Source organism: Camellia sinensis, chromosome 12, assembly GCF_055761805.1.
Source record: "Camellia sinensis isolate YWXY chromosome 12, ASM5576180v1, whole genome shotgun sequence".
NCBI classification, from domain to species: domain Eukaryota; kingdom Viridiplantae; phylum Streptophyta; class Magnoliopsida; order Ericales; family Theaceae; genus Camellia; species Camellia sinensis.
The window spans coordinates 160,640,340-160,784,518 of NC_138972.1; the positions used below are offsets into that span (position 1 = coordinate 160,640,340).

At 40.2% G+C, this 144,179-nt stretch overlaps 2 protein-coding genes across 2 annotated transcripts; both read left to right on the forward strand.

Annotated features, from left to right (window-relative positions):
* The first annotated feature begins 14,055 nt into the window (after window positions 1-14,055).
* LOC114258655 (L10-interacting MYB domain-containing protein-like) lies at window positions 14,056-14,891 on the forward strand. The gene is made up of 3 exons (XM_082897430.1): window positions 14,056-14,193; window positions 14,296-14,500; window positions 14,617-14,891. The coding sequence occupies exons 1-3, from the start codon at window positions 14,056-14,058 to the stop codon at window positions 14,889-14,891; spliced, it is 618 nt and encodes a 205-aa protein (XP_082753556.1).
* A 5,972-nt stretch (window positions 14,892-20,863) lies between these two features.
* LOC114258656 (preprotein translocase subunit SECY, chloroplastic) lies at window positions 20,864-84,286 on the forward strand. Its single transcript, XM_082897431.1, is given in 10 exon segments — window positions 20,864-21,052; window positions 62,812-63,138; window positions 78,304-78,490; window positions 78,493-78,548; window positions 78,551-78,601; window positions 78,686-78,775; window positions 79,149-79,272; window positions 82,795-82,813; window positions 82,815-82,956; window positions 83,840-84,286. Coding segments are annotated over 10 exon segments (1,419 nt in total). The 3' UTR covers window positions 84,074-84,286.
* The last annotated feature ends 59,893 nt before the right edge of the window (window positions 84,287-144,179 follow it).

Below are 144,179 nucleotides of genomic sequence, written 5' to 3' on the forward strand. Positions count from 1 at the left end.
TCATCTGATCCGCCTAATAAATTTTCTTCATCAGACATTTCATTATCATCATCGTTTAGGGCGACATCAGGGCCGTACATGTCACTGTCAGCAAACTGCACCTCGTTCACTGTTTCAGCCATATTACCAGCAATTTCAACTGGAGTGGTATGATGGCTGCATGTGGGCACATCTTGTGTGTTATTGTCAAATTCATAATCATATCCACCACGTGAACTTGATTCTACACCATGGCCCTGAAATGATTGTTGTGTGTAGCACAGTAGATAACATTGACCTGATTCATACATAGGAGACTGAAACGCAGTTGTGTCAATTCCATGCGTCAGCAATGTAGTGAACGGACGAGAATCCATTCAGTGCGATTGGACAAAAGTAGACAAGTCATACAAAAATCTTAAATCATAGTGTAATTTTTTCTATGAAATTATTATTTTTTTCATTGAGTTGAAATAACTCCACTGATTTTGTATGACTTGTTCTTAATTTTTATTTCAAACATTGTTCACGTAATTTTTTAAAACTGGTGGTCCAATTAGTGAGATTTATGGACAATTAAAGAGAAGTCATTTTAATTTGCTCAAGCTTCTGCCAATAGGGATCTTAATGACAAAGTTATTTGGTAGGTTATTTCCTATGAGATTATTCCCTAACTTAGGGAAATAACCTCATACGAAATAACGTAGGAAATAACTTAGGGAAATAATGTAAGAAATAACATAAATAAAAAATAAGTCAATTGGATAAAAATAAGTTATTTGCGACTTTATTCGAATTTAATTCAATTTATTACAATTATTAAAAACTTATGAAAAAAGCATATATGAGCAATATGTGTCCCTCTTTAAGAGCAAATTTATAAACTTTACAAATTTATTGAGTTAAAATCAACTAACTTAGTAATTATTTTTCGTTAAAAATCCTAATGTCTTTATTTATTAGACCAAATTACATGTAGAGATGCCACCATGTTAAGGGTCAAAATTGAATTAATTAAAAGTATAAGAATAAAAATGACATAAGAAGCAAAATTTACAGACTACTAATATAATTTATCCTAAATTTAAAATTAAAAAAAATGTTAAAAAATCAGCACTAAACAGTAGGTTGTGCCAACTTTTGTACTTATTTTTTTTTAACTTATCAAACTTATTCAAGTTTTTTTAACAAATATGAATTTCATTTTTTTTTTCCACCTCAACCCATTCGGTACAATTGAATTGCACAGGATGGGTTGTTTCAAACTTGTTTTTCTTTCATTTTTAATAAGTTTTTCCTTTGGCCGCAAAATATGGTTGGTGGTTACTATTCAAAGGGGGAAAAAAATTGCAGGTTTCAATTAAAAAAAAGTCGTAAAAAGTTAAAAATTAATTGAATAAACATAATGCAGGCGCATAGAGAATAAGTCAATTGGATAATTCAAGTGGGTAAAAATTATCGAGAATGAGTCATTTTATAACTCAAATATTTTAATTTTTTCAAACATAATTCTTAAACAAATAATTTATTTATTTATTTATTTTTTATATCAAATGTTTTGATAATAGTATTTTCCATGACGACTTGAAAGGCCTCTTTTGGCAAAGAGGTAAAAAATAATTTTTTTACTTCTAATTTTTTGTGGATCAAATTTTTTGACCTCTAATGTTTTGGTAATTTTTTTGTGGATCACTTTTAAAAAGTCATTTATTTATATCAAATTTTTTGACTTCTAATGTTTTGGTAATTTTTTGGGAAAGAGGTAAAAAGGCATTTTGGGTTTCACTCAGACTATTCGCGACGAAGGACACGGCCACCCTCTCACAACTGAAAATTTTCTCCCCCTTTCCCCTTAATTTTCTCCTCATTTTCTTTTGACTGAACTTGCTTTTCTTTTATGCCAAACATCCCCTTATACTTTCCATAATAGAGAAATAAAAAATGATATAATGATCAGTTGGATCTATGGACTCGGGATAATTAGTACTAGGCTAACCCTGACAACTTTAAACATAGTTCCTTGTAATTCAATTTTGTATGACATTGATATATATTATATGATTCTATTTTTAGTTTTTTTTAATATATTGTAAATATTATTAGGCTGTGCTTAATTTATTGGAATGAAAATAAAAGGAAATGGCATGATTATTCCTTAAATATGTTTTGATTAAAAAGAAAAATTTGTGGAAAGTAAAAGTGAAAGTGAAAGAAAAAAAAATAATAATTTTGAAATTTTGAAAGAAAGGGATAGAAAATTTTGAAATTTTAATTATAGATAATTTTTATATAGACAAAATTAGATTTTCTTGTGTTTTGCCATGTTTTTTTCCAAGAAATTATAAAGTTAATTACGATAATAATATACAAGAAAATTATTATTATTATAGATAAATATTTATTCATTATGTAAAAATTATTTGTTCCTAAAAAAAATCATATAACATTATTAAAAAAATTTAACTTATCATAAATTTCTTAAACCCTAATTTCTTAAACCATAACCCTCATTTTTGATTTCACAATTTAAAACCCTAACCCTAATTGAAAAATGATTTCACATTCATCAATTCAAAACCCTAACCGTAATTGAAAAACGATTTCACATTCATCAGTTCAAAACCCTAATTCAAAACCAAAACCCTCATTTCTGATTTCACATTCAATAGAAAATCATAACCCTCATTTTTTCATTTCAAACATAATATCTAAATTTTGCTAAACAGATTCAACATTCAACAGATTTCACATTCAACAGATGTCTCATTGAACAGAAATCTGATTTCACATTCAACAGATTTCACAATTATAAACATATTTAAGATAAATATAAACCATTCAACATTCACATTCAACAGATTTCTAAACAGATTTCACAAATATAAACCCTAACCCTTATTTAAGATTTAAGATTTCACATTCAACAGATTTCTAAACAGATTTCACAAATATAAACCCTAACCCTAATTTATTATTTCTGATTTGACAACATTTTCACATTCATGAACCCTATTCTACCAACATTACACGAAACAACAAAATAATGAATCTAACACAAAACACCAAAGTTGGCCAAAAGTGCCCGAAATTGTAAAATTATTGGGTATGGTATGGTATGGTTTAATTTTAAAATGTCCAATTGCCGAAAATTGTAAAATGTCCAAATGCCCAAAATTGGATTTCATTTTTTAAGTTTAATTGGGTATGGTTTAAAAAAAATTGTAATCAAATTAAATTATTAAAATTATTCAACCAATTTGACCAAAATCATTTAGGATTTTATTTTCTCTACGTTTTTACATAATTTGTTCCTAAAAAAAATCATATAACATTATCAAAAAAATTTAACTTATTATAAATTTCTTAAACCCTAATTTTTGAAACCATAACCCTCATTTTTTATTTCACAATTTAAAACCCTAACCCTAATTGAAAAATGATTTCACATTTATCAATTCAAAACCCTAATTCAAAACCAAAACCCTCATTTCTCATGTCACATTCAATTGAAAACCATAACCCTCATTTTCTCATTTGAAACATAATATTTAAATTTTTCTAAACTTCAGGTTCATTCAACAGATTTCACATTCAATAGATGCCATAAATGTAATCCTAATTTCTCAAATTTCACATATACATTAACCAGATTAAGAGAGTATTTTTAAATCAGATTAGGGTTTTAACGATAGAACGGTTATGGCATTTTCACAATTCATTTAGGATGAATTTAGAGTATTTTTATGGCATATGTAACAAAAATCTGATTCAATTCGAAGTTAATGTTAAATGTTAGATTTAACCATAGAACGATTTAGAACTACATTCATGAACCCTATTCTACCAACATTATACCCACTTTCACAACCACAAAAAACACAATAAAGTAGATCAAGAGAGAGAGAGAGACAGAAGGCATACCAACAAGAGAGAGGACAGAGAGCAGAAAGGGAGCTCGTGCACAGCGAGAGAGAGAGAGCAGTAAGAGCGAGAGAGACGGGGCTGAGCGAGAGAGAGAGCAGGAGCAAACTGTGTTATCTAAGAAGCGTGATTGCAAATGACGGGGCCGGGGAGGGTTTATATCAGTTCTAAAAGCGTGGTTACAAACCACGTGTTCACTTAAAAAAATTGTATAAAAAACGTGGTTCACAACTACGATTTCAGCAAAAAAAATTTTGGCCAAAAAGCGTGGTTTGAAATAGCGAGTTCAGAAGAAATTTTTTTTTCCATAAAAGCGTGGTTTAGAACAGCGAGTTCAGAAGAATTTTTTTTTTGGGATAAAAGCGTGGTTTATAACAGCGAGTTCAGAAGAAAAAAAATTTAATTAAAAGTGTCTTTTGTAACCGCGATTTCTTAATCAAAAGCGCGTTTTGTAACCACGATTTTAAGACTTCCCAAATTCCACGCGAGACAGGCGCATATATGTTGAAATCGTGGTTGTGAACCATGATTTAGCCTATTTTGGGAATTCTTTCAAAACTAGGCTTAGTTTGGGAATTGATTTAGTATTTTGGCTTATTTAGGGAAATGCCCCAACAACCTCCTCTCCTCCTCCTCCGCCTTTCTCCACACCTTTATTTCCTCCTTCACTGGATCCTCTTCCAACGGTTCTGGTCCCAAGTTCAGCGCAAACAATGTTGAAGGAAGGACCAGCTCGTCCCACCTCACTCCCTTTTCCTCCCTCTACTCCCTCACCTTCTATACTCTGTCTTTGGCCTCCGCACTTAACTTTGGCTCCATCGATTTCGTGGGGACTTTCCATGTTGTGCGAACTCTTGCCCCACCGTTCGCCGACACGAAGAACCATCTCGGCCTCCACCCCTTCACCGAAGATGACAGGTCCGCCATCAGACCTTGGCCTGCCACTACTTGCAGAGTCACCCAAGTCTCCTGCTGACTGGAGGCCTTGTAGTAGGAGAAGAACTCCTCCACTGTCATCACCGTCCCTCCGGTCGCCTGCTGCCAGGCACTTGTGCAGGCCACGACTATCTTCCAGGCGTTCGGCATCAGCTGCCTTGGCGCCATTCCCAACTTGTTTAGCACATCCACCACTATTTGGGGGAGAGGTAGCCTCAAACCGCCTCGCAGCACTTCCTCATAAATGCTGAATTCGTTCGGCCGCACATCCGACGCCCTTTCCTTGGATGTGGGCAAACTCAACCCTATTTCCGAGGGAATTTGGTACTTCCTCCTTATTCCCTCCAACTCCTCCGCCGTAAGTGTGGATCTGTCTGGCTTGGTGTGCCAATGATTTGACTCCGCTTGACTAATGGGCCTCGCGGCCGCGATCATTGGCATAGGGCGAGCCCGCACCGCCTAACTAACTACCCTCCCTTCCCGTCGCTCCGCTCAGTACTGTTCCGCCAACTCCACCGCATCGTCATCACCTAACGAATCAAGCCTTGCGGCAGGCACTTCCTCTTCGGCCATTTCTCCTACGTGTCTGCGTATTGATTCGGACGCGGGCACAAGGAAGTTCACAAAGTGTTGTAGAGGTGTATCACTGGAAACAAATGAGTTTACTTCTGGGACGTGTTGGTTTTTCGCAAGAAGATAGGTAAAGCGAACAACCCCAAACGCCCACGGTTTGCCTACATTCCAAGGGTCAAGGTTAAATTTCGCTAGTTTGAAATATTTCGAAAAACTCCCGCCCCTGCCTTTTCACTGCCCTATATCACCTTGTCCCTTCACTTCTTACTAACGCGTCATCTCCCCCATTCAAGGATTCTGCCACGTGTACGACCATGATCCACTACTCCCTTCCCCTTCTCTGTCTATTCCACTTCACTTCACCACGTGCCCTGCCGCTCCTCGAGCCCCGCGCCCGCCATTTTCCCTTCTCACTCGGCCACCCTTCGCGGTCGTCCCTCTTCACGGTCGGCCTCTCCGCTCGGCCACCTTTCACGGTCGGCCATCCTCACGATTGGTCCTCCCGCTCGGCCACCCTTCGCGTTCGTTCCCTCCGCTCGGCCATCCTTCACTGTTGGCCCTCCTCACAGTTGGTCCCTCCGCTCGGTCACCCTTCGCGGTCGGCCCTCCTTATGGTCGATCCCCCAGCTTGGCCACCCCTCACGGTCGGCCCACTTCCCGGTTGGTCTTCTCTCCGACGATATCTCAGAACCCCTGTTTTTTTCCTTATTCCTTTCGTTGGGCTAAAGCGACACTTGGGAATGGGGACTACGGACATGGGTAAGCCTATAAAGGATATGGCCCACCACTTAAGGCCCAATCCATGATTTAAATACTAAAGCCCAACATTCCTAAAACCTAACGTTACACCAAGCACCAATGACATTTAAACACTTGACAAGTAAAGAACGAGCCACATCAGCAGATAAAGATCCTACAGAGTTATTGCACCACACATTAGCCATTAATGAGCTTTCTTGCAGCATTTATTACGATAACCCTTCACGTCAGGATAGAACAGCCTCACCATGAACAAGGCAAGCTAGAACATAGACTTTTGGCCAACGTGACAGCCCGGAGTGGACAAGGAAATGAAGAGCAAAGGATATAAGCAGGCTCCTAAGACGAAGAAAATGTTAAGTTTTCTATCTCCATTCCCTCTCTATATCTCCATCCCTCTCGTCTCTCTAACTTGCTCGTCGGAGGGTTCGCTGGGGGACTCCCCGTTTCCCGTTGAACTCCTTTGCAGGTTTTTCGGTGGGCCTAACAATCGGATAACGGCTTGAGAAGCGTGAACCAGTCAGACCCGCTTCATCTGTGGCTAGCATCATCATCAAAAAGTAATATAGCTCTCGCTAAAAAAATCAATCACATTTAAAAATAAAAAAATATCATTCCAAATCCACCCAATCTTCAATCTACTTCAAGATCTTTAAATCGCTTTTGAGTAAAACTAATGCATAGCAACGTGTTGAAGAAACAATTGTGCAATAAGAAAATTATGAATAAACAATAGAGAGAATTTTTCTCTAAAATTTTAATAGTCAATAATCGAAAGCTTCGTAGTCAGGAGCTTACCACGAAATTTGTAATTGTAGAGAAACCCCACCTATACTAGAAAATAATAGTAATAGACAATTACTTGCTAATCAATCTAAAATAAAGAAAAAAATACCAAAAAATGACAACTGACTTTAGATAACCCAAAAGTATTGATGCGCACTTCATTGAAAGTTCCAATGCAATAACAGTTCTTCCCAACCTCTCTATGTAGACAAGAGATGTGGATTCTCATTGTTTGTTATTCTCTAGTCAGGACAGTGAGAAGATGCTAACTCTGTTTAAAACTTCTCCTGGGTGGGGTTCAGTTTCCTGCATCAAGCCCAACTGCCTACTTCAAATTTCAGATGTGTATCGGCGGACCAATTCACAGCATATGCAGCCGATTCGGTTCCTATAGTTTTCTTTTTCCTTGCTGATAATGACTTTTTAATAATTCTCCTTGCTGATAATGACTTTTTAATAATTCAATGTTTGCCTCAACCAATTCTTGATACCTATTGCTCGGTTCTCTGGATACAAATATTGATTCATCTCCCCGTATCAGTGTTTAAACATTAACGTAGGGTGCTTCTAAGTAGGATGGAAAATAAATGAGCTCAAATTATCTGCACTCTTGTAAACAATGGTAAATTTGAAATATCACTAATCAACAAAGATTACATTGATCATTTAAGGCCTTCTGAGAAGGCATATATATATAGTTCATACACTTGAGAGAGAACCTAGACATTTAAAAGAATGAGAGAAAACAACAAAATTGTACAGAGCAATATTCAAAGCCCAAATAAATCACACATATTAAAAGTGACCATTCTTAGGGGATATCTTCAGTGACAAGTACTTTACTATATTCCATGCTTGCTTGCAATTCAATCTCTTCACCATGTGTTTTCTTGCACTGAAAATATAAGACTGTGTAGGTCAAGTACTGAAACATTGTCACCAGGCCAGAAAAAACTGTCAGAAAAAACCCGATTATCATCTGGATCGATAATGATTTTGGATCTCTGATCATCCTAGAACACTGAACTACAACAATCGATGCTAGCAACACAAAAATGTTTAGAGCAAATCCGTGTAGCCTCTTCCCCTTGATAAGTCCTCCAGCTTTTCCTAGTGCTCCAATTCCATAACAATTCTCTTCAAGCACCGAAATCACCAACGCCAAAACCCAAACAACCGATAAGTATGTCCAGAAAATCAAGGCAACAATACCAAATGAGATGGAGATGGCTTTTAAGGTGAAAGGATGATCACAAAAAACCACAAGAGGAATTAGTAAAACCAATACAAAGAAAATGTAACCGTAGAGATAAATAGTGATGTGAAATGAAGTGATGAACGGTCTTATACACGACCTTGTCAACCTTGACAGAAAATCATTGAAAGACAAGGCCTTATCCTGATATGCTATGGCTGATACTAAAATTGTTGATACCATAGAGAAAAGAGAGATGATCAAGGAAGCGAGCAAGATAGCCGATTCAATTCCTATGATGGTTCGTACATCTATTTTGACACCAAGAAGCAAATCAGCAAAACCGGGGCTCCCGGGGCCTGCAAGAAGTAAAAGGGTTTCCTTGGAAAGCAAATCGTGGATCACCGGTTTGGTGGAGAAGATGTTGGTAAATAAGAGAGGAGAGTTGAGGAGGATGGAGGCTGTGGTTATGGTGGCCATGAACTGCCCATTTTTGGCTAGGACTTTGATGGATTCCCTCAGAATTTCCACAAAACTAGAAAACTCATACAAACCCATAGCAGTGTCCAGGGTCAGTGATCTACACAAGCTCTTTGTCCCAAGAGAAGGGTCAGTGGTGTTTAAATATTGGTTGTCATTTTGGTTTGAATTGGTCCTTTCTATGGTGAAAGCTGGTTAATTTATTGTATTGTCCTCAGGTTTGAATTGTAGACTAAGCTCTTAGAGTTGTGTTTGTTTGCTCTAAGAGAAGGGTCAATCGTGTTTAAATATTGGTTGTGTCATTTTGGTTTGAATTGGTCCTTTCTATGGTGCAAAGCTGGTTAGTTTATTATAATGACCACAGGTTTTAATTGTAGACTATTCATTATGTGGTTGACAAAAATGATAATAACACAGAAGTAAATTACAAAATGGGACACACACGTCTCTGAAGCCCACACACTTTGGGACTCACAAACACTTGAATGTCTGTATTCGGTTCTGTAATTTATTTTGTGTTAGTAGCACTGTTATGTGATAAATTAATAAAACCACCATTATATATAGATAGGTCAATAACCCGAAGTGGATTTTAAAAGTACTAGTGAATAAAAAGAATATAGGTTACTAGAACATGCTTGCTACAAATTCCAAGAAATATAAACACTTAATAACGTGAATTTTTATGTAGGTTTTTTTAATTGTAGAATATTATTGGATAAAATTTTTTTTGGTGTTTGAGAAGATAGTTAGGTTTTTTTGTGGTTGGATGTGACGTTTATGAGAGAAAAAGTGAAATGACTATTGGGTTGGATGTGATATTTTGTTTGGATGTGTTTTTATTAATTTTGTAAAAAGTTTGTATTTTAGTGGAAAAAGTCAAAAAAAATTCGGAACCCAAGTTCCCAAACACCACTTTCACCAAGAATTTCACCAAGAATTTCAGTGATAACCAAACACAGCATTTTGTGTACTTATTACGGTGGGGTTCTAACTTCTAGTTCTAACTATTCTGGAAAAAAAGTGAGCTCAAATTATCTGCACTTTTGCTTGAAATTCAATGTGTAATGACAATGTTGTTTTGCTTTCCTGATAGTAAAAAAATTATACAGATTGATACCTCTCAAAAGAGATTATGATTTTATTTACTAAGCTCAGCTGATAATGTGTGTGAACAAAACTCATGTTGTAATTAGTTAAAACCGTGAGAATCTTCATTTTAAATGAGATTTATCAAACTTTAAAATTGAGTCAACACATTATTTTAACCAATAACAAAATATGTTTTGTTTATACACATTACAAAATGTGTGAATTTCCTCAAATAGTTCCATATATACTTTTTCAATGATGAAGGCTGTTTTGCCAATAAGTGAATCACAGCTAAATCCTTTTCTAGAGTAGGAACGATTTTCCTGGTTCTTGGAGAGAATGGAAAAAATAAAAAACGATGGTTATTTTTACGAGTAAGCAAACCATATTTGACCAAGCCATTCAAACTGACAATTTTGTTCTGGCAAGGAGTTTCTGACAGTTCCAAACTCTATTCTTTTGGGTCAAAACCGCGAAATAACAATTTGAAAACTATATTACCCAAAAAGCTTCGGATCGGACTGACAAGACCCGATCGGATCCGATTAAATGTTTGCCCGAATCCAAATCCGTATCCGATTGTCCACATCCGCTAATGACCCATCCGAATCCGATCCAATTTATACGGATATCTGTACCACAAATCCGATCCGTTTTTCCTGGAAGAAAGAACTGAGTTTGATGCAACAACGAATTTTTTTTTTTCTTCCTCTCAAATTAATAGCCATAAACAATATCCAAATGGGTTTCTGATCTAAATTAGTGGTGGGTTGCCGGCAAATTCCAATGAAAATCAAGAAAGGATGAGAATTCCAACCTCAAAATCAACAAAGTTGAAACTATATTCAGCTTATTTACAGCTCAAGAACTCTCTTCGAAAATCTCATATAAAAGATCCTACATAGCAAAAAAATAACAGGAGGAAACAGAAGCCACTCTGTTGATGTCAATTCGAATTTCAATCCAAAATCTCGCTTTGATCCCTATAATCTAGAGGCTTGCTAATCAATCTTCAATGTTGATGGAGGCTCGATAATCAAACTTCACGGTTTGAAACACTATGACGCACTCCAGATCTAAGATTGTTGCGCAACAGAGAGTTAGGAAGACGAGATTACGTAATGCAGTTTCATGGCCGACCGGCGAAAGAGAAATCGCAGATTGGGAATGGTGCAGAAATCTGAGAGATTGAGAGAGATAGCGTTTCCATCTCGTTTGGGAAGAAAAAGTACCGTTTGATTTGTCTCTTAAAACACATTATAAATTATGTGGTTGGACTTATAAATTGTTTATTTTCACTTTTAACTTAATTTAAACTAAAAATTTGTGTTTGTTACAACGTAGTTAACTAATTTATAATTTAAATGAAGTTAAATTTTAGCTCTTTTGAAAAGTTGGTTAGGGAATGCTTAAACATTTTGACTTAAGTGCGTAGCTGGTGTGAGGGAGTTAAATGACTTAAATGCCCCTCCTAAACTTTATTATTTACGAAATTGCTACTATATATACTCTTTGATCTCTCTTGCCCTAAATACTCTCGCCTCTTACACTCTTCTCTACTCTTCTCCTCTCCTTTTTGGCGATTGAGAAGAACAATCGTCGACTTCTCTGATCGCAGCAAATCGTGCTTTAGAACAGTCGTCTACTTCTTCAAGAACAGTCGTCCTTCTATTTTCCATTCATTTGCACCGAAAAGGTAAGATTTTATGATTGTGAAGTTATATACAAATACATACATATATATATATATATATGGACATCAATTAGGGTTTTGTTTTTGGTTATGTGAAATAGTGTGCCACTTGTGTGTGAGGTTTCTCTTCTCGCTCTCTCTCTCTTTCTCTCATTTCTCTCTCTGTTTACGGTGAAATGTCCCTCTTCTTCACTCTGTGATTGGGGTTGAAAATGCCTCTCTTTCTTCTTTACTCTCTAATTAGGGTTGAAAACCCTCTTTTTACTGTGATTTGTTATTTATTTATTTAATCCTTACCTATTTTTCAATTTTAAATGCATAAATTTGGTACTGGAGTAGATGAAATTTGAGTTCAAAGTTATATTCATTTCATGAGCTTCGTTAATGTGCATCTGATTATAAGAAAAATAAATTGTAGGGTTTCTGCCTCCATAAATTTCCCTCTCTCTCTCTCTCTCTCTCTCTCTTTCCCTTCTCTCTCTGATTTTGAGTGATTTCTTCCATGTGTAAAGCAATGTTACCTTGGTATTAGGTTGGGTTGCAAAGTGACTAGTGTCTAAGTGTCAAGTAAGCCTCTGAAATATAGATCTCATGGAATTGTGCTGCTGAGCAATACCAAATTAAATATTAATAATTGCTTTTCCGATTTAAGATTATAGTGGATTTTGAATGTGAGTGCTTAATTGTGTTTGTGAAACTAAAAATCAGTCTTCATATTTAACTGCTTAATTATGTTTGTTATTTGATTGTTACTTTCATCAAGAAAAAAATTCAAATGATTGAAAGTTCTTAAACAAACAAGCATTGTAACAAGACAAATCTCAAAATAATTTTTTTAAAAAAAAGAAATCAGAGAAATGAATCGATTGAAACAAACCTGCATTGCAAAACCCAGAAGTGATTATTCCTGAAAAGTCTCTCTGTTTCAAAGTAATTTGGGTAGTTTGGCGGGGTGGGAAAGAATTTGAAAAAAAGAAGAGGAAAGAAAGGAGACAAGTTGGACCAGAGAGGAGAAGAGAAGAGAGAAGAGTAGAGAATGAGAATGTATTTGCTTGAGAAATTTCTTTTTTTTTTTATTATCAAAAGATTACTGTTTTCTTTTGTGGTTGAGCAATAACAATTAATTAACATAAGGTTGTATTTACTTGAAGATAATTTAGACAAGAATTGTAACCTTGGTTTTGAGATGTTAATCTTTTTTAGCATGTTTAAATATTACCTTATTGGTGTTTTAGGATAAAAATATGTTATGTTTTGATCCTGTTATTAGTGTTATTTGGTTTTATTTAGAATAAAATTTTGATATCTTTAATGCTTTAAAGTTTCTACTTAAAATGATATGTGTTTTAGTTTTGATTGTTTTAAACGAAAATTTGTCTGTGTTATTCTAAACTAGATTTTATTGTTTTGATTAAAGAGAATATCAATGGTTGTTTAAACAGAAAGAAATGAAAAATGATACCATGTTGTGATTACTCAATATTGCCACTGCTGTAGAAGTTGCTTTGGTTGTGTGTGCAAGGGAATTAACATGTGTGAATCTATCCACAAAGACTTGTATTTCTTGTGCCAACTTTGGACAAGTCATGTTGCTGGTTAATCTATGTGTAACAATTTACAATTGCTTTTTTTTTTTTTTTTGTCATATTAATATAAATTTTAAAGTTTACACCTTTAGTTGCAATACATCATTTGGACACGGACTTGATTGCAGATATATAAAATGGTGTCAAAAGAAATTGCGGCAAACGAATTGTCAATATATGTTACAAACATTTTATTCAATCAATACTTCTTGGGTGCAATGTATTTACAATTAACTTCCCAATCAATTTTAGAGGGTTTGGATTCAATTCTTCTTAATTAATGTAGAGGCATGTCATTCTCTAGTAACTATTATTCTAGTGCTGAGACCTTCGACTTGAGGTATGAGGCTTTGAAATGTGATTGTGGGCTAAGAGCTACCATAAGGGTTACCGAGTCTGACAAGCCATCTAAAAGGAGACTATATTTCATTTGTGAGAAAAGAAAGTGTCGATTTTGGAGCAGAGGAACGAGAGAATGCTTGATCAAAATCAAAATATGGAGACTGTAGGACTAAAAGTGAAGAACCAAATGCTTGAGCAATCCAATGCTTTCATGAAGCAACTTGTTGTGGGTCTGCTCACAATTTGTATTGTTATGTCAGTTACATTACTCTTCAAATGATAATAGCTGCCGTTTAGAGATACCTGGGGTTTTTGTACTAATGTAGTTTACCATGAACTATTGTACTAAGCTTTGTACCTAATGAATGTTGATATGTCTGACGTAGTTTCCATGTATGGTTATTTTGTACTAATCTAGCTGTTGTAATGCAAGCAATGATGAATGAGTTTGTTTTAAAAGAAAAAATTTCTTTCATAGAATGAGTACCCAAGAGAAAACACATTTTGAAAATAAGAAGAACAAGGGAAAATCAAGTCCAATACCATCCGTTAAAGCTCACTGGGATGCAAAATCAAATAAAATTTTTATTAAGCTTTGTGTTGAGCAAGTGAAGGTTGGACACGGGCCTGGTACACACTTAGATAGGGTCGGGTGGGAAAATGTGATAACTAAGTTTAAAAGTATGACTGGAAAAACATACCAATGAATACAAATGAAAAATCATTGGGATGTGTTGAAAAAAGATTGGCTTTTATGGAATAATCTGTTAAGGGATGAGACAGGCTTAGGCCGTGATACATTGATTGGAGCAATATCTGCATCTGATGAGTGGTGGACCAAGAAATTGGAGGTAAAGTGAATTTCTTAATGTACATATTCTATTTGTTTTTTGTTTTAACAGACCGAATTTTGTTACTTGAAATTGTTAAATTTTCCTTAGTAATTGTTGCAGAGGTATCCTGATGTTGTTAAATTTCGGCGTATGCCATTGCAATTCACTGAAGACTTAGACATACTATTCTCAGATGCAGCTGCTACAGGAGAATGGGCATACACCCCTCGATCAAGGGTTATGCCTCACACTGATGAGACTTTGGAGAAATTTCATACCCCACATGATGCTAATTTGGAGGATGATACTGATTTGGAGGTGGTTTGTCCTCAGATTTAAACAAAAAACGTCCATCAAACACTGATGGTTCATCAACCAAGAGTAAGACAAAGAAGAAATTTACTAGTGCAACTCTACTTAACAATACACTTGATCGTATAGTCAATGTGGTTGAGTCATCTTCAACAACTTCAACACAATCCTCATCAAGATATCCTTCAATTGCAGAATGTTTGGTGAAGTTGAAAAGCATCCCTGTTATGTCCTCGGATGATGAGCTGTATGCATGGGCTGCCGAATTGTTCTTAAGAGACAAGCACCGTGAGTGCTTCATAAGTCTTCCTACGGATGAAGTTCGACTGAGGTTTATGAAGTTAGATGGAGAAGACCACCACAAGTTATCGCAGCTAATTGTTTCTGAAGTTGGATGTTGGTGAATTTCTTAATTATTTCATGTTTAAGACCTTTATTAAGACTTTTATTATTAATTGTGGACTGTTGTGTTAGATTCATTATTTTTTTTCTTTTATTAATATTGAGTATGCTAGACTTTTATGTTGGACTTATTATTTGGACTTTTATTAATATTCTGTTGGACTTTTATTATGTTGGACTTTGTTAGTTCAATGGTTGAATGGTTGGTAGGTAGATGTCATTTATTCTCAGATGCAATTTTTATTAGGTGGATGCCATTTGAATGGTATGTGGCATTGATTTCAATATTGAATATGCGTGGTAGGTGAATGGTTAAAACTTTTATATATATGTAGATGTTCTCCAGCTGCTGTTATTGTGGGAAAGGTTGAATCTCTTGTGAGATTTAGGTTGTTGTTTGTAAATAAGTGAAGGCTAAAATTTTTATTAAGGTCCCATGTTTCCTGATTTGTTTGCCTTCTCTTTCATATAGCTTGATCTTATTTGTTACTGCTCTACTGCATCTGCTTGAGCATTGGCTTCACAAGTTAGTTCAAACTTTGAAGTTGAAGGTACCAAATTTTTTTCCTTTACATTTTTATTAGTTTCTCTGTGTAGCCCGACTTTCCGTGTTCCTTTTAGAAGACGAATAGCCCTACAGTTTGGACTCCACTTGTGGTTCTGAATATAATTTCACAAGTGTAATGTGAAATAGTGAAAACACAAAAAGTGTCCAAATTGAACAATTCTTTTTGAAAAATCAATGTTTGAATCAAATGCCCAAAAATGGACTACTTTTCCAAATTACAGAGTTGCCACCTAAATATTTTTGAAAAATTTAAAAAACCCGCGACTCGTGCCAAAGGCCATTAGTTTGTCATCACCAAAGTGTCTCGGCTAGGGAACTTAGGTACGAGAGGGGAAGGTCATGAATTGAGCACTCCACTCGCTCGATCAAAGATCGGCCTCTACTAATCATGATGTGTTTTATATTTATGGTACATGCTCTTGTTCTAATTTATTAGCTATTTTTACTAGTGGAACACTTGATTTCATGTTTTGTTTCGAAATTGTTTTGTGAATTTGCACTTGAAAAAGTGGGCTAAAATGGACACTAATCAAGCCATCCCAATTCAAGCAACTAGCTTTCATCTACAGGCATTCAAAAAATTATATCATTTAAGCAATTAGTCTCATGGTATTCATGCTTTGACATGACAACACAAACATTCGATGTAACATGCTAAGACATAAAAGCTCACCTAGTACTCCGAGCCAAAACAGGTGAAAGAGTTAGAAAAATATGTATGTTCCTAACTTTTGCAATATGACTAATGTAACGCACACATTATGTATTTTATAGGCTCGGCTATGAGCATGGAATATGATTGCATTCAAGACATGCGAGAGAGCACGTATTCAAGAAATGAGTTTTGAACATCGATATTGGGTTAGTATGATGAGCCGAGCCTTCGATGCATGCAAGACAAATGGATGCGAAACATGGAGTATGCTAAAAAACGTGATCTTTCTAAACTAACCATTATAAGCAAGTAAGTAAAAGGGAGAAAGAAGTGGGGTTGGAAGACATACAATTTATTACAACATTGCCCTCGTGCAAGAGGGTGTGAATCAAAGTCCAAAAGTCCAAATTAAACTAATTATTACAAAACCGAATGAATTAAATAAGCAAGGCTAATTAACTAGCTAACTATGTTATTACAACAAGGGTAATAATTATAAAACTAGCTATTTAAGCTAATTAACTACAACAATTACAAAGGGACAATATCACAACATTAATAATTAATTAGACTAATCTTGAATAAATTAATTACAATGATGATCATGATGTAAGTGAGATTGCGCAAGGGTTGCATGTATGCACATGCACAATGTTCAAGAACAGCTCTGTCTGCCCCAGGTTTGCTCTGTTTCATCTCAGCCACTGTCCTCTGTTTTCTGCAAAAATACACTGCTGACCAAACATTGAGAACTGACCCTCAATGAAGCCCGGCCGGGCCTAAAGAAGGATGGTCGTGCCTCAATTTTGTGTAAAACTCTGCTTTGTGTATTTAAATGAAAACAATACAGACAGAGTGATATGGACTCTGTTTGTCCTTCTTATACTTCTCTGTCATGGAGATGCCTCGAGAGAAGGTTATAATTGTTTCCAAAACCACCAATGAACGAATTAATTGATGATTTCGATGCACAATTTTGGACAAAAATCAATAAATGAAATGAATATGACCACTCCTCCCTCTTTATCATGGAATGAACTCAAAAAAGGAAGTAGAGATGCTTCAAGGATCATCAAAACGCCATGAATTAGCGTATGACCACTCTTGACTTGATAAACTTGGCATAATGTCCAGCCAAGCCTAAATAATATGACTCATTTTCTTTATATGTGTGGTTGCTTTTAAACCAATTCTCTTAGTCATTTCCATTCTTTAGTCCATTCTTCCGAAGTGGTGATTAAGTCCTCTAAAAGGAGAGAAGTGTCAAACGGGAAGTAATTCTCAACATGAAAGAGAGATTATGCCGTTGACAATGAATCTTTGTAGAGATTAAGCCATTAGGCGTGAATCTCTAGTTCATGTGTTGAATGACCGTCAATCGATTGAAACAACTCTCAAATGAAAGAAATGAATGACAAGTTGATTCTTAAAATGAGGTCATTAACATGAAAGTTAGACAAAGAAAGGCTAAGAACAACATAATACAAGCTATGTACAAAGACTAATGCTATAACAAAGGAACTAATCAAAGCTTGAATCAATTAAATAGATTATAATAGCCCTAAAAAAGTCTCTAATAAGCCAAAATGGTGGCTGAAAATGCAAGAAAAGAACTCAAAAAGCTAAACAAAAAGTAAAGACAATAAAGCTATGTAAGCAAAAACAAGGAGGGGTGGCCAACCTCTCCAATTTCAAGACTTCAAACCATGTTTTTTTGGCTTTAGTTCAACTCTGAAAATCAGTTCAAAACCAAGGGTTGAGCTATGAAGATAGGTGCAAGTAAGGGTGTTAACCTTACCACCTTTGGTAACTTGTCCAAACCCAAGTTCCAACACTTAAAATGCATGCAAAACAGCCTAAGAATACAAGAAATAGATAGAAATGAAGTAAGCAAAACAAGAACAAGAGTTGTAAGCTTATACCTCTCAAAATGGAGCAAGCTTTCGTTGATGATCAAACTCACTCTTGACACACTCTCAAACTTGAATTATGCTGCTCAAGGGTCAACCAAGGCTCTAAGATGATGAGTCAAGGTTCTGTATGGTGTATATAGATGATACAAGGAAGGTAGGTTAGCTCAAAGATAGCTTGCAATGGAAGAAGGAGGAAGAAGGAGCTCTCTCTATGTGTATAGGCTTTCTCTCAATTGTTTAACCCTCAAAATAAAGGTATATGGTCATTTATATAGAATTTGAGCCAGAAATATCATAAAAATCTTCAAAAATAGACAGCTAGCGGCCTTCCGCCCAGAACAGTGTTTCTTGCTACCAAGGCACGGCCAGCCCTCAATTGCCATGGCCGGCCCTCAATGAGGCATGGCCGGTCCTCAATGAATTCCCCTGTTTTTTTGTTTTAGCCTCAACATAAGGTGGCACAAGGTGTAAAAGTGGATTTCTTGGGTATAATCAATAGGAATATGGGAGGTTTGGGATTGTTTCGAAGCTTAAATAAGGCTCCTTCGTTAAGACCTCGAACCACGCACAATACCACTTTCATCATCGAGTGTACCGAGCAAAGCGCTCAAGCCTTGCAAGCAATCAAAAATGGGGTGTCCACAGTTGCCCCTCTTTAACAGAGCTTGAAGTCATAAAGTGACGTGGGTAAATGTCAAAACCCAGAGACGACCCATTTGACAAGGCCGTAAGGCTCGGGCAAGAAATCAAGACATAAATGCAAAAATTGAACTTAGGGCAAAATGCAAAAACGAAATGCAACAAATAACTTATGATCATGCAATGAAGCAATGCAATGAAACAATATGTAAATAAAGCAATGAAACAATGCTACAATCTAGACAAGAATGCAATGTTGGAATGAAAATGCAAATCAAAGCAAAATAGAGCTCGCCGCGTTTCACACGGAACGAAGTGAATAAACAGGAATGCCTTGTGTGAAAAACACAAAGAAAGCACAAACCAACCTACGTCTCACGTAGAAAGGATGTAAGAAAATGTTGACCTAACTACGCCTCGCATAGAAAGGGGGAAGGACGATGTAGCCATCGAGCGCACCTAAGGTCTTAATTGAGATCCTAACATGTCTTACGCAATAGGAGGAAGGGCAGTGTGAAAAAACAGGCGCACCTGATGTTTTTAACCAAGGTAAACAATCCTCACGTGTTACACACGAGAGGAGGAAAGGTGGTGTGAACACCGAGTGCACCCGATGTTTTTAACCGAAGGTACAATCCTAACACATCATAAGTGAGAGGAGGAAAGGTGGTGTGAACAAAACAGGCACACCTGATGTTTTTAACCAGGGGTACAATCCTAACGTGTCACACACAAGAGGAGGAAAGGTGGTGTGAACAAATAGGTGCACCTGATGTTTTTAACTGAAGGTACAATCCTAACGGGTCACACGCAAGAGCAGGCAAGGTGGTGTGAACAAACAGGCGCACTTGCTGTTTTTAACCGAGGATACGATCCCAACGCGTTGCACGCGAGAGGAGGAAATGTGGTGTGAACAAATAGGTGCACCTGATGTTTTTAATCGAAGGTACAATCTTAATGCATCACATGCGAGAAGAGGAAATGTGGTGTGAACATTGGGACACGCCTAATGTTTTTAACCGAATGTACAATCCTAACGCGTCACACGTGAGAGGAGAAAGAAGGATAAACAAATTGCATAAGTAGGAATTAGAAATAAACATGGATTCTACACAGAGAGGCGTAAAATCAAAATAATCAAAATGGTGTAGTATAGTGGAAGCCAATTTACCCACCTGTTAAAACAATGAACGCAACACACAAAGCTTCAATGTGGTTGTGAAATGGATGATGATTTTACTATGGCACAAATGATTTACCTGGAACTCCTCTAGAACTCCTCTGAATGAACCGTACATACAATATCGTTTGTTTACGTTATAACAGAACAAACAATTTAGGCAAAATAATTTATAAACTAACTAAACAGTTTAAATAAATTTGAACAAATCAAAACTATGACTTAAACTATGAGTTAAACAAGCAAATTATGAATCAAATCATGCATTCGTACAATAAATTCAAATGAACACAAATTCTTGCTTTTCTTTCCCACTTTTTCCACATTTTTCTTTCTTTCTTTTACTTTCTTTTCTTTTTAGTTTGCTCTCTCATTTTCCTTTTCCAACTCTCTCTTTTTTTTTCAACTCTTCTTTTTTGGGTTTGGTTTTTTCCCCCCCCCCCCCTTTGAAACCCCATAATACAAGAAATAAATAACAAAAAGGAAAAGAGAGAGGGAAAGAACGAAACTGAACTGTGTTGACATTGAGAGCCAGTAGGGCCTCAATGAAGCATGGCCGGGCAATGCGACAGCCGGCTGGGCCTCGATAGCGGTAGGGGCAGTTTCCCAAACCTCATTTCCTCACACCTTTTCATCTGAAATCCCTTCCTCTCACTCTTTAGCTTTTCTCCCTCTCTCTCTCTCTCTCTAGATTTCCACTTTTACTTGCAATATCCAACAACCCTCGCCACTTTTTCTTCGAAACCCTTCATCTCCTTTACATTTTGAACCGATTGGATTTTGATTCGGTGAAGTTTTTAGGTTTCTCATTGTTTTTCCCTTGTTTCTCACGAGTTTTCGTGGTTTTGGTGTATTTACTGTCGTGTTTTCACTTTCCCCTCTCATTTTCTTTCTCCTAGGGTTTAGCCCCCTATATTTTTCTTGCTTTCTCTTCATTTCCTCCACTTTTCTCCATGGCTAGTGACGAAGTTTCCATCCTAGACCTTGCCATTGGCATTGGGGCTGCCTTAGGCGCAGACATGGAGGTCGATGACGCTCCCGCTTTGCCTTTCCTCATTGATAGGCCATTTGACGCGGCCACATACCAACCACGCACACATGCTCCACCCCCAAGTGGCATTTTGAGATTCAAGGGCCTCATCCCCGAGATAGATGAGGATATCTTGCTGCGAGAGCCCACGGAGCACTTGTCTATCGATGCCTCCACGGTAAGCAACTTCCCTTTGTTTTGATGCATTGTTGAATCTCACAAGTAGACCACTAGTTACTAGTTAAATGCCATATATTTCCCATTTGCAAGTGATAGCCAGGAGGATTGGTGGCTACGAATCCATATCCGGCCCCCAACGTTGGTATAAGAGACTGCCCGAGGAGGTCCGCGCATTAGGTGATGCTGCTGGCTTTGGCCCTTCTGCTCAGGGCTTATACAGATGAGGGCTGAGTCGTTGCTGTATAGGGCCCTAGTCCAAAGATGGTGGGACACCACAGACTCATTCCTGTAACGACCCCAAAATGCGTATCAGAAATTATCTTTATTTAATTATGGGGTTAATGTGCTTTAATTTAATGATATATGTTTGAATTGAGGAATTACTGTTGAGTTACGACTTTAAAACTGAAATTGCCGACCTTCATGGGTTCAAAAACCGAAATTGAATACATGGATATGCTAATGGGAATTTTTAGAACCATTTGGGAAAGTTAATTGAAAATTTATTTTGTCTGATTCGTTAAGGTATGTTCGCATGGTTAACTTCGCACTGTAAATTGAAGGTCTTAGAGGCTTTAGAAACCAGAACAAAATACATAATTATGATCAACATAATTTTTAGAGTCATCTGTGAAGTTTAATTGAAATTTGATTTCGGCTGATTTGTTAAGTCATGTTTGGCTCTTATCATTGAGATAAGCTTTTGGGTATAGGTTTTATGAGACAAGGTAAAAATATATTAGTATATGGGCCTTGTGGAGATAGACTCAACAAACAAAGGAAAATAAAAAAATTTGGAGAGAAAGAGAGAGGAGGGAGAAAGCTTTTAAAGAGAGAGAGCCAAACATCCATGGAATTTGAAGATGAAATTGAAGAAGAAGCATAGGAAATTGAGAGACTTGGAGTTGAATTCAAGAAATTGACTCAAGGTATGTAGAAATTAACTTAACTTCTTGGGAATAACTTGTTAATTGTTTGAATTCATGACTCAAGATGAAGATTTCACACCTAATTGAGTTAGGGTTTTGAAGTACAAGCTTAAATGAGCTCCCTTCATAGAATTGAATCTTGATTCCTTAGATTTACTTGATTTAGGAGTCAATTTTCTTACATATGGTTATCTTGAAGTTGATTATGAGATGTTGAGCCTTAATCTTGAGGTTTTGTATGGTTAATCTTATATGAAATGAAGATCTATATGAGTTTAGAAAAAGAAGTTTTGGAAAAGTTTGATAAAGAATTAAACAAGGATTTTGATTTTCCTTGCTTAAAGATTCATGGTATTTTTGGTGTTTTGATTTAGAAAACAACCATAACCTCATATTTTCAATTATTTTTATATGTTTTTGAATGATTTAAGTTGAAATCTAGCTTAGAAAATGAAAGAACAAGTGTTAGAACCAACTAGTATTTTCGGACAGCAATTTTTGCCTAGAGTTGCACGTACGACGGGGCTTCCCGCACGTACGGAAGCCTTCTCCCAGCAACATTTTTGATTTTGAAATAAAAGAATGTGCCCCCGCACATGCCCTGGATTTCCCGCACGTGCGGATTTGGTCCCGCACGTGCGACACTCCCCTGTTTCAGCTCAACTTCAAATAAGCATGTTCTCTCATCCGGACTCCGTTTTAAGTGATTCTTGAGCCTAAATTCAAGCCCCAGAAGTCTAGTTTCCAATTGTGGTGGTCTCACTCTCAAATTCTAAGTACACAAATAGATATGCTCAAATTAGTGAAGATTGTTCACTTTCTGTCTACCGGTTTCATGCGAATTCTTCATCTAACTCAGTTTCCTTTCATTTCCTCCTATTTTTGTAAACACGGATGATGACCTATTGAGGACTAATGAGTTTAGAACCAACATAACTAATTGATTAAAGAGAAAAGAAAGGTATCGATTAACTTCATATGTTGTGTTATGTAATTGTGATTGTAGGTCAAGACAAGGACATCGCCCAACTACTACCGGAAGCCCATCACTGTGAGTAATAATATTGTAAAGTTATGTTCATTATATTTATTTTAATATGTAAATGTTGCGATGCTATGGAATTATGTGTATGCGAATGAATGAGTTACAAGATCTATGATATGGAATATAGATATGAAATGTGAATTATTTATAATATGATATATGATTGGGCCCGAGGTCGTTTTGATATATGATTGGGCCCGAGGCTGTTTTGATATTCGATTGGGCCCGAGGCCGTTTTGATATTCGATTGGGCTCGAGGCCATTTTGATGTTCGATTGGGCCCGAGGCTGTTTTGATACATGTGGGCCCGAGGCCGTTTTGTTATATGGTGGGCCTGAGGCCGTTTTGTAAATATGAAAAGGAATAATGTTGTGAATAATGTAAATGTGGAAGAGTATGGTGTTACGCTTCTTTTGAATATAGATCATTTACCTGATTCACTTCACTTTATTATTACTCATTGAGTTTCGCTCACTCCGTATTTTATCTGTATGTAGGTGATCAATCCGGAGACCATCCTTAGGTTAGCGTCAGGAGTTCTGTTGTGAACCTGCTACGTCAAGCCACCCAAAGTGCGCCTCTGTGTTGAAGCTTTAACCTTGTATTGTTAGAATTTTGTATTTACTTAAGTTTTATGTATATGTGTGTGAGATATATATATATATATATATATATATATATATATGTATATGTATACTAGTGTGTTTACATTGTTTTAATTATTTCCGTTATCATGTATGCACAAGCTTGATGGACATTACTTTTTGGTTTGCTTCCGCTTTAGGCCCCAATGTCATTTAAATATTTTGAAATTTTGTCTTTGAGGCCTAAGTACAGACCGGTCATGGCCTAAACTTTTAGGGGCAGGTTCGGGGTCGTGGCAATTCCACTTCTTATCGATCAGGGAGCTGACTCTAACTTATAGTGATTCCAATTTTGACCCGTCACTTGTTGTACTCCGAATTCAGGTTGGTATGGTTTTGAATAGTTATTCATATCTTGTTTCTCTTGTCTTCCTCTTATTTTGGTTATCGGGTTATAGTTATGCATTTGGAACAGGTTAGTTTTTTGTTTTTCCAAACCTGTGATGCCCAGATTTTGGCTCTTGCGCTTGAGCTGGCATTCTTACGCTCGAGTGGGCATTCTTGCGCTCGGGCGAGATTTGTCAACTCTTAGTATTTTTGCAGACCTACAAATACTAGGAGAGTGTATGGGACGCTCGAGCATCTAGTCTCACGCTCAAGGGGGTCTGTCATTTGAAAATTTTTTGGAAGTGCGTATCCTATGCTCGAGCGTCACTTTTCATGCTCGAGTAGAACTTTGTGTCTGACACTCGAGTGTCACTTTCCACTCTCAAGCGGATTGCATGTATAACAGTCCATGAAAATGACATTTTGAATCATTTTTTTATATATCTCTCTCTAAAACTCTCCAAAACCCTAGTGTAACAAGCCCGCGGGGGACCTCGCTACAGCTCGGACTCGACTTTTGCAGTCACGGTTCTAAATCTGAACCAAAGAGTCCAAATCCGGCAAATTGTTTTAGGAAAACTGATTTTTGAAAGAAGTGCCAAACATGGACTGCTTTGCCAGATACAGAGTCGCCACCTAAATATTTTATTTTGGGAAATTTAGGAAACCCTGACTCGGTGCCAAAAGGCCACGTGTCCGTCATCACCAAAGTTGCCTCGGCTCGGGAACTTGGGTACGATTGGGGAAGGTCACTTCGTGAGCACCCCCGCTCGCCCGGTCATAGACCGGCCTCTACTAACCATGATATCAATTTTTGAAAACATTGTGAGTTTTTATTCCGGTTATTAGCCTAGGTTACTATGTGATGCTCACAGCATATAAGTATAGACCGGGTCGCCCGAATTGGAACAAAACATTTCATGTTTGCTTTTGAAAATGGTTTGCTACCCGTAGGTAGGCTTGAAACATTTTGATGATTCATTCCAATTCAGATAACCCAACCTTCACCCACAGGCATTCAGGCAGATATATCAGATAAGCACATAGCCTCATGGTAAGCATGCTATCATGGCATTCACTCACACGCATGCAAGGATGCTAAAGCATAAAACTCACCGAGTACTCCAAGCCAAAATAGAAACTATATTAGAAATCATGCATGATCCTAAGTGTATAGAAATGCCTAATGCAACACATGCAAAATGCAACTATAGTAGGCTCGGCTATTCTAAGATGGCATATGAAATGCTACAACTAACATGTGTTCAACTTGGTATTGAAAGTACAATGCAGTTAGTATGATGCGCCGAGCCCGATGCATGCAATACAGATGAATGATGCAAACATGCTGTCATACTGTATGCTAATTAAAATATGCCCTAATCTAACCATCAAAAGCGGATAAATAAAAGGGAGAAAGACGTGGGGTTGGAAGACATACATCACACTCACCCACACTTATTACAGTTGTGCCCTCACTCGGAGGGTCCAAATAAATAATACAGTCCAAATATTACAGTCCCCAAAATAAAAGAATATTACAGTCCGAAATATTACAGAATTCTAATTAATTAATGAATTAACTAGAAAGCAAATAAACTGGCGTGCAAGCCAGGGACTGCCTTGCTTCTGGTGGATGATGCATGTCCGGACTGTCTTGCGCGGAAATCCACCGGAATGCCCCAATTAGCCTCTGTTTACACCTGTTGTTTTTTGAAAAGCGTGCCAAGTCCCGGAAAGTTGCTGATTCCTGATTTTGCTGCAACAGAGAGCAAGAAAGGGGCATAGCAATGTATTTGCACAAATATATGCATGTCTCGATCCTCGTGCCACCAATCATGCATACCGAGGCATGATGGCCGAGGAGTCGAAATGCACAACTCAATATAGGATGAATGCACATGAAACTACAGCTAAAACCTAACTCCATCATGGACAATCCGGAGTGTCGGTGACTGGGGGAATTGAGACACATTCCGTCACTCAGAGTACGAAATGTACCTCGTTTCCCGTGCCCGGGCTAACTCCTATTCCGGACACGATGCAATATGCATGATATGCGTGAAATGCAATTAAGATGCAATCCTAACATACACAATGCTATGGAATGATATGCCTCAAAATACGTGCATGCAGGCACGCAAACCGAGAAAATGGCAGAATGCAATCTAAGATACAACCTAGTACGCATAATGCTAGAAAAAAGATATGCCTCGAAATGCGTGCACACGGGCACACAAACCGAGAAAATGGCAGAATGCAATAAAAATGAGGTGCCTCGAAATGCGTGCACACGGGTACGCAAACCGAGAAAATGGCAGAATGCTATGAAAATGAAATGCCTCGGAGTGCGTGCACACGGGCACGCAAACCGAGAAAATGATATGTGTCTCGAAATGCGTGCACGTGGGCACGCAAACCGAGGTGATGATATGTGTCTCGAAATGCGTGCACGCGGGCACGCAAACCGAGGCGATGATATGTGTCTCGAAATGTGTGCACGCGGGCACGCAAACCGAGGCGATGATATGTATCTGGAAATGCGTGCACGCGGGCACGCAAACCGAGGCGATGATATGTATCTCAAAATGCGTGCACGCGGGCACGCAAACCGAGGCGATGATATGATGTTATGAAATGACATGGAAATGACAGATGGGCCTATACCAACATGAGAGAGCCTCAGCCACACTCACATGAGATGCCGATGGCAGAAAATGAGGTGCCTCGAAATGCGTGCACACGGGCACGCAAACCGAGGCAATGCATACGCAATGCAAATGACATGGAAAATGACAAATGGACTTATACTAACATGAGAGAGCCTCAGCCGCACTCACATGAGATGCCGATGGCAGAAAATGAGGTGCCTCGAAATGCGTGCACACGGGCACGCAAACCGAGGCAATGCATACGCAATGCAAATGACATGGAAAATGACAAATGGACTTATACTAACATGAGAGAGCCTCAGCCGCACTCACATGAGATGCCGATGGCAGAAAATGAGGTGCCTCGAAATGCGTGCACACGGGCACGCAAACCGAGGCAATGCATACGCAATGCAAATGACATGGAAAATGACAAATGGACTTATACTAACATGAGAGAGCCTCAGCCGCACTCACATAGGATGCCGATGGCAGAAAATGAGGTGCCTCGAAATGCGTGCACACGGGCACGCAAACCGAGGCAATGCATACGCAATGCAAATGACATGGAAAATGACAAATGGACTTATACTAACATGAGAGAGCCTCAGCCGCACTCACATGAGATGCCGATGGCAGAAAATGAGGTGCCTCGAAATGCGTGCACACGGGCACGCAAACCGAGGCAATGCATACGCAATGCAAATGACATGGAAAATGAAGTATGGACTTATACTAACATGAGAGAGCCTCAGCCGCACTCACATAAGATGCCAATGGCAGAAAATGAAGTGCCTCGAAATGCGTGCACACGGGCACACAAACCGAGGCAATGCATACGCAATGCAAATGACATGGAAAATGAAGTATGGACTTATACTAACATGAGAGAGCCTTAGCCGCACTCACATAAGATGCCGATGGCAGAAAATGAAGTGCCTCGAAATGCGTGCACACGGGCACACAAACCGAGGCAATGATAAAATGCAATGAAACATGGCAAAAATGATATGCAAGCATGCTAATGGAATTTCAGCAACAAAATATGGGGGAAAACAGTCCCGAAATGAAGCGAAATGACATGAAATGCAAGGAAATGACCCGAAATGCAACATTAGGCACCCGAAATGGCCTATAGCCATACTAAACATGCACAACATGGACATGCAATGCAAAGACAGAAGCTAGACAGTCCCAAAATAAGCACTTTTCCAGTTATAAACATGGCCAAACAGCAAGTATAGGTATGGCGAAAATAGCATGCAAGAATAGGGGCCAAAAGAGGGGTAATGAAGCAAGTGGTATAAGCAAAACTCAAACTGAAAAATTTCCTTCTACAACACTGAAGATGGACCAAAAATATGAACATTTACAGTATATGGCAGCCTCAAAATCAGTATACAAACATGCTAAAAATATGATGCAAAATAAGGCTCAAAAGGTGCTAAAACATGAAGTGTATAAAATAATCACTAAACAGAAAAAAAGTGTGAATGAAACATGAATTATAGGCCAAAATAAGACCACTTTCAGTTCGGACCAAGGTCCAAAAACAGAAGCAAAGAGGGCTATTAATTTATGCAAAAATGGGGGCTAAATAGGGGATATAACTACAAGTGACATATGGAAACACCAAACAATGTTGAGCCCTTCTCCAATGTTGAAGAGGGGCTCAAAATATGCCTCATATCAGTTTACAACATGCTCGAAAATAAATTGCTCATGGGTCAAAAATAGCATGCAAAATTATGACATACAAGATGGTCAATGAAGCAAGTGTATTATGGAGGGCTCAAACAGGGTTGCGCCCTTAATGAGAAGTGAAGATGAGCTCAAAATATGGCCCTTTTCAGTTAGGGCCGAAGCTTGAAACCAAAAAGAAATGAGGCTTAGAAATAGATCAAAGGAAAGGGTCAAAAGGATCAAAGTGTAACTTACCCTTGAAGATCCAAGCTTTTGTTACTTCTTGGGTTGATTTGGAGCTCCCTTAGCCTTCAAGAATCCCTCCTAGCTGCTGGAAATGAGATGGTGGTGGTGGAGCTTGGTGGTGTAGAAGGAATGAAGATTATAGACTTAGGGTTTTTTTGAAGAATTGAAGAAGAAGACAATGGAGTTTAGGGTTTGTCCTTGGAGAAGAATTTTTCTAACCCTCATGAAGAAGACCCTCAGCTGGTTATAAGGTCAAGAAAGGGGTGTAAAAGGGGGGTGAATTGGAGAGCAAAACTCTCTCCCAAAATATCCCCCGGATACAAAAAATATCTGGGGGATATTGCCCCACAGCTGGAAAGGGTACAGTGAGGAGAGCACGGCCGGTCGCTCACTTTTGCTGGAGGTGGCCGGCCGGCCACACCCCCTAGCCGGCCGGCTAGGGGTCAAAAGGGTCAACCAGCTTTTCTGGCCGGCCAGGTATTGGGGAGGTAGCCCTATGTGTGTACAACACAACCATGTAATTGAAATTCCAAGAAAGTGGGCCCAAGGGGTTCAACAATGGCTCGGAAAGAAGGGGTCAAAAGGGTCAAGTTGACTTACTGGCCGGCCATGAACTTTTAGGGGCCTCTCAGGTGTGTACATCACAGATATGTGGTTCAAAGTTCAAGAAAAAAGGTCCAAGAGGTTCAACATTAGCCCGGAAGAAAGGGGTCAAAAGGGTCAGGTGACCTTAATGGCCGGCCATGAACTTTTAGGGGCCTCTCAGGTGTGTAGATCACAGATATGTGGTTGAAAGTTGGCAACGCTAGCTCTAAGGTATTCAACATTAGCCCGGAAGTGCGAAAAACGGGCGCCGGGAGGCTCGGGAGGAGAGATAACTGGTTGCTGCAACAATTGCTGGCCTCCCACCCTTCAGTGACCTTCCTCGGGATAAAACAGAGGTACCTGCCAAAAATGAGCGAAAACCGTTGCAAAACGAATGTTCCGGAGCCAAAACACGCAGTTCGAGGTCCCAGAAATGGGCTGTTAAGCACCGAAAATTGTATTCGACCTCGAAGTGGGTTTCTCAGCCCCCAGTGTCCCTCAAAATGGATGAAATAAGATGTATGCCAAAAATCAGAGCAATAGGAGATGGTTAAACGGTCCCGAACCGAGGCACACGGCCTGACGGCTCCGAAAATCGGGAACCGGACTCCGAAATGGGAAAAATGGCCTACGGCCACCAAATGTAGCCTACGGACATTGAGAGATGGTCTACGGGACCTCTCCCTCCCTTCAGGAAAAGAAACAGAGAAAACCGAGTCTGGTTCGCAAACCGAGACAAGGCACAAAAAAGGGTTCGGAAGTCCGGAGGCAGGGCTTACGGCCGCGACTCTGAAACTTCTGAACGAGCACATTATGCAATATCACCAAGTGCTCAACTGGTGACGTCTGAGTCTCAAGGTCGGTCAAAAATGGGGTGTCTACAGTTGCCCCTCTTTGACAGAACTCGGAAGTCACAAGTGACGGGAGTGAATGTCAAAGCCCAGAGACGACCCATTTTTGACAAGGCCGAAGACTTAGACAAACATACAAGATAGACAGAGATGTGCCCGCAGGCATGCCCGCAGGCAGGGGGCAAAATGCAAATGATATGCAAGAAGCCGAAGGTAACCCAATGATTGTGCAAATGCAGCAAGCTGTAATGAAGCAAACCATGCAACAGTTTTAAGCAAGTGAATACCAATCTAATTACATTTCATGTAGAAAGGATGTAAGAAAATTATGCAATTCTCACTGCGTCTCACGCGGAGAAGGCTAAAAGCGACTACCGAGACTACCCGGAGCCTTACACACAACATCTCTCTGCGTATCACACATAGGAGAGGAAGAAGGTAAACCTTTCAGCGTATCACACGCAAGAGAGGAAAGGTAAACTTCTCAGCGTATCACACGCAAGAGAAGAAAGGCAAATTCCTCAGCGTATCACACGCAAGAGAAAACCTCTCAGCATATCACATGCAAGAGAGAAAAGGGAGATTTCTCAGCGTATCACACACAAGAGAAAACCTCTCAGCATATCACATGCAAGAGAGAAAAGATAAATTTCTCAGCGTATCACACGCAAGAGAAAACATCTCAGCATATCACATGCAAGAGAAAACCTCTCAGCATATCACATGCGAGAGAGAAAAGATAAATTTCTCAGCGTATCACACGCAAGAGAAAACCTCTCAGCATATCACATGCAAGAGAGAAAAGGGAGATTTCTCAGCGTATCACACACAAGAGAAAACCTCTCAGCATATCACATGCAAGAGAGGAAAGATAAATTTCTCAGCGTATCACACGCAAGAGAAAACCTCTCAGCATATCACATGCAAGAGAGGAAAGATAAGAATTGTAAGTGAAAAGGTGCATAACGATGCAGGTGAAGTGTACATAACAATGCAAGTAATGAGCATAACAATGCTAGAAGATGTGCATAACAATGCAAGCAATGAGCATAACAATGCTAGATAGATGTGCATAACAATGCAACGAATGATCATAACAATGCTAGATAGATGCGCATAACAATACAAGGAATGAGCATAACAATGCTAGATAGATGTGCATAACAATGCAATGAATGAGCATAACAATGCTAGATAGATGTGCATAACAATGCAACGAATGAGCACAACAATGCCAGTGGAACGCGCGTAACAACACCCGTTTGAAACAAAAATACCGAATAAGGGAATACAAGCCTTAAGTAGACCAAATTCCAAACGCAACCTCCGATTTACCTTTCGGAGGGGTCACGATATATTCCAAAAAGGATACACCTCGTGCATGCCGACTGACGATGAGCCACACATCGAAGATATGAGTTGAAAATTCCGCAGAAACATTTTGAACTGAAAAGAGTGGGTTCTCCTTGCACTTTCTTGATTGTACTTCCAAACCGCAGTTACTACCTTTTCTTCCTGGCCATGTTCACAACTTTCCCTATTCTCCAACGGGGTGACAGGCTAGGTTGATTCAGTATCCAGAATCGAGGCGCATTCACATGCTATCTCAATCTATGGGGCTGCCATACAGATTTCAAGCCGAGGGCATGCCTCTGGGTATTTAAACCAGACTTTGGTCTCGGAAATCCCGAACCTTTACGTTCTAGGCATCGGCCATTCGAACTCTAGTTTCCACCGTCGCAGTTGGTCTCCTAGGAACTCATTGCGAACACGGCCAAGATGCCTCTGGCGGGGAATGGTACTCAGGGAGAGCACTTCTGATTACCATTTTGGCTTGAAGCAGACTTGATCTTGAGCTTGAGGTAGAGGCACACTCATACTTCGGAGCCTTGGCAAGACTTGAAGAGGCACACACGGGATGTAGTCTCGGAACTTACTGAAGTTGAAACAAACTCAGATACCCGACATTTCCTCTTTTGCTTTTGCTTTGTAGTCTGGAACCCATATAGCTTCAAATAGGTCCTAGTTCTATTGTTCCGACATGACCCGGGTTGAACCCTGCGATTTTATGAAAGAACAAATTTTGTTTTGTACAAATGTGGAGAATGGCATGGCACTCGGAGCACAAAACGATTTTGTTTTTGAAATTCAGAGATGAGCTTTCGACCAAGTATTGAGCCTATGACTGAACGCAGCAAAACGACGCAACAAGGAAATAAAAGGCACACAACCTAGACACATCGAGTAACACTCGAAACGACTCAAAACAAGAATCGAGATAAAACAAAAAGACACGACACTCAGACGTGCACAGGGAGCCTGTTTCACCGGGTAGTGTTCCCCACCCTCTCTCATTTGTAATCCTCACATCACTCGGCCCTCAAGCTCTGTTTTTCTGAAAAAAAGCCCTTTTCTCATTTTTTCTCTCATCACACATCTCTCTATTCTTCAATCTCTCATTTTTCATCCCTCCCCTGGGTGGTTGATGGATGAACAGGAAATTGCGGGCTCATGCCCAACATAATCAGCTCGCGGCTATTTCCTTCGGTGACATCTGTCGATGCGCCGGATGAGGGAATGGAGCATCTCGATCCATTCCAATTCGTGCTTCGCACTCGGCTTGATACCTCGCTGCTTGGAGGATGAGAGAACTTTCAGCCATTTGTTGTTAACTTCGGTTATCCCCTTTTTTGGCGGGTAGAGTGCCCTTCTGGCAAGTATGTTGGCAGTGGGGAAAAGGCAGGAAGCCTAACTCAACTGTGCCAGTAGTTCATCATTTTGACCATTTTTTAGTTTTAGTTTTCTCCTAAAAAATTTGACCAAAATGAGAGTTAGATTAACATGCTTGTTCAATTTTCTGATTTAAAATCATGCAAGTTAGGCTGTGAGCACTGAAAATTTTCCTCTTTTGGGTCCGAGAAATGGTCCAGTTTTAAAAATGGAATACTTTTCGAGAAGGTTAGTCAACCTCAGTAAAAATTTTCAAAAACTATTTTTGCAAACGACCACTGCTCAACGAGCACAGAACCCACTCTCGAGATGCACAACCTCGGATTCGAAGGAAGATTGCCCCTTGCTTGAGGGGAATTGCATGGCAACGGAAAGTTGCCCCTTGTTTGAACGGCACCGCGGCGCATTGAATGGCAACGGAAAGTTGCCCCTTGTTTGAACGGCGCCACGGCGTATTGAATGGCGACGGGAAGCTGCCCCTTGTTTGAACGGCGCCACGGCGCATTGAATGGCAACGGGAAGCTGCCCCTCGTTTGAACGGCGCCACGGCGCATTGAATGCAGTCCTCAGAGTGACGAACACAACCAAACTCTCGGATACAGAGAAAGCGAAGATGATCAGAACCATCGCATGGACACAATCGAATTGTTTTACGGCTGGACTTCAGAATGAAGTTGCCTACGTATCCCAAAGATGGGAATCAAGCCTCACGTAGTTCGGGGTTAAGGTACACTCGGGTATTTAACCTCTCCTTTTTAGGCTCTAACTTTTGCCAAGGCGCCCGTTGCGGGTTTTCGACCTTGCGAGCTTTGTTCTTCTTTTCTTTTCTTTTCAATTCTTTTCATTTCTTTTCCTTCTTTTTTTTTGATTTTCTTTTTTTTGTTCTTTTCTTTGCATCTTTCTTTTTTTTCTCTCTTTTTTCTTTTCTTTTGCATTTTTTGTATTGCTCTCTTGCTCTAACTTTTGCCTGGGTCGCCCTTCCGGGTTTTCGGCCCAGCGAGCCTCTCAAGGGTAAAAGTGTATCTTTGTCCATGCCAAATGGTTTTGAGATCTTGAAGTCATCTGAATCTAGGAGAATGGCTGCTGTTTTGCTTTGTAATCTTCTTCTGATGAGATCTGATCTTCTTGACCTGACTTTGGTGCCTTTTGTTCGAGGGCTGCTTCAAATCTAGCCACACAGGCCTCACATCGTAGTTGACCGTCGAACCTTCTGATTTCAAGTTCAAGGTTTGGAAGCGAAGGGGTTGAGTCTCGAGGCTGAGAGCGATCCTAGGCTGCACAATCTCAAGAGCGATTCCACACAGGTCTTTGCAAGACCGCGCAAAACATTTTGTTTTTGAAAATTTTTAAGAAAGCGACAAACCGCTCGCGCTGAAGGTAGTGTGAAACCAGTCTGGATCAAGCCAGGGTCCTTCTCAGTACTCACGCTAACAAGTATGATTTCATTCATTAAGGGCTTAGCACGCCTTTCTTTCTCTCAAATGATCAAAGTTTTGCAAATCCCGAGGAATTCCTTCCTCTTCGTTTTCACCGCAGTGTTTAAAAAAATTTTGAAAAAAAAAACTTAGGTCAATGCAATGATTTTGGGGTGCAGAAGAGTAGGTGGAATGCACTGCCATTTCATTCAAATCCCGGCACAACTAGCACATGGCAGAAGCAAATGTGAGAGTGTGGAAATCACTGCTGTTTCATTCAAAATATGTTGGTACAACTGGCTCCCTGGCAGAAACAGACTCAAAACAAAACGAAAAAGACAAACACAAAACAAAATGGTGATGCCCGAGGTAACACCCCCCGGAATCACCCGACTCCTAACAAAACAGGACTGACTCGATACAACAAGACAGACACTTAAGCAAAAAGACCGACTCAAAACAAAGAGACAGACTCAAAACAAAACAACAAGACTGACCCAATACCTAAGTCAGAATGTACAAAAACTGGTATTTGCAAATGCTCAAAACAGTGCGTGCTATACACCATATCTGAAATAAACTGAACGCCGCCCGCAGGTGGTTCATCCCTCGATCACATCACATTATCTCCTACAAGTTCACTGATCAAGTGCCGATAGACTTTGCAGGACCTGGTGCGGGGATGACCCCATTGTCAAATAGATCCTGTACTTCATGGCAAAAACGGAAGCAGTCGTCAGTAGTATGGCCAGTTTGTTGATGGTACGCGCAGTACTGGGTAACATCATGTGTAGCCGGAAGAGGGTTCGGGAGAGGCCGAGGCTCAAGGGGTTTGAGATGGCCTTGTCCAACAAGGATTTGGAAAGCCTTGGACAAAGGCATATAGAGGGCATATGTAGACACCCCATTTTTGACCGACCTTGAGACTCAGACGTCACCAGTTGAGCACTTGGTGATATTGCATAATGTGCTCGTTCAGAAGTTTCAGAGTCTTGGCTGCGAGCCCCGCCTCCGGATTTCCGAACCCTCTTCTGTGCCTTGTCTCGGTTTGCGAACCATACTCGGTTTTCTCTGTTTCTTTTCCTGAGGGAAGGGAGAGGTCCCGTAGACTATCTCTCAGTGCCCATGGGCTACATTTGGTGGCCGTAGGCCATTTTTCCCAATTTGGAGCCCGGTTTCCGGTTTTCGGAGCCGTCAGGCCGTGTGCCTCGGTTCGGGACCGCCTAACCATCTCCGTTTGCTCTGATTTTTGGCGTACATCTTATTTTCTCCCTTTTGAGGGACACTGGGGTCTGAGAAACCCACTTCGTGGCCGAACGCCACTTTCGGTGTTTAACGGGCAGTTTTCGGGGCCCCGAACTGCGTGTTTTGGCCCCCGAACATTCGTTTTGCATCGGTTTTCGTTCATTTTTGGCAGGTACCTCTGTTTTATCACCAGGAAGGTCACTGAAGGGTGGGAGGCTAGTAATTGTTGCAGCAACCAGTTATCTCTCCTCCGGAGCCTCCCGGCGCCCGTTTTTCCAACTTCCGGGCTAATGTTGAATACCTTAGAGCCAGCGTTGCCGACTTTCAACCACATATCTGTGATCTACACATCTGAGAGGCCCCTAAAAGTTCATGGCCGGCCATTAAGGTCACTTGACCCTTTTGAACCCCTCTTTCCGAGCCACTGTTGAACCCCTTGGGCCCACTTTCTTGGAATTTCAATTACATGGTTGTGTTGTACACACATAGGCCTACCTCCCCAATACCTGGCCGGCCAGAAAAGATGGTTGACCCTTTTGACCCCTAGCCGGCCGGCTAGGGGGTGTGGCCGGCCGGCCACCTCCGGCCAAAGTGAGCGGCCGGCCGTGCTCTCCTCACTGTGCCCCTTCCAGCTGTGAGGCAATATCCCCCAGATATTTTCTGTATCCGGGGGATATTTTGGGAGAGAGTTTTCCTCTCCATTTGACCCCCCTTTTACACCCCCTTTCTTGACCTTATAACCAGCTGAGGACCTTCTTCTAGGGGGTTAGAAAAATTGCTCTTCAAGCTTCCATAGCCAACTCCATCTTCTTCCTCCTCAATTCTTCAAAAAACCCTAAGTCCATAACCTTCATTCCTTCTACACCACCAAGCTTTACCACCACCATCTCATTTCCAGCAACAAGGAAAGATTCTTGAAGGCTAAAGAAGCTGCAAATCAACCCAAGAAGCAACAAAAGCTTGGATCTTCAAGGGTAAGTTACACTTTGATCCTTTTGACCCTTTTCCTTGATCTATTTCTAAGCCCCACTTCTTTTTGGTTTCAAGCTCCGACCCTAACTGAAAAGGGCCATATTTTGAGCTCATCTTCACTTCTCATTAAGGGCTCAACCCTATTTGAGCCCTCCATAATATACTTGCTTCATTGATCATCTTGTATGTCATGATTTTGCATGCTATTTTTGGCCCGTAAGCAATCTGTTTTTGAGCATGTTATAAACTGATATAAGGTTTATTTTGAGCCCCTATTCAACATTGGAGAAGGGCTCAACATTGTTTGGTGTCTCTATGTGTCACTTGTAGTTATATCCCTTGTTTGGCTCCATTTTTGCATAAATTGGTAGCCCTCTTTGCTTCTGTTTTTGGACCTTGGTCCGAACTGAAAGTGGCCTTATTTTGGCCTATAATTCATGTTTCATTCACACTTTTTTTCTGTTTGGTGATTATTTTGTATACTTCATGTTTTAGCACCTTTTGAGCCTCATTTTGCATCATATTTTTAGCATGTTTTTATACTGATTTTGAGGCTTCCATATACTGTAAATGTTCATATTTTTGGTCCATCTTCAGTGTTGTAGAAGGAAATTTTTCAGTTTGGGTTTTTCTTATACCACTTGCTTCATTACCCCTCTTTTGGCCCCTATTCTTGCATGCTATGTTTCCTTTACCTACGCTTGCTGTTTGGCCATGTTTATAACTGTGAAAGTGCATCTTTTGGGACTGTCTAGCTTCTGTCTTTGCATTGCATGTCCATATTGTGCATGTTTAATATAGCTATAGGCCATTTCGGGTGCCTAATGTTGCATTTCGGGACATTTCCTTGCATTTCATGTCATTTCGCTTCATTTCGGGGCTGTTTTCCCCCATATTTTAGTGCTGAAATTTCATTAGTATGCTTGCATATCATTTTTGCCACATTTCATCGCGTTTTGCATTGCCTCGGTTTGCGTGCTCGTGTGCACGCATTTCGAGGCACCTCATTTTCTGCCAACGGCATCTTATGTGAGTGTGGCTGAGGCTCTCTCATGTTAGTATAAGTCCATTTGTCATTTTCCATATCATTTGCATTGCGTATGCACCGTCTCGGTTTGCGTGCCCGTGTGCACGCATTTCGAGGCACCTCATTTTCTGCCAACGGCATCTTATGTGAGTGTGGCTGAGGCTCTCTCATATTAGTATAAGTCCATTTGTCATTTTCCATATCATTTGCATTGCGTATGCACCGTCTCGGTTTGCGTGCCCGTGTGCACGCATTTCGAGGCACCTCATTTTCTGCCAACGGCATCTTATGTGAGTGTGGCTGAGGCTCTCTCATGTTAGTATAAGTCCATTTGTCATTTTCCATATCATTTGCATTGCGTATGCACCGTCTCGGTTTGCGTGCCCGTGTGCACGCATTTCGAGGCACTCCGTTTTTATCCGACGGCATCTTATGTGAGTGTGGCTGAGGCTCTCTCATGTTAGTATAAGTCCATTTGTCATTTTCCATATCATTTGCATTGCGTATGCACCGCCTCGGTTTGCGTGCCCGTGTGCACGCATTTCGAGGCACTCCGTTTTTATCCGACGGCATCTTATGTGAGTGTGGCTGAGGCTCTCTCATGTTAGTATAAGTCCATTTGTCATTTTCCATATCATTTGCATTGCGTATGCATTGCCTCGATTTGCATGCCCGTGTGCACGCATTTCGAGGCACTTTATTTTCTGCCATCGGCATCCGATGTGAGTGTGGCTGAGGCTCACTCATGTTGGTATAAGCCCATTTGTCATTTCCTTGTCACTTTAGCACCGCCTCGGTTTGCGTGCCCGTGTGCACGTACTTCGAGGCATCTCATTTTCATTGTATCTGCCATCGCCTCGGTTTGCGTGCCCGTGTGCATGTACTTCGAGGCATCTCATTTTCATTGTATCTGTCATCGCCTCGGTTTGCGTGCCCGTGTGCACGCAGTTCGAGGCATCTCATTTTCAGCATTCCGTCATTGTCTCGGTTCGCGTGCCCGTGTGCACGCATTTCGAGGCATGTCATTCCATAGCATTGTGTATGTTAGGATTGTATATTAGTTGCATTTCATGCATATCATGCATATTGCATCATGTCCGGAATAGGAGTTAGCCCGGGCACGGGAAACGAGGTACATTTCGTACTCCGAGTGACGGAATGTGTCTCAATTCCCCAGTCACCGACACTCCGGATTATCCATGATGGAGTTAGGTTTTAGCTGTAGTTCCATGTGCATTCATCCTATATTGAGTTGTGCATTTCGATTCCTCGGCCATCATGCCTCGGTATGCGCGATTGGTGGCACGAGGATCGAGACATGCATATATTTGTGCAAATACATTGCTATGCCCCTTTCCTGCTCTCTGTTGCAGCAAAACGGAGAATCAGCAACTTTTTGGGACTTGGCACGCATTTCAAGAACAGGTGTGAACAGAGGCTAATTGGGGCATTCCGGTGGATTTCCGCGCAAGACAATCCGGACATGCATCATCCATCAGGAGCAAGACAGTCCCTGGCTTGCACGCCAGCTTTACTTGTTTTCTAGTTAATTCATTAATTAATTAGAATTTTGTAATATTTCGGACTATAATATTCTTTTATTCGGGACTGTAATATTTGGACTGTATATTTATTCGGACACTCTGTGCGAGGGCACAACTGTAATAAGTGTGCGTGAGTGTGTTGTATGTCTTCCAACCCCACGTCTTTCTCCCTTTTATTTATCCGCTTATGATGGTTAGATTAGGGCATGTTTAAATTAGCATACAGTATGACAGCATGTTTGCATTCATTCATCTGTATTGCATGCACCGGGCTCGGCGCATCATACTAACTGCATTGTACTTTCAATTCCAAGTTGAATACATGGTAGTTGTCGCATTTCATATACCATCTTAGAATAGCCGAGCCTGCTATAGTTGCATTTTGCATGTGTTGCATTAGGCATTTCTGTATACTTAGGATCATGCATGATTTCTAATACAGTTTTTTGTTTTGGCTTGGAGTACCCGGTAAGTTTTATGCTTTAGCATCCTTACATGCGTGTGAGTGTTGCCATGAATAGCATGCTTACCATGAGGCTATGTGCTTACATGATATAACTGCCTGAATGCCTGTGGGTGAAGGGTGGGTTACTTAAATTGGAATAAATCATCGAATATTTCAAGCCTACCGGCGGGTAGCAAACCATTTTCAAAAACAAACATGAAATGTTTCGTTCCAATTCAGGCGACCCGGTCTATATTTGTATGCTGTGCGCATCACATAGTAACCTAGGCCAATAAACCGGAATAAGAACTCGCAATGTTTTCAAAATTTGATATCATGGTTAGTAGAGGCCGGTCTATGACCGGGCGAGCGGGGGTGCTCACGAAGTGACCTTCCCCAATCGTACCCAAGTTCCCGAGCCGAGGCAACTTTGGTGATGACGGACACGTGGCCTTTTGGCACCGAGTCAGGGTTTCCTAAATTTCCCAAAATAAAATATTTAGGTGGCGACTCTGTATCTGGCAAAGCAGTCCATGTTTGGCACTTCTTTCAAAAATCTGTTTTCCTAAAACGATTTGCCGGATTTGGACTCTTTGGTTCAGACTTAGAACCGTGACTACGAAAAGTCGAGTCCGAGCTGTAGCGAGGTCCCCCGCGGGCTTGTTACAGCATAGAAGACCCTCCGACCTCGGGGTTGGTACTTCAAGGCTTGTGGATTTTTACTGGGCGCACCAGCAAAGGGATTGGCAGGTGCTGGCCTGGTTGGCCGATCTCTTCCGAGTGGATGATTAGAGCTAGTAGGATCGTCTCTAGTATGATGACCTTTCTCCCGGCTTGCCCCTTGATTCAAACTGCCCCTAAGTTGAGTAGCGAAAGTGTCGTCCACAGCTTTTGCAACAACTGCGAGCATTTGCTCTTTGTTCAGTCCCTCGGCTTTCAAAGCCTCAACAGCCAACAGAAGATGTTCATTGGGCTCCATGTCCGCCGCTATCTTGTTCCTCCCACTCACCTCCATTCCTCCAAGGGATTGGCTTTCCTCAAATGCAGCCCGTCCCAACATCGGGGAGTCTCTTGACATGAAGTTCTCGGTATGTGGTGTGGTCGATGATGGAGCCAATGTCCCGGAGGCCAGATCCGTCACGTTTTTTTTTGAAGATCTTTAATCATTCCCATCAACTCAGAAGTAGTGGGTTCACGGGTTTGAGATGGTTGAGGTTCGGGTGTACCCATCATGCATAAGTCCATGCTTTCTGGGATAAACACCTCAGGCTTGGGTAGATGGGCCGGGGTGATGTATATGCTGGGGTCAAAGGTGGATGGTAGTATGTGGATGTGATTGAGGTAGGTAGGAGATGTTTGGTCACTGGGGTCTGAAGGTGGAGCTATCGTCCGGTTGTCGATGAGATTTTGGACCTCATGACGAAGGCGGTAGCAACGGTCGGTGCCATGACCGCGCTGCTGATGGTACACACAGTACTTGGCGGGGTTATGTCTGGCTGGGAGTGGGTTGGGAAGAGGTTGAGGATCGAGGGGTTTGAGATGCCCTTTTTCCATCAAGGCTTTCAGTGTGCTAGTCAGGCTCATATAGAGGGGGGTGAAAGTTCTACCTTGAGCTCGGGCTGGGCCAGCTGTTTGTGGGCTTGGTTTGGCAAAAGGGTTGGCTGTGGTGACTGTATTGATTTCGGTGGGTTTGGGAATAGCGCTACTACCAGCGTTGGTACTCCCTGAAATCACCTTTCTTGTCAATTCTCTTGTCCTGGGAATGATCCCGCTGTTGAACGCATTCTCGACTTGAACCCCCAGTTCATGCAAACTTTTGAAAGTGAATAGTGGAGCGACTATCAACTTTTGCAACAGATCATGCTCAAGGTTTCGGACCATCATCTGCACTTGATCCCTCTCAGAAGGGCGACGATCTGTCATTTGTGCTGCCTTTGCTCTCCACCTTGCAATGAATTCCACAAAAGGCTCTGTTGGGTTCTAGCGAGTTGCTTCAAGCTCTTGGATGGTCATTTCAACTTGGGTATTGTAGGAATACTGATCGACAAAGGCCTCAGCCAATTCTTCCCAGTTTTGCTTCACCGTATCCTCCAATTTGGCATACCAAGTGGCTGCCACACCCGACAAGGTTCTTCCATACAGAGAGAGTTTTTGTGGCTTAGTCAGACCCATCGGCTTCAGGACGTCTAAGAAGAGTCGAATATGTACCATTGGATCTCCAGACCCGTCGAAACGGTCGATATATGGCATTTTGAATTCGTCTGGGAGCCGGATGGAAGCCTCGGTGTGGCCATCCTCAATGCCAGGAATGGAGTTAAGGCCCTGTGCCTTTTTGAATTGCTTCTCAAGGTTTGCAATTTTCACTGCGGTCAGATCGGGGTCATTAGCATCAAGGGGATAACACCTCTCATTAGGCTGCACCAGGGGTCTAAAAACTTGAGCTTGAGCCAACCCTTCTCGAGGATCTGGATCCTGCAAATCTTCAACTGGCGGAATTGGGTCAAAGTTCGGCTGGGGTCCCAAAGCTGGATGTGAGGCAGATGCCCCAGATGGGCGCTGCATTTCAACACTGGTCTCAGCCTGCATGGCAGTTCCCTGACTTAGCGCTGCTGTCATGGCCGCAAACTCTTCCGAACCTTGTGCCATCACGGCCTGCTGAGTCCGAACAAAAGTGATGTGATTGGCGACTGACGGATTAGATGAACAGATGAGCCCTGACCGGCTTTTCTTTACCTTGCCTCAGCGAAAGAACACTGGTCGCCCTTGAATTGAATTTCTGACCTAACAAAGTCTATCAGCACAAGTTCGATGAACCTCAGGGGATATCGGAGCCTTCTGAAGCTATGGTTCCCAGACTACCTAGCAAAAGAGAAAACAGACAGCATCTCAGGCTGATTCCATCTGAACGGATACAAGCATAGTTGAATGAGTGTGCCCTCTACTGAATTCTGCCCCAAAATCCTGCCCTAAACTGAGTCTGATACCCACGGGTAAAGCTGACTCCCAAATACTGATAGTAATGCCCGCAGGCCTGATGCCCAAACTCGCAAACTGGTGCCCGCAGGCCTGACGCCCAAACTCATACACTGATACATGCAATCCTGTAGAGACGCACTCTAAAGCACATAACAGATAAGTGAGAGCCAAAACACCCCTATGAAGGGGTAAGGTTTCCCTGTCCTATTTTGTCAGGAACTAGGGTTTCATTACGCACACAACGGTTTCAAACAACCTATAAACGGGTAAGCAACCTGTCCTAATTTGGAATGGTCACTATGGATCCGAATATGCACTAGGTCGAATGGTCAAAGAGGGTGCCCCGGTAAAACCGGGGTTTGTGTTCCCATACTGGCAGAGCCCACAACCGGTCAGCCTTATGGTCATGCCTTGACAAGACAAGCCTCCGGCAAACCGTTCAGGAATAGCAGATGGCAAACACGGTGTCCTAGGCGCACCAATGCAAATGCAATGGAAAGAAACACTCAAGTGTAGTCAAAAACAGATATCACGAGTTCGAGTCAAGTTCTCTAAATCCCCAGCAGAGTCGCCAGAAACTGTAACAAGCCCGCGGGGGACCTCGCTACAGCTCGGACTCGACTTTTGCAGTCACGGTTCTAAATCTAAACCAAAGAGTCCAAATCCGGCAAATTGTTTTAGGAAAACTGATTTTTGAAAGAAGTGCCAAACATGGACTGCTTTGCCAGATACAGAGTTGCCACCTAAATATTTTATTTTGAGAAATTTAGGAAACCCTGACTCGGTGCCAAAAGGCCACGTGTCCGTCATCACCAAAGTTGCCTCGGCTCGGGAACTTGGGTACGATTGGGGAAGGTCACTTCGTGAGCACCCCCGCTCGCCCGGTCATAGACCGGCCTCTACTAACCATGATATCAATTTTTGAAAACATTGTGAGTTTTTATTCCGGTTATTAGCCTAGGTTACTATGTGATGCTCACAGCATATAAGTATAGACCGGGTCGCCCGAATTGGAACAAAACATTTCATGTTTGCTTTTGAAAATGGTTTGCTACCCGTAGGTAGGCTTGAAACATTTTGATGATTCATTCCAATTCAGATAACCCAACCTTCACCCACAGGCATTCAGGCAGATATATCAGATAAGCACATAGCCTCATGGTAAGCATGCTATCATGGCATTCACTCACACGCATGCAAGGATGCTAAAGCATAAAACTCACCGAGTACTCCAAGCCAAAATAGAAACTATATTAGAAATCATGCATGATCCTAAGTGTATAGAAATGCCTAATGCAACACATGCAAAATGCAACTATAGTAGGCTCGGCTATTCTAAGATGGCATATGAAATGCTACAACTAACATGTATTCAACTTGGTATTGAAAGTACAATGCAGTTAGTATGATGCGCCGAGCCCGATGCATGCAATACAGATGAATGATGCAAACATGCTGTCATACTGTATGCTAATTAAAATATGCCCTAATCTAACCATCAAAAGCGGATAAATAAAAGGGAGAAAGACGTGGGGTTGGAAGACATACATCACACTCACCCACACTTATTACAGTTGTGCCCTCACTCGGAGGGTCCAAATAAATAATACAGTCCAAATATTACAGTCCCCAAAATAAAAGAATATTACAGTCCGAAATATTACAGAATTCTAATTAATTAATGAATTAACTAGAAAGCAAATAAACTGGCGTGCAAGCCAGGGACTGCCTTGCTTCTGGTGGATGATGCATGTCCGGACTGTCTTGCGCGGAAATCCACCGGAATGCCCCAATTAGCCTCTGTTTACACCTGTTGTTTTTTGAAAAGCGTGCCAAGTCCCGGAAAGTTGCTGATTCCTGATTTTGCTGCAACAGAGAGCAAGAAAGGGGCATAGCAATGTATTTGCACAAATATATGCATGTCTCGATCCTCGTGCCACCAATCATGCATACCGAGGCATGATGGCCGAGGAGTCGAAATGCACAACTCAATATAGGATGAATGCACATGAAACTACAGCTAAAACCTAACTCCATCATGGACAATCCGGAGTGTCGGTGACTGGGGGAATTGAGACACATTCCGTCACTCAGAGTACGAAATGTACCTCGTTTCCCGTGCCCGGGCTAACTCCTATTCCGGACACGATGCAATATGCATGATATGCGTGAAATGCAATTAAGATGCAATCCTAACATACACAATGCTATGGAATGATATGCCTCGAAATACGTGCATGCAGGCACGCAAACCGAGAAAATGGCAGAATGCAATCTAAGATACAACCTAGTACGCATAATGCTATAAAAAAGATATGCCTCGAAATGCGTGCACACGGGCACGCAAACCGAGAAAATGGCAGAATGCAATAAAAATGAGGTGCCTCGAAATGCGTGCACACGGGTACGCAAACCGAGAAAATGGCAGAATGTTATGAAAATGAAATGCCTCGGAGTGCGTGCACACGGGCACGCAAACCGAGAAAATGATATGTGTCTCGAAATGCGTGCACGCGGGCACGCAAACCGAGGTGATGATATGTGTCTCGAAATGCGTGCACGCGGGCACGCAAACCGAGGCGATGATATGTGTCTCGAAATGTGTGCACGCGGGCACGCAAACCGAGGCGATGATATGTATCTCGAAATGCGTGCACGCGGGCACGCAAACCGAGGTGATGATATGATGTTATGAAATGACATGGAAATGACAGATGGGCCTATACCAACATGAGAGAGCCTCAGCCACACTCACATGAGATGCCGATGGCAGAAAATGAGGTGCCTCGAAATGCGTGCACACGGGCACGCAAACCGAGGCAATGCATACGCAATGCAAATGACATGGAAAATGACAAATGGACTTATACTAACATGAGAGAGCCTCAGCCGCACTCACATGAGATGCCGATGGCAGAAAATGAGGTGCCTCGAAATGCGTGCACACGGGCACGCAAACCGAGGCAATGCATACGCAATGCAAATGACATGGAAAATGACAAATGGACTTATACTAACATGAGAGAGCCTCAGCCGCACTCACATGAGATGCCGATGGCAGAAAATGAGGTGCCTCGAAATGCGTGCACACGGGCACGCAAACCGAGGCAATGCATACGCAATGCAAATGACATGGAAAATGACAAATGGACTTATACTAACATGAGAGAGCCTCAGCCGCACTCACATAGGATGCCGATGGCAGAAAATGAGGTGCCTCGAAATGCGTGCACACGGGCACGCAAACCGAGGCAATGCATACGCAATGCAAATGACATGGAAAATGACAAATGGACTTATACTAACATGAGAGAGCCTCAGCCGCACTCACATGAGATGCCGATGGCAGAAAATGAGGTGCCTCGAAATGCGTGCACACGGGCACGCAAACCGAGGCAATGCATACGCAATGCAAATGACATGGAAAATGAAGTATGGACTTATACTAACATGAGAGAGCCTCAGCCGCACTCACATAAGATGCCAATGGCAGAAAATGAAGTGCCTCGAAATGCGTGCACACGGGCACACAAACCGAGGCAATGCATACGCAATGCAAATGACATGGAAAATGAAGTATGGACTTATACTAACATGAGAGAGCCTTAGCCGCACTCACATAAGATGCCGATGGCAGAAAATGAAGTGCCTCGAAATGCGTGCACACGGGCACACAAACCGAGGCAATGATAAAATGCAATGAAACATGGCAAAAATGATATGCAAGCATGCTAATGGAATTTCAGCAACAAAATATGGGGGAAAACAGTCCCGAAATGAAGCGAAATGACATGAAATGCAAGGAAATGACCCGAAATGCAACATTAGGCACCCGAAATGGCCTATAGCCATACTAAACATGCACAACATGGACATGCAATGCAAAGACAGAAGCTAGACAGTCCCAAAATAAGCACTTTTCCAGTTATAAACATGGCCAAACAGCAAGTATAGGTATGGCGAAAATAGCATGCAAGAATAGGGGCCAAAAGAGGGGTAATGAAGCAAGTGGTATAAGCAAAACTCAAACTGAAAAATTTCCTTCTACAACACTGAAGATGGACCAAAAATATGAACATTTACAGTATATGGAAGCCTCAAAATCAGTATACAAACATGCTAAAAATATGATGCAAAATAAGGCTCAAAAGGTGCTAAAACATGAAGTGTATAAAATAATCACTAAACAGAAAAAAAGTGTGAATGAAACATGAAGTATAGGCCAAAATAAGACCACTTTCAGTTCGGACCAAGGTCCAAAAACAGAAGCAAAGAGGGCTATTAATTTATGCAAAAATGGGGGCTAAATAGGGGATATAACTACAAGTGACATATGGAAACACCAAACAATGTTGAGCCCTTCTCCAATGTTGAAGAGGGGCTCAAAATATGCCTCATATCAGTTTACAACATGCTCGAAAATAAATTGCTCATGGGTCAAAAATAGCATGCAAAATTATGACATACAAGATGGTCAATGAAGCAAGTGTATTATGGAGGGCTCAAACAGGGTTGCGCCCTTAATGAGAAGTGAAGATGAGCTCAAAATATGTCCCTTTTCAGTTAGGGCCGAAGCTTGAAACCAAAAAGAAATGAGGCTTAGAAATAGATCAAAGGAAAGGGTCAAAAGGATCAAAGTGTAACTTACCCTTGAAGATCCAAGCTTTTGTTACTTCTTGGGTTGATTTGGAGCTCCCTTAGCCTTCAAGAATCCCTCCTAGCTGCTGGAAATGAGATGGTGGTGGTGGAGCTTGGTGGTGTAGAAGGAATGAAGATTATAGACTTAGGGTTTTTTTGAAGAATTGAAGAAGAAGACAATGGAGTTTAGGGTTTGTCCTTGGAGAAGAATTTTTCTAACCCTCATGAAGAAGACCCTCAGCTGGTTATAAGGTCAAGAAAGGGGTGTAAAAGGGGGGTGAATTGGAGAGCAAAACTCTCTCCCAAAATATCCCCCGGATACAAAAAATATCTGGGGGATATTGCCCCACAGCTGGAAAGGGTACAGTGAGGAGAGCACGGCCGGCTGCTCACTTTTGCTGGAGGTGGCCGGCCGGCCACACCCCCTAGCCGGCCGGCTAGGGGTCAAAAGGGTCAACCAGCTTTTCTGGCCGGCCAGGTATTGGGGAGGTAGCCCTATGTGTGTACAACACAACCATGTAATTGAAATTCCAAGAAAGTGGGCCCAAGGGGTTCAACAATGGCTCGGAAAGAAGGGGTCAAAAGGGTCAAGTTGACTTACTGGCCGGCCATGAACTTTTAGGGGCCTCTCAGGTGTGTACATCACAGATATGTGGTTCAAAGTTCAAGAAAAAAGGTCCAAGAGGTTCAACATTAGCCCGGAAGAAAGGGGTCAAAAGGGTCAGGTGACCTTAATGGCCGGCCATGAACTTTTAGGGGCCTCTCAGGTGTGTAGATCACAGATATGTGGTTGAAAGTTGGCAACGCTAGCTCTAAGGTATTCAACATTAGCCCGGAAGTGCGAAAAACGGGCGCCGGGAGGCTCGGGAGGAGAGATAACTGGTTGCTGCAACAATTGCTGGCCTCCCACCCTTCAGTGACCTTCCTCGGGATAAAACAGAGGTACCTGCCAAAAATGAGCGAAAACTGTTGCAAAACGAATGTTCCGGAGCCAAAACACGCAGTTCGAGGTCCCGGAAATGGGCTGTTAAGCACCGAAAATTGTATTCGACCTCGAAGTGGGTTTCTCAGCCCCCAGTGTCCCTCAAAATGGATGAAATAAGATGTATGCCAAAAATCAGAGCAATAGGAGATGGTTAAACGGTCCCGAACCGAGGCACACGGCCTGACGGCTCCGAAAACCGGGAACCGGACTCCGAAATGGGAAAAATGGCCTACGGCCACCAAATGTAGCCTACGGACATTGAGAGATGGTCTACGGGACCTCTCCCTCCCTTCAGGAAAAGAAACAGAGAAAACCGAGTCTGGTTCGCAAACCGAGACAAGGCACAGAAAAGGGTTCGGAAGTCCGGAGGCAGGGCTTACGGCCGCGACTCTGAAACTTCTGAACGAGCACATTATGCAATATCACCAAGTGCTCAACTGGTGACGTCTGAGTCTCAAGGTCGGTCAAAAATGGGGTGTCTACACCTAGATCTTAAGTTTCTCTCTCTAAAACTCACATTCTCTCTACTATTTCACCTAGATCCATTGTGTTCTTCACCCTAGTGCCTTTGAGAAAAAGGTAGAGTGCTTCAAGATCTTCATTTTGACCCGATTGAAGTTGGATTTCGGATTTTTCAAAGTCCTATCCTTGCTTGGCTTATCTTCTCTCTTTAAGGTGGGGATTTTCTACACTTTGTTATGAATTTTAACTTAGTTATTTGTAGTTATGTGACAATGGTGGGATTTGGGAGTATTTTGAGTCAAACCTAAGGTTTGGGTAAAATGTGAAAGAGGGGTTTTTGGTGTAAATGAAATAAATGAACATGGGGTTTGAAAATAAAGTTATGTTATGTAAAAATGGGTGATTTTGGTATTTAGATTGGTACTTTGAAAAGAGGGATTTTTGCCCTAAATTGATTATCATGTCTATTTTGTATAAATAGTTGAAATTGGTGTTGCAAACTTGGAATTGAGTAAATGTTGAAATAGATGATGAAATTGAGTATATAATGCTTCACACCCTTGGAAATTTCAAATAAATTATCTGTCTTGAGATTGTATATCTGTTTAGAAATATCTGCGTTCGGTTATCGGTGGAGGATAACTTTGCTTGTTGTAGAAATTGCATGTGAATTAGGTAATTGAAACTAGTTCATGGTTGATTATCATTGAATATGATTATGCTGTGAATACATTGTATATGTACGATTATTTGGGAGAAGAAAGGGGATGTACTCCATTGTTTGGGAAGAGAAAGGGGATGGACTCCATTATAATTAAGTTGGTCGGAATGTCCTAGGTGAAAGTCCTGAAATTATACATGGGTGCCTATCTCACAGACAAAATATTCATAAAATGACAAATTGAAATTATACATGAGTGCTGATTCCGCGGACGAAATATCCGTAAAATGGCAATTGGAAGTGTTTGTATGTTGATAGTGAAATTATTGAACCATTGAGTTGTAGTCTCATTTGGGTTATTGAAAAATAAAGGAATTGGCTCATGTATTGAAATGAATTGAAAGAAAATGAAATGAAATATAATCTTGGCATTTTATTTTTTTTGTAACTATATAAAATGGGTTTGTCTTGCTTGTTAGAGACTTAAATACGAACGATACGTGCTTATATGATAACATGCTTATGTGATTATATGGGTATGAGATTTAGTTCCTACGATATTGATTGGGCCTACGGGCTTCTAGAAGTCCTATGAGAAAAGCACTTGATCACTGTTGTTTCTAATTGGAACTCGAGCAACGTTGCGGGACAATCATTATCTAGGAAGGAAATTTGTATATGTTTACGTGATTACATGCTTATATAGAGTGGATTATTGCTATCTAATGTATTTGGACACAAGTGAGTTAGCTTCGGCATATTTCTAAATGCTAATATTTCTGTTACTTTTATTAGGATGTCAAAACGTGGTCGTGGAGGTAGGTGTGGTAGGCCTAGGAGGCACGAAGTGCCTATACCGGATGAAATTTTGACGCAGGAAGAAGGGATTGGTCAGGCCAATGTGGCTGAACCAGTTGGTCAGCAGGCTATGTGCGCTTTAGCTCGCGAAATGGCTGGAGCATTGCAAGAGTCCATGGACATTCTCAGAGTTGAGAATCAAGTCCAGGCCCAGGCAGTTGAGGCAGGGCCTTCATTTCTGAAGAGAGAGTTTTTTCTATCTAATCTGGATGAGTTTTTGGGTGACCCAAAGGAACCACTGAAGGCGATGAGTGGCTTGAACAGATAGTAAAGACGTTTGAGGTGCTTGGCATCGAGGACGACAAGTTGAGGGTGACCTTGGCATCTGTCCAACTGAAGGGAGATACGGGTCAGTGGTGGAAGTATGTGCATGGACGCATTGGAGTGAATTGAGAGGCTTTTCTCAGCGCCTTCCAGGACAAGTTTCTACCTTCCATGGTTAGGGAGAAGTTGAGGGATCAATTTTCTCAACTCAAGTAGTTGAACACACCAGTGGCTAAGTTTGAGGCCACATTCACCAGTTTGTTGAGGTTTGCACCAGAGTTAGTGGCGCCAGAGAAAAGCCGGTGTTTGCAGTTTGAGAAGAGGTTGAGGATCGGTCTCATGTTTTGAGTGGCCGGGTCCATGATTAGAGACTATGGGCACCTTGTGGAGGCGACGAACCATCTTGAGACTATCATGCAGGCAGAAAAGGAGAGGATGAGGGGCTCCAGGAGGAGTCAGGATAGTTAGGGGGACGGTAAGAGACAGAGGGGTTCTAACCCCTAGCAGTATAGGGAGCGCATTCGAGGTCTACCTTTCCAATGTCGAGTTCGGGTTCTAGGAGAGGTGGTCAGGGGGACGTGACTTATTTCGAATGTGGTCAATTGGGCCACAAGTCCCTAGCTTGCCTGCAGAGGGGAGAAGCGCAACGAGCAACATTGTCTTTGGCTCGTTCTCAGGGCCAGGGTCAGGGTAGAGGGCAACTGCCCACTTGTTATCAGTGTGGTTAGGTAGGGCACTTGAAGAGATTTTTCCCACAGTTGGGTGGCACGTTGGTGCATCTGGTTCGAGGCAGACACATAGTCACTAGCCAGCGCAGTCAGCACAGGCCTCGAGGGCCAATTAGGGAGCCTCTTTGGCTCAATTCGTGCAGCAAGCTTATGCTTTGAGAGGTGAAAAGGTAGATCAGAGGCCAACAAGGCGTGTGTATGCTGTTACCATGCCAGATCTTGTACTGGCTCCATCTGTAGTGAGAGGTACTGTCACGACCCCAAACCGCCCCTAGTAGTTTGGTGCCGTGATGGCCAGTAATCCGTGATTACCGAAGGCCATCTTCTAAAATTTTAAAACAATCAGAGTATAACAAACGGGGCTCACAAATGCGGAAGCAATAAATTAATATACAAGTGGTCCATAAGAGCAGTGCATAAGTCCAATGAAATGGCATACATCTTTACAACTTGAATACAACAAAGCAAAATACGTATTACATCTTGATTAAAAGGCTTCTCGAGCCGACATGTGCAAATACAATGATTACAAGCCAAAGAAGCATGATTTTCAAGATTCGCCAACATAAAAGAAATGACATTGCCGACGTGAATACAAACAAAGCCGACAAAATCATGGATCCAAAACAAGATTTCAAACACATTCTAGGCGTCGCCAACGTCCTGCTCATCACCTACATATATATAGAGAGGGTGAGCTTGGATACTCAGTGAATGGTACTAGTAATAAAGGTTTTGCATGAATATAGCTGAAGTCTTTCAAAACAAAACATGCCAAAACCATACGAATATTAGCTGAGATCCTTTCAGAGCAAAACACATCCAAACTTTATCAAAACAAGAGATGAACCGTATTCATCTATCAAGTCTTACAAGTCTCAAGGGATGCTCACTGGAATTGGCAAAACACAAATCAAGCTTTCCAAACAAACAAGTCCACGCGGTAAACCGTCAGTGGCAAAACAAGGACTACACGATCCGTAATCGATTAGCCAAAGGTACTGCGAAAGTTTAAAGTCCTCCAGCACAAGGGACTTGTGTTACTTAAGCCCGTAGCTCTTTTTAACACGATGGTCTTGTGTTACTTAGGCCCGTAGCCCGCTTTAACACGATAGTCTTTCCAAGAAAGGACCGTATCCTTTTATACTTAGTGCTGCGAAAGTTTAGAGTCCTCCAGCACAAGGGACTTTTATACTTGGTACTGCGAAAGTTTAGAGTCCTCCAGTACAAGGGACTTTCAAGAATGACATCAAAACAAAGCTTATACTTGATACATCAAAACAGAGCTATTCATTCATGCTTAACAAATACTTTCGTCAAAACAAAGCAAAGCAAGATTTATCAAAACAGTATAGCATAGCTTTATTAAAAATACCACTCACATAGATCTTCTCGGGTGTAGGCTCAAAGCAAGGATCAAGGACCTACAATCACATGGCAATCACATTCTCAAAACAAGCTTTATATGCATGCAAATGATCCCGGCATTCTCACCAGATCCAAGTCAATGACAAAGCAAAACATGCTGAGAGTTTAAACACTACTTTCCGTCTCATGAAAACACACTGGGTACCAACTAGGTCTTTGCCGAGGTCCTACACCTCCTTGCCGAGGTGTGGTCCGATGGCCTCATTCAAAAACAAAGTCGGGAAAACCTGGGTTTCTCTTGAAGAACATGAAGAACATGATGAACATGATCATGAGGAAGATGAATGCAAGGTCATAACTTGTTACAAAAATCTGAAATTTCAAGCCATGAGTTCAAAACATGGACCTGGGTACCCATACAAGAAGGTCATGCAAGAACGAACACAAAAACATGGTTCTGGTTCCAAACTTTCGGATCAAAACGAGATTTTTCTTCAAGAATATGTGAATACTATCTTTCTCTTTCGAAATCAACTTCAGATCGATGCATGACATGCAAAACAGATTCGATCATGTAATGCAGCTAAATGATCAATAAGAACAACAAGAGTAGGTTAAGATTCTAACCTCAAAACTCGAATCCAACGGTTCAAACCTTGAAGATCAAGCTTGGAAGATCTATTCTCACTCAAGAACTTCTCCTCCTTTCTCTAGAGCTTCTCTCTCTAAAGGCAAAGATTTGAGACAAAATGATTTGTTTCTAGGTCTGCCGGCTGTCTTAACAATCAGCTCGGACACGTGGCGCTACTGGGTTGGTTCAACTCAAAAGGTGATTGATTGATAAGACAAGTCTGTGACAAAGCGTATGCAGCAAGCTAAGGCAAGAGACATCGGCAAGTAATGACATCGGCTAAAGTTAAAGCTTCGGCAACAGGGTAACAAAGACATCTTCTAGGGAGGATGACACTTGACTAAGCTGTGCCATACCTTGGATGGGGTGTGCCACACCTCGGTCTAGGCCATACCTGCCCAGGGACAAGGATCACTAAGTGCAAAACATCTCGGCAAACATGCCCGGGTGAAGATGGGGGTCGACCAAGTGGTTCCGAAACAGTTCTAAGTACCAAGGTTCAGAGGTGAACTAAGCTCAAGGTGACCTCGGCTACACACCAAGCAAGGAACAAAATCATGCAAGCAACACTTAAACAAAACAAGGCAAGGCAAAACTTGCAAACAACATAACAAGACAAGATCATGCATGGATGTATGCAAGTATGACAAGAGTAAGGTGAGGGTTGCTACAGGTACCTTTTTAGTTTGCAATTCGGTTGTTAATGTGTTGATTGATATGGGTGCATCCTATTCTTTTATCTTGTCTGCATTTGTATCGGTATTGGGATTAGAGTTGACACAGTTAGCATCTCTTATTTGTGTAGAGTCACCTATTGGTGGTGAGGTCATTTTGAAACAGGGGTGTCGGGGTTGTGACATCGAGGTTGCCGGTCGCCGACTTTCATTTGCATTTGTATTGCTTGACATGTCTAGTTTTGATGTTATTTTAGGTATGGACTGGTTATTGTCATATCGGATTGTTATAGATTACTACTGTCAGAGGGTTACTGTATGTACCTTGAGAGGTGACTGCTTTTATTTCTTAGGGGACCAGGTGAATACGCGTGGGCAGAGTGAACTTAGTTGTCTTCTTGCTAGCTTCCTGAGTAGTGAGTGTGATGAAATCCTGGTTGAGTTGCCAAGGGTGGTTTGTGAATACCCCGATGTCTTTCCCGAGGACCTTACTAGTTTGCCACTTCACTGAGAGATTGACTTCTCTATTGACTTAGTGTCTGGCATGACACCGATTTCAATGGCACCGTATTGGTTCGCAACCGCCGAGTTAAGCGAGTTGAAGGTTCAACTCCAGGAGTTGTTGGATAAGGGTTTTATCCACCCTAGTACTTCTCCTTGGGGTGCACCGACCCTTTTTGCTAAAAAGAAAGATAGAGAGTTGCGACTTTGTGTAGATTACTTGAAGTTGAACCGAATAACTATTAAGAACAAGTGCCCAATGCCTTGTATAGATGATCTGTTTTATTAGTTGAAGGGGTCTTGTTGTTTCTCTAAAATAAATCTGAGATCGGGTTACCATCAGTCGAGGGTAAGGGACGAGGATATCCCGAAGCCAGCATTCCGTACTCGGTATGGCCATTATGAGTTCCTAGTGATGCCTTTTGGGCTAACCAATGCTCTAGCCGTATTTATGGATTTGATGAATCAAATTTTCCACGAGTTCCTAGATCGTTTTGTGGTCGTCTTTATGGATGACATCTTGATTTATTCATCTTCTAAGAAAGAACACGAGGAACATTTACGGGTAGTACTTGAGTTACTTAGAGCCCACAAGCTGTATGCTAAGTTTGGGAAGTGTGAGTTCTGGCTGAAGGAGGTTAAGTTCTTAGGCCATGTGATATCTGGAGAAGGGGTGGCTATAGATTCATTCAAGATAGAGGCAGTGCAAGATTGGGCACAACCTAAGAATGCTTTTGAGATCCATAGCTTCTTGGGGTTGGTCGGGTATTATCGAAGATTTGTAAAGGATTTCTCTAGACTAGCTTCACCTTTAACTAAACTGACGAGGAAGGAAGTTAAATTTGTGTGGGTTGAGACTTGTGAGAAGTCGCTCCAGGAACTTAAGGTTAGGCTTACCACTGCTTCAGTCTTAATTATTCCGGAGAGGGGTTTGGGCTATTCAGTTTACTGTGATGCTTCACGGGAAGGTTTGGGTTGTATTTTGATGTAAGAGGGAAAGGTAGTAGCCTATGGCTCGTGGCAGTTGAAAACACACGTAAGGAACTACCCTACTCATGATATAGAACTAGCAGCGGTGATATTTGCCTTGAAAATTTGGAGGCATTATCTGTATGGTGAGAAATTTGAGGTGTTTTTCGATCATAAGAGTTTGAAGTATCTGTTTACTTAGAAAGACTTGAATTTGAGGTAGAAAAAGTGGATGAAATTCATAGAGGATTATGATTTTGAGTTGTATTATCATTGGGGGAAGGCCAATGTTGTGGCTGATGCCTTGAGTAAGAAATCTACTAGTAGCATAGTTTGTATTATCATCCGGGAATAGGAAATGTTGGGTACTCTTGGGGAGTTTGACTTGTATCTTGGTGAGTCCGTTGAATCTGCGACCTTGTTTACAGTAGTTGCCCAGCCTACACTTGTGAACCCAGTAATGGAAAAGTAGAAATCCTCTGAAAGAAGGTCTCCAGTGGGAAAGTAGAATGGGGCTTGAGTGTGTATCCCGACCAAAGTGTGAGAAATCGAGACCGTTTGTTTGTGCCGGAGTCTTGTCGAGAAGAAGTGCTTTGAGAGTTTCACCATTCACGCCTTACGGTGCATCTGGGAGGCACAAAGATGTATCATGATCTGAGTCGCCAATTTTGGTGGAGAGGTATGAAGAAGGATGTAGCTGTGTTTGTATCGAAGTGCCTTATTTGTCAGCAGGTGAAGGCCAAACATCATAAGCCAGCGAGTTTGTTACAATCCTTGCCTATAGCCGAGTGGAAGTGGGAGCATGTCACGATGGATTTGTTGTGGGCCTTCCGAGGACTCAATGGGGTAGTGATGCCATTTGGGTGGTAGTTGACCGGTTAAACAAGTCTGCGCACTTCTTACTTATGCGTATGAGTGATTCGATAGACTATTTTGCCTACCTGTATTTCAGGGACATAGTGAGGTTGCATGTGATCCCTGTGACGATTGTTTTGGATAGAGATCCGTGTTTTACAGCTTGGTTATGGTAGAGCTTGCAGAGTGCCTTGGGCACTAGATTGACCTTTAGTACTGTGTATCATCCTCAAACTGACGGGTAGTCCAAGCGTACCGTTCAGATCCTTGAGGATATGCTTCGAGGCTGTGTCCTTAATTTTAAGGGGTCGTGGGAGAGACACTTACCCTTAGTGGAGTTTGCTTATAACAATAGCTTCCAATCGAGTATTAGCATGGCACCATTTGAGGCCTTATACGATCGACCGTGTAGATCTCCACTGTGTTGGGCCGAGGTGGGTGATGCACCTTTGTTGGGCCCAGAGTTGGTTCGGGAAACGACGGGGAAGGTGATACTTATTCATAAGAGGTTGGTTACGGCTCAGAGTCGCTAGAAAAGTTATGCTGACCGTATGAGGAGACCCTTGTCTTTTGAGGTGGGAGACCATGTCTTTTTAAAAATATCACCTAGTCGGAGTTTGATGAGATTTGGGAAGAGTGGGAAGTTGTCCCCTCGTTTCATTAGGCCTTTTGAGATCATTGAGCTAGTCGGAGAGGTTGCTTATCGGTTGGCGTTGCTGCCACAACTTTCTGGAGTGTATGACGTGTTTCATATTAGTATGCTTTGGAAATACGAGCCGGAGATTGGACCGACTTGGGGGTAGATGAGGATGCCTCGTATGAGGAGAGACCGGTGCGAGTCTTGGATAGACGGGACCAAGTCTTGTGAGGCAAGACAATTTCCTTAGTAAAGGTATTGTGGAAACATCACGGAGTCGAGGAAGTGACTTGGGAGCATGAATTGGAAGTCCGAGAGAAATATCCGGACTTGTTTGTTAATGTTTAAACATGTATTGAGATTTTGATTATGTTAATGAAAAGTATAAGCATTGTATATGTTGTTTACATTTTGGAAACATGAGTTTATTATAACATTGTATATGTTTGAGGATATGGAATATCATGTGTATTGTATCACTTTTGGAAGCATTGTATATGCTATGTAAAATTTTGAAAACTTGGACCTTGATTTAAACATTGCAAATGTATGGGAAATTGTAAAATGTACTTTCAATGCGGGACTTATGTATCAAGTCAGTGAGGATGGATGATCGGAGAATGGGTCATGGTGATGAACTTGTAAGAATAATATTATTATGAATGGTTTAATTATGTTTGTGAACTTGATTTGTAATTTTGGGGACAAAATTCTTTAAGGGGGGGAGGTTATATCGATTCTGGTTTTGACCCGTCACTTGCTGTACTTCGGATTCGAGTTGGTATGGTTTTGAATAGTTATTCATATCTTGTTTCCCGTGTCTTTCCCTTATTTTGGTTATCGGGTTATAGTTATGCGTTTGGAATAGGTTAGTTGTTTGTTTTTCCAAACTTGTGATGCCTAGATTTTGGCTTTTGCGCTCGAGCGAGCATTCTTGCACTCGGTCGGGATTTGTCAACTCTCAGTATTTTTGCAGACCTGCAAATACTAGGAGAGTACATTGGATGCTCAAGCGTCCAGTCTCACGCTCGAGTGGGGTCCTTTGTCTGTAAAATTTCTGGAAGTGCGTATCATATTGTAGCTCGGCTTTTTCGCGCCGCCTTTCGGAAGCTCGGAAGAAGCCCTACAGTTTGGACTCTCGCGGTTCTAAATCTAATCTCACAAGTGCAATGTGAAATTGATAAATACCAAAGAGTTCAAATCTGGCAAATCTTTTGAACAATCGATTTTGAATCAAAAATGCCAAAATTGGACTGCTTTGGCAGATACAGAGTCACCACCTAAATATTTTTTGTTTTGGGGAATTTTAGGAAACCCATAACTCGTGCCAAAGGCCACGTGTCCGTCATCACCAAGATTGCCTCAGCTCAGGAACTTAGGTACGAGGGGGGAAGGTCATGAATACATTTGAGCACCTCCGGTCGCCCGATCAAAGATCTGTCTCTACTAATCATGATATGATTTTTATCAACATTATATGCTCTTGTTCCAGTTTATTAGGCTAGCATTTATTATGTGATGTGCGCACAAGCAAGGTATAGACTAGTTTGCCTGAATTGGAACAATTCAATTTCATGTTTGTTTTTCGAAAAGGGTTTGATTTTGCCACTTGACAAAGTGGGCTTAAAACGTACATTCATTGAATCGTTCCAATTCAAGCAACAAGCCTTCATCCACAGGCACTCAAACAGTTTAACAAGTAACCATTTAGCCTCATGGCAAACACTTAGTCATGACAGTCACTCACACTCATACAAGTATGCTAAAGCACTAAAACTCACCTAGTACTCTAAGTTAAGATAAAACAAATGACTTAGAAAAAATGCATGATTCCTAACTATGCCAAATGTCTAATGCAACACATACAATATGCAATTACTAGGCTCGGCTACTAATATGGCATATGAAACAATTTGATAACATGCAGTCTAAGCACATATTCAAAGAAGTATTTGAAACGATAATGCAGTTAGAATGATGAACCGAGCCTCGGTGCATGCAAGACAAATGAATGGATGCAAGCATGTGATATGCTAATTGAAACGTGATGTCCCTAATCTAACCATTAAAAGCGGATAAATAAAAAAGAGAAAGACGTGAGGTTGGAAGACATACAAATTATTACATTATGCTTTCACGAAGGAGAGTCCGAATGAATAAACTAGCCAAGCTAAACTACTTAAACTAATTATTACAAAACAAATGAACAATTAACTACCTCTAAACTAATTAAATATTACAACAATTAAATAATTAATTATGCTGAGCTAATTAAATATTTACGACACAAACTAACTTAATTAATCAATCTAATTAAATAAGTACAAAACAAACTAATCAACTACAACTAATTAATTGTAACAAAGTCACTAATTAAACTAGTTAACTAAATGACAAAAGACTAATTTAAACTAATTAACTAGTCCGGGAAGCGAGAGAGGCCCATGCATGCTCGGTTCCACCCAAAGAACGTTCACTGTCTGCCTTTGAAAGCCTCTGTTGCACAACCTTTGCATTGGTTTTCTACCTCTAGACCAACTCTATTCTGTCTCAGAAGGACACTGCTGAATTTTCATTGGTGGCCGATAAGGGGCTAGTCGGCTACTGCTGATGGTCGGTCGGCTACTGATGATGGCCTATCGGCCATTGCTGGTTTGTTCCTCTTTGCTGCAACAGAGGACAAACAGAGCAAAGAGAGGGTATTCTCACAGGTTGTTTGTACTGTGTATCTCTCCTTATCATCAAAACATCTCAAAGGAGTGATACACTTAGCTCTTAAACCATCAATCAAGCAATTTCATTGCATGATGGCCAAAGAACCAAGATGTACAAGTTCAATAAATGCACAACCAAGACCAAAACCTTCACCCTATCATGTATGATCAAGGGCAATGGTGACCTAGGAAACTTGACACATTTCGTTACTTCGAGTATGAAATGTCTCAATTTTCCTTGTGTTCAAATTAATGTCCGATTTGAAACACAACAAGACATAACCAATTTTTAACTTGCACAATTTTAGTTTCAACTTTTATTTACTCATTTTAGATTACCACCCATTTCTTAACCAATTAAGTCCATTGGTGAGTAAGTCCTCTAAAAGGGAAGGAAGTGTCAAACAAGTGGTAGTTTAAGGCAAGAGAGAGGTGTCATGCCGCTGGTAATGAACCCCTAAAAGAGGATTAAACCATTAAGCATGGACCTCAATCTCAAGCTTAAACTATCCTAAGGCTGAAACAACCCTCAAAGCAAATGAAAAACTCAAGAAATGAGAGAGGTTGCAGAGATTAATAGTGTTGAAATTAAGTGAGAAAAGCACTAAAATATGAAAATCAACTCAAACAAGTGGTGTCTAAAGCCTTAAAACACCAAGCTTATGAGGACATTTACACTACAAGCATGTAAAACAAGACTCAAATGCACTAAACAACCAAAAACTGAGGCAAAATAGTCTTAAACAGAGCCTAAAATATGCTGGAATTAAGCTACAAATGGCTAGAAAAATAAGCTAACACATAGAGTTAACTAGGCTAGCAAACAAGACACAATGAGGGGAGGCTAACCCCTCCAAATTCAGACTTCAAAACATGATTTTCACCATTGAAAATACTCTGAAATTTGGTGTTTAAAGGCCCAAAAAAAGATGGTTTGAAAATGGGAAACAAAGGTGGAAAGGCTTTGCAAATAAGGAATAAAGAAGGGTGAATCACCCCCTAACCTTAAATGGCCTAAAACCACCAATTTTAGCCCAGAAAAATAGGGTTTTTATAGTTCAAAAATAGCCCAAAAAACAGTGGGAAAAGATAGAAAAACAAGTATGTAAAGCAAGTTAAAAAAAGGGGGGTATTATATCTCTTGAAGCAAAGATCAACTTTAGGCAACAATTCAAGACAAAACCACCTTCTAGAGCTGCAAGAAGGCCTCAAGGAACCTCAGCTCAAAGGTGATCAATTTTGGTTAAGGAAATGTAGGCAAAAGTGTGGTGTATGTAGGCTAATATGCACAAATTTGCAAGAGAGAGAGATATTTTTGTTTAAAAAATTCTAACACTCAAAAAATGGGGGAGGGAAGCTCCTATATATAGAAAACATGCATTCTATACAAGAAGATCCAGCCCTACACATGGGTGCAGATGCATGCATCTTTGCAAACAGCTGGCATAGCTGGCATAAAATATCTGTAAAACACACTGGTGGCCGACTGGCCACACCAATGGCCGACGACCAGGATACATGGCCGACAGCCTATGGTGGTGGCTGGCAGGTCACTAGAAAAGTTCAGGCTTAAAACACCAAGGTTTTGGTTCAAAACAAGGCATAGAATAGATAGGGTTTAAAGGCTCAAAGACAAGGCATTCCACCAAGGACTTCGAACACTAAAACGAGAAATCATAATCATCGAGTGCACAAGCGATGACGTCCAAGTCTTGAGGATGGTCAAAAATTGGGTGTCTACAGTTGCCCCTCTTTGACTGAACTTGGAAGTCATGAAATGGCGTGAGTGAATGTCAAAGACCAAAGATGACCCATTTTGACAAGGCCGTAAGACTTGGATAAACAAACAAACAAGACAAAGAACGGTTGTGCTCGCAGGCTGCCTACGTATCCCTTTGCAAGGAATCAAACCAGCGTAGTTCTGGGGCAAAATGCAAATGCTATGCACAATGTGACTTTGAAAGCTGGACTTACACGCTTCGCGAAGCTGGTGATTTTGAACACTTATGATCATGCGAGATGATGCAATAAGCAATAACAAAATGTGATAAGCAAGAATGTGGGATAATAACATATGAATGAACAATTTCAAGTTCAAAAGCGAAAAGATCCAAAACATACTCTAACCATGCCAAAACAAGAGACGAGGAAAGAAAAACACCACTCAAGGTTACGTTTTACGCATTCTGAGAAACCAAGAACAAAACTGCTCAAGATCGCGTTTCACGCAACTTGAGAAACAAGAAACACCACTCAGGCTCGCTCGTCATGCGTCCTGAGAAACAACAAACCAGCGTGCAATAATGTGATAGATGCACAAAGGTGAACAAGTGTGATAGATGCACGAGTTAAAGGAGTAGGCTCTCTTACCGAGACATGAATGATCTCATCCGGAACTCCTCTGAATGAACCATACATACAATATCATTTGCCTGTGTAGAAAGAAACTTAACAAGTGTGATACAATAACCGTGCATGTTCTATGCAAGAAAAACAACCAAGATATGATGTTAGTTGAAGGCATGTTCTATGTAGGAAACAAAAGCAGTTTCTATGCATGAAATCAGAACGAAAGCATATTCTGTATTTGTGAATCATAACTGATTCAAGGCAAGCACACAAGTACATATATGAAATGCATATCTTATGTAGCAACATATGTGAAATGCACATTCTATGCGAGAACATGAAATGGATATTCTATACAACAACGTGAAATGCACATTCTATTCAAGGACGTGAAATGCACCTTCTATTCAAGGAACAAAAGCGTATTTGACAAAAACAAATTCCGTGGCAACTTCTGATTTACCTCTCGAAAGAGTTACAACATGTTTAAAGGATACACCTCGTTCATGTTGACAAGTGATGAACACTGTGCGCTGAAAACAAACTTTTGAGCTTCCATAGAGACAATCTGAACTCAATAGTGAACTTTTCTTGCATTTCTTGGAAAACAAGGACACAAAACAACATCAAGACTTAGTGGAGGGGCGTTGGCCACTGGCCGGCCGCAAGGGGAGGGCGTCGGCCACCTATTGGCCCCTCTGAAGCTTGTCGGCCACTAATATGGTGGTCGGCCATCGATGGCAGATTCGAGGTATTTTCGACCTTTTGCCTAGGGTCTTTATATACACACATCCTCATTTCATTTCCTCACTTCTCCAAGGCCGAAATTCCTCTATTTCTCTCTCTAAGCACTTTCCCTCTCTAGATCCAAGCTTTATACGCGTTTTCCAATGCCCCACACACACTTTCTTCGCTAAATCCTCTTAGCTCTCAACATTTTGAATCTATCAAAATTTGGTTTCGACACTTCTTTACTCATTTTCGCACTTCTAGGCTTGTTCCCCCCTAGTTTCTCTCGAGTTTGGTGGTTTTTTTCTGGCGTTGACTTTTCCTTTCATTTTATCTCTTCTAAGGTTTGACTTTTTTTGAGTTTATCCTATTTTTTCAATTTTTCTTCACTTTTCATTGAATTTTCACCCATTTTCCAGATGGCAGATGATATTCCACGTGACAGAGCCCCTCTAGAGGTTCCACCTTCATTAGCACCTCATGCCGAGGTCAAGGAGCCGATGATGGCTGAAGCTGGTGGGGCGGCGGAGGATATTGAGGCAGAGCTTGAGGCAGAGTTCGCCTCAGAGCCTAAGCCTGAGTTGTTACCACTGGGGGTACAATCCTCTGATCCGGCGAGGTATCATTCCTGGACACATATTTTACCTCCCAGAGGCATTAGACGCTTCACTGAGTTTATTTACTGTGTGTTGGATGACCTCCTACTGAAAGAGTCAGCTTTTCACCTTTCATGCCTTGCTGTTGAGGTATGAACTTTGTTTACTCACATTTCTGCCTTTCGCATTTCTTGTATTGCATTTTCCAACTGTATTTTCATCATTGCTTTGCACTGTATTTTCTGACTGTATTTTCATCAATTGCCTTATCTGATTCACCTGTTCTCTACCATAGGGCAACTCCCGCGCATACATGGGCTACGACAGAAAGGGATTGGTATGACGAGCTCCTTGTAAGAGTCCGCGACATTGTTGATGAGGTCGGCTTTGGCCTATTCTACTTTAGATTGACACGGATTATAGCGAGCCGCCCACTTCTTGGAGCGCTAGTACTACCGGGGAGAAAACGATGACTCCCTACGGCTTTGCCATAATCAGAAGCTTAGGCGTAAGAAGTGATCCGATTCCTTTCGACCCTGATATGTGGGATTAGGAGGCTGCTTGGGATCGAGCTACTAGAAGCGCGCCCACCTCTGTTCTGATCAGCCATGGTAAGATATAGCTGGTTTGCTGAGCATTTCTGAGGGAGCCAACCAGAGACAATAGAGGAGATAAAGTAGTATGCTGGGGAATTTCTGATGTTCCTCCTCGGTACCACCCTGTTCGCGAACAAGGCAAACATCGTAAGGTTGTACTTGCTGAGCACCCTGGTGACCCTTCCTCAGGTACGTTTCTACGACTGGGGCGGAATGGGCCTGTCCACTTTATACGGCTACATAAGCTCCCTCCCGTCTTCGGGGAGACTTGATCGGAGGCTACTGGCGAGCCTGAGAGGTATGGATCCCAATTCCCTCTTTGCACTTTATATTTTCTGCTCTGCATTTCCTTCTTTACATCTGTTTTAACATATGTGCTTTCTACTTTGCACTTTCTACATCTGTTCGTGCTGTATGCTTTCTGCTTTGCATTTTCTGTATCTGTTCATGCTGTATGCTTTCTACTTTGCATTTTCTGTATCTGTTCATGTTGTATGCTTTCTGCTTTGCATTTTCTGTATCTGTTCATGCTGCATGCTTTCTACTTTGCATTTTCTGTATCTGTTCATGTTGTATGCTTTCTGCTTTGCATTTTCTGTATCTGTTCATGCTGTATGCTTTTTGCTTTGTAATTTCTGTATCTGTTCAAATACATTATTGATCACATATCACTGCACTTTCCTTGCAGCTATGGGTGTATGTTTATTTTCTGACTCTCGCCCCAGAGTCTATGGAGGAGCTTCCCTAGCGGTCCTTTATTCATGGACGTATGAAGGCTGGCTCCAGCATCATACCCGTGAGAAAAAAATTAGGGTGTTTGGCAAGAAAATTTTTAGCATCTTTTAGGCTAAAATCTACAAAAAGACAAAATATGCTCAAATAGCTAATAAGACAAACTATCACATCAAACCCATAATCGTTTTACTTTCTCTTTCAAACTTAGTTGCAGGAATCATGCAACTAGGTGGCAATTCTGAGTAAGAATTGTGATTCTGCGTTTCCTAGAGAGAAATGCATAAGAATCGTATTTCTGTGGAGAGAGAAGCGCAATTCACTCCAAGATGGGATCGTAAAAGAGAGAGAGAAAGAGATAGATAGCAACCTGGTCTCACTGACTTTAACCATCGCTCTAGCCCTAGCCTTAATCCTAGCCCCAGCCTTCAACATCAACCTTTGCTCTTGTCACACCCCAAACTCGCCCCTAAAAGTTCGGGCATGACCTATGCAGAATGGACACTTAACCTGATATACATACTATATGGGGCCTGAACGGAAACATTTAATATTACAAAGTAACATAGAATAACATCCATTGAGCTAAAACTAACATGCTAGGATCACATACGTGAGTGCTTTTTATCTAAATACATACCCATATACATAATTGAGCGTAGAACCGAACATTGGTAAAGAAAGGGGTTACATACATACATCTTCACCTTAGATAAATAATTAAAGTGCAAACTAAAATTTTTAACAAAACTTCACATAAATGCATGAGCTTGGTTTGAGAGCCTGGGCATGCTGAGGTTGACAAATGAAGGGTGAGCATTAAGGGTTAAGACAGACTCCCAAAGTGATTACCTACAGAACAGACATAACACAAAGTGAGCGAAGCTCAGTGAATAATAGTACATAACATTTCAATACCTAACTTGAATTATAAAACATTTCAATGCATACATAAATAAGAGGACATAAGGTTAATTGATTTTGTACTAATTTCATAACGGCCTTAGGCCCAGTGTTGAAACATAATGGCTTGGAACATAATATCTTGAAACATAGCGACTTGAAGCCCTTATACAGAGTGGCATAAGCCCTTGAATGTAGTAGCATGGCATATAGCCCTTGAACTTATGGCATGAAGCCCTTAAACATGTTGGCATTGAGCCCTTGAACGTATCGACATTAAGCCTTTAAATATGTTGGCAATAAGCCCTTGAAAAGTTGGCATGAAGCCCTTGAAAAGTTGGCATGAAGCCCTTGAAAGATTGGCATTAAGCCCTTGAAAAGTTGGCATGAAGCCCTTGAAAAGTTTGTATGAATTCAAGAGGTGTCTCACATGGACTCTAGAGGTGGCTCACAATGTAGCACTTAGTTCCATACCTGTAATTAATAGGTCTTGTAGACCAAACCATTCATATCATGTCATACCATAAACAGAAACAAATTCATGCATATGCATTATACTTGAATCATAAACAGAAGTCGGAATTCATACTTGATTATACTTGTCACTTCGATAGCGCTAACAAATCAATATACAGCATACTTGTTAGTTCCATGAGGGGAATCCCCTGATACTGAGAACTTATAACATACGTAAGCTTGTAACATACTTGAAAACATACCTGAACACATACTTGAGCTTGTAACATACTTGAAAGCATACTTGAAAACATACTTGCACTTGTAACATACTTGAAAACATACTTGAACTTGTAACATACTTGAAAACATGGTATTATTACCCTCGGGTAAGGGTCGTGTGCTACGGATGTCATGAATACTTTACATATATGGCCAACTGTTCATTAATTCAAAATGTAACATATTAGAACATAGAACATTTCTTGTTATATCATGTCATTACAGTACACTTAGCAAAGACAGAACAGGTTACATCATAATGTGGATTACATGACAAGGTCGTTGATATTTAATTCTGTCTTTAGGTTGAGCCATCCGTAAGTCAATCCGTTGTTTATCATAATACTTAGCAGGTATTAACGTATAAAGCAATCTGTGGTCTTAGCTAATTATTCATTAAGAATGACGTAGTTCACTTGATCTATTCATCGGTAGCATACAGAAGCATACACCTTTGTTTGATCGTTTATATATGTTAACATAGTTGACTTAAGTTTAACAGGACATTCCTGATAGTTATTAACAAAAAGGTAAGCGCATTTTACCGATTGAATGGGTTCAGAGATACGTGGATACCATAGTTCCATAGTGTTTATACGTTCCATTTGTTCGTAAGCTATCTTGTAAATAACAGAATGTTAGTATTCATCGTCAACAGTAAACAGAATGTTAACTTAATTACTTGCAAGGAACATAATCTTAACAATGAAAATCATTAACGATAATTGAACATACGACTATAGTACTCCTACTCACAGTGCTACAACGGAGTGCTTGTCCCTCCTGAAGTGTGCCCTGTACACATATATAACTTAGTCATTAGTTCTTTTTTTTTTCTTTCCTTCATTATTCTTCACAAGCCCACCATTAAGCATCCATTTATACCACAATTTCCTCCATCTCAATATATATATAAATAGAAGATTACCATTCTTGCAAACACGGTATGGAATTTATAATCAATCACTTCGATTTCAAGGTAGAACGGAATTGTATGGACATCTTCCATATTTTTCCAAAAATTTCTGAATGTCTAGGGTTTTTACCAAAAACCAAACATTTCCTATCTCCATAAAGAAACTCCATTAAATCATTCTCTTGATTTTAATAACTAAGCAAGCCCACAAGTATTTAGCAAAATAATTTGGAATTAAACCTATTTCAGAAAACTCCACATTTTAGGTCACAAAAATCAAAGTCAATATAGTCAATACCATCCCACATAATCACCGCAATTCAACATAAACAACATGATTCAACTCAACATCATTAAATATAAGTCAACATAATTCAAGAGGAATTCTTAACTCCCATTTCCACATTCCATAACCGAGTTTATGTCATTTATATCATTAACAAATCATTTCCCCCAATTTCCTTTCTCATTAAAACGTGATTTACATTGCTCATATCAAAGTTCATTCGCAAATTTTAAACATAATTTTCAAACATAACCAAATTCCAATTAAACTTGTATATATATAATTCAACCTACCAATTTCATGATTCAACTCTCAATTTGGGCTAAATCATTGATTATCATCAAAAATCAACCTAGGGTTTCAAGAAAAATCTAGAAATTTCAAGAACAATCCAACTTTCTTAACCCATTTCTTTTGTTCCAATCTTCCCATTTTTTATACACCCTAGGTCCATCATCCATAAACCATAATCTAAACCCAATAATAGAACCCGTACCTCAAGAATCAAACAAGGGAGCAAGCTTGATGAGATTCCTCCAAAATTTCGAAATCCAATCGGTAGAAAATGTTAATCTTCTCTTGTTCTCCATCATTGATGCAAGATTTATGGTAGATTTGTTGATAAAAGTGGAGGAAATCAAGGTTTGGGGAGCTAGGGTTTCGGACATGGAGGAGGGGAGAAGAAGAAAGGAAAAGAAAATGTAAGAAATGGTCCAAAAATCACATTTTTGAGCTGCTGTCCTGCACAGTCCCGCACGTGCGCCGATATTCCCCGCACGTGCGGATCTGCTTCCAGCACAGATGTGAAAACTTCAAACTGGTATAACTCTCTCATCGGGACCCCGTTCTAGGTCGTTCTTGTGTCCAAATTGAATCTCCAAAAACAAGCTTTCCAATGGTTCCAACCTCACATTCAAATTCTAAGTATGGAAGGAGAAAAGGGCAAAAGAGTGACGGCTGGTCAGAAACTCAAACTCAAACTTGGGACTTTTTATCTAATCTTATCTATATATCTTGTTAAGGCTTCAATCAAGGTTCCAAACATCATCCAAGGGTCCTCAATTATAATATTTGAAGTTCACTAGCCAATCCATCAATATCAAGAGTCCGACAACCATACAAGTTTTAAGGTGACAGGCACCACTATACATCAATCCGATGTGAATTTAAAATCCGAGTCGTTATAGCTCTAGCCCTAGGCCTTCGCCTTCGCCTTCGACATCGACGTAGACCTTCACTTTCGATCTCTTCTTCTCTCTCTTTGTCTTCGCCTTCAACATTGATGTCGATCTCCTCTTCTCTCTCTCTGTCTTCATCTCTCTCGATCTCCTCTTCTCTCTCTATGTCTTCACCTTCGAAATTGATGTCGATCTCCTCTTCTCTCTCTGTCTTCATCTCTCTTGATCTCCTCTTCTCTCGTCGTCGTCGTCATCGTGTTTTTCTTCGTCTTCCTTTTCATTTTTCTCTCTCTTCGATTTGTGTTCTAGAGAGTCCACTCCCGTTTTTAACATATACTAAATATAATAAATAATATAATTTGTTATATAATAATAAATCTAATTAAATTATATATAATAAAAAAATCTAATAAAATCTATAAAATAAATCATTCAATTTTTATTTTTTATTTATTTTAACATATTTTATTATTCCTTATTTTTTATATATTTTTATTTATAATATATATATCAATTAAAAATAAAAAAATAAATTATATAAATAAATTAAAAATATTATCAATAAAAATAATACCTAAGATAAAAATAATACATATATTTAAAAATAACTATTTAACTCATCTTTATATAATAAATATATTTAAAAAAATAACTATTAATATATATATATATATATAGTACCATTGGCAGAAGTTAATTTTTCTTGACATTTTTCATAATATGTAGTAGGAAGTAATCCTTCTTGGATACAATTTAAATCAGCACCAGTATCAATTAAGGCAATTAATTCTAATTCAAAATCATTTACAATTATTTTGATTTTAGAATACCATTTTTGAATGTAAAGTTTGTTGATTAAACTTAACCGTTTTTCTTCAGGGTTGTTAGATTGAGAGTGGTGTGATCGGTTATCAAATATCAAATTATCAGGATTAGTAGGATCAGATTCATGTTCAGATTCTTGTGGGGATTCTTGTGCATTAGTTTGGAAATTATCTAACCTTTTATCAAGTTTGAGGGTAATAATTTCATCTTCTAATTTTTTATCTTTATGTTGTAATTCTTTGATTGTGTTTTTAATCTGATTGATTTCTTGTTGTAAATCTTGTAAGGTGACTTCTTTTTGTTTATTTTTAAATCTTTCTAAAGTTTTGGATAGACTGATTATAGGTTTATCAAACTTGGGTTTGGAATCTGAATGGATTAATAAGGATTTTAATTTATCTGTATATTTTTGTTTTAACGTAGGATCATCTAATTTACTAATTAGATCGATTAGAGCGGATTCTTCTTGAGTAGTTTTGGTAAGGACAGTTATTTGTTTAATGGGTTTACAACAAACATCATTACAACCGATTGTAATATCATTATCGGAATTATCACTAGGTGAATGGTAATCAGATGACGTATCAGGTTGATCAGAAGAGGAAGAATTACTAACAGAGTGATTTAGTTGGAAAATATCATATAACTGATTTTTGGAGTTATCATCAATTTGGAGTTGATTGACTCTATCTTTTAATTTTTGTTTTTCTTTACATTTATTAGAATAATGACCTTTTTGACCACAGTTATAACAAGTAACATCTCTAGTAGATTTAGATTTTGGATGTGATTGAGATTTATAATATTTCTTTTTAGGTTTAGTATAAAATTTATCATTGGATTTGGAAGGTGTATAGTGCTTCTGATATTTATATTTGTTGGAATGTTTATAAGATGGTTTATGTTTGGAGTATTTGTGTGATTTTCTACGAGAGGGTGCAACAGGAGGTAAACCATATTGTTCACAGAAATTTCCTAATTCATATTTAGCTTTATGTTTATCTTTATTAGCTTTTTGAGTAAGTTTAAGGTCAATACACATTTTTAATCCTTCTTTTTGAATAGTGCTAATTATATCACCATACGTGAGATTATCATATTCAATAACACCAGTGGGTTGACTAAGAACATCTCTAATTTTATGGGCAAATAAGCTAGGTAATCCATTAATAAATTTTTCTTTCCAAAATGATTTAGTACAGTCTTCGCGTAACATGACACGAGAGGTAAATACATCTTTATACCATCTAAAATCGCTTAAGGTTGGACAGTTAAGATTACTTAATTGATCATGGATTCGAGAATAAATATTTGTTGGGGTACCAATAAAATGTCGAACTATTGTATATATTAGTTGATTAATGCCATCAGGGTGACAACAGCCAATAGATTCATCAAAAAGAGGGAGACCATTTTCATCAGTTTGATTGGCATAAATAACAGAGTCACGGTCTGTTTCAGTGAGATATTTTTCCCACCAAGATTTGAGCATACCAGTAAAACCAGAAGTAAGTAAAGAAACGATTTCAGGTTGAGTGTATTGGGGATAATTACTGAGATAACTATTGGCAACCATAGATAAATGATTTAATTTTTGAAGGATTTGATCTTCACTGAGACCATCAATATTCCATTCGTATAATTTCTTAGCAGAAACAGAAAATTGATTACTAATATTTGTGTCTTCAAATTGGAGGTCGACAGGAGTAGGTTTAGAATACCAGTTTTTGGTAGTTTGAGGATTAACTTTGGGATAGTGAATTTTATTAAGAGTAGTAGGTTGAAATTGTTGAGCTAATTGATGTAGTTCATTATCAGTAGTGTCAGTTTCAGATTGATCAAATATAGTATTAGTAATAGGTTGTTGATTTAAAACAGTAAGACCTTTATCTTTAGATGTAGAAGTATCATTAGGAGTTAATTTGGTAAATAATTGTTCAATAGCTTTGACAGTAGATTGGTCAGTAGTAACTAGACTATTTCGTTTAGAACGATGACTAGGTAGATTAAGTAATGGTTGATCTAAAGTTTTAGCTGATTTGGGATATTGGTCATCTAAATTAGTTTCCAATTTATCTAATTGTTTACCAATTGTTTTGAGACATTGATTAGTATAATTGTTTTGTTCAATAACTTTTTTGAGTTCAGGGTCAGTACCAGGTAATTTGAAAGGAGAGGCTGGAACTTCAGAACCTTGGTGATCAATAATTATATTTTCTAATGGAGGATGATTAGAACTAACAGAAGTATTTGGAGAAGTTTTCCATTTATGTTTTGTGATTGTATTAATCTTTTTGTAATATTGATCCATATAATCAAAGAAGGATAATTCAAAACCATATTGAACCATAAAATCATACCATTTTCGAGTTATCCGGGATTGTTGAGCAGAATCATATTTAGCACTATAAGCATGTCTTTTAGATCTATTTTCTTTAGATTTGAATTCAATAAGTAATTTTTCTAAATTAGGAGTAAAAGCTTTTTTAATTGTCATTAGCTGAGGATTGACAGGTGGTATTAATCCTTCGAAATCAGTTTGAGTTGGGGAATTATTTGAAGCTATTTCTTCGTCAGGGAAATGTGAAGTAGTAGTATAAACAGGTTTACTAATTTGGGAAGTGGTAGAATTATCAATTCCTTTTAATTTATTTGTTGAAGTTGGATTAGTTGGACCAAGATGGATTTGACTGTTTTTTCTAAATAAAGGAGTGTTAAATATTTCATCGTCAGTTGATATTTCCGAAGGGACACTAGATGTACTATGTCTAGAAGATTGACTTCGATTGAATTTTATATTAACGGATCCATCATGGTTTTGTTGGATATGTTGAATGTCTTCTTCATTAATTATGATGCCTGGATTAGGTATGGAAGGCAAGGCAGTTGACCTAGAACTGACTGATGAGTTACTTCTAAATAATCGATTCATTGTTTGGATTTAATTAACCAGTTTTTCAGATATCTTAATACATACCCTATTCTTGTCAATTGTATCACATACCTAGTATACATACATACCCTATCTTTAAACCCCAAAGTCTGACTCTGCCTAAACCGAAGGACTTACAGAAGACTGGGAAGAAGTGGGTGACTTAAACTAGGTGGATAGAATAGACCAATCGTTTGGGTGATTAAGATGAACTGAAAACAGGATTAATTAAACCAACAAGGAAGACGATTAAACAGAAGTAGCTAAACAGTTAGAAACAGGATACAACCTAACTTGGCTCTGATACCAAAATGGCGGAAGCAGCATACACCTTAATCAGGGAGGGAATCAGGGAGGGAATTTTGACAACCAGGGATATAGGTAATATCAAAATCAAAAATACTTAAAATAGCTTGCCAACGGGCAAAAATCTGTTTACTAGCAAGATTTTCAACATCTTTTTCTAAAATAAATTTAGCAGATTTGCAATCAACACGAAGTAAGAATTTTTGATTTAAAACATCATCTTGAAATTTTTGAATACATAAAACAGTGGATAAAATTTCCTTTTTAATAGTACTCTACTACATACTATTAATATATATATATATATATATATATATATATATATTACCGCTCCCTGAGCCGCTCCCACTTCCGCTTCGTGCAACTTAGCTCACAAATATCACTTCTAATTACAAATAAAATCCAATCATCTTTCCACACACAAAAATTTTAACTTACTAAAATAGTCAAAAACTAAAATAGCAACTTTCCAAACATCCACAATATGTGCTAAAAAATTAAGTAACTAGTTATTTAGTTGTATGTTTTAATTCAAAGGCCAAATGTAGGTAACGGTTTAGGGTTTATGATAGCATGACAGGAAGGATTCTCATGATGAACTTGGGGTTTGTGAACATTATATAGGTCTTTGTTTTTTGGTAGACATGGAGTGTCACAACCCAAACGCGCCCCTAAAGTTTGGTACCTGACCAGCATGCACTTAGGCCTCAAAACAACACTTACTCAAATATGGAGTCATAAGCGGAAGCAATATCAACATAGATAAAATGCCCATTGAGCTTGTGCATACATAAAAATTTAGAGTAATGTAATTCTTTAATTACGTTTCCATATTTACAATAATCATAGAATTATACAGATCTCACACACACACTTATATAAGACTCCGTAAATTACATAAATCCCAGTAATCAAAATTAAGGCCTCAACATGGAAGCGTACCCCAGGTGGCTTGGCACACAGGTGGATCTCAGTACAATTCTAGTGTCAATCCCCGATGGCTCACCTACATAAATATGCATAAAACAGAATGAACAAGGCTCAGTGAATAATAGCAATGTAAGGAGGTTAAATGAATGAGCATAACCTTGAGGAATATAATATACATACGTAGGACCTATCCATAATTGTAATACAGAACGGCCTCAAGCGCACATGTAATACAGAACGGCCTCAGGCCTACATATGATACAGAACGGCCTCGCGCCCATATATGATACAGAACAGTCTCGGGCCCACATATGATACAGAACAGCCTTAGGCCTACATAACAACAGTTGTCCAGAGCAATATGGGGAAGATGGAACATCGACATGTCTTCAGCTCCCTAGGCATACAGCCATTAGTCACATGTAGACGAAACATCGGCATGTCTCCATCTCCTTCGGCCTTAGGGCCATGAGTCATAAACAATTTACATCGGAATGGCCTTAGGTCCACTTTCATTAATAGAGACAAAACGACCTTAGGTCCATACCAATACCATCGTTCAATCATGTCCATTAATTCAATTAAAGCATAATGTTAATAGTATATGCTATTCACAAACCACGATATATAAATCATAACCACAAGAAGTAAATAAAACATATCGTTACACTACTATTACTCACAATGATGGGCTTCCGGTAGCAATGGGACGATGTCCTCGTCTTGACCTACAAACACAATGCACATAGCATAATATGAGGATATAATCAATCTCTTTCTTGTTCTTTAATCAATCAGACATGGTGGTTCTAAACTCATTAGTCCTCAATAGGTCATAATCCGTGTCTAGGAAAATAAGAGGAATCGAAAGGAAAATGGTTTAGAAGAAGAAATGGTATAAAATTGGTAGACAGAAAGTGAACAATCGTCACTAATTTGGGAATATCTAGTTGTGTACTTAGAATTTAGGAGTGAGACCACCACCATTAGAAACTAGACTTCCGGGGTTTGAATTTAGGATCAAGAATCACTTAAAACGAAGTTCGGATGCAAGAGATATGCTTATTTGAAATTGGCTGAACAAGGCTGTCCCGCACTTGCAAGAAACTGGGCCGCATGTGCAGGACCATGTGCTTTTTTAGCAGAATCAAAGTTGGTGCTGGAAATGGACTGCTGCACGTACGGGAAGCCCCACCGCACATGCGGCTCTGGGTTAGTTTTGCTGTTCGAAAAAGTTTGTTGGCTCTAACACTTGTTTTTCCACTTTTTAAGCTAGATTTCAACTCTAATCATCCAAAAACATGTAAAATTACACCACAATATGATAAACTAACATCAATCAAGTGTAATTCCATTTCAAACAAACCAATCTTTTCTCAATGTTCAAGATCAATGCTTTATCTTTCATGATCTTCAAAGTTCTCAAAACACAACCCACAAATACACTTGATTCTTGCATGATCTTATTCTTTGGACAATTCAAAAGTTCATTTCATGTGGTATTCATAAGGTTGAGCTCCAATCATAAACAAAATTATAGAACTCAAATTCTAATTCGTTAAATTTAGTTCAAGTAAATACTCACATAAAACCCTAACCCAAATGGGTTCAAATCTTCCAATATCATTATGATTTTATGAATTGATGCTTTAAACATAAGGATTCAAGATAGATTGTCATACCTTAGTTCAATCTTTGTCTTTCTCTTAGTTCTCTTCAATTTCCCCAAATTTCCATGGTTGATCTTCTTCTTCTCTTTTCAATCTCTTCAAGTTTATCTTCAAGCTCTGGGGAGCTCTCTTTCTCTTTCTCTCTCTTAGAGAAGCTTCCTCTCTCCTTTGCCCTCTCTTTCTCTCGGTTCTCTCCCTTAGATATTTTGTTTTGACTCCAAAATGATGAGTTCAACAACTCATATGGCATGTCTATATATATATATATATATATTACACACTTAAGCTTATCACAATAGGGAGAGCCAAACGCACCCTTACGAATCGTACAAAATCAAATTTCAATTAAACTTCCCAGATGAATCTAAAAATTATGCTGATCATAACTATATAATCCGTTCTGGTTTCTGAAGCCTCTAAGGCCTTCAATTTGCGGTGCAACGTTAACCGCCCAAACACACCTTAACGAATCAGACAAAATAAATTTCCAATTAACTTTTCCAAATAGCTCTAAAAATTTCCATTAACATAAGCAAGTACTCAATTTTGATTTCTGAACCCATAAAGATCGGTAATTTCAATTTTAAAGTCGTAACTCAACAGATAATGCTTCAAGTCAAAAGATATAATCACACTAAAACACATTAACCCATAGGTAAATAAAGATAATTCCTTATACGCATTTTGGGGTCATTACATGGAGGAAAATTAAGAAGAGGAATGTAATGGGATTCACCTTTGCAAGGGTTAAGTTACTACTACATCATATAAACCATAATTCTTTTCCTATTGAAATGAATAAAAATATTTTTCAAGTTTTCATTGAGAGAAAATTATTGAGGAATCAAGGACATCATTCCTTACATATGTTGAAATGAAGTCACGATGATGTAACTTGCATAAAGTAAAACATAAAAATAAAAAGTCTGAAGTGAATTTTACTTTTATAGACTTGATGATTGTCAAGAGATTAAGTTTCTTCAACGTTGCAATGTTATAGGTAAAATTCCAGATATTGAATTGCTTTGTTCTTTTGTGAATATATATATATTTTTCCATCATGCTGATTCTAGTTCCTTCTCAGTTGTGAGGGTTCGGTTTTTGATCCACTGGGTATAGATTCAGATAACTCATTGGGTCTAAGTGATTCTCCTTGGGAAAGTGTCCTAAGCTTTCTTTCACTAAAATTTGAAAGTACTTCAAGTACAAGAAAGGAGAAACCTTCTTTAGCTAGAGGAGTGGCATGTTTGTTCTTTACCTTGTTTATTTTACGTTTTGTTTGTTTAGATGAGAAATGTGTATTTTTTTGTATCTGGTACAACAAGATGAAGGTTAAATGGAAAACATTTTCCATGGACGACAAAAACTAACTTGTATGAGTAAAAATGTTTTCCAATTTTCAAAATTGGAAAATGTTTTCTAGACTAAAGCCTTACCACCAACACCACCATCACCTATGTTATATGCACTTAGGTACGAATATCAAGTTCGTGTGAGTGTCCAAGCCTCATACCTTGATAAACCTTAATCTTAGGATATTGGAACATGCTTCCAAAAGTTGGATATGAACATGGGGACGCATCGTGGACATTTGGAGATGTCATAAATTATGTAAAAATGTAATTGAAATAAATAGGATTTAGGAAAAATATGAAATTGATATCTCTCATCCATGTGAAAGACTTGAAATGTTTCTTTTGTTTTAAATGTGAGTTAACTTCTTTTTCAAACATTGTCAAAAATTTAAGTGTCTAAATTGGGTACAAATGTCGAACACGTATCCCGCACCCTTACTCTTGTCATATCTAGTAAACAAGGGTACTTTAGGAGAAATAGAAAGTCCATATAACACAGGCCATCACCAATACCACCACCAACAATACAAAACCACCACTAGCACCACCATATAATAACAACTGCAGCCACCGCAACTGCTATTGCTACTACAACCACCACTAGCCACCTAAGTGGGATATGCGATACGATAGAGACACGCCGTCACTGTGATTTTAAAAAAATGCAAGACATGATACATTTTGGACACTTTAAAATTTTGCATTTTTATAAATTTATTGTATATCAAATATATGCATAGTTTATTCCAAAGTAATGGAAAAGAAATATAAAACTAATTAAACCTTAAAAGCCATAAATTCTATAATTTAAATATCAAGATATTATTCATGTACCAATTGCATTTTAATGAATACAAAATAATTGTATGACATTGAAATGCACGTGATATATTTATCTTATAAATGTTTCAAAACATATTTAGATGCACAAGTTAGATTTTGAAGGATGAAAAATATTGTTAATATGAAGAGACTCGTCACATAGGTCGTGTTTAGAGAGCTCAAAACATGTTGAAGTGGCCAATATTATGAATTTAAAATTTTAGTTAAGACACATTGAAGAAGTGTTGGACACACTTTTAGGAGTGTCAGTAGAGTGTCGTGTTCGACACAACATGCCTCTTCCATAGAACTGTCCGTGTTTCTTAGCCAGCCACCCTTCCACCCTCACCACACCCACCACCACTACCACTATTGCCACCACTACCTTATCACCACTACCACTAACATTGCCACCATTATGCAACCACCGCTGCCCCACCACCACCACAACCACAACCACAAGCACATTAGAGTCGTAACCAAACATAAGAAAATATTTTTAATAAGGAAACATTTTCCCGAAAATGTTTTTTGGCAAAAAAATAAAATAAAATGCAGCTTTAATTCAAATCATAGCTGTTAAGTAGTTAAGGGCTCAAGGTGCGTAAAGGGGCTAGGTCTCATATTGCCTAAGCACAAGGTGCAACATAATCATGAACAGTAAGTTGCATGCGCGATAAGATAAGCATGTATATTGAATAGAATTAGGTCCTGTTTGGTAGGGCTTATTTCCAACTTATTTCAGCTTTTAGCTTAATTTAAACTATTTTGATGTGTTTGGTTCAGCTTAATAATACAGCTTATAGCTTTTTGTAAGTTAAAAATCAACTTATTCTTTGAGTGAGGGAGGAAAAGCTTAATTTATAAGTAAAAAATCAGCTTATGTTCACAATTATGAGTTATAAGCTGTAAGCTGTTAAATTATAAATTATAATCACTTTCACCAACCACTGAGGTCACACAAATGTGTTTGGATGGATGATAGGCCATGAGTCCTAAGTATTTTGGTGTCTATTTTGAGGTTTCTTGTAAATAAATTTTCCACAATATGCTTTTAATTTTTTATATGTTATGACTTTAACAATGCTTTTAATCTTCTTTTGTATATTCTTAATTTTTATGGCAGGCAATTGGCCAAGTACTCTACCTTCGCCCTTATGTCGATGATTTCAGTACACAGTGGGTTCTGGCTTCTCTTACTTTATTAACCCTTGGATCCGTGCTTACAACTTACATTGGTGAACGTTTTTCTGACCTAAAACTTGGAATTGGTACATCTCTTTTGATCTTCACGAGCTTTATATCCTACTTGCCGCATCTTTTGGTAGGACTGTTGCAGAGGCATTTCAGGATGGCAACTACATTGGACTTGTCCTATCATTTTCTCCTTTTTCTTGTTGGTGCTTAGTATTGTGTACGTTCAGGTAAATGCCGGTTATTTTTGTGAATTAGAATTGGATTAGTTGAAGCATAGAACTGCTGACAATGTTCTTAACAAAGGGTTTCAGGAAGCAGAGAGGAAAATCCCAATTAATTATGCCTCACAATGCAGTAGCAGAACTGGAGGGCTCCAAAAATCTGCTTACCTACCCTTTAAGGTTTGTAATCAAGTTCCATACTATGTTTCAGTAAGTGTTACTGATTGGAAATGATACTATGTTTCAGTAAGTGTTACTGATTGGAAATGATTATAATTTTCTTCTTAGAAGCAATCTACATGTGTTACTTAACAATTTTTTTTGTAAAATGACTACTCTTGCAACATACTGATTTCATCTCTTTGGCAATGTTTTTCTGATTCACCTGCTATTCACTTCATATTGTTTTGCTTATGTGAATTGTCATGCATGGAAATCTTCTGTTAATGTTTTGCATTTATAGTATTGTCTTCTTGGATTGGGGTTATTTGTGATGTTTTTGAACTTTAGTCTTATGTCATACTTATGATCTCATTTCATTTTAATTGAGCAGGTCAATAGTTCAGGAGTGATGCCAAACATCTTTTCTACATCATCGTTAGCACTTCCAGGCACTTTAGCACGCTTCACTGGTTTAGCTGCTCTGAAAAAGGCTGCAGTGGCTTTAAACCCGGGGGGTAAGAACAATTGTTGTAGTGCCTTCTGTGAGAATGTGTTCTCCTTTTTCCTTATAGGATTAGGAATTAGTTTTCCTATTAGATTTTTATATATCAGTGATGTATTCATGTAGGATTAGGAATTAGTGTTCTATATAAATGGTGTATTCTTTGTCAATTAATTCACTCTAATATATATAGTTTTCGTTTAGAAATCTTACACCGTGTCAAAGCTAGGTTCGAAACCCTAGCTGCTTCGCATATCACCATTGGAGTTGCGACTTTTCTCTCTCCAGACTCGCGAAGGTTCGAAACCCTAGCCCTTTCTAGTTCGTCTGGTTTGTCCCACGAAGGCCCCTCTTCCGCGTGATCTCTGTTTGATTCGATTCGCAACTATCTATTTCGGCTCCCTGGTTAATCTAGTTCGTCTGCCTCTCGCTTCCTCACGATCTCTGTCTGAAGATCGATCTCAGGTTCAGTCTCTCTCTCTCTCTCTCTCTCTCTCTCTATGCTTCGCAATCTTTGTTTGAAGGTCGATCTCAGCTTCTGTCTCTCTCTCGCTCTCTCTCTCTGTGCTTCGCAATCTTTGTTTGCTCTCTCTGTGCTTCAACTTGGGTATTTCTATTTTAAATCCTATTTCAAGAATACTGCACTCAAGCCCCATACCTGTCTGTTTATTACAAATTTTGTTTTATTACAATGTCGGATACTAAAATCCAAGCCATAAAATGTAAATTCACTTGTGGCAATTATGCCTATTGGGCCAGCGTCATGAAGAATTTTCTTCTTGGTAAAAAAAAATGGGGTTGTGTTTCTGGTTATGTTTCTCGTCCATCGGACCCGAAGGCGGAAGGGTATCTGCTTTCTTGTGACACTTGGGATTGTGATAATGCCCAAGTTCTGACCTGGTTTCATAATTCTGTGGATGAACGTATTGGAATGATGTTTTCCAAGTACAGTACTTCCAAGGAAGTGTGAGATTATTTACTAGGTGTTTATCAGCAGTCCAACTTTGCCAAACGATATGAGTTGGAAACAACTATTTAGATTGCTCGTCAACGGGATCAAACTATTCAAGACTTTTATATTGAGATGACCGGTCTCTGGGATCAGTTGGCTCTTATGGAACCACCTAGTCTCAAGATACTGGACGCTTATATTGAGTTTCGGGAGCAGAGTCGTTTAATGCAATTCTTAATGGCTCTATCCCCTTAGTATGAGGCTATCCGAGGTGACATCCTTCACCGATCTCCTCTTCTCTCTGTAGATGCTATTGTTCGTGAGCTCCTCTCCGAGGAAACTCGTCTTAAGACGGCCACTCAGACTCTGCCTCCTTCTGTCTTCTTGGCTCCTACCAAGCCTCCCTTGTTATTGACCCCACCTCTTATCAGCTTCAAGCCACTATGAAACCCAAGAAAGGACCATTAGGGCCAGATGAGTGTGTTTTCTACCATCAGAGGGGTCATTGGAAGAGCAACTGTCCCAAGAAGGCACGTCAGCTTGCTCCATCTTCCCAGACATAATTCCTCGGTCCTACTTCGGGTACTTTCCGCCCTCCTGCCGCTTACACCGCAGCTACTTTGGCTCCTGATCCTGACTTGGCTTCTTTGAGTGCTCAGGTTGCACAACTTCAGTATATCCTCTCCACCTCTTAGCCATCCCCATTTGCCTCCGCTCTTACATCTCTTCATTTAGGTTTGCTTGGGTCCTCTTCAGGTATCCGTTCTTCTGTCTGGTTTTTTGATTCTGGTGCCTCTCATCATATGACTCCTCACATTTCCTTACTTCAAAATTGTATTACCCTATCCGTTCTTATTACTATTAATACTGCTAATGGGTCTGGTATGTCTGTTTTGTCTATTGGGTCTGTCTTACCCTCTATCATTTTTGCTGTTACCATTCTTTCTGTTCTCTATGTCCCTCAATTATATGTCAGTTTATTATCAATTAGTCAACTTGATGCTTCTGATTTTGATGTTATCTTTTCCTCTTCTGTTTTTTGTGTGCAGGATCGGGTGTCCAAGAAGCAGATTGGGACCAACCATAGAGTTGGAGATCTATATGTGGTTGAAAGCTTGCATCTCCCCTTATCCATCTCTCCAGCTGCATTTTCCTCGTTTCAGTTAGATTCTCAGTCGAGTCACTTTTACTTATGTCATTCTCGCCTAGGTCATTTGTCTGTTGACCACTTACGGTCTTTAGCTCAATCAGGATTGTTGGGTAAAGTTCCTCCTAGTCAAATTGATGAATGTCGGGGGTGTAAACTTGCCAAAATGTCAGTTTTACCATTTAATAAAAGTACCTCTATTTCTGTTTCTCCTTTTTCTCTTGTGTACTGATGTCTGGGGACCTTCTCCTGTTCTTACTAAAGGGGGTTCAATATACTATGTGTCTTTTGTTGATGATTGCACCCGTTACACTTGGGTTTATTTTATGACTCATAAGTCTGACTTTTACCAAATATACCGTACTTTCCAGTCTATGGTCACTACACAGTTTGGGTCTACTATTAAATTGTTCTGACTTGGGTGGGGAATACTTTAAAACTGAATTCTATAAATATTTAGCCAACTTAGGTACTATTCACCATACTTCTTGTACTAATACACTTGCCCGAAATGGTCGAACTGAGCGTAAACACCGTCATCTCCTTGAGATAGCTAGGTCTCTCCTTCTTTCTACCTTCGTTTCGGCTCCATTTTGGGGTGAGACAGTTCTTACTGCGATTTTTCTTCTCAACCGTATGCCTACCCCCTTTCTTTCTGGTCAGTCTCCTTATGAGGCTCTGTTTTCTCAACTTCCTAATTACTCCCTCCTTTGTGTATTTGGGTCTGCTTATGTGTTTTTTCGAGTTATAGTCTCATTTAGAAAGGTTATCGCTGTTATAACCCTATTTCTCGTCGCCTTTATGTCTCCCGCTACGTTGCCTGTCTCGAACGTTTATCTTATTTTCAGCTTCCTCCTCTCACCGCCCCAGTTTCCAAAGAGGATTTGGTTCATATTGATTCGATTTCTTTCTGAGGTCCCATCTGATGAGTACATCTCCATAGTTCCTCCAGAGCTTGTTCCATCTTCTCCACATGTTTCACCTCTGACTACTTCTCCTCCTTCGCCGTCTTCTCCTCCTCCGTTGTTAGTTTATTCTCGTCGTAAGGCTTCTCCTCCACTAGTTGTCTCTGCCTTTGCTGCTAATCCTCCTGCTTCTGACGACTCTGATCTTGCTGCACAACGATATCCTCCTCGAGTGCGTTGTGCTCCAAACAGGTTGGGTTGGTCTAATACTTGTTTTTTTGCTTCCTATCGTACCTTTTTGTCTATTATTCACTCTTTTGCAGAACCTCAGTCTTACAAGGAGGCTTGCCATTGATGGAAGTTGAGATATTCCAGTGAAAAAGTTAAATTCCAACTATTCTAGCAATATATTCCTTGTGCATTTAAAACTCACCTCTAAAACTGAGTCTCAGTAGGCTGCAGTGGCTTTCCCTTTCGATTTAGATGAAACATTTGAAATATTCTAAATCTGACCAGATAAATTCTTTGTAGGTTCTCTCTATCGCCCCACACATTCTATTGATAGCCTTCTCCAACTACTACTACACTTTTCTACAGCTGGATCCTGATGATGTGAGTGAACAGTTGAAGCGCCAAGGTGCATCAATACCACTTGTTCGACCCGGTAAAAGTACGACTGCATTTATTAAAGCAGTAATTTACTGTCTACTTGAATATATGGCCTATCATTTATTTTTGTTCCAGCTTGTACATTTAGTCAGCTTCACCCTGCTTTAGCCATACATTTGGTTCTAGCTTTATCGTAAATCAGTCTAAGACATTTCAGTAAGCCATGGGCATCAGCTTCTCTAGTGTTCACTCGCAGCTACTTTCCTATGAGAGTCTAAATTTCTCTTGTAGGAAGAACATTCATGCCTCATTATTTTCATATGCTTGACTTTTGAAAATTCAAAAAATATCAATTTTTGTCAAAATAATTTACTTTTTCAACCAAAAAAAAAAAAAGAGTTCGAATTCAATAGAAAAATTACTCCCTTTTTTATTTTTTATTACTCCCTTACCCATCTATTTTGATGTGGTGTTTGGATGTCATCTGGAAATTGAATGAATTTTGTCTCTTTTGGAGGACTTCATTTGAGTCCAGTTTTGTTTTTATTGCATTAAACTGGGTGTTTCTTTTTTCCCAACTTGTATGAAATTGGGTACTTTGCATTTTGTTCAGATTACCTTTTAATTTTAGACCCTTTGCTTTGCCTGGCTGATATTGTGCGTCAATGCTATGTAACAAAACAGACTACTGTAAAGTCCAAGCGATACATAAACAACCTAATACATTCTGCTTCTTCGGGATACAAATCCCTAATTCGTAACTTAGTGCCCACTCTCTTTTGTGATTTACTCATTGAGGAGTTTGGAATAGATTTTGTGGAGATATTTTGGTTCCTTGTTTGCTCTTTTCTTCTGTATTCATACAGCTAATGAGTATTTTATACTTGATTGATATCTGAACTTTTGGCACAAATTTAGCTTCAAAATAATTTCGACAGATTTATGACCTATTTTTGGTTGAATTCAGGTTCTTAGTCGGATATCAGTCCTGGGATCCGCATTTTTGGCAATTCTGGCTGCTGGTCCTGCTGTGATTGAACAAACTACACACCTGACTGCATTCCGGGGATTTGTAGGCACTTCGGTTCTCATTCTTGTTGGTTGTGCTACTGACACGGCAAGAAAAGTTCAAGCAGAAATAATATCCCAGAAGTACAAGAACATAGAGTTTTATGACATGGACAAGCATAACCGGTATTGAGGAAAAACAGATTAGAGGCTGGAGTGGATAAAATCTTATAGAATGAAACTTTATGGTTTAGTTTTCTCATGAATCGTGTAGTGTTGACTACCATATGTATTTTACATTTTTGGTTTACAGTTTGATTCTGACTTACAAATTGTACAAAAGGTTACATGGCTGCAATTTTCCATGGTGTTTGGCTAATGGAAAATCATATTCTTCTTGTTGTAACTCTGATTTGTAGTTGTCAAGAGTGATCAAAATGGGACTGGATGGTTGAAAACACCTTAAACAGAATAGAAAGCAATGGGCAGAATGTTATTTGGGTCGATGAAAAATGAAAGGATGGAATTGGGGATTTAGATTTTAGAATTTAAAAGATGCGGATAATTGCCAATTATAGTGGTATTGGGAGAGTTAAAATGCTCACTGTAGTTGAAGGGGATGCCATAAAATTTATGGACAAAGCACTAGAAATAAATCAATCCCTGATGTTAAAATTTCCAAATATTTGTTTCAAGTGACCTGTGAATGTATACTTGTTTTCTGTACAATGCTATCTTTCTCACTAGCACTGTACTACTCCTATACTCCTGCCCAACTGAATAAAAACTAGATTACAGATCAAGTGAATGCTGACCCATATACCTATACTGTACCTGCCTCAAATCAAGTATTTCATAGAAAGAAACCCTTCAAATGCGACCTTAGGGAGCTTTCTAGATGCTACAGCAAGGCCTTGAAGCATTTTGATGACTTCAGGCGAAAACTTCTGTTATTATGGCAGGCAACAACTGGTTGGCAACAGACCTTGCAATGGTCTTGAACATATCTTCACCTGAACAGTCATCTCCTACGCACAACACAAAATCTGGCTGCTTCCCACTTTTCCGCATGGTTGCAATGAGCCTTTCCACAGCTACTCCTTCGCTTATGCACAGCAATTCACAAATTGCAATGAAAAATAAATCATCCACCAAACGATCAGGAAATACACCCCCACATCATTTACTCAAACTATTATACCCAATCATGAAAAATCAAATTATTTCATTATCTACACTACTCTATTTGGAAATCTTTCATTTCATCATTCCATTGAAAATCAAATTCTCATATCCGCCATGGAAAAGAGGAAAAAAATAACGGCGCTGCTTGAGGGCCCGAATTTCGGGGCTCGAATGCCCCGAAATTTCCACTTTAGGTAAAAAAAAAAAAAAAAAAAAGGAAAAAAGAAAGAAAAAAAGAAAACAGTTTCTAAAAATGGAAATTAGGGGCATTAGGGACAAATTTTTTAGGGCCACCAATCATTTTCCAAAAAATAATATGCACTTTCATAAAGTTCAAATTTTATTGTTTTTCTGATAAGTTGACATTATTTATGAGACATGTTTATTGGTTAGGAAAGGAAACTACCAAGCAGAAAATTAAACATGCTTCAACAATGTGTTGACCTCTTTTAACAACCACAGGCTCATTAGCAAGAACACTTTCAAGGTGATCAAGCTCTTTTCCCTTCGATGAGCTGAAGTCTGGGGCAGAGCCAAACCCCCCCTCAGTTTTGAACTTTTTTTGTTTTTGTTTTGTGGTCATATACAAAATGTATTTTTTTTTTCTTAACATGTTTTTTGGCTAAGGATTTATTGTATTGTTCACAATAAGTAGTTATTTGATACTTTGAGAGCACCATGTGGTATTGTTTATATAGTAATCTAAATCAATAGCGTAGTGGGAAATCATATGGATTAAATATAATTAACTTATTATTTTCAAGTAGTTGACAAGCTATTTATTGTGATTTGTGATTTTTCATGCTTTAAGCATCACAAGGCAACGCAATGTGGTACTCTATGACTATTTAATAATTTTAATTCAAAACACATCGTTTATAAGCAATATCATCACTTTAATATTTTATGTTAAATAAAAATTAAATAGATAAATAATGTGTTTTTATTTTCTAAAATTAGGAATTTTGATCCATAATTTTTTGTGCTAAAATTACAAACTTACATCACCATCCCGTACCGAGCTATTATACACTATTATAGAATTTTGATTTGTTCCTATTAATAATGATTTTTAATTTCTTATACTTAAATTTAGCTCATAAAATTATTATTATCTTAATGTTGATCACGATTTTTTTTAAATAAAAAATTATAAATAATAAGTACTCCCTTTAATTTAATTTCCTGGCTCTGCACTTTCCTTCTCTACGAATGAGCCATCTGTAGCCTCTGTATAATGCTCCATTTCTTAATGTTAATCATGATTTTTTTTAAATAAAAAATTATAAATAATAAGTGCTCCCTTTGATTTAATTTCCTGCCTCTGCACTTTCCTTCTCTACGAATGAGCCATCTGTAGCCTCTGTATAATGCTCCATTACAGGAAGTGCAGTTTTTTTACGGTCCAAATCCGCTGGCAACACGCTGGGTTTCCATAGAGAATCCCTACACCACCTTCATGAGATACGAAAATGAGATTAAAACCAAGACAGACAAAAATTACAATTGATTGAATTTTTGAACCAAATGTTACCTAGTGAAGTAGTCATGTTCTGCTGATAGATTGAGTTTTTCACATGGCGAAAACCACTTGCTTAGAGAAACCTTTCCTCTGCCCCTGACAATGAAACCAATGTTCTTGGGATCATTGGATAATCCATTTTAGTACTTTATCATCAAATCAATCAATGTATGGCTAATTATTCCAAGGTATCGTACCGTATCTTATGTGGAACCCCTACATTTTTCTACTTGTTGACGGTTTGGATCATAAAAATAAGACCATAATACACCTCAAATAGAGGCACCACAGTCACGCACAGCAATGACCCCTCATCCTATATCTCCTGGACAGAAACAGTTTTTATCTTATTTTATTTTTTATTATTATTTAAATTCAGGATATCTGCTGAGAACTAAATCACAAAACGAATTTTGTCCTAAAAAAATGCCCTACTTATGTTAGTTACCTGGTCCTAGTGATATGTAAATTGCAACTGATGAATTGTTTCATTTCCACAAGATTTTTGGAAATACTACTTTTTGAGCAGCAACAACAAAATTTTTATTGAGAAAAATTACTATTAGCCACTGACTCGCTTCGTGTTAGAAGAAAAATTATTGAATGCCCTTTAAACATTGCTCCACATCCATCATCAATTAATAATATTTTTCAAGGCATCAGTATAAAATAAAAGAAATATACCTCTTGCTAAATAAATCAATCACATTTAAAAATAAAAAAATATGATTCCAAATCCAACCAATCTTCAATCTACTTCGAGATGACTTTGGGTCTTTAAATCGCTTTTGAGTAAAACTAATGCATAGCAACGTGTTGAAGAAAGAATTGTGCAATAAGAAAATTATGAATAAACAATAGAGAGAATTTTTCTCTAAGATTTTAATAATCAATAATCGAAAGCATCATAGTCAGCAGCTTACCACGAAATTTGTAATTGTAGAGAAACCCCACCTATACTAGAAAACAATAGTAATAGACAATTACTTGCTAATCAATCTAAAATAAAGAAAAAAAAAACCAAAAAATGACAATTGACTTTAGATAACCCAAAAGTATTGATGCGCACTTCATTGGAAGTTCCAATGCAATAACAGTTCTTCCCAATCAATACTTCTTGGGTGCAATGTATTTACAATTAACTTCTCAATCAATTTTAGAGGATTTGGATTCAATTCTTCCTAATTAATGCAGAGGCATGTCATTCTCTAGTAACTATTATTCTAGTGCTGAGACCTTTAACTTCAGGTATGAGGCTTCGAAATGTGATTGTGGGCTAAGAGTTGCGATAAGGGTTACTGAGTCTGACAAGCCATCTAAAGGAAGACTGTATTTCATTTATGAGAAAAGAAATTGCCAATTTTGGAGGTGGTGTACCCCAAAATATGTGACGATGGTAGAGAGGCTGGTGAATGAGAAAATGCTTGATCAATATCAAAATATGGAGACTATAGGACTAAAAGTGAAGAACCAAATACTTGAGCAATCCAATGCTTTCATGAAGTAGCTTGTTGCGGGTCTGCTCACAATTTGTATTGTTATGTTAGTTGCATTACTCTTCAAATGATGATAGGTGCCGTTTAGAGATACTTGGTTTGTTTGTGTTAATGTAGTTTACCATGAACTATTGTACTAAGCTTTGTAACCAATGAATGTTGATATGTTTGACGTAGTTGCCATGTATGGTTATTTTTTACTAATCTAGCTGTTGTAATGCAAGCAATGATGGATGAGTTTGTTTTAAATAATTTTTTTCTTTTATAGAATGAGTTCCCAAGAGGAAACACAATCTGAAAATAGGAAGAATAAGGGAAAATCAAGTCATGTATCATCCGTTAAAGCTCATTGGGATGCAAAATCAAATGAAATTTTTATTAAGCTTTGTGTTGAGCAAGTGAAGGTTGGACACAGACCTGGTACACACTTAGATAGGGTCGGGTGAGAAAATGTGATAACTAAGTTTAAAAGTATGATTGGAAAAGCATACCAATGAATACAAATGAAAAATCATTGGGATGTGATGAAAAAAGATTGGCTTTTATGGAATAATTTGTTAAGGGGTAAGACAGGCTTAAGCCATGATACATCGATTGGAGCTATATCTGCATCTGATGAGTAGTGGACCAAGAAATTAGAGGTAAGTGAATTGCTTAATGTACATATTCTGTTTGTTTATTGTTTCAACAGACTAAATTTTGTTACTTGAAATTGTTAAATTTTCCTTTGTAATTGTTTCAGAGGTATCCTAATGCTGCTAAATTTCGGCGTATGCCGTTGTAATTCACTAAAGACTTAGACATACTATCCTTAGATGCAGCTGCTACAGGAGAATGGGCATACACCCTCACTCAGGGGTTATGTCTCACACTGATGAGACTCTGGAGGAATTTCATACCCCAAATGATGTTGATTTGGAGGTGGTTCATCCTTCAAATTTAAACAAAAAACGTCCATCAAACACTGATGGTTCATCAACCAAGAGTAAGACAAAGAAGAAATTTACTGGTGCAGCTCTACTTAACAAGACACTTGATCGTATAGTCAATGTGGTTGAGTCATCTTCAACAACTTCAACACAAACCTCATCAAGATATCCTTTAATTGAAGAATGTTTTGCGAAGTTGGAAAGCATCCCTAATGTGTCCCCGGATGATGAGCTGTATGTGTGTGCTGCTAGATTATTCTTGAGAGACAAGCGTCGTGAGTGCTTTATGAGTCTTCCTATGGATGAAGTTCGACTGAGGTTTTTGAAGTTGGAGATTGAAATGGAGAAGATCACCACAGGTTATCACGGCTAATTGTTTCTGAAGTTGGATGTTGCTAAATTTCCTAATTATTTCATGTTTAAGACCTTTATTAAGACTTTTATTATTAATTGTGGACTGTTGTGTTAGACTCATTATGTTTTTCTTTTATTAATATTGAGTATGTTGGACTTTTATGTTAAACTCATTATTTGGACTTTTATTAATATTCTGTTGGACTTTTATTATGTTGGACTTTGTTAGTTCAATGGTTGAATGGTTGGTGGGCAGATGACATTTATTCTCAGATGCAATTTTTATTAGGTGGATGTCATTTGAATGGTAGGTGGCATTGATTTCAATATTGAATATGAGTAGTAGGTGAATGGTTAAGACTTTTATATACATGTAGATGTTCTCTAGCTGCTGTTATTGTGAGAAAGTTGAATCTCTTGTGAGATTTAGGTTGTTGTCTGTAAACAAGTGAAGACTGACATTTTTATTAAGATCCCATGTTCCCTAATTTGTTTGGCTTCCCTCTCACATAGCTTGATCTTATTTGTTGCTGTTGTACTGCATCTGCTTGCTGTGGAGCATTGGCTTCACAAGTTAGTTCAAATTTTATACTTCAAATTTTGAAGTTGAAGGTACCAAATTTTTTTCCTTTACATTTTATCAACTTCTCTGCATTCCCAGGTATACTCATGATGAATTTAGGTCACTAGCATGCTTAAGTTTTTTTTGCTAACTATGCTATGTGACTTCTATTTTTAAATTTAAAAGTTCATTAAACCTATGGAAGCATTATAAGAGAGAGTCTATAAATATGAAACAAAAATTAAATTTAAAAAGTTATATGTGGATGAGATATAAAATGGGGTTCACACATACAATTAATTTCAATTATTGATTATGTTTTATAAATTGTTTTCTAAGACTGTAGAAGAGCTGGGCATTATAATATGAACATAATGAAGTGATGCTTTGACATTTTTTTTTAACAATGTTGCCCTTTCATTTGAGCCTAAAGCTCTAGGAGACTTGGTAAAAGCAATTTCACCATGAATTTTAGGAGACTTTGGTAACTCACCTGTTCATATGTCCATGCCTGATTGGTAGTGATGCTATTTGTCAAGGCTGACCTTTTCTTTTGGTTTTCAATATAGGAAGTCTTGTTTCGTTGGTATGCTAAAATAATACCCAAACAATTCACTTACGCTTATATATTTCTCTTTTTGAACTTAAAATACATGCAAAAGAAAATAATATAGGAAGTCTTGTCACCAGTTGTAACGCCCCAAAGTAAATACACAAACCCATCTCATAAATGGAAATATAATTGAATTAACATGCTTTCATTCATCAGAGTTTAATATACATGAGAGACAGATACAAGAAATAATAAAAGTTACACAGATATTCATTTGCCCTAATGGCTTACATCTTTCCAAGTTGCTGCTTGGTTAACAAAAATGAATCTAGCTCAACACAATTTTAAACCCTCAGCTATACAAAATAGATACAACAAAAATAGAAGCTCTTGCTCCAAATTCCTCCAAGCTACTACCTTGACAGAGGCATATCACCAACACCTGAAAATGATTTTTCCTATATAGGGTGAGCCAAAGCCCAGTAGTAATAATCCAGTACAACATATAAAACTTAACGAAGATATGAGAGTAAAGATGCAATTACAATGCCATTGATAAACCGTTTCATAATTTCTTTGCAAAACATGTAGCACCAACAGTATTATTACACTTCATAACAATAGTCCATTTTATTCAGACGACCAAACTGAGACTATAACTCAATAAGTCTTTAACTAGAATAATCATCATACAATCACTTCTATTTTCCATTTTACGGACATTTTGTTTGCGGGAATCAACACCTATGTATAATTGTGATTTTCGGAACTTTTACCATGAATGCTCCGGCCAACTTAATTCAATGGAGTCCATCCCCTATCTCTTCCCAAACATGGAGTACATCTCCTATCTCTTCCCAAATATCATACATGTACAACGTAATTAAAGACATAATCATACATGGAGTACATTCCCAATCTCCTCCCAAACATCATACATATACAATATATTTAAAAACATAGTCATATTCAATGACAACGGATGAGAAATGAGTTTCAATTTTCCTAGTCCCCCTGCAATATTGGGGGGAAGTGGTTTTGGAAATACCCTTCTGATCCCGGGGGGCGCTTGAGATCCTCTTCTAGTCACTAAAGGAAAATAAAGAATCAGGTCGGTGATGCCTGGATTAGCTCTCCGACGGACAAGTCAGTCCCTCCTCAAGATTGCTTGTCTTCTAAGTTAAGTACCAAAAATTATTATCCATCTTATTCTCAATCTGATATTCCTTTATTTATACTTGTTCTCTGAGCCTCGGGGCCAGGTCCACTTTTTGCTCATTATGTTCATATTTACTTTGCTCCATAGCTCAGTACCTATTTGGCCTATCTACCTTTTATATTCGGCATCCTGATGGTTATGGATAGAGCCGGGCAATACCTGTGTTAAAGTATGCCTTCTTTAAAATCCGGCTCCCACAATTGCCCCCCAAACACCCTTCTAGCATCAGTTAGTCGGCGTGTTTGGTTCCTAATTTGGGAAAACGGAAATTCGGCGGTTAATTCTCTTCTCGATGCATGTCAGGACACGTACATGCTTTTTGGTCACTGTAACGCCTTCCCGCCTCATTCGTGCTTCTCTCGCATTTATTATGATTTGAAGTTTAAGTCCCCTCGAACACATTCTTTTTCAAATTTGAACCTTCTGGGCCGCCTATCGGTATTTCTTTTCCGACGTATTTTCTACAACTCCTCTCCGTCTTCTTCCCGTTCCCTTTGCCTCTCATTAGTCTTTTTCTCTTTTCTTTGCAAATCCTACTTTCCATATTTATTTTTTGCTTTAGAATATCCTTGAGTTTTCACTAGAATGGCTAAGCATTTGAAAGACCTCTTCTCTGAGGGTCGAATTTCTGGGTTCTGAAAACATTTCTCTATTCCTGATGATGTTCATCTATCTCTAGTAACGGACAGTTCCCTGGATATGGAGAGGGATGACCCAAATACAATCGTATTCCCTCTCTTGTCCATTACGGAGGGCGGCGTTCGCTTTCCCCTACATCCATTTCTTAAGGCCGTCCTCTGCCACTGGGATCTGATTCCCTCGCAACTCAACGTGAATTTCTTTCGAATCGTAATAAGAATTGTTGAATTGAACCGGCGCCTCAGGATCAACCTGGGCATTCCTGCGATTCGGCATTGTTACGCTTTAGCCAAATCCTCTGGTCGGCTCGGGCGTTACTTTCTTAGGGCCAGGGACATTGACCATCACTTGGTAACCATGCTTACTAGCTCTGGCAAACAAGTTGATGATGTAATGGTCAATGTTCGGGGCAATTGGAAATTCGGCGAAGGCGAAGATCGCCTGGGCTCTATTCCCAGATGGAGGGATGAACCAGGTTGCCTTGTGATTCCTTGTTTGTTGAACCTTCTTTTATTTGGCTTCTTCTCCACATGTAATCCTCCGTTTTTGCAGGCAATAAGTTGAAGAGGATTCTGACCTCGGCTGACGACGCAGTACTTTCGGACATTAAGACTGTGCTAAAGTATTTTGGCCGTCCAAATGTACAAAAACAAGGCAGAGCTGCCCATATTCTTCTGAGGTACGAGCCTACATATACTACGTTCTCAGCCGCAGACAACATTTCGATCCTAACCGGCGAACAACTCCATACGGCTCTTATCTTCCCCAGCTTCAAATCCCTTAGATAGATTGGTCTCAAAACTTCCGATTTGGAGCAAGACTTAGAGTCGGAAGTCGAGGTGGTCGCCGAATTAACCAGGGAGTTCATTACCGAGGCCGAAGAGGTCGACGAAGCGCTGAAATCAGCGTTTGAAACTGCCGGTCTTAACCAGCCCAACTCATCGTCCATTTTGGGTTGGGTAGAGTTTTCTTCCGGAGACATTTTTACGGATTTGGGGGACCTGCCCGGCGATTATTCTGAAGGCATGGCTGGGGAAAGTCTCACGCAAATGGTGAGAAAAAGAAATGTCGAGCGAATGGCCGCTCGAAAGAAGGCAGAGGCCGCTCGTTCTGAGCCTACCCCGGTTGAATCTTTACAACCCGTTACTGTGGAGGAAACGACTCAAATCGTTTTGGATGAGACAGAGAGGGAGGCCGCACAGTAGGTCACGGAAGAACGACTGGTTCCTAAAGAACGGGGTGAAAAATGTAATGCCGAGGGAGACGCAGGCTCAGAGGATAGTCTTGTTGACAAAAGGCCTCGTTTAGAGGAATCCGACGTGGTTGTTCCTTTTGTTGTTCAACCAAAGATGAAAAACATGCCAATCTCTAATGACGCATCTGTCATAAAGGATCCGGCCGTAGCATTGAGCTTGGCCGCCTCAGTTTCACTGCCGGCTGATAAGGCCACTTTTCAAGAAAAGGCAGATTTGGAGCTTATAACGTTTGCTGCCCAGTCGGTCCTTCTGGTATGTATGTGATATTCTCTTTTCTGCTCATTTGATTTGGTTTGCACACTATATTGCCTGATGTGATGATCCCGATTTGTTTTGTAGACAGCTGGAAGGATGGCCGATCTAGGACGCCGGCAACATGATGCCGCCAAAAGAATTGGCCGCTTAAAGTCTGAAGCTGAAGGTGAAAGGAGCAGGGCCAAGTTCAAGGCGATGAGGGCCGCTATGGAAAATGCTCGAGCCGAAGTGGAAATGGAAAGGGCTCAGACTGCTGACCAGCTCAGGTCCGAAGCCGAGGATAAGGCGAACGTGAGTGAGGAATCACTTAAGTTAGCCAATGAGGTGCTTGCCAAGGCAGAGGCTGAGTTAAAGGAGTTGAAGGCGGCCAAGGAAAAAGCCGAATCCGAAGTTTCTACGGTGCTGGAGGCTAGAAAGAGTGCCGCCTTCAAGGAATATGTACACAAAGTCCCCAAATTCGAAAATCAGGGATTCAAACATGGGTGGCTCAAAGCCCTTGCTACCGTTGGAGCTACATTGGCCGTGCCAATTCCATACGAGCAAGTGGACGTTGAGCCACTTGAGTCTGATCCCGAGGATTGATCTGGGAGACATTATAGTTTTATTAAGTATATTCAATGTACATTTGTTGGATTTTCATATGTAAAATGTCCGCTGCCAATGCCTAGTTTATGAATGAAAACTTTACATGCTCTTCAAGTTATTTTTCGTATCGTCTGTTATATGAGCGTATAGTTAGGAGAGTCAGCAGTATGTGTGAGATGGCAGACTTAACGGCCAGTTAAAATTAGGGATCTGAATTAGTCAAACAAAATGAATTCAAGACTAGTGCTCAGATAAATCGATTCGTTCAACGGCTGGGGCACTCGTGCCGTGTAGATTGATGAATCTGCCCTTGCCCCAGCTGGTTCACGAACGTAGAACGCCGAATAAAACGTAATAAATTTTGCACGCAAGAATCGATTCGTGGAACGGCAGGGGCACTCGTGCCGTATAGATTGATGAATCTGCCCTTGCCCCAGCCGGTTCACCAACGTAAAACACCGAATAAAACGTAATAAATTCTGCACGCAAGAATCGATTCGTGGAACGGCTGGGGCACTCGAGCCGTATAGATTGATGAATCTGCCCTTACCCCAACTGGTTCATGAACCGAGAACGCCGTATATCAGTGGTTGATGGGGCGATTGTGGCTTGGTTCAGTCGGCGATTGGGGCAGTTGGGACAGGATGGGCTATTGACGCTTCATTATTAATGTGATAGCCTCGGAGATGCTGCCCTCATAGGGAATAAATGGGCGTGTACTTCGTGAACGAGAGTCCTATTTACGTGCTAAATGAGCGTCTCAGTCCCGCTCTTTGAGGAAGGCGAAACAAGTGCGAATGTGAAATAAGCTTTTCTTCAACAGTAGAGGTTAAGCAAAGATGCTAGCTGAGCTGGGAGGTGCCATGAATCGAAACGGTGAAGCGTCACGCACGGGCGGTAGGACGTCGAGGGGTCGGGAGGGACACCAATCTCCTCGACGTCGAAGTAGATCGCCTAGGAGGGATACTCAGCCACATCATAAGTCTCTTTAACCTCATTCTGGAAGGGAATCCGTTGCAACTCCTCGCCCATTGAGTTTTGCAGTCTTCGTGGGTAACAGACCGATGACGGAGGCTGATTCCATCGTTCGAGACCCAAATGTGGCAGTCGAGTTTGCTCGACAGATTTTTCCACTCGAAGTTCAGCAGTCGATGGTAGGCCGTCCAGACTTCGAAGTATTTCGTGAAGGCATTCACGGGGCGGTAAGGGGACTTTACACGGCTTATGAGATCGGTACGCGTCTCCGCGCCACTCGTCGGGAGATAGAACAGAGAGACGAACGCATTCGGAAGTTAGAAGCTCGCGCTGAAAAGGCTGAGTGCGAGCTAAGGAAAAACAAGCCTGTGTCGCCCCAATCAGCCATCCCCCCGAACCCGGTTGTCGCAGAGAGGGTTACTCAAAGGCTTATTAGTGATGCGATCGCCGATCATAATACGGCGAGCATGTTTGCGATCGAGACTGTGAGAAATGTGGCCTATGAAAAGGGCTTTCATGACGGCCGACTGGTCGGAATTCAGAAGACCAAAGAGAAGCTCGCCGAGGAAGTTTGCTGATGTGAGAATCGTGGCTTTAAACACGGTTGGATCAGGGCGTCTCAAGCCATAGAAGCTTTCCGGGCGTCGGGAATTGATTCGGCGCTGCCACTCTACCAACGTAATCATTTTCCGTTTTCTGCTTTTGAAGTCGAGAAGAGTGAGGATTAGGACGACGCCGTATAAAAATACTATGTAATTGTGTGATTGTTGCCTGATTGAATAAAACGTCCTATTTTAAATGTTTCATTGTAATCTATATTTGGCACACGTGTTTGCATATGTTTTCATTGTATAAACATTGTCTGGCTCTCGTCATTTACTTCTGAACGGTTACATGCCGGCTTGTCACGATCGCTTTGCTGGTTAGGCTTTGAATTCGGAGACTTGTATCAATCAATGCGCGATGCATCAATGAGGCTCGGAATTCGGAGTCTTAATCGGCCCAAACGTGCCATGCTCCAGGGGCTTCGAATCCGGAATCTGTCATCTCATCTTTAATTGCCATAATTAATCCATCTTAACTCCAAAAAGCCAAAAATTAGTACATGCAGTGGCTATGACCAATATCTATCGGCATCCGTTTTTTGGAGTTCAGTATTAATGACATCGCTTTGGGATCACTACAAGGATTAAAAATAAATTGCCTCAGACTTTTCGCCCTAGTAATTTCACTTACTGTGTTTAGACTTGCTTTAAAACAACTTTGTTGCATGGGGCAGACAAATGTGAATGTCAAATGGAATTCTCTTCAACAGCAGAAGAGAGACTCGAACCTTGGCTGAGCTTGATACTGCAATGAATCGCAGCAAGGAACCCACCCGTGCGAGGGGTGGGGCGTTCAAAGAATGGGAAGAACGTCGACCTCCAAGTCGTCGAAGCAGATCACCCCGAAGGAAGGAAGAGGCCGATGAAACGCTACAACCGTTGAATTTTACTGTTTTCGTGGGGAATTCCTTTTTTGTCTTGGATCTTGGCCTTGACATTGCCTTGGATCTTGGCCTTGACATTGTCGCGCCGGTGTGAACATTGTGGATTCAAACGCGGTCAGATTGAAGAATTTCAAGCTACGGGTGCTCTCTGGGCAGCGGGCGTCGATCCAGCGCTGCCGTTGTACTTTCACGACCACTTCCTCTCTTTCGCCTTCAAAATTTGAGAAGGATGAGGATGAATGTGACGCCGTATGAAAGTAGACTTTGTAATGCTCGAACGCGAATTGCGTTTTTGTAATTATTGTTTAATCGAATAAAATGTTTTATTTTAAAAGTTTGTATCTCATTGTGAATTTTTGTTAACCATCTTATTTCGAGTGTTGGCACGTTTTGTTTCGTTTATGCCATTGTGCCGGCTCGAGTTACATTTCCCTTTGATGTGCACTGAGGGCGCTCCGAATTCGGAATGTTATTCGGCTTTTTGAAGCTTTATTGACCCAACGACATTATGCGCCGAGGGAGCTCCGAATCCGGAGGCTTTACTTGGCCAATCGTGATATCCACGAAGGATGCTCCGAATCTGAAAGCTTTATCGGCCAAACGGCGTCATGCGCCGAGGGGGCTCAGAATCCGGAGGCTTTATTAGCCCAACGGCGTCATGCGCCGAGGGGGCTCCGAATCCGGAGGCTTTACTTGGCTTTATCGGCCCAATGGTGTCATGCGTTATGGGGGCTCCGAATCCGGAGGCTTTACTTGTTCAATCGTGATATCCACGAAGGGCGCTCCAAATCCGGAGGCTTTATCAGCCAAACGACGTCATGCACCGAGGGGGCTCCGAATCCGGAGGTTTTACTTGGCCAATCGTGATATCCACGAAGGGCGCTCCGAATCTGGAGGCTTTATTGGCCCAACGGTGTCATGGGCTGAGGGGGCTCCGAATCTGGAGGCTTTACTTGGCCAATCGTGATATCCACGAAGGGCGCTCCGAATCTAGAGGCTTTATCGACCAATCGTGATATCCACGAAAGGCGCTCCGAATCCGGAGGCTTTATCGGCCCAACGGCGTCATGCGCCGAAGGGGCTTTTTGGTCGAAATGCCCCTTTTTAATTAGATTTTGCAGAGGATGGGATTATATCTGCCTAACAAGAATCTTTGCATTACAAAGGAGGAATATGTACATGGAGAATCATTCTAGGACTGAGATCATTCCCCACAAGTCGGGTTTAATGACAATTCTCGAGTTCTAGGGCCGTAACGTGTTTCTGAGCCAATATGGAATCCTTCCGATGATGGCCGTGTCAGTCGAGAATGTTTCGATTCGGTATTTCGAGAGGGGGTCAGAATGCTGGTGCGGAGTGCCGGGAACCACGGATTTGCTCAATACCGTGTTGGGTAGGAAAACGTAGCAACTGATGGTAGGTGCTAGGCATGGCTTGGATAGCATGCAACCAAGTTCGCCCCATGATGAGATTATACGGCGATGGGAGCTTGATGACCAAGAATTCTACATCCATCGTTCGGGAGCCGGCTCGAACGGGTAGTGTGATCTTCCCCAACAGATACTCTGGATTTGTGTTGAAGCCAAACAATGGATGGGGAGTCGGAGACAGGTCTGAATGATTGAAACTGAGTTTGACGAAGGTTTCGTAATACATAACCTCCGAAGTGCTTCCTTGGTCTATGAAGACACGTTCAACGACGAATCGATTTACCTGTAGCTCAATGACCAATGGATCACTATGGAGGAGTGTTATGCCGAAAAGATCGGAATCGTTGAAGATAATACTCAGAGCCTCGTGGGGCTGCTTCGATGGTGTGCTTTGCTTCTGGTGGACTTGAATTGCATGTACGGCAAGTGGAGTTGGAAGGTCGTATATCAAATGAATGATGCCGAGCAGAGGCGAATCCTACCGAAGGGCAACGGTTTTGATTGCGCTCTTTCGTACGTGTTGCGGAAGCCAACCATCTTGCACCAATTCCTCAAGGTGGTCTTTCAGAGCATAGTTGTTGTCCGTATCATGACTGTGATCTTTGTGATATTCACACCGTCTGTCCCGTCTTCTCGTGTCGGGAGGTCCCAATATTTTGGATGGCCATTTAAAAAACAAAAGATGTTGGATTTGGAACATAACTGAGCTGATTGAATTTGACAGCTCCGTATATTTCTTGTCGGCGCGCTTTGTGCGCCTATTATCAACTTGCAGTTGATCGCTTAGTCGGCGTGAATCTCGTTTCTTATCTCGTTTAGTCCGCTGGCGTGGTTCGGGGTTTTGAGGAGGTACGGAACTTATTGGCTAGGCAATTTCAAGGGGGGCCGTTTTGGTGGTACTGTGTCCGGCTTTAACCCGCAAAGCGTCATCTTCTACTTTGCAGTATTCTTCTACTTTCTTCATTAACCCCCAGACTGTTTTGGGGGGTCTTCTGGTTAAGGAACTGCAGAGGGCACTATCTAGGTGTAGTCCCATTTTGAAGGCGGTGATGGCCATGGAGTCATTGCAAGCATCATCTACAAGATTAAAGCATTCCCAATATCGCGCCGAATATTCTCTTAGTGTCTCTACTGGCAAGATTTGCATTGCCTAGAGAGGGTCGGCTTGTTTCGGTTGGACCTCGTTTGTGATGAATCTGGCCCTGAAAGACTTCTATAATCGGTGGAAGGTTTTGATCGAAGCCGGCTCCAGTTTGTAATACCACCTGACAGCCAGTGGTCCCAAACTGCTGGGGAATATTCGGCACATGAAGGCTTCGTCATCTGCATGCAATGTCATGGCTTGCTTGTAGTGGCAGATATGATCAGTGGGGTTTGATTTGCCATCATAAAGAGTAAATGACAGAGCTTTAAACTTTTTGGGCAAGATTGCCCTTGCGATTCGTCACATAAAAGGATCATGCTGGTCCTCGTCATCTGAGTCGTTTCTTCTGCGTTTATGCCTTACGCGGGGGCTTTCTTCAGAGGAGCTGGAAGTTGTAGGTCGTCCTTTCTTTTTGGGCTCCGGAGATAGTGAGTCGGAGTCGTTATTAGTGTCTTGTTGTCGGGCTCGAGGTTGTCGACCACCTGCTTTCAGAGGTCGTTCCGAGTCTTGGTGCAGTGCTTGTTTGGACTTTGCCACCTCCAGTGCCAAATCCTGACAGAGACGCTCATTCTCAGCGATCATGTTCTCCAACCGCTGCTCGTTTTGCTTTGCCTGCTCCATGATCGCCTGCATTGCCTCATGTTCTAGAGTTGAAGGTGAACCGAAGTTCAAAGCGCGTCTTACTGGGTTAGGCTCCGGTCCGTGCGTGTTTGTTGGAGTGAAGTCATCTATCTGTGTGGTGTCATCAACGACTATTGGAGGGTCATCCGTTGCGTCCTCCATGGATGTGCTTGAGTATTCCCACAGACGGCGCCAATTGTGGGGAAGTGGTTTTGGAAATACCCTTCTAATCCCGGGGGGCACTTGAGATCCTCTTTTAGTCACCAAAGGAAAATGAAGAATCAGGTCGGTGATGCATGGATTAGCTCTCTGACGGACAAGTCAGTCCCTCTTCAAGATTGCTTGTCTTCTAAGTTAAGTACCAAAAATTATTATCCATCTTATTCTCAGTCTGCTATTCCTTTATTTATACTTGTTCTCTGAGCCTCGGGGCCAGGTCCACTTTTTTCTCATTATGTTTATGTTTACTCGGCTCCATAGCTCAGTACCTATTCAGCCTATCTACCTTTTATATTCGGCATCCTGATGGTTATGGATGGAGCCGGGCAATACCTGTGTTAAAGTATGCCTTCTTTAAAATCCGGCTCCCACAAATATCTATACCAATCATATCTACCCTCCACCGATAGCCCAAAACAGATAACACTAAACAGATATACAATCTCAAAACAGATAAATTATCTAAATTTCCATGAGTGTGAGGTAATACATACCTAATTCCACCATTTATATCAACATTCATCCAATTTCACATTTACAATACCAATTTCATTTATTTATACAAAATAAATATTTAAAACATTTAGGGGCAAAATTTCCATTTTTCCAAACTATTCAACCCAAGTATCAAAATCAACCATTTAGTTACCATATAACCTCATAACCACTTCCATAACCATTTTCGATGCTCCCATTTGAAAACCCCTCTTTTGAATTTAAACCAAAACCCTAGGTTTGTTTTAATCTTCCCAAAATCACAATGATGTTTATACAAAATAAATAACTAAGTTAAAAGTCATATAAAAGCATAGAAAATCCGTACCTCAAGTTTAGAAGACCAAAGGAAGCAACGGAGGAACTCCAAAGACGCAAAAACCAAGTTCTATTCGGATCAAAATGTAGCCCTTGAGATGCTCTACCTTTTTAACAAAGGCACACAGGTAGAGAAATCACTAGATCTAGGTGAAAATGTAGAGAGAAGGTAAGTTTTAGAGAGAGAGAGAGGCTCTAGATCTAGGGTTTTGAGAGAAAAAGATATAAAAAAATGATGTAAAAAGGTACTGCTGCGATCTGATATACGCACAGTCCGCTCGAGCGTAAAAGTTGATGCTCGAGCGTTAGACACAATAAGTTGTTCCACTCGAGTGCAAGAAGTGCCACTTGAGCGCCAAGACATAATGAAAAAGACGCTCGACGCTCGAGCGTAAGAAGTGACGATCGAGCGTAGAAAACACATATCTAGTAGTTTTGCAGACATAAGAACATCGCTCGAGCACAAGAATGGCCGCTCGAGCGCACACCTGCTCGAGCGTAGGAAACGCCGCTTGAGCATAGAATACACTTTTCTAGTAGTTTTGTAGACTTGCAAAAGTAATGAGAGTTTGCAAAGCCCGCTTGAGCGTAGGAAGTGCTGCTCGAGCGGAGGACTAAAAATTTGAACAACAAAAGATTTGAAAAACAAGCGACTAACCTGCACAAACACGACCACAACAACCTAAAAGCCCAATTCAAGGAGATACAAGGAAATCAAGAGGTAAACAACAATATGAAATCATTAAACCCAAATCTGGGATGCAACCAGAATCTGGTCAAAACCGGGATCGCTATACTGGTTGCCCTTAAAATTTTGGTTGACAAAGTTTAAAATGATTATATATTTTTTTATAGCAAGTATTTTTTACAAAGAATGTACAATCATTTCAATGTTATTAACAAGTGCTTTTTAAGACACTTGCTAACACATTACATCACAAGATGAGAATTTTTTTTAAAAACATTTTGGCACCCCACCACAAAAATCTAGGCTCTCCCAAACCACATCTACCTTTGCCACCAATTCCTCTAACTCTGGGTGGCTTTCCTAAGCTTTTATTTCTTTCTCATTATTGTACTATTGTGTGTTGATTTCATTATTGCAATAGTAAATAAGAAGCTTTTAAATGAGTAAGTATTTTGGAGATGAGTAACAGTGGTGACAATGAATGGAATGATGATCATGATCATGAAGATGCTGAAGATGAAGATGAAGATGAAGGCAGCACATTGCAAACCTAACAAAATAATAACATGCTCTTAGCAATGGCGGTAACAGTTGCAGTCACATATGTGACAAATTATTTGATAAAAGTGGATGGTCGAATTACAAGAAGGGAACCGAACAAGAATATTTGAAAATTTTCGAATGGAAAGAGAGGTATTTTATCAATTGTGTGATTTGTTACATAATAACTATGGCCTTCAAATTGGACGAAAAGTCTCGGTTCGGGAGCAGGTTGCAATTTCTTTTTGTATATTGTTGGCGGTGATATTCGAAACAGAAATGTCCAAAAAAGATTTCAACATTCCGGAGAGACAATTTCAAAATACTTTAAGCTGGTGTTAAAAGCTGTTATAATGATGTCTATTGATTGGGTAAAGCCTCAACCGAGAAATGGTGTGCATTCATATATTACAAGCAATCACATATATTATGCTCATTTCAAGGTAATAATTAATTACAAGTGGAACTTGGGTGTTACATATAATTAATGTTGCTAGGATATTTCTCATAATGAATAAATATATTTTTATTCTCAATTTTGTAATAGGATTGTATTGGAGTAATTGATGGAACACACATCAAAGCATATATATCTCCAGATAAGCAACCACGTTTAATAGGTAGAAAGGGGTATGCAACTCAAAACATAATGGCCACATATCACTTCGATATATGTTTCACATTTTGCGAGGATGGAAAAGAAGTGCACACGATACTCGGATCTTTTTAGATACAATTAGGAATCCTAGTTATAATTTTCCAAAACTAGAATGAGGTAACTGTTTTATATTTGATTGTTACAGTATATGCATCACACTCACATCTTCATATTTATTTTTATATTTCTAATTGCTTACTTTAATTTCATTTGAGAATTTTGAAATAGATGAGTTTTACTTGGTGGATGCTGGGTATCCAAACATGAAAGGATATCTTGCACCTTACAAAGGAGAGAGATACCATCTAGCTCAATTTGAACATGGTCAATCCTCCCAAAATGCACAAGAAAAATTCAATCAAGCACATTCATTACTTAGAAGTGTAATAGAAAGAACGCTTGGGGTTTGGAAAGCAAAATGACCAATGATAAAGGATATCCCACGAAACTATAAATGGCCGACCCAAGTAAAACTTGTTTGTGCAACAATGGCAATTCATAATTTCATCTGACAAAGTTAGTTCCGCGATATTGCATTTGACTCTTATGATAGATTCACGGATTATGTGCCTAATGAAGAGGAATGATCTTCGTCTCAACGAGCACGCCATGTAAATGATGTTGCAGGTGATGACAACGAGATGGAAGTGAGGAGACATAATACTTGTATGTCAATTTGTAGACGAAATTAGAGTTCTTTAAATATCTGGGAAGTTTTATTTTTATTGCCTTAATAGTAATTTATTGTATTTTTATTGCAATGACATTTTCTTGTTCCCTTGTGCACTTAATATTTAAAAAAATAAAAAATAAAAAAATGAGGTAATGGAAAAATGCACCAAATTAGGTACTAATTATATCAACTTCCATTAATGAAATAATTTTTTTAAAATTTAAAGTGAAGAAAATGACAAAATTACAATTTTTATGTTCATAAGGGCAAAAATGACAATTACACAGCAAAATGCTATTTTACAGCTTATTTACCAAACACTATTCCGCTGCTTAAATCCATAATCCCACAACTGCACCAAATTGGTTACCAGCTTATATTCACAACAGTAAGCTATAATCTGTTAAGTTATAATCTATAATCACTTTCCCATAACTCTACCGAACGAGGCCTATAACTTAACATATTATAGATTATGACTTTAATTTGAAGCTATTAATCTGTTTGGTGTAGCTATTGTATTATAGATTTAAGTTGCTGAGTAGTGTTTGTTAAATAAGCTGTGAAGTAGATTTTTCAATTAATTTTTATTTTTTGTTATTCACTACTTGTCTACATTTCTCATAAATAATAATAATAATAATAATAATAATAATAATAATAATCTATAGTCCATTTGGGTCTTTTTTTTATTTTTTTAAAAAAAATAAAAATAAAAAAATTTAAGAGTATAACCGTAAATTAACATGTTCACAACAGAAGCTGATAATCAGAAAGCAAGGGGTGTGAACAGTTTCTCAGAATTAGATTTTTTGAGTTAAAATTTATTAAAATCAGAAGCTGTTTGAAATAAGTTTAACCAAGCAACTCAAAATAGCTTTTCTAAAGCTAAAAGTCATAAGTTGGCTCAAAAAAACCCAAACAAACACCCTCAAAGCCCAGGGCTTTTTGGCTGTTTTAGCCAAAAAAAATAAAATAAGTTTTTTAACTCTATAAGACAAAACATCATATTTAACTGATAATCATTACGTTTTTTCTCTCATAAAAGTCAAAAAATCCAAAAAGCACATCCCAGACTAGGCTTTTTAGCCCCAGGCTAAAATAGCTAAAAAGCCAACCCACATCCCAAACGAATAAAAATGTTATCGGATTTGGAGATCTAATCGGACCGGATCGAATTTATCTGTATCTGTTCCTTTTAAAATTAGATTATGTAGATTCGAGCTACTCAAGTATTCCGATTCAGATTTGGATTTTAATATACGGATTGGATTATTGGATCGGATTCTGGTTGGATTCGAACAAAATCTAGTCCATTGGCAAGTTTATCCCAACCTATATGTCTGTATGTTCACATGTCATACCCATATTTATTCACGTGTCATATATCTATCAATTTAATCTGTCTAATTATCCATATCACCACCACTAGCAGTTGCTATATGCAACCACCAGTTGCCATGTTAATTATTTTAATGATTTAAATTGTTCATTTTATAAAGCATTCTGTGTATATCATCTCTAGAAAAAATTAGGGATTCTACCCCTGAACATCCTTAGCAAACATAGGTAACACAGATGACGGGGGGACATGAAGGATCTGCTTGCGGACCTTTAACCTTCGTGCTTCCATTTCATTTCATTTAGTTCATTTCATTCCATTTGAACTAAATACTATCTAACAGTACACAAAATCTGAGAATTAGTCTTTGTGTTTGAGAATTAGCTGTGTTTTCCTTTGGTCTATTTTTTTAATTTTTTGTGGCTGTCATCTCTAGTATGCAATGTACACCATATGTAATCCTACTACAAAATTATGTAAGTTTACTTTTATAAATAAATTTATACAAATTTATATTCAACTTACGTTTTTTATGAGATTATTATAAATTTACATAATTTTATGGTAAAGATGCATACTGACAATTTTCCAACCAGAAATCCAACTATTTTTTTGGGTGCTTTTTGGGACTGATATGGATTGTTATTTTGATATGTTCCTCCACTTGTATTCCAAGACTTTTTTTCAACAATTTTTGACAAGGTTGTTTCTTCGGGTAATGTTTTGTATTTCCCAAGGTGGTAGATATCATAAATTAATAAGAGTTCAAATATTATGTGATAGTAATTAGACTACAAAATTGAATAAATGAGTTGTACACTTATTTCATTTAAGATAGTATTATCGTTGCGATTACTATTTGTAAAGCTCCTAATATTGATCAAAATAATAATGTGGCCTACTATTTGTGGCACTAAGATTTAGTTTGTTTAGGTAAAAAATATTTTATATATTTTTTGATATTAAATATAATAAAAAATAAAAATCAACGAAAAATAAATCTATTTAGATAGAATATATTTTTAATTTTTAGAAGACAAAATATTCCGTGAACTAAAATTTTCTTATGTCACTCTATTATCACCACTACCATTGCCTCCGCCACAACACCACCACAGCCATGGCCATGACCACCATCACCTCCGCCGTCACTACAAATCCACTATCCCCATAGTTGCTACCACCACTAAAATTTACTAATATCACTATATTACAACTACTATCATTGCCTCCACCACAACACCACCATAGCCACGACCATGACCACCGTCACCTCTGCTGCCACTGTCAATCTATTAATTTTAAGAATGCAATTAAACATAAAAAAATATTTATTATGAAAAATAATTTAAGTTTTTTTATAATTTTTTTTATTGACAAATATTTTTGCCGAAACCAACGGAATGTAACCAGTGGCACACCTTCATAGTTGTAATGATGACGAATACTTTTCAAATGATTAGAGCATATAACATTCGCTTTTTAGGAAAATCAGCTCTTCTTGTAATCAAATTCCAAAATAAGACTTGACCACTGCAACAAGAATTTTCTTCCACTTTGAAAACGAAGGTTGCCAACGGGAGTATTACGTTCTTGAAATTTTACGATAATCAATAGTAAAGAGTTAAATACTAAGGTTAAGGTTATGCATAGATCGGTTAGACTTGGAATATTAATTTCAAATTTTTGAATTCAGAATCAAATCAATCATGTATTAAAATCCTACAATCAAATCAAATCAAACCAATTTAATGTAGCTTGAGTTTAAACCATGTACCACTATATTAGAAATTAAAGAATCAATCAATAATAAATAATTAGAATAGATAAATTTTAAATATTTTTTTAACAACACAAACAAACAAAATATTATTTTAAAATTTAATATAACCAACTAAATAATCGTATTATGTTAATGATTAGAGCATATAATATTCACTTTTTAGGAAAATCAACTTTTTTTGTAATCAAATTCCGAAATAGGACTTGACCACTGTAACATGACTTTTCTTCCACCTTGAAAACAAAGGTCGCCAGCGGGAGTCCGATGTTCTTGGAATTTTACGTTAATCAATAGTAAGGAGTTAAATACTAAGTTTAAGGTTGTGCATAGATCGGTTTGATTCGGAATATTGGTTTCAAGTTTTTGAATTCAGAATCAAATAAATCATGTGCTGAAATTCTAGAATCAAATCAAACCAATTTAATGTAGCTTGAGTTTAAACCATCGTACTACTTATACTAGAAATTAAAGAATCAATCAATAATAAACTATTAGAATAGATAAATTTTGAATTTTTTTTTAACAACACAAACAAACAAAATATTATTTTAAAATTTAATACAACCAACTAAATAATCATATTACGTTAATGATTAGAGCATATAACATTCACTCTTTAGGAAAATCAACTCTTTTTGTAATCAAATTCCAAAATAAGACTTGACCACTGCAACAAGACTTTTCTTCCACCTTGAAAACGAAGGTTGCCAGCGGGAGTCCTACGTTCTTGAAATTTTACGTTAATCAATAGTAAGGAGTTAAATACTAAGGTTAAGGTTGTGCACAGATCGGTTAGGTTCGAAATATTGATTTCAAGTTTTTGAATTCAGAATCAAATCAATCATGTACTAAAATTCTACAATCAAATCAAATCAAACCAATTTAATGTAGTTTGAGTTTAAACCATATTTCCACTATACTAGAAATTAAGGAATCAATCAATAATAAATTATTAGAATAAATAAGTTTTGAATATTTTTTTAACAACACAACAAACAAAATATTATTTTAAAATTTAATACAACCAACTATAAATAATCATATTATGTTAAGTAAATTATGTTGAGACTCACATTTCTTGAAAATTATTATTATTACTATTATTATTATTATTATTTTATTTTTTTAACATGTGATGACGAGGGTCCTCCTCACGCTTTGGAGACCAATTACATTTTAGTTTGGTGGGTTGTTGCATTGCGTGCACGTTGGGACGCAAACAGTCAAAACACTAGAAGAATTTTAGGTCACGTATACTTAGAATTAAAGCTGAAATGTAATCCTCAATCCTTAATGGAAAGTGATTTGTAAATATAAAATTCATACAAAAAAATATATTCAAGCTATTGTGTCAATTGGTATTTGGGAAATAATGACGACAATAGTGGTGCTTTCATTAGACAAAATGAAAGGACGACAAATAGTCACCTCATTTTGTATAGAAATTATATATAAAAATTGGGATTAATTACACAAAACTTACTCAATTATTAGCGAATATCACTTTATCCTTCATCATCTGTCAACTCATACATATTGACCACTTCAATTATGAAAACCATACAAATACACCCCTTCCTGGAGTGTTAAAAATTATGTAATAAATGATAATGTTATTTGCATTGTATTTTATTTATTTATCTTTTGGTGAATTCAAATATAAGAATTGACATTTTAATAGAATAAATGATAATGTTACTTGCATTGTATTTTATTTATTGGTGAATTCAAATATAAGAATTGACATTTCAATAGAATAATCATTTCATTTTATTTTAGTTTAGTGAACCAAGCATTACTTAATTAGATAAGATTTTGAGAATTAGTTGTATAGCGATCCCAGTATTAACCCGACTCTTGTGATATCCCGGACTCGGGTTTAATGTTTTCATATTATTGTTTACCTCTTTGTTCCCTTGTATCTCTTTGAAATTGGTTTTTGGGTTGTTATGGTTGTGTTTGGGTAGGCTGGTCACTTGTTTTTCAAATCTTGTGTTGCCCAGAATTTTGGTCCTTCGCTTGAGCGGCACTTCTTGCACTCGAGCATGATCTGCAAACACTCAGTACTTTTGCAGGTCTACAAAATTACTGGGAGAGTGATTTCTACGCTTGAGCGGCGTTGCCTAAGCTCGAGCGAATGGGCGCTCGAGTGACCCTTCTTGCGCTTGAGCGTTGGTCTGTTGTCTGCAAAACTACTGGATGTGTGTTTTTCACGCTCGAGCGTCACTTCTTGTGCTCGAGAGATGGGTGTCTTGTCGATTGTGTCTTGGCACTCGAGCGGAACAACTTATTGTATCTGAAGCTTGAGCATCAACTCTTCCGCTAGAGTGAACTATGTGTATATCAGATCGTGAAAATGACTTTTTACATCACTTTTTCTGATGTTTTCTCTCTAAAACCTAAAGTTGGGAGCCTCTCTATCTAAAACACACTCTCTCTCTACATGTTCACTTAGCTTTAGTGATTTCTTCACCCTAATCCCTTTGATAAAAAGGTAGGCCATCTCAAGATCTCCATTTTGATCCGAATAGAGTTGGATTTGGTCATCCTTAAAGTTTCACTCTTGCTTGGCTTGCCTTCTTTCTTTGAGGTGGGGATTTTCTACACTTTCATATGGTCTTTAGCTTAGTTATTTGTTGTTGTGTAACAATGGTAAGATTTGGGAGTATTTTGAACAAACCTAGGGTTTGGGATGTGAAATAAAAAGAGGGGTTTTTGGTGATAGTGAAACAAATGGTTATGGAGTTTGAAAATGAGGTTGTATTGTATCAAAATTGTTGATTTTGGTACTTGGGTGATATATGGGAAAAATGGGAGTTTGCCTTAAAATGATTTGAATATTTATTTTGTATAAATAAATGAAACTGATATTATAAACATGAAATTGGACGAATATTGAAATAGATGGTGAAGTTGAGTATGTAATACTTCTCACCTTCGGAAATTTTGAATAAATTATCTGTCTTGAGATTGAATATCTGTTTAGAAATAATTGTATTGGGCTGTTGGTGAAGGATAGTTATGATTGTTGTAGAAATTGCTTGAGGATTAGGTAAATTGAAACTAATATATTGTTGATTGTCATTGAATATGACTATGTTTTAAATACATTGTATATGTATGATGTTTGGGAGGAGAAAGGGGATGTATTCCATTATTTAGGAGGAGATAGGGGATGGACTCCATTGACAATTAAGTTGGCCGAAGTGTCCAGGGTGAAAGTCTTGACATCTTTTGTCTATATAGGTGTCGATCCCGCAAACGAAATTTTCGTAAGATGGCAGACTTGAAGTGCTTGTGTGGTAGTGTATTGAATTGAAAAACCACTAAGTTGTAGTCTCAGTTGGGTTGCTGAACGATAATGAAATTGACTCATGAATTGAGAATAATAAATGAACTTGAAATGAATTGAAGGAAAATAAATTGAGATACAAACTTTGATGTTTTGCGGTTATATAAAAATATGGATATTTTGTCACTAGCATTGTATATGCACATTGTACTTATATTTTTGTTAAATCTTATATATTGTGTTAAATTGTTCCTACTGGGCTTTGGCTCACCCTATTTGGGAAAAACATTTTCAGGTGTTGGTGACATGTCTCTGCCAAGGTAATAGCTTGGAGGGACTTTTGGGAGCAAGAGCTTTTTGATTTTGTTTTATTCTTTTGCATAGCCAATGGCTTAAATTGTATTGAGCTAGGCTCACTTTTGTGTAACCAAGTAGTAACTTGGAAAGATTTAAGCCCATAAGGCATATGACTATATGTTTAGTTTTAATTCTCTTCACATTGCAACACATGCTGTAGATTCTGGATGAACATTTGTGAATGTATAATGCATGTGTTAACTTTTGTAAACGAACTTTGATGAATGAAAGTATTTTATTTATATTATTCTTCTGGTTATGCGTCGGATTTATTGTATTATTTTGGGGGCGTTACAACTTGGTATTAGAGCGCACCGGGTTTAAATACTTTGGATACGTGGGAAGTGGTTAGTACCACAATGGGTCTATCTCATTTGGTTGAGACGTTGGTATGTATTGTGTGCTTATGTGATAACATGCTTATATGATTATATGGGTATGAGATTTAGTTCCTAAGATACTGATTGGGTCTACGAGTTTCTGGAAGTCCTATTACAAGAGCACTTGATCACTGCTGTTTCAAATTGGAACTCTAGCAACACTGTGGGACAGTCTACGAAGGAAATTCGTATGTATTTATGTGATTACATGCTTATAAGGAGTGATTTACTGTTGTCCATCGCATTAGGACGCGAGTGAGTTAGTTTCGGCACATTTGTAAATGTGCTAATACCTTTTGTTACCTTTGTTGGGATATGAGGACGTAGACGTGGTGGTGGTAGGCGTGGTAGGCCTAGAAGGCATGAGATGCCTCTACCGGAAGATATTCTGGCACAGGAAGAAAAGGTTGGTCAGGCTAATATGGCTGAACCGGTTGGTCAACAGGCCATGGGTACCTTAGTCCACGAAATGGCCGGAGCTTTGCGGGAATCTATGGACATTCTCAAGGCTGAGAATCAAGTCCAGGCCCAAGTCATTGAGGCAAGGCCATCTTTAATGAAGAGAGAGTTTTTCCGGTTGAATCTGGATGAGTTTTTGGGTGATCCCAAGGAGCCATTGAAGGTAGATAAGTGGCTAGAGCAAATGGTGAAGACGTTTGAGATGCTCGATATTGAAGAAGGGGGTTTGAGAATGACCTTAGCATCCTTCCAGCTAAAGGGAGACGCGGGTCAATGGTGGAAGTATGCCCGAGGATGCATTGGAGGGACTTGGGAGGCTTTTGTTGACGCCTTCCAGGACAAGTTTTTGCGTCCCACTGTTAAGGAGAAGTTGAGAGACTAGTTCTTTAAGTTGATGCTGTTAAACACACTAGTGGTCGAGTTTGAGGCCACATTCACCAATTTGTTGAGGTTTGTACTGGAACTCGTGGATGCTAAAGAGCGCCGTTGTCTGGAGTTTGAGAAGCGATTGAGGACCGGGCTCATGTTTAGAGTGGCCAGATCCATGATTAGAGATTATGGGCGCCTTGTGAAGGTGACAGCCCATCTTGAGACTATTATGCAGGCAGAGGAAGAGAGGATAAGGGGCTCTAGGAGGAGTCAGGATAATCAAGAGGACAGTAAGAGGCAGAGGGGTTCTAATCCCCAGTCGTCCCAAGGAGTTCAATCAAGGTCCACTTTTCCAGTGCCAAGTTTGAGTTTTGGGAGGGGTGGTTAGGGAGACATCACTTGTTTCAAATGTGGTCAGTTTGGCCACAAGTCTTTAGCTTGCCCGCAGAGAGGAGGAGGGTAGCGAACAGTATCATCTTCGGCTCATTCTTAGGGTCAGAGTCAGGGAAGAGGCCAACCATTCACTTATTATCAATGTGGGCAGGCGGGGCACATGAAAAGGTTTTGCCCACAGTTAGGTGGCACATCTGGTGCATTTGGTTCAAGGCAGACACAGAGTCACCAGCTAGCACAGTCAGCATAGGCCTCAAGGGCTAATTAGGGAGCCTCTTCGGCTCAGTCAGTATATCAAGCTTATGCTCCTAGGGGTAAGCAGGTTGAGCAGAGACCTACGGGGCGTGTGTATGCTGTTGCAGCACCATAACTTGTACCTGCTCCTTCAGTAGTGAGAGGTACCTTCTTGTTTTGCAATTCAGTTGTTAATGTGTTAATTGATACAGGTGCATCCCATTCTTTTATTTCGTCTGCATTTGTATCAGTGTTGGGGTTGAAGTTGGCACAGTTAGCATCTCCTATTTGTGTAGAGTCACCTATTGGTGGTGAGGTTATCTTGAAACAGGGGTGTCGGGATTGTGACATCGAGGTTGCCGGTTGCCGATTACCTTTTGCATTTGTATTGCTTGATATGTCTAGTTTTGATGTCATCTTGGGTATGGACTGGTTATTGTCATACCGGGCCGTTACAAATTGCTACCGTCAGAGGGTTACTGTATGTACCTTGAGTGGTGATCATTTTTACTTCTTGGGGGACTGGGTGGATAGAGTCTTATCACCGGTATATGATCCATGTGGGCAGAGTGAACTTAGTTACCTTTTTGCTAGCTTCTTTAGTGGTGAGGGTGATGAAGTTCGGGTTGAGTTGCCAAGGGTGGTTTGTGAATACCCGGATGTCTTTCTTGAAGATCTTACTAGTTTACCACCTCACCATGAGATCGAGTTCTCTATTGATTTAGTGCCTGGCACGACACCAATTTCTATGGCATCGTATCAGTTTGTACCTGCTGAGTTGAGTGAGTTAAAGATTCAACTCCAAGAATGGTTAGATAAGGGTTTTGTTCACCCTAGTACTTCACCTAGGGGAGCATCGGCTTTCTTTGCTAAAAAGAAAGATGGAGCGTTGCGACTTTGTATTGATTACCGAAAGTTGTACCGGGTAACTGATAAGAACAAGTACCCAATGCCTCATATAGATGACTTATTTGACCAGTTGAAGGGGTCTTGTTGTTTCTCTAAGATAGACTTGAGATCAGGTTATCACCAGTTGAGAATAAGAGAGAAAGATATCCCAAAGACGACATTCCGTACGCGGTATGGCCATTATGAGCTTCTAGTGATGCCTTTTGGGCTGACCAATGCACCGGCTGTATTTATCGATTTGATGAACTGGATCTTCATGGAGTTTCTAGACCGTTTCATGGTTGATATTTTGATTTAGTCACCCTCTGAGAAGGAGCACGAGGAACATTAGCGAGTAGTACTCGAATTACTTAGAGCCCACAAGCTGTATGCTAAGTTTGGGAAGTGTAAGTTCTAGCTGAAAGAGGTTAAGTTCTTAGGCCGTGTAGTGTCTGGGAAGGGGTGACTGTAGATTCATCTATGATAGAGGCAGTGCAAGATTGGGCACAACCTAAGAATGCTTTTGAGATCCGTAGTTTCCTGGGGTTGGCCGGGTATTATCGGAGATTTGTAAAGGATTTCTCGAGGTTAGCCTCACCTTTGACTAGGTTGACGAGGAAAGGAATCAAATTTGTGTGGAGTGAAACTTATGAGAAGTCATTTTAAGAGCTTAAAGTTAGACTTACCACTACTCTTGTCTTGATTATTTCGGAGAGGGGTTTGGGCTATTCGGTATATTGTGATGCCTCACGAGAAGGTTTGGGTTGTGTTTTGATGCAAGAGGGAAAGGTAGTGGCCTATGGCTCGCGGCAGTCGAAAACACACGAGAGGAACTACCCTACTCATGATATAGGGTTAGCGGCGGTGATCTTTGCCTTGAAGATTTAGAGACACTACCTGTATGGTGAGAAATTTGAGGTGTTTTCCGATCATAAAAGTTTGAAATATTTGTTTACACAGAAAGATCTATATTTAAGGCGGATGAGGTGGATGGAGTTCACAGAGGATTATGATTTTGAGTTGTTTTATCACTTGGGAAAGGCCAATGTTGTAGTCGACACTTTGAGTAGAAGATCTGTTAGCATTGTGGCTAGTATTGTCATCCTAGAGTGGGAGATATTGGGTACTTTTGGGGAATTTGACTTATATCTTGGTGAGTCTGTTGAATCTGCGGCTTTGTTTGTGGTAGTTGTCCAACCTACACTTGTGAACCGAGTGGTGAAAGCATAGAGGTGTGATCTTGAGGTAGAAACCCTCCGGGAGAAGATCTCTAGTGGGAAGTGGAGAGGGGCTTGAATGTGTATCCCGACCAGAGTGTGAGATACTAGACCATTTGTTCGTGCCGGAGTCTTACCGAGAGGAAGTACTCCGAGAGTTTCACCATTCACGCCTTGTGGTGCATCCAGGAGGCACAAAGATGTATCATGACCTATGTCGTTAGTTCTGGTAGAGAGGTATGAAAAAGGACGTGGCCATGTTTGTGTCGAAGTGCCTTACTTGTCAACAAGTGAAGGCCCAGTATCAGAGGCCAGTGGGTTTGTTGCAACCCTTGCCTATAGCCGAGTGGAAGTGGGAGCATATCACGATGAATTTTGTTGTGGGCCTTCCGAGGACTCAATGGGGTAGTGATGCTATTTGGATAGTAGTTGATTGGTTAACCAAGTCGGCGCACTTTATACCTATGCACGTGAGTGATTCGGTAGACTATCTTGCCGACCTATTTATTAGGGACATAGTGAGGTTCCATGAGGTTCCTGTGACGATTGTTTCGGATAGAGATCCGCGTTTCATCGCTCGATTATGGCAGAGCTTGCAGAGTGCCTTAGGCACTAGATTGACCTTTAGTACGGCATATCATCCTCAGACTAATGGGTAGTCTGAGCGTACTATTCAGATTCTTGAAGATATACTTCAAGGGTGTGTCCTTGACTTCAAGGGTTCGCGGGAGAGTGTAGACACTACATTTTTGACCGCCCTTAAGACTTGGGCGCCACTGATTGATCACTCGATGATGAAAGTTGTGCTATGCCAACGTTTGATTTCTTTAGCAAGAAGAGCTTCTAAATCCCAACCTTACACCCCATTTTTGACCAAAACTATTTTAGACCTTAAAACCCTCTTTTTCAAAATATTTTTTCTAAATGTTTCTACGATGTTCCGAAACTCGCATTTGTTAAAAATTACACTTTTTGGTAAACCGAGTAAAGACAAAGTGGAAATAAATGGAAGAGAGGTGAACTCTTTGAAAAATCTTTTAAAACCTCTTATTTATAGGTTTGGAGTTGAAGAAAATAGGAGGGGAGAGAAGAAAACTAGTTGGGAGAAAAGTTAGGCATCAATCTGTTAGGACAAAACTGAGCAGCCTTCACTAAAATAGGCATATCTTTTTTCACACTTAGAATTTAGATGTGAGGCCACTACCATTGGAAATTAGACTTCTGGGACTTCAATTTAGACTCAAGAATGACCTAAAATTGAGTTCGAATGAGAAAGATATGCTCATTTGAAATCGGTCCAGGAAACATATTTTTGTGGTCGACCACTTTTAGTGGCGTGCCGGCCAGTTGTGCAAAATTTGGCCATTTTGAGTGTTTTGGCCTTCCAAGTGTCCCCCACTAGAGGCCTTCCGGCCACTAATAGTGGCCTGCTAGCCACTTGTGTCAGAAAGCCAGTTTTTTGTAGATATTTGTTGCCAGCTGTTCTTACACTGCACCAGCTATTTGTATATAGATATTTTCAACTGAGGCTTATATATTTCTATATATAGAGGACCTCCCATCTTGCTTTCAAGGTTAGAAAAATTTAGGAGTGAGAAAATATTTTTAAGGGCAAACTTTAGAAAATTCCTCTCTTTTTACAATTCTCTCTCTCTCTTACAACTTGCATAGCCTTTGCCTAAACACTCTAAACCAAACCTAGAAAGGTTCTTGCTAAGGTGATTTGAGCTTGAAATTGAGCTCTTAAGTCACTTGAGAGTGTGAAATTGGTGGTTTGTAATTCAAGGTATACCTTCTAGTGTTTTTGTACCATCTTTACACCACTTGTTTTCCATATTTTCTACTATTTTTTGAACTGTTTATTACCTGTATTTTTGGGCTGAAACTTGTGGTTTAAGGCCATTAAAGGTAGAGGGGTTGATAGCCTTTCTTTGAACCTTGCTTCTAAGGCCTTTGCCCTTGTGTTTCCCACTTTCTCATCAACTTTTTTTGAGCTTTTTACCTCTGATTTTTAGAGGTTTTTCAAAGGCACAAATCATGTTTTGAAGTCCCAAAAGTGGAGGGGTTAGCCTCCTCTCCTTGTGCTTGCTTACTAGCTTAACTTGCTTCATGTTTTAGCTTATTGTTCTAGCTATTGTTAGCTTAATTCCAGCATGTTTTAGAACTGTTTTTGGTTTTTCATTACATTTGAGCTTTGTATAGCATACTTGTAGTGTAATGGTCCTTATAGGTTTGGTAGTTTAGACCTTAGCCACCAACCTATTTGAGTTGATAAGGTTTATTTCTTGCTTTCCATACTTGTGATCACCTTTAATTACCTTTGCAACCTCCCTCATTTCTTGGCTTTTTCTTTGCTTTGAAAGTAGTTTCAAACTAGTTGTTTGTTTAAGCTTGAGATTGAGGTCTTGTGCTTAATGGTTTAATCCCTTTAGGGGTTCATTACCAATGGCATGACACTTCTCTCATGCGTAAAACAACTCTTGGTTTGGTACTCCTTTCTATTAGAGGACTTAAAGCTTAATTTTGGACTTAATTGACTAAGGAATGGTTGGTAATTAAAATGGAGTAATAAAATTGGAAACTAAAACTGATGTAAGATAATAAGCAATTTGGTGTTCAATCGGACGTTAATTGAACACATGGAAACTTGAGGCATTTCATACTTACTAGTGATGAAATGGTTCAAGTCTTCTAAGGTCAACCACTTCCCTTGATCAATCTATGATAGGGAGGGATTTGAGAGTCTTTTATGTTGCATTTATTAAAATTGTACACCTTGGTTCATAAGCCATTATGCAATGAAATTGCATTGATTGATGGCTTGTGAATTGAGCTTGCCACTCCTTTGAGTTGTTTGATGATAAAGAGGGGTAAAGTGTACAAACATACCTTGAAAACACCTTGTTTTGTGCTCAGTATGCTTTCTATTACTGTAGGAAGAACCAGGATTTTGTAGCCGGCAAGCCACTTTTTCTGGACAGCAGGCTACTAGTTATGGCCGGCCAGTCGACCACCACTTCTGGCCTACCGGCCACTTTTGTCAAATTGAGCAACAACTTTTTGGAATAGAACAAAGCAGAGGCTGAGGTGAAAAGATGTTCTACTGTGCAACAGAAACATTCTGGTAGCAGAATAATGGGCTTTTTGGGTGAAAATCTGCACATGCATGAGCATTCCTCGCTTCCTGGTGCTAATTAATTAGCTTAATTACTTCTTTAATGTTATATTAATGTTGTAATTAATTAGTTAATTCTAATTGGTAATTAATTAATTAGTGTAATTAATTAGTTAGTTCCATAGAATAGTTAATTAATTAATTGTTTTTTTGTAATGACTAGCTAGTATAGTTAGTTTATTTGGTTTGTAATAATTAGTTAATTCGTTTTGTAATAGATAGTTAATTAGCTTAGCTAGTTAGTTTATTCATTCTCTCTTGCGCGATGACACAATTGTAATAATGTGTATGTCTTCCAACCCTACGTCTTTCTTCCTTTTATTTACTTGCTTATGATGGTTAGTTTAGAACATCATGTTTCTTTTAGCATACTCCATATTTGCATCCACTTGTCTTGCATGGATTGAGGCCCAACATATCATTCTAACTTGCATTATAGTTAAACATTCTTTGAAAACGTGCTTAGATCACATGCTATCAAATTGATTCATATGCCATATTAGTAGCCGAGCCTAGTAATTGCATATCGCATGTATTGCATTAGTTACATTGCATAGTTAGGATCATGCATTATTCTACCTCTGTCATCTTTTTTGGGCTGGGAGTACTAGGTGAGCTTTTATTTGTTTTAAGCATATCACATAAGTGTGGTTGTTACCATGTCAAAGCATGTTCACCATGAGGCTAAGTGCTTAAGCGATAAATTGTTTGAATGCCTGTGGATGAAGGCTAGTTGCTTGAATTGGGATAGTTTGATTAATGTACATTTGAGCCCACCTTTTCAAGTGGCACATTCACAAACTCTTTTAAAAAACAAACATGAAATCTAATGTTCCAATTTTGATAAAATAGTCTATACTTGTGTGCAACACATAATAAATTAGCCTAATAATCGGAATAAAAGCATATAATGTGAATAAGAACCACATTATGATTAGTAGAGACTGATCTTTGATCGGGCAAGCGGTGGTGCTCAATTCATGACCTTCCCCTTTCGTACCTAAGTTCCCGAGCTGAGACAGTCTTGGTGATGACGGACACGTGGCCTTTGGCATGAGTCATGGGTTTTCTAAATTTTCTAAAAATATTTAGGCGGCGACTCTATATCTGGTAAAGCAGTTCATTTTTGGCATTTTGATTCAAAATCAATTTTCCAAAAGATTTACCGGATTTAGACTTTTTTGTGTTTTCTATTTTACATTGCCCTTGTGGAAACAGATTCAGAACCATGGTAGTCCAAATTGTAGGGCTAGTCATATCCGAAAGGAGCACAAAAAGTCGAGCTACAGAGACGCACTTGCCCTTAGTGGAGTTTGTCTATAACAATAGCTTCCAATCGAGTATTGGCACACCATTTGAGGCCTTGTATGGCCGACCATGTACATCCCCTGTGTGTTGGGCCGAGGTTGGTGATGCACCTTTGTTGGGTCTAGAGTTGGTCTAGGAAACAACGGAGAAAGTGGCACTTATCCGTAAGAGGTTAATTACAGCTCAGAGTCGTCAGAAAAGTTATGCCGACCGTAGAAGGAGACCCTTGTCTATTAAGGTGGGAGACCATGTCTTTTTGAATATATCACCGAAGAGTGGGAAGTTGTCCGATCGATTTATTGGGAAGTTGTCTTTTGAGATCTTTGAGCGGATTAGAGAGGTTGCTTACCATTTGGCATTGCTGCCACAGCTTTCCCTGGTTCATGATGTATTTCATATTAGCATGCTTCAGAAGTATGAGTTGGATCCATCGCACGTGTTGGATTGGACCTACTTAGAGGTAGAAGAGGATGCCTCGTATAAGGAGAGGCCAATAAGAGTCTTGGATACACGGGACCAAGTTTTGCGATGCAAAACGATTCCCTTGGTTAAGGTATTGTGGAAACATTACGAGGTTGGGAAAGCAACTTCGGAGCGTGAATCGGAAGTCCGAGAGAAATATCCACACTTATTTGTTGGTGTTTGAACATATATTGAGGTTTTGATTATGTTAATGAAATGTAAAAGTGTTGTATATGTTTTGAAATATGAGAACATGGTATATGTTGAATATGTTTTGGAAATGCAGGCTTAATTTGAACATTGTATATGTTGTTTAAGTTTTGAAAATGTGAAGTTATCATAAACATTGAATATGTTTTGGAAATATGAAATATATATTGAAATCGGTTAAAACTACGGGAAATATAAGTTGAGACGTATATTGAGACTTGTTCATCATGTGGTGAGATTGAGTCACCGGTGGATGGGTCATGGTGTTGAAAATTGATTTGTAATCATTGTTGGAATTTGTTTAAAAACATGGTTTTAAAATGTGCCTTGTAATTTCGGGGACGAAATTCTTTAAGAAGGGGAGGTTATAGCGATTCCAGTGTTGACCCGACTCTTATGGCATCCCGGACTCGGGTTTAATGTTTTTATATTGTTGTTTACCTCTTTTTCCCCTGGTATCTCTTTGAAATTGGATTTTGGGTTGTTGTGGTTGTGTTTGGGCAGGTTGGTCGCTTGGTTTTCAAACCTTGTGTTGCCCAAAATTTTGGTCCTCCGCTCGAGAGGCATTTCATGCGCTCAAGCGGGATTTGCAAACACTCAATACTTTTGCAAGTCTACAAAATGACTAGAAGAGTGATTTCTATGCTCAAGCGGCGTTTCCTACGCTCGAGCGAATGGGCGCTCGAGCATTGGTCTGTTATTTGCAAAACTACTAGATGTGTGTTTTTCACACTCCAGCGTCACTTCTTGCGCTCGAGCGGTGGGTGTCTTGTCAATTGTGTCTTGGCGCTCGAGCATTCTTGCACTTGAGCGAACAACTTATTGTGTCTGACGCTCGAGCGTCAACTCTTCCATTCAAGTGGACTGTGCATATATTAGATCATGAAAATGACTTTTTACATCACTTTTTCAGATCTTTTCTCCTTAAAACCTAAAGTTGGGACCCTCTCTCTCTACAACACACACACACACACACACACACACTCTCTCTCTCTCTCTCTCTCTCTCTACATTTTCACCTAGTTTTAGTGCTTTCTTCACCCTTGTAACGCCCTCGAAATAATACAATAAATACAACCCAGACACATATTAATAACAACATGAATCAGAGTAAATAGTCCTTTCATTACATAAAGTTAGTAATACAAAAGAGTTTAACAGAATTAAATGCCCTATTGGCTTACATCTTTCCAAGCCTTGACTTGGTTACACAAAAATGAGACTAGCTCATATACATTTAGCCCTAGGCTTTACAAAAATACAAAATTCAAATAAAGTAGCTCTTGCTCCCAAAATGTCCCTCCAAGCTATTGCCTTGGTGGAGGTAAGTCACCAACACTTGAAAATGTTATTCCCAAATAGGGTGAGCCACAACCGAGTAGAAATCATCTACCACAATATATAAAACTTAGCAAAGGTATAAGTACATTATGCGTACACAACGTCAATGATAGAGATATCCACAATTATACAGTCATAAAGTACAAATTTCCATTCATTTCATTACATGGACCAATTTCATTATCTTTTTGACAATCTAAATGAGACTTCAACTCATTAATTCTACAATCACATCAACAACGCATGAACATTTCAAACTTTTCTTTTACAGAAATTTCGTCCACGGGCAGCCGTCAAACGAGACCCATGTAAACGTAGGCTATACAAGCACAACCATTGCTATTTTACAGATATTTCGTCCGCAAGCTAGGCACCCATGTATAATTTCGGGACTTTCACCCAGGACACTCCGGCCAACTTAATTATAATAGAGTCCATCCCCTTTATCCTCTCAAACAATCATTCATACATATGCAATGTATTTAAACACAAAATCAAACAATATAGCACATCCGATTTCCAATTCCACATAGTCATACATGTACAATGTACATAAACATAGTCATATTCAATGACAAACAACAAGAGATTAGTTTCAATTCACCTAATCCTCATGAAATTTCTATAACAATCATAACTATCCTCCACCGATAGCCCAATACAGTTATTTCTAAACAGATATTCAATCTCTTGACAGATAATTGTAAACACCCCATTTTTGACTGTCCTCAAGACTTGGATGCTCTTGCAGGTACATCCGGTGGCAAGTTTGATTGCTCGTCGAGTACTCAAATTTCAAGACGGAATGTCATAGGTTTGAGTTTTCCAAACCCTGTGTCCTTTCTGCTCCATTTTTAGACCATGTGTTGGTCCTTTCAGCATGCTTCTTGTGAGGCACTACCGGCCACCTTTTGGCACTGTCGGCCTTGAGTTTAGGCCTGCCGGCCATCAATGAGGCACTGTCGGCCACCACTGATGGCCGACTGGCCACCTTGTTTCAACAGATACCATTTTAGATATCTTGAGCCAGCTGTGGCTCACTGAGCCATCCTCCATACACTGTATGGAGGGATGGAGGCCAATTTAAGCTTGTCAAGCAAGCTTTGGATGGCATTGCTCTTTATAAGGGGAGGCTCCTCCCCCTTTCTAGAGGTGGACAGAATTTTAGAGACAAAATATCTCTCTTTCTCTCTCTCTCTGGAATTCTCACTCTCTCTTTATATTGTGCTCAATAGTGTCTCAAAGTGTGTTTTCTCTTCACTTTTGCACTACAACACCCAGTAAAGCACCATCACTTTGTTGCTAAGGTACTTGAGGGTCTTGTTTGGACTCAAAAGGCTGGTTTTGGCTCAGAGGAAGGCCTGTTTTGCTGCTGTTCTTCAAGGGTGAGTGTATTCCCCTTTTAAGCTTATCTTTGTATGCCATCTTAGCCACCTTTGCATACTATTTTAGGCTTGGCTTTCAACTACAAAAAGCTTTATTTTTAAGTGTTTAAAATGATTGTTTGAGGCCATGTGGGAGTTAGGGGCGTTTCACCCCTTTGTATGCCTTATTTGTTAAGCTTTGGAGCCATTCCTTGAAGCTTTTGTGGTGGCCTTTGCATGGCCTTTCTACCACTAAAACTCAGAGGAATTTCAGTGGTGAAAAGGTGTTTTTGAGGTCCAAAATGAGAGGGGGAGGTCCTCTCTCCTCTTGTCTTGCTTCCTTGCCTTGTTGGCTTCATACTTGAGCATGCTTTTCTACTTCTTTTAAGCTGAGTCCAAGCATGTTTTTGTGACTTTTTGGACCTGCCATAACCCTATTTTTGGTTGATTTGGTCGTTGGTTGCTTGCTTTTGGTACTTGTAGTGCAATCATGCTCTTTGGCCTAACATGCTTCATGCTTTTGTTCATCATTCTAGCATGTGTTAGCTGTGCTTCAGCAAATTTTTGCCACTAATTTAACATGTTTGAGGTCTGTTTTAAGTGGTCTTGGTCATATATGCTTGGCTTTGTATAGCTATAGTGTAGTTGGGCTTCACTAGCTTTGTATTGGAGGTCCCTAGCATGCTTTGAATGTGATGATTACATCCTGTATCTTCATTTCTCACATGATTTTAGTGCGTATAGTATGGTCACACTCTCATATATTCCCCTCTTTTATTGCTTTTAAGAGGTGTGCTTGGTGACTTGTTTGTGAGCCTATACGTATGCATGTTTGTCTAAGCTTTTGGGCTACCATTTCAGCATGTTTTGACCTTTATTTTGACCTGTTTGAGCTCTATCCAGAGTTGGTTTGGTTGTTTAGGTTATGTATTGCATGCCTTTTGGGTGAATGCCTTAACTAGCTTTGAGTTTTAGGGCCTCTTGCATGCTATACTCGTGTTGTTTATATGATATGGCATCATTTAACACATAATTTCAGAGCATATAGCCTTGTTATACTCTCATGTTTCTCACTCTTTCGATGTGTTTGAAAGTTGAGCTTTATGCCTTGCTTACAAGCCATGAGTTGAGCATGCTTTTCTTGCTTCTTGTGCTTAAGTTTCAGCACATTTTGGCCACTGTTTGGGCATATATGAGGTCTATTTGGGGATGGTTTAGTCCATTGAGCATTGTATTGCATGCCTCTTGCCTATTGCACTTCACTAGTTTTGATGCCTTAGCCTTTAAACATGCCATGCATGCATTGCTTGCATGATAGAGTCTCATGCATGCCATCTTAACATGTCAAGATTAGCATGATTGTTTGCATAACATGTTGTTTGTGTGCATTGCATCGCGTTCAACCGGGCATTACGTTGAACACAAGGCAGATTAGCCCACTTCATACTCAAAGTGATGAAAGTGAGCCAATCCCCTTTGTCTCCATTGCCTTTGATCACTCATGATAAGGCTGTGGTCTCAGTGTCTTGTTTGTTGTGCATTCATTGAATTTGTACAAATTGGATCTTCGGTCATCATGCATTGCGATACTTGATTGATGGTTTTGGATCCAATTATGCCTCTCCCTTGATGTTTTGAGATGATATGGTGGGGGATAGTACGTACATACCCTTGGGAGACCCTCCATTTCCTCTATTTTGTGCTCTGTTGCATCTTGGTGTCACAGCACATAAGTGGCTGGCCGGCACCTTTTCATCTGTGGCCGGCAGTGTGCATCTTTGGCCGGCAGGGGGGTCGGCAGCAACCATTCATGGCTAATAGGCCATTGGTGCACTCCCCAGCACTGTTTTAGTAAGTTTCAGCAGCAAGCACTGGGAGACACCCTGCAAATAGAGCCTCTTGAGAGCAAACCGGAGAGCTTTTCGAGGCAGAAACCGAGCATGCATCCTTCATTGTTCAAGGCGGAGCTGTGGCAGCCTAATTTAGATGCTTTTCATACTTAGTTGGTTTTGTAACTTAATTAATTTGATTAATTAGTTGGTTTGTAATAATTAGTTTAATTAGCGTAGCTAGTTGGCTAAATTCATTCAGACCCTCCTTCGTGAGGGCGTATTGTTGTAATAAGGGTGCGTGTGTGTGCATGTCTTCCAACCCCCATTTCATTCTCCCTTTTACTTATCATCTTTTGATGGTTAGTTTAGGGCAAATTTCAATTAGCATCCTTATGCTTGCATGCATTCATCATTCATTTGTCTTGTATGCACCAGGCTTGGTGCATTATTCAAACTGCATTGTATTTCAATACCTATTTGAATACATGTATCAATTGTTGCATTCATATGCCATCTTAGATAGCCGAGCCTACTTAGTTGCATTTTGCATGTGTTGCATTAGGCATTTCAAACATAGTTAGGATCATGCATTGATTTCTAACATAGCTTCTGTTTTGGCTCGGAGTACACTGTGAGTGTTTATGCTTTAGCATCCTTGCATGTGTGTAAGTGACTGCCATGATAGTATGCTTGCCATGAGGCTAACTGCTTAAGTGTTTAACTGCATGAATGCCTGTGGATGAAGGCTTCATTGCTTGAATTGGAACAATTCATCAAAATGTGCGTTTTAAGCCCACTTAAGAGTAGCAAATCATGTTTTCTAAGCCCACTTGAGGGTGGCAAATCCACGTCTTAGCCTACTTGAGGGTAGCATCTTTCAAACCATTTTCGAAAAACAAACATGAGATGTTTTGTTCCAATTCTTGTGATTGAATCTATACTTGTGTGCTCTACGCATCACGTAGTAATGTTAGCTAATAACCGGAATAAGAATACATGTGTTTTCAAAAACAACATATCATGCTTAGAAGAGGCCGATCTTTGATCGGGTGAGCAGGGGTGCTCATTTCATGACCTTCCTCCCTCGTACCCAAGTTCCCGAGCCGAGGTAACTTTGGTGATGACGAACACGTGGCTTTAGGCACGAGTCAGGGTTTCCTAAATTTCCCAAAATAAAATATGGCGATTTTGAAATCTGGCAAAGCAGTCCATGTTTGGCACTTCTTGATTAAAATCGATTTTCCAAAATGATTTGATGGATTTGGACTCTTTGGTGATTTATCAGTCTTACATTGCACTTTGTGAGATTAGATTCAGAACCGTGACAGGAGTCCGAACTGTAGTAGCTAGAACACAATTCGCGCCCTCTCCGAAAAGGGGGCGCGCGAAGCGAGTTTCGAGCGGTCTACAGTTTCTGGCGACTCTGCTGGGGATTTAGAGAACTTGACTCAAACTCATAATATGTTGTTTTGACTACACTTATGTGTTTCTTTGCATTGCATGTGCATTGGTGTGCCCAGGACACCGTGTTTGCCATCTGCTATTCCTGAACGGTTTGCCAGAGGCTTACTTCGAAAAGTGTGCCATAAGGCTGACCAGTTACGGGCTTTGCCACGATGGGAACACAAACCTCGGTTTTTTGCCGAGGCACCCTTTTTGACCATTCGACCTAGTTGCATATTGGAAGCCATAGAGACCTTTCCAAACTAGGATTTTGGGCAGAATTCTGTAGAGAGCACAATCATTCAGTTATGCTCATATCTATTCTGGTTAAATTGGGCCGAGATGCTGTCTGTTTTCTCTTTTGCAAGGTAGTCTTGGAACCATAGCTTCAGAAGGCTCCAATATTCCCCAGGTGTATTGGACTTGTGTTGATAAACTTTGTTAGGTTAGAGATTCAGTTCAAGGGCAACCAGTGTTACCTTCGCCGAAGGCAAGGTAAAGAAAGGCTAGTCAGGGCTCACTGGTTCAACTGATCCGACAGTCACTAGCCACATCATCTTTGTTCTAACTCAGCAGACCGTGATGGCACAGAGTCCGGAAGAAGTTGTGGCCATGATAGCAGCATTAAATCAGGGAACTGCTATGCAAGATGAGACCAATGTTGAAACGCAATGCCCATCTGGGACATCTGCCTCACATCCAGCTTCGGAGCCCCAGCCAAACTTTGACCCACTTTCGCCAGCTGAAGATTTGCAGGGTCCAAATCCTTGAGAAAGGTTGACTCAAGCTCAGGTGTTCAGACCCCTAGTGCAGCCTAATGAGAGGCTTTATCCTCTTGATGTTAATGAGCTCAATCCGACTGCAGTGAAAATTGTGAACCTTGAGAAACAATTCAAAAAGGCACAGGGCCTTAACTCCATTCCCAACATTGAGGATGGGTACACCGAGGCTGCCTTACGGCTCCCAGCCAGATTCAAAATGCCACATATTGATCGTTTCGACAGGTCTGGAGATCCTATGGTACATATCTGGCTTTTCTTGGATGTCCTGAAGCCGATGGGTCTGACTAAGCCACATAAACTCTCTCTGTATGGAAGAACCCTGTCGGGTGCAGTAGCCGCTTGGTATGCCAAGTTGGAGAATACAGTGAAGCAGAACTGGGAAGAGTTGGTTGAGGCCTTTGTCGATCAGTATTCTTACAATACCCAAGTTGAAATGACCACTCAAGAGCTAGAAGCTACCCACCAGAATCCTATAGAGCCTTTTGTGGAATTTGTTGCGAGGTGGAGAGCAAAGGTAGCACAGATGACAAATCGCCCTTCTGAGAGGGATCAAGTGCAGATAGTGGTACGAAACCTCGAGCATGATATGTTGCAAAAGTTGATAGTCGCTCCACTATTCACTTTCAAAAGTTTGCATGAACTGGGGGTTCAGGTCGAGAATGCGTTCAACAGTGGGATCATTCCCAGAACAAGTGAACTGATAAGGAGGGTTTTTGCAGGGAGTACCAATGTTGGTAGTAGCACTATTCCCGAACCCACTGTAATCAATACAGTCGCCACAGCTAACCCTTTTGCCAAACCAAGCCTACAAACAGCTGGCCCGACCCGACCTCAAGATAGAACTTTCTCCCCTCTCTATTTGAGCCTAACCAGCGCACTAAAAGTCTTGATGGAAAGTGGGTATCTCAAACCCCTTGATCCTCAACCTCTTCCTGATCCACTCCCTGCCAGACATAACCCCTCTAAATACTGCGTGTATCATCAACAGTGCGATCATGGCACTGATTGTTGCTACCGCCTTCGTCATGAGGTCTAGAATCTAATCGACAACCGAACGATAGCTCTACCTCCAGACCCTAATGACCAAACATCTCCTGCCTACCTTAACCTCATCCATATATTTCCATCTGCCTACAACCCGAGCATATACATCACCCCGACCCATCTACCCAAGCCTGAGGTGTTTATCCCGGAAAGCATAGACTTATGCATGATGAATGCAGTCGAACCCCAATTATCTCAAACCCATGAACCCCCTACTTTTGAGCTGATGAAAATGATTGAAGATCTTCAGAGAACTGTGGTAGATTTGGCCTTTGGGATATTGGCTCCATCATAGACCACATCACATGCTAGAAGTTTCATGCCAAAAGGCTCCCCAATCTTGGGACATGTTGCATTGGAAGAAGGCTAATCCCTTGGCAAAGTGGAGGCTAGTGGTAAGAACAAGGTAGGGGCAGTCATTGGTCCCCATGAACACCTTCAGTGGACTGTTGAGGCTTTGAAAGCTGAAGGGCTAAACAAACAGGGAGTGATTGCAGTTGTTGCAAAGATTGTGGACGGCACTTTTGGCACTCAGAATGAGAGCAGTTTGAATTAAGGGGCAAGCCGAGAGAAGGGCCTTCGTACTAGGAATGTTCCTTTCAGCTCTAATACCGCACTCAGAAGAGATCAGCAAACCTAGTCAACGCCTACCAATCCCTTTGCCAGTGCATCGAGCAAAACTCCACAAACCTCAAAGTACCCACCCCGAGGCTAGAGGGTCTTCAATCCCCTCTACATGACTTTGTCCAATGCTTTCCAAACCCTTATAGGACAAGGGCATATGAAGCCCCTAAAGCCGTAGCCATTACCGAATAAACTTTCTCCCTCCTATGATCCGACCAGTACTGTGCCTTCCATCAACAAGCCGGCCATGACACTGACATGTGTTTTCGTCTTCGCCATGAAATACAAGATCTGATTGACAACAAGGCCATTGTCGTACCAGGTCCTGCAAAGTCTATCAGCACTGGATCGGTGAACTTGGCGATAATGTGACTATGTGATCGGGAGATGAACCACCTGCGGATGGCACTCAGTTTACTCTAGATTTGGGAATGGCACGCACTATTTTGAGCAATTTGCGAATGCTAGTTTTTGTACTTTCTAACTTGGGTATTGAGCCAGTCTTGTTGTGTTTTATTGTGTCAGTCTTTTAGTACTGAGTCAGTTGAGTCTGTTTTGTTGTGTCGAGTCAGTCCTATTTTGTTAGAGTCGGGTGATTTCGGGGGTGTTACCTTGGGCATCACTTGCTTGTTTTATGTTTGTCTTTTACACTCTTTTGAGTCTATTCCTGCCATAAGGCCAGTTGCACCAGAAGATTTGAATGAAACAGCAGTGATTTTCACACTTTTGAGTTTGTTTTTGCCTTGAGCCAGTTGTGCGAGCAAATTTGAATGAAATGGCAGTGCTTTTCACCTACTTTTCGGTGCCTTGAAATCGTTGCGTTGACCTAAGTTTTTCAAAACTTTTCAAACACTGTGATGAAAACAAAGAGGAAGGAATTCCTCGGGATTTGCAAAAATTTGATCAAACTAAGAGAAAGAAAGGTGTACTAAGCCTTTAATGAATGAAATCATGTTTGTTAATATGAGTACTGGGAAGGATCCTGGCTTGATCCAGATTGGTTCTGCATTGTCTTCAGCATGAGCGACTAGTCGCTTTCTGAAAAGATTTCAAAAAATGTTTTGCGTGGTTCTACGAAGACCTGTGTGTAATCACTCTTGAGATTGTGCAGCCTAGGATCGCTCTCAGCCTCGAGACTCGACCTCTTTTACTTTCAAACCTTGAACCTTGATTCAGAATGTTCAACAGTCAACCACAATGTGAGGATTATATGGCCAGATTTGAAGCAGCCCACGAACTAGGGGCAATAAGGTCGTATGACATTAAGGGGGCCCGCCAAGCTAGATTTGAAGTAGCCCTCGAACTAAGGGCAAGAAAAGTCAGATCACGAAGATCAGATGTTATCAAAGGAAGCTTGTAAAGCTAGATCAGAAGTAACCCTTGAACTAGGGGCAAAAATGTCAAATGTGCTCAAAGATTCAAAAGATGGATCGTTCTGCAAACCAATGAAGACTGGCAAGAATGCCAAATTCGAGTAGCTGAAAGAAGAAATTTTTTGCTGAAGGACAATTGAGCTCCTATCCACAACACTAGGGGCAATCCAGACCCGGTTGGATGGACTCCAACATCATCGGTGAACGACATCCATTCTCTTGGATTCAGATGGCTTCAAGATCCTATGACCAATCAACATGGACCAAGTTACACTTTTTTTTTATCCTTGAGAGGCTTGCTGGGCTGAAAACCCGAAGGGGCGACCTAGGTAAAAGTTAGAGCAAGAAAAAGAACAAAAAAGAAAAAATGCAAAGAATGAAAAAAGAAAAGAAGAAAAATGAAGAAAATAAGAAAATGAAAGATGAAAAAAAGAAGAAAAGAAATGAAAAGAAAAAAAAAATAGAAAGAAAAGAAAAATAGAGCTCGCAAGGTTGAAAACCCGAAATGGCGGCTTTGGCAAAAGTTAGAGCGTAAAAAGGAGAGGTTAATACCCGAGTGTACCTTAACCCGGAACTACATCGGGCTTGATTCCCAAGTTTGGGATATGTAGGCAACTTCATCCTGAAGTCCGACCCCAATAGCCTACTAGGCTCATCCATGTTGATTGGTTTATCCTTGTTCAACTCGGCTATCTTGTCCATGTGAAGTGGCTCATCTTCATGATCATCTTCGTTCAGATTCAGTTGTTCTATTCCATTAAAAGTCTCAGCTGCAAGATGATTTAAAGTTCAGATCTAAGGTTGTGCATCTCGAGAGTAGATTCCATGTTAGTTAAGCAGTGGCCATTTGCAAAAATACTTTTGAGTTGTATTTTGAGTTGATTGTTAAGTTCTTGTCTTGCTTATCGAGTTGTATTTACATTTGGTTAGCATGTCAAGTCCTTGTTTTGCTTATCGAGTTGTTTTGTTCTTTCAGTTGTTAGTTGGTTCATTACCTAATTAAGGCGATGCAATTTGAGTGTGCAATTTTCAAACAAATCTCAATCTCATTTACACGATGTGTGATGTAATGCGATGCGATGCGATGCTTAGAATGTACAAATGTAACACTTTTTCGATAAAAAGTCATTTTCATTCCATCATGTTTTCTTTTGTAAAAGCACAGAGTTTTAAGGAAAATAAATCTGCCTGACGCAGTACAATGTACAAAAACTACTAGCAAAAAGGAAAATAAAGCAAAAAACAAAACATTTGAATCAATAGCCAAATCAGCGCCAGTCACCTTAAGTGTGGGAATCCCTCATCGTCCTCTTCCTGGACGAAGGTCCAAGATCACCACCGTCAGCTTCGCTGCCAGCGTCTAAACCCGAGTCATCTCCAACCTCATCTCCATCCTGAGACGACTCTGACTGTGGGCACACTGCCTCCTCGTCAGACTCATCATCATCTGGGGTAGGCTCTCGTGAACTGCTCTCGGTACGAGTACGCCTATGTCTGCCTCGGCTGTGTATCGACATCCCTCGTCCAGCTCCCCCTGCTGCTTTGGGAGGCACTGATGGTCCCGCTGGGGCACCCGCTGGGGCTGGAATCAGGAATGGGGCCTGAAAAGAACAATTTGACAAATGCATCATTTATGCTATGCGAAGTTGAGTATGATACCAAATGCTGTGTATAATTACAGTGTGTGAATGCTGTGAGCAGTGTATGAATGTCGTGACCGGTGAATGATTGTAGTGTATGAATGCTGTGAGCAGTGTATGAGATACAGTGTGTTAATGTCGTGGGTGGTATGTGAGTGCAGTGTATCAAATGTCGTGTTGATAATGGAATGCATTAGATCAGTACAGAACAGATTATGCAAAGTTTTGGGACTGAGGTTGAAAGAACTTACCGGGATACCGTAAATACTCAACAGGTCCACGCTCCTCTGTAGCATCCTTATCACTGAAGCCGACAGCTCCAGAGCCTGCCCAGTGTACTCTATCGAAGCCTGCAAAAGTGTTGAGGCAATTAGTAATCTGTGGAATATCAACTGAAATGAAATGAATGTATAGAATGAAAAGCATTGCACGTACTGGGGTCGAGCCTCGAACTTCAATGAGCTCGTGATCAACTGGGGGAGGAGCGATCAGAATCTGGTAAGTCTCTCCAGCCTGCCCGCGGCATGTCATAGTGGTGGGCAAGTCTGGCCACTCTGCTCTCCGTCCCCTCCGGGACCCCCTCCTGCTATGGGCCTGAGTCGCCCTTGATGCTCCCGCTCCTCCTACTGGGGCTGCAGGCCTCTCTCTCTCAGCTCGGTGAGCGCTGGTCAGAGGTCGCATGAGATAAATCTGGATGAAGTTGGTGTAGCCGCCATCATCTCTGAAAAAGTCGGTATCCCAACCTATCATGAAATCAATCATCTCCTACGGGGTGTACCTCTCTGTATGCCTCATATGGGTGGGAGGAGGCCTCGAGACTATCTGCTCAGGCAAACCAAGGCTCTGTCGTAGGAAGCGTTTACCCAGCTACCATGCTCGGCAGACCGGACCCTCAAGCAAAACCCAGAATCGAGCAGTCTCCCGAGCACCCATGTACGGGTCTCTCACTACATCAGGCAGCACTGCCCAAGGCTGCCAGGTGATCTGCAAATGACAGGATATATAGTTTGTTATCTACTAACGGAAGTACAATGTAGAACAAAACTCAAATGAACTATAAGCTTTGAAATACCTCTACTGCGGCTATGGTGTCAAAGTATCTGCGGAAGAACAAGAAAGACTCTCGTGGTCTCTGCTCGCACCTCACATCATATCTGTGAGAATAGAGGACAACGAGGGGCATCTCCACCTCCGGCTCTGGAGCAAGCCTCGGAAAGTAGGCATACACCCACAACTACAAAATGTGAAAGGGCAATAATGAGTATGTTTATCAGTAAAGCAGAATACAGATGAAGCAGAAATCAGAGAATGATGTGCAATGTGTGAAGTGTCTTGTGCAGTGTGTGCAGTGTACAGCCAATGTAAAGTAGATTGTGCGTGTGCAGCGTGTGTGGTGTACAGATAATGTAAAGCGGAACTGTAAAAAACAGAAAGGAAAAATGTACCTCCCAAGCTCGCCAGTAGCCTCCTAGTAGATGCCCACTCTGGCGAGATAAGGAGCTTATATATCCGTACAGTGTGGCCAATCCTGCGCTACCCCAGTCATAGCGTTGGATCCAGGTCACGTACACCAGCACACTCAACAGATAAAGGCCAACGGTGTTCGCCCGGTCGGCGTAGAGAGTAGTGCCCAACATGAACATGAGGAACCCCCGGGCGTACAGCTCGACCTCCTCCCGGGTCGTCGGTGTCTGTATCCTGAACTGGTCCTCGAACCAGGAATATCTCACGAACCCTGGTTGGGAGGGAGGTGGGCGAACGCTGAGCAAGAAGATTTGGACAGCATCCCACTCGCCCATATCAATGTCGAACGGGATCGGATCACCTTCTACTCTGATGTCGGTAAGCATGGAGAAGTTGAAGGGAGTCATTGTCATCTCCTCTACTGTCGAGAGATGGAAGGAATCGGTGGTGTCCCACCACTTCTCCACTAGCACGCCTAGGAGAGGCTGACTCGCAGAGAGATGAGAGTCTCATGCAAAATGTGCCAAAACCGGCCTGATCAACGATGTGGCGGACATCATCAGGTAGCTCCATATACCAATCTCGAGCAACGGTGTTCCCATAACCTCGAAAGGCATGGGAATCTCCCTGTGTTCAAAGACAAATGGATGCGAAGCAATGTCAGAAATACAGTGTTTGAATGTGTCCAGAATTGATAAAAATGCAGTTTGTGTGCACATGTTCAAGTTGACACAGATATCATGTATGAATGTGCTCAGGATGAACTAGGCATGCGATGTACAAGTGTGTTTGGATTAATCAGATGCAGAGTGATACTGGCTATCCGAAGCGTATAACCTATATTGCGGAAAGTGGAGGGGAAGAGTATACCTCAGTGGCGCCATAAGACAAGTGTAACTCCGGCTCACGTAGCAGGAGCTCCAATGGCGCACCTCGCACAAAGTTCTTGAACTGGCGAATACTGTCGGGAGGCAACACATGTACCTCGGGCTGGTACGTCACCGGGTCGAATGGCCAAACACTGAGCGAAAAGAGCTCGAACTCGGGATCCATCTCCATCCCTGGAGGAGCCCCACCCTGTGGAATATGATTTTCCATCTCGAGAAAATGGTCGAAGGTATGGAAAATGGGCAAGAATTCCAAAAGTCAACCTCGAGGGGTGAAAAATGGAAGAAAAGGTTGAAGTGTGGAAGAAGGCACAGAAACCAAGGATAACTTGGGGGAAACAAACCCCAAGTGATGGAAATGAAGAAAGGAACACCAAACTCACATTTTAATCGGTTCAAAATGTTGAGAATATCGAAGGTTTTGCGAATCGAACGTTGTGGGAGGCTTGAAAACAGGGGAAAAGCTCGGATTGAAGGATGGAAAACAACCTAGAGACGGAGGAGAATGAATTTCGACAAGGGAGAAGTGAGGAAATAGGGTTTGGAACCCTATTCTTAAAGACCCAAGGTGAATGGACAAAATTGCCCCGAATCTGCCACTTTTGTCGCGCACACTTAGGTTGCATTGTCATGCACCTCTCCACCCGCATTGTCGCGCACGTCTTACTTGCATTGTTATGCACTCCACCCGCATTGTCGCGCACACTTAGGTTGCATTGTCATGCAAACTTTTCACATGCATTGTTATGCGCATTCTACCTACGTGTGTTTCTACTATATTGTATCTGTCAAAGTTTCTTTCTTATGCGGGCACGATATTGTATGTACAGTTCATTTGAAGCTGGCGCAACCAGACAATGTTGTATGTACACTTCAGTCAGAGGAACTCTGGGTGAGATCATTCCTCTTTGCATAATCATAAGTTATGTTCCGCATCGTGCATATCATTTGCATTTTGCCCCTGCCTACAGGCGCATCTCTTTGTTATCTTGTATGTTTGCCTAAGTCTTCGGCCTCGTAAAAAATGGGTCGTCTCTGGGTTTTGACATTCACTCCCGTCATCTTATGACTTTCGAGTTCTATCAAAGAGGGGCAACTGTAGACACCCCATTTTTGACCATCCTCAAGACTTGGACGCCATTGTTTAAACACTCGATGATCATCCATGTTTGTATTCGTTTTGAGTTCCTGAAGGTCTCGGCTGCGCGCCTTGCCTTAGAGCCTCTCAACTTGTCTGTTTTGTGCTTTGTTGTGGACCAAGGACTTGTGGTTTTGTTTCTGAGGGAAGAGGGTGGCTTGTTAGCCAGCCTTATAACCCATCGGCCAAGCCTTGTGCTTATCGGCCATGTTTTCTTGTCATCGGCCATCAGTGATGGTCGATCAGCACCCTTTTTGGACTATCGGCCATATCTTTTGGCCGAGGCCATTTTATTTGCTTTTGTAGATATTTTTGTACCAGCTGTGACAGCTGGTGAACACAGATTTCATCCTCCATACACGTGTATGGAGGGATTGAATCAAACCCTTAGATTGTCCAACAAGCTTAGGATTTGATTTTCTATAAGAAGGGAGACCCCTCTCCCTTTCCAGAGGTTCTGAAAAGTTGATTTACGAAACATATATCTCTCTATATATTTCTTCTTCTCTCTCTATATTTGTGCTTGTTTGTGCTCAAAAGTGCCTTTTCTTCACACTTTTGCACACAAACACCTAGTGAAACACCACACTCTTGTTGCTGAGGCACTTTGAAGTTGGTTTTAGTGTTTTTGGACTGGTTTTGATCAAAAAAAGGTTGTTGGAGTTGTTGTTCTAAAGTTGTTCTACAAGGGTGTGCTTTTAACCTCTTAAACCCTTGTTTTTTATTAAGCTTTTGGCCCTATTTGCATGTTGTTTTAGGCCTAACTTCCTACTACAAAAAGTTCTAATTTTTAGTGCTTAACATGTTTGTTTAAGGCTTCTTTGGTGTTGGGGGTGATCTACTTCCTTGCATGCCTTGTTTGGCTTTGTTTTGCACCCTTACTTTAGGCCTTTGAGATCACTTTCTCTTGGAATTTTAACCACTTAAATCCAATAGATTTTCAGTGGTAAAACTTGTGTTTTGAGGTCCCAAATAGGAGAGGGTCATCCCCTCTCCTTGTGTCATGTATGCTTGCCTTGTCGGCCTCATGTTTGAGCATGTTTGTTAAGCTTGTGTTGGCTTGTTCTTAGCATGTTTTTAGCCTTATTTCAGCATGGCATATCTCTGTTTTGGTTTGGTTTAGTCACCCTTTGCATGCTATTTACACTTGTAGTGTAATTCTCACAAACTGGCTTTGTATGCCTCATGTTTGAGCATGTATTTCTAGCATGTTTTGGCCTCATCTCAGCATGTTTTTGGTATTTTTTTGCCATGTTATACCTCTGTCTAAGGTTGGTTTGATAGCCTTTTGCATGCTTCACGCACTTGTAGTGCAATTCCATTCATTGGCCTAATGTGTATCGTGCTTTAGACCATCATTCTAGTATGATTTTGGCTTAACTCCAACAAGCTTCTGTCCATGTTTTAGCATGCTCTAGCTCTGTTTTAAGTGCTTTGGGTCATACATACATTGCTTTGTATAGCCATGGTTCAATCTAGCTCACTAGCTTTGAGTTTCCAAGCCACTAGCATGCATTGCTTTGGCTACTTTTATGATTTGGTATCATTTCATATGTGATTTCAGTGCGTGTTTCATGTTCATACACTCACATTTGTCACTCTTTCCATGCTTTGGAAGGTTGGTTCTTTATGCCTTAAACATGAGTCAGTGTGTATGCCATCATGCCTTGCAAGCTATCATTTTAGTGCATTTTTGGTGTTATTTTGACATGCCATAGCTCTGATTTTCGTTGGCAAAGTCATCTCATGCTTGGTTTTGGTAGGTGTAGTGTAATCCTCCTCATTGGCCTTGTATGCGTCATGTTTTGTGCCTTCCATCCTAGCATGAGTTAGCCCTGTTCAAGCATGTTTCTAGCCTTGTTTTGGCCTGCCTTGGGACTGTTTTGAGTCACCTTGGCCCTTTGGGGCTTGCTTGTTATGGCCATGGTGTAAGTCTCTTGGCTAGCTTTAAGCTTTAAGCCCACTAGCATGCTTTGTTTGTCATATGTGCATGGTTTAGCATCCTTTGGAATATGATTTTAAAGCCTATTTCATTACCACACCCTCACATTTTTCACTCCTTCAATGTGCTTGAGAGTTGGTGCCTTCATGCCTTGCTTGTGAACCAATTGGCATGCATGCTTGTATATACTTTCAGACTTCATTTTCAGCATGTTTTGGCCATCGTATTGGCATGCATGAGGCTTGTTTGAGGTTGGTTTGGTCCATTGAATAGTGCATTACATGGCCCTTACCATTGCATTGTTGTTTGCATATTGTTGCATGACATTGCTATTTGCATGTTATTGCATGTTCATGATGTTTAGCAAGTTGATTAGGTAGCATGTTGACGCATGCTTGGTGCATTGCATGTTGTTGCATGCTTGTTGCATTGCATTGTGTGTGCATGATTTGCATTGCATTGTGTTTGGATAGGGTGTCAATCCACACACGAGGAACGAGAGACATTTCATACTTGAAGTGACGAAACGTGCCTCAATTCTCGGTCACCGACCCTCTTGATCAAGCATGATAGAGGTTAAGGTCCCTTATGTGGTATTTGTGTGCATTCATTAACATTGATTTGTGCAACTCGGCCCCTTTGGCCATCATGCATTGAGATGCGTGATTGATGGCTTGAGAGCCGAGCCCTACACTCCTTTGAGCATGTGACATGATAAGGAGTATGGTTGCACGCACATTTTCTTGTAAATACACTGCCATGCCTCTGTTAGTGCTCTGTTGCAGCAAAAGGAGGAAGTTGCAGGGAGCAGTGGCTGATTGACCATCTAGTCTGCCAATCAGAAATCAAAATTGGCCGATGACCATTATCTTTGGACGATGGCCTTTCCTCTTGGCCGACCACCTCTCAGCATGGTCCTAAGGTGGATCAGAATCATCTTGGAAGTTGGCACAAGTTTTAGAAGTCCAAAACAGTACAAATAGAGGCAACATGAGGCACAATAGTAGATTTCCGAGCAAAGCCGACCGAGCATGCATCACTTCCTTGCCCGCGGGGCCATTTCATTACTTATGATTAGTTCGTGTAAATTAGTCATTTGATTTGTTTTGTATTATTTTAATTTGCTTAGCATAGCTATTTGTTTCAATTTGGATTGTAATAATTAGTTAGCTTGTTAGTTAATTAGTTTTGACTTGTAATAATTAGCTTACCTTAGTGTAGCTTAGCTTATTATTCGGACCCTCCATCGAGAGGGCACAACTGTTGTAATAAGTGTGCGTGTGTGTGATGTATGTCTTCCAATGCCATTTTTTCTCCCTTTTACTTACCTGCTTTTGATGGTTAGTTTTAGGGCATGTTTCAATTAGCATACTTATGCTTGCATGTTTGCATTCATTCATCTGTCTTGCATGCACCGGGCTCGGCACATCATTCAAACTGCATTGAACTTTAATGCACTTTCTTAAATATGTGTTTCAAAGCATGTTATCAAGTGTTGCATTCATATGCCATTCTAGATAGTCGAGCCTATTTTAGTTGCATTATTGCATGTGTTGCATTAGGCATTGTTGACATAGCTAGGGTCATGCATTGATTTCTAACATAGCTTTTGTTTTGGCTCGGAGTACACTGTAAGTGTTTACGCTTTAGCATATTGCATAAGTGTGATTGCATACTGCCATGATAGCATGCTTTCCATGAGGCTAACTGCTTAAGTGATTAACTGCTTGAATGCCTGGGAGTGAAGGTTGGATTGCTTGAATTGGAACAATTCATCAAAATGTGTGTTTTAAGCCCACTTGAGAGGCAAAATCATGTTTTCTAAGCCCACTTGAGGGTGGCAAAATCCACGACTTAGTCTACTTGCGAGTAGCACCTCTAAACCGTTTTCAAACAAATGAACATGAAATGTTTTGTTCCAACTTAGGCGATCAAGTCTATACTTGTATGCTGTGTGCATTACATAGTAATTCTAGGTTAATAACCGAAATAAGAACACATGTGTTTTCAAAAATAACATATCATGTTAGTAAAGGCCGATCTTTGATCGGGCGAGCGGGGGTGCTAATTTCATGACCTTCCCCCCTCGTACCCAAGTTCCCGAACCGAGGCAACTTTGGTGATGATGGACACGTGGCCTTAGTCACGAGTCAGGGTTTCCTAAATTTTCCAAAACAAAATATTTAGGTGGCGACTCTGTATCTAGCAAAACAGTCCATGTTTGGCACTTCTTTATTAAAATTGATTTTCCAAAACGATTTGTCGGATTTGGACTCTTTAGTGATTTATCAGTCTTACATTGCACTTTGTGAGATTAGATTCAGAATTGTGACACGAGTCCGAACTGTAATGGCTAAGAACAACAATTCGCGCCCTCGCACGCGGAGCGGAGTTCGGGCGGTCTACAGTTTCTGGCGACTCTACTAGGAACTTATAGAACTTGACTCAAACTCATAATATGTTGTTTTATCTACACTTATGTATTTCTTTGCATTGCATTTGCATTTGCATTGGTGTGCTTAGGACACTGTGTTTGCGTCTTCTTTTCCTGAACGGTTTGCCGGAGGCTGCGTGCCATAAGGCTGACCGGTTACGGGCTCTGCCATGATGGGAACACAAACCTCATTTTTTACCGAGGCCCCCTTTTTGACCATTCGTCCTAGTTGCATATCGGAAACTGTAGTGACCATTCCAAACTAGGACAGGTTGCTTACCCGATTATAGGTTGTTTGAAATCGCTGCGTGCATAGTGAAACCCTAGTTCTTGACGAAACTAGGACAGGGAAACCCTACCCCTCCATAGGGGTGTTTTGGCTTCCACTTGCTTGCTATGTGCTTTTAGAGTGTCTCTTTACAGGAATGCACGTATCAGTTCGCAAGTCTGGGTATCAGGCCTACGGGCATCAATATTTGGGGAATCAGTTTTACCTGAGGGTATCAGATTTGGGGCAGTGATTTGGGAACAGTGATCAGTATTGAGAACAATGTGTTCAGCTTACAAATGCCAACTGTGCGTTGTCTTAATTTAAGCCGTTATGTTGTCTGTTTTTCTGTTTAATGTTTTCTTATTATGCTTTATTTATCTTTTTGCAAGGTAGTTTCGCATTATTGCTTCCGACCAGGCAGATATTTGCCAAGCACTTTGGATTAGAGGTCGAAGACTTCATCGATCTGAGGATCTGATAGACGGACAACCAGTGTTCCTTTCATTACCCCCGGTTACTAGACGGAGGGCAGTTAGGTAGAGGATATCAGTACAGCAGTTAGTTCAGAGGTCTTTGTCTAGCCCACTTGAGCACAGTAGGGATCAGAGTTCTGTTTCTCCTGCCGAGAGGGAACATACGCCGGTTCAGTTAAATCCATACTTTACAGTCGAAATGAAGGAGATGATGCATCAGCTCCAAGAGACTATGCAAGCCATGCAGCAGGATGCTGCTCGTCAGGCAGAGTTTGCCGCACGTCAGGCTGAAGTTGTAACCCAGCAAACAGAGTTGATTGCCAGACTTCAGCAACAACAGCAACCGCAACCACAACAAGCCGGAGCATCTGCTTCACATCTACCCCCACCCCCACCTAGAATTTCAATACTCGGGGATACTACAAACGTCCAGGAAGATACGGACGCTCCAACAGGGCAAGCCCCGCCACCAGTTCTACCGCAGATTTCAAAGACACCGGCCTTCTCAACAGATACACCGTTTGAATCTGAGATGGACCCAACTGCTCTGAAGATGAGTAAGCTTGAGAAACTGTTCAAACGGGCCCAGGGAGTCAATTACATACCGGACATAGAGGATAGATACACCAACTCGGTCGTGACTGTGCCGGATCGATTCAAGATGCCCCATATCGACCGATTTGATGGTTCTGGGGATCCCATGGTGCACCTGCGGCTGTTCTCAGATATCTCAAGGCCAATGGGCCTCTCTAAACAGTAAAAACTTTCACTCTTCAGCCGGACCCTGTCGGGTATCGCAGCCATCTGGTACGCGAAGTTGGAAGACTCTGTCAAGAGAAGCTAGGAGGAAATGGCTGAGGCCTTTGTAGCTCAATACTCTTACAACACGCAGATTGAGATCACAACTCGTGATCTCGAGACAACTAGACAGGAGCCGAAAAAGAGCTTCTCTGACTTTGTAACCCGTTGAAGGGCCAAAGCTTCTATGATGACCATCAGGCCGGTCGACAAGGATCAAATTCGGATGGTTGTGCGCAACCTCCAACCTAAGCTGATGCAAAAGATGATCGTCTTACCCCTTCCCACCTTTGCGGATTTACACGAGATCAGGGTACAGATCGAGGACGCCATAAAGCAGGGCCTAATTGACTATGAGAGAGAGTAGCCCAAGAGGGCATTTTCCCGCAGTACGAATGCAGGCATGAGTAATGCTGCAGCTGCCAGAACTTCAGATGTGGGCATGGTCACCACCAACACCACTCTGAGAACACTTACAGCTACCCCCTTCACCGGTGCGTCCGGAAGTAGCTCACAAATAGCTAGATATCAACCCCAAGGCCAAAGAACCTTCACTCCACTATACATGCCCCTGTCCAAAGCTCTGGGGGTTTTAATCAGGAAAGGGCATTTAAAGCCCCTGGAGCCACGGTCATTACTAGAAAAACTTCCCGCTTCCCATAACCCAGCTAAATACTGTGCCTTTCACCAATAGCATCGTCATGACACCGACCAATGCTATAGACTGCGTCATGAGATCCAGGATCTCGTTGACAATAGGGTGATCGTGCCTCCAAAAAAATCAAATGTCACAACCAACCCTCTCCCACTACATAACCAAGCTCCACCACCTAAATGTATCAACCTGATCCGAACTGGGGTTGTGTCATACGACCCTAGTATATACATCACACCTTCCCACCTACCCAAGCCGGAGGTGTTTATCCCGGACAGCATGGATTTATGCATGTTGAGCACCTCTCAAACCTAACCTGAACCAGTGGTAGTGACTACTGAACACAGAACATAGACGACTTTGGGAGCAGTTGGGAATGATGATTCAAAGCCTGAGGGGTCTGCGAGCTTCGTGTACAACCCGAGTGGTTATATTACATCGACAAATTAGCTTAAGCCGAGGGTAGAGTTGCCAGTTGGGGCAGAAATTAGTGTAGTTCGGGAGGATGGACCCAGTTAGGGGTTAGATGACCTAGCAGAACTAGAGGAGGATATCGCAAATCTGCAATTCTTTAATGAACAGGATCCGGGGAGACGTGACTGTCAACTGGTTTGACTTGGATGGGTCAGCAAAGAATACTGGTTGGTTTGACGACCAACCAGATGTTGTTGAAGAACTTCATCCAGAACAGGGGCAATCAGAAGCCAGAACATCATCAGTGGCCGGAATGGCCGAGAATCAAGGGAAATCATCGGAGAGCATCGGTGTTAAGAATTTTGCTCGGGATCCGGGCAGTTTGAATACAGAAGATACTAAACAGCAGGTTGCACTGAAGCAATTTGAACAGGAAAAGATCGAAGATCTGGAAAGGTCTAGAAAGGCCAAAGCCCCTACGGGGACGGAATGTGTTGTGCGCACCGAATGTGCTTTGAGCACAGGAACAGTTGCAACAGGACCGGAGAGCAGTCTGTCGGTCGCCGACGAAATGTGGTAGGAAGACGATGGCTTATGTCTTGCCCACACCGATGAAGATTGGGGACAGAACCAACCGGACGATACCTGGTATGTGGAAGAGGTGGACCATATGACTAGAAGTGGGCGGTATTGCAAGCCCCCACATTTGGATCAACCAGAGGCGTCCGGGAAGGACAAAGAAGCAAAAAAGCAGAAAGAAAAACTGCTCGAGGAAGAGGCTGTGCTGAAATAGCTTAAGAAAATCCAAGCAGACATCTCCATCTGGGGACTGCTAATAGCCTCAAGAGTTCACAGATAAGCTATCCTTTCTACAATGGACAAGGCCAAACTTTCAATCGATACCACATCCGAACAGCTGGTAGGACTGGTTTTTCCAGGAGGAGCTTCCTTGACGTTGACCTTCACTGACAAGGAACTGCCGCCTGAGGGCTCAAATCATAACAAACCGCTCTATATCTATGTCAAGTGTAAAGAGAAATGGGTGCCGGTGGTCCTTGTTGACACAGGATCTGCTATCAACGTGTGTCCGTCAAGGACGGCATATGCTATCGGGTTGAAGCCCACAGATTTTGTGCCTACCACCCAGGTGATAGGGCGTATGATAATATTAGCTAAGAGGTGATGGCGACTGTATAGATTCAAACTCAGGTTGGTCCAGGACAACACGATATTGATTTTCATGTCTTGGACGTTCCCGCAAGCTTCAATCTACTCTTGGGGCCGCCGTGGCTACACCAGGTGAAGGCCGTCTCTTCCACCCTCCACCAAATGTTGAAGTACCTCCACGGGAAGGGGGTGGCCATCATTTTTGGGAATTCTTCAATCCATCCGCCGCCAGAGGTTTCTACGCCAGTTCTAGAGATTGAGCATGGCGCGGAGGATATGTTTTTGTCAGGGTTCACCCTAGTTGAGGCCCGGGTTGTACAGAACATTCTAGCTGTTGATAAGGGGCTATATGTCAGCGCACAATCAGTCTACCTTATGAACAAGCTTCAGCACATCCCCGGGATGGGATTAGGATGAAGTGGCCGGAAAGGCGTTGCAGTATCGGCCGATGTGCTGCATAACCCACATACCTTTGGTTTAGGTTATCTGCCTACCAAGGAGGACTGGGTGAGGAAGGGGGGAAAAGAGATAGCCGGAAGAGCTAGAGCAAAGCAGGCCATAAAGCATTATGAGTTGATGCACCGACCTATCCAGGGTACCCTGAACGGACGCTTTGTCTAGGAGGGGGAAGACTTCCCATTCTGCGACTTCCCAGAGCCATGGCTAAATGCAGAGAGGCGGCGCCTGTCGGGATTTGAGATTTTCTTGACTTGCGATTGTCTGGGGATGATGTTGTTGAAGAGCAGACAGACCCACCAGCTGAGTCTGAGCAGTGCAAGGAGGAGTGTTCCGAGAGCATAGAGATTGAAATAGGGATAACACTGGCTTGTCTACTCTCAGATCCTCTGATCGTTTAAGAGTGCTTGGGGGATAGCTTCTCAGTGTCCATGATCAGGAATGAACCGGCTGTGGGCCTATCTTCAAACATTATGGACGCATCCATCGCACCCTTCCTCGTTTGGGAATACGATAAGGGTTTTTTATCGAGCAGCACCGGGTCAGGTAGTGAGCTGAAATCTGATTCCACCGAGTCTGTGGAGTCGGAATCAGGTTCCAGCTCGTCTAAGTCTAAGTCCGGTATTCTTGAGGGTGACAACCCAGATGTCACTGTCCTGTCTAGGTCACCTTTTTCTTTTTTCTTTGAGTCTGTTGTGACAGAGGAATCAAGCAGACTGGATGTTGTTATTAATGAGAATGGTACAGTTGTGGCTTCTGAGTACTTTTCTGTGCCTTTAATTTACTACATTAATCAAGACTTTCAAAATTTTGATGAAAACGACGAGGAAGAAATTCCTCCGGTTTTACAACGTGTGATTGATCAAGAGCAGGAGAGGTTTGTTAAACCCTTGGTTAATGAAATCGCCACAATTAATGTTGGTAATGAGAAGGACCTACGGCTGGTCCAGATCGGGTCCACGTTGTTTTCGGAGGAGCGCGAGCGTTTAGTCGCTTTATTAAAAGATTTCAAAGATGTTTTCGCGTGGTCCTACGAAGACATGCCTAGAATCGATCTTGAGATTGTACAGCACTGGATCCCTT

Coding starts and splice junctions, on each gene's coding strand:
- LOC114258655 (XM_082897430.1), top strand. CDS start 14,056: ATGAAAAATCATTGGGATGTGTTGAAAAAAGATTGGCTTTTATGGAAT. Junction 14,194..14,295: donor GGTGGACCAAGAAATTGGAG/GTAAAGTGAATT, acceptor TAATTGTTGCAG/AGGTATCCTGATGTTGTTAA. Junction 14,501..14,616: donor TACTGATTTGGAGGTGGTTT/GTCCTCAGATTT, acceptor TTGATCGTATAG/TCAATGTGGTTGAGTCATCT.